Source organism: Maylandia zebra, linkage group LG7 (genome assembly GCF_041146795.1).
Source record: "Maylandia zebra isolate NMK-2024a linkage group LG7, Mzebra_GT3a, whole genome shotgun sequence".
NCBI classification, from domain to species: Eukaryota; Metazoa; Chordata; class Actinopteri; order Cichliformes; family Cichlidae; genus Maylandia; species Maylandia zebra.
In genome coordinates, this window is record NC_135173.1 from 23,405,887 (window position 1) to 23,548,549 (window position 142,663).

The window sequence follows — 142,663 nt, forward strand, 5'->3', positions numbered from 1 at the left end:
ACCAAGATGTGTGGAGAGGAAATGAGGATGTACAAACTCTTTCCCTTTGTGAGAATCTGCTTTGTCATCTCCTTTTTTTCTCACGATTCTTGGGCTACACTTGTGGATTCATTGAGTCGGCCAAAAAAGGCTCACTATTATCTATTATCAGTTTATGTTCAACCTGCTTCTGTGTCCTGTGTTTGGGCCTTCTCATTCAACAACAGGACAACAATCCTTCCATAAAAAGTTACTAGTAAAATGTTAATACACAGAATGTATCCCTAATTTATTATTATAGTAGTTTTATGTCCAAACAAAAAAAATCAGGAAGATAGCTTAAGTATACAGAAAGCTCAGTAAGAGCTGTAACCACACAGGGTCAAACTTTTAGCTTTAGGACTTTGCCAACAATTCCAAAAAGTGACATGGATGGCAGCATACCATTTCCCTGTGTGCTGCTTGGTGCATCCTTGGCTATGTGAATCTGCCTTGTGTAATGCATTTGAGATACCTGTATCATTTGCATGACCATGTTTTTAATGCCTCTTCTCATTTTGGATGCTTTCATCGAATACAAAGACACAAAAGCAATTCCTCATCAAGGTAGCATTCATGTATCTGAAAAAATGAACAGAAATGTTACAGATGCTGTGTCTAAAATTTTTTTTTATGTAGAATAGACATGCTCCATCAGTGGTTTTATGACTGTGAAAAGTAGATGCATTCTTGGCCTTTGACAAGTGCAACGGATGGTGGATGGTACAAGGGTAGAAGTGAACCTAATCCGAACCAGGTTTCCAGAGACGTGAATATTGAGAGACCGTAAAATTAACCAGGACAGAACCTGACAGACAGAAAACACAACAAACAACAAAAAAGGGCCTGTAAGTTTTTTTTATTTACCAAAGAAGAAGTGTAGTTTGCAGGTTTTAGAACTTATGTTCATTCAAAAGCAGGAGCAGGTGCTGATATGAGAACCATCAACGAATAGCACACATGCATAAACATTTTAACAAACTTTGGGTCCACCTGTAAACTCCTGACCTGATTAACTCTGAGATGGGAAACACAAGTTTTGGTTCCCAAACTTTAACCGATCAGTTATTTCAATAAACTCCAAGAATTCATAAAATTAAAAAAAAAAGACTGATCACTGCTCAGTGTCTTATATGTCTAAAGTTTCCTACAGATATATGACTGCTACACTAATGCAGGGTAAATGATTCATTGTGGAGGAACTGCTGACAACCTGACAGCTGCCTTAATGTCAGTGCAGTCAGTCCTATAAAGAAGGAGAATGTACAGATTTTATTTTGACCTGATCTGTCTTTTTTCTGAAATGGAAAACCCAGTTTCCGTCATCTCTATGTGAACAAACTCAGAGTTTTTAACCAAACAAGCTGAACCACAACATACAACAGAGAAAGGAACAGTTGAGGTTTCCAGCAATCCCCAGTGATTTATTACCAAATATACATTCATTTGAATAAATAAATTCCAGAATCTAACATTGTAGTGTTCCCTTGACTTTGAACATGTTTCAGCAACAATGCAAAATGAACTCGCTCTTTAAGAGACTCATTAACTTTTATTCAAAAGAAAAATAAAATGCATTTCAGTGGTTGTGGCCACTTTACTTCATTCTTCTCTTTTTGTGGTAGCTCTTTATAAAAAGCTCCAAAGATAGAAAGCTTTAGGTAAATTTACTTAAAGGACATTTCCTTACAGTGAGTACTCAGATCTTGCTTTAGGACAAACTTTTCAATAACATGGTACTATTGACATCACACATTTTGGCTTCAAACTAAAACTCAGCCTAAAAAATGTGGCTCAAATGAAAATTGAACAAAAGGTCAAGTTAAATCAAATAAACGTACGTAACTCACCAAAGCAATATTCAGACCAAAGAGATGGATGTTGTTGGAACTTGTTCTCATTCACAGGGCTGGTGTGGCTGTTATTGTTGTAAAAGGGGCCATTTGGCTCTTCTGATATAATACTAATATCAGATAATCTTGACTGCTCTGATATTAACACTGATATTAATAATCACTTACACAGTCTGGAAATCCAAGCAGAGCCGTTCACACCTCAGATCTAGCACTCTGTTTGAAATGTAGAATCAGAGTTTCTTCAGCTTCAAGTACCCGACTCTGAGGAAGATTTACAGTCACTTGGCTGTGAATCGCATTTTGGTACCCGGCCTCTGGCCCTCTGGCTCCGGGTAGATAGTTCTGAAGGTCAAGTTGATGCGTGGGCCCCTGTCATGGTACTCTTTAGCCACTTGATGCTGGTGGGAACAGAGAGACTCATAAGCAACATATTTAAAAGTTACACTACATTTTTATGAAAGAATAAATGAGCAATTAACAATCTTGGGCAAGTATTGCTCTATTAAGTTTCTATTAATGGGCAACATCTACAAATTTTCCACTAGAATCAAAAGAAAGAAATGCATGAATAGCCATGAGCTAGGCCAGCTATATTTTGTTCTATGTAGAAAAAAAGAGTGTAAAGTGATAATAGACAAATCTGAGAAAACAAACGAACAACAACACAAGTATACAGTCCGGAGAAACACCATCAGACATGGAAAAGTCCGATTTATTCACCTGTGCAAAGCCAGCACTACTACCTTTTGCACAAGAAAATAATGGCCTTCATACATTTTGTGCAGCTTGTGGACTCAACGACACACACAAGTGGCAGAAACACCACTACACCTCCATCAAAATCTGAGAAGGAGGTGCAAGGTTTGCTTATACACAACAGTGTGAAAAGAAAAAAAGAGCTACGTAAACACAGAATGATTCCTGTATCCATTTTCAAACACGTGAAGTACTTTAGCAGGACTGATGGGTTTAGTTAAATATTTAGCCACCACTTCTAAACCTTGCTCCGTGAACCAGATGGTTTTGTTAGGCCAACCATGACTGCAATAATGGAGATAGAATTAATGTCTGAAGTGATCTTTTTCTTGAAAGAGAGTAATGAAGCCCCTGTTAAGTTACTCAGGAGGGTGTCGTCATAAAACACCTGTGACCTTATCCTCTCCTTCTTTCAGCTCAAACCTTTTTCATCTCCTTGCCCCAACTTGTATCTCTCACTCTCTCACCTCACTTAGTTTTTAGTAAGTGAACATTGTGTAGTGGAAAGTTGAGGATAGCTCCATTTGGAGCCCGTCCTGATTTATATCAGTGGTATTGTTTTGATCATTGAATTCCTCTAGCGGTGGACAAAACTTGTTTAAATTTGCTTATGTAATAAACCGTTTTATATATGTACAGTCAGGTGGAATTTTTTTTCTCCACACAACTCTGTATAGTCCAGTGAAAATATGAAAGTGTCCTTATTGCTTTCATAGGAATTAAGAGCCAAGTGTGAGCGTCTCTCCAAGCGTCTATGTTTTGCTATGCATCCTTGAACAAAGTTTAAAAAGATACCTAAACAGCATGGCCCATTTTACCTGCTCTGCAAACAGATTTGGCCATAATGAAATTCAAGCAGCTGTAATATGCTGTAATAACTCATTCTCATACCTGAGTGTGATCCAGTTATTTTCAACAGAACCCAGCTACTCTCTCTGTTACATACACAAGAGCCTTGCACTCATATAAATCTGGCTGCTCTGACTTTGATCGTAAAAAAAAAGAAAAGAAAAGAAAGAAGACTCTCATTAGGTTGAAGCCTTACTCTTCTCTCCAGGCCTCTCCATTCATCCTTGTTACTGGTTGTCCAGGCAAGAGGAACCTGACTGCCTTCACCACACATCTATATGCTCACATGGTGAGTCAGAAGCACTAACACTCCTCTATCGCACAACAGCGAGGAGACTATTCAGTGTGAATGTCCAGTGTTTCATTAGAAGTGTTTTTTTCAAGGTTGCTGTTTTAATAATAACTTAGTTTGTGCAAGAAAGATAATTTACAAAAGCATCACAGTACAAAACTATATGTAAAACAGGCTGAAAAGAACCTTAAAAACAAACTATCAGTGTTCTTCTGTTATCTGAAGATGTATGTTGTTCATTTTGACAGTAAATATAGTATAATGGATAAAATCATTGTTACCAAGCAGGTTAATTAGGTCCAACAGCTAAGCCAAACATTGAAGTAATAATATGTGAGTTTTATATTTTCATTTTTCTGCACTTTATCCTTACAAATGGAACACAGGAACCAACTCATAATATGTGTATAGTTGATTTCTAATATGTAATGTGAGTTAGCTAACAAATAAATCTGGCAACGTGTAGTGCAGGGGTATCGAACTCCAGGCCTCAGGGGCCTGTGTCCTGCAGGTTTTAGATCTCACCCTGGGTCAACACACCTGAATCAAATGATGAGTTCATTAGCAGCTTCTGGAGAACTTCAAGACATGCTTAACCATTTAAATCAGCTGTTTTGGATCAAGGACAAATCTAAAACCTGCAGGAAACTGGCCCTTGAGACACCCCTGGTGTAGTGCGAATGACCCGGCACCTGAAAGGGAGACATTTTTGAATAAAAAGTATTTTTAATTTCTGCCTGAATCTATCCTGTAGCTGGACTCTCTTTGAATAAAGCTTTGGTCATACTCACTGAAGACCCAGCAGCTTAGTAGCGATTACTATTACACTCACACTCACTTTTTGATGACAAAGTTTACATCACTCAGCCCTAAGCAAACCTTAGCGGGCTTGGAGAGCGTAATCAAGGCTTAACTTTATTGCCTGCCTGGTGGAGCCTACCTGCCAGTCGTCCTGTGTGGCTCCTTCCATCAGCAGAAGTGTGCCATGACTCAGAGGAATCCGAATCCGCTCCACGTAAGTGTAGTCACCCTTCTCCTCCTAAAGGACAAAAACACACAGTGCAGTCCAAAGGTTAATCTTCAGTCTATATGCAAACACCTAATGCTGATGCTTTGCTTCACACAGTTTGCAAAGCATCTCATTTTTTTGGGCATCGAATGTGAAATGTGTCCATTAATCTGCTTCACTCTTCCTCCCAAGTTGTACTGTTTCCTGAGGCAGATCAAATGTGTCCATCTAACTTTAATGCACAAGGAGATTACTTCTGATTGGATCACTTCCCAACTCGTCTTGCCTTTCTTCACAAGTTAAGTTAGTTGTGAGACGATCTCATCTTACCAGAATACTTTCATCTTGTTTTTATTATAGTTAAGAATGAAACCCAGTGAGCTAACTCACCGGTGGAGGCTGCTTGCGGAGACTGAAGACTCTGGTGTCGCCCAGACTAAGAGAAGCAATAGTTGGCTTGGGACCCAATGAGGCTTCGTCGTCACTGTGCCAGCCAATGCTGTCATGGCCATCCCGATACAAGTTACACAACAGGGAGTTGAAGCTACATCCAGTCGCATGCTCCACTGCCTTGCAAAGGTTTACCAGCAATGGATGCCACTTGGAGGAAAAAGCAAGAACAATACGCAGAGTTCAGCAAATGAATGTATGACAAAAGGATAGAAAAACAGAATGATGAATGAGGAAAATGAAAGACTCAATGTTAAAATAATATAACAAAAGCAAATATTTCACTCTGTTTAGATCAATTTTTATTCTCCCTACAATTAGACTACAAACCAAAGACTTTGCCAGAGATTGTGTGAAAAAAAAAAATTCTGTCACATTTTTGTTACAGTTGTCAAACCTGCATGTTTGCAGCCATTGTGGAGCGAGCATAGGTATATGGGAGCTCTCCATACCAGCAGGTCAGCCTGGGTTCCTCGTATGCTTCACCTGGACCAGAATACACGCACACATCCAAACAGATCAGGAAATTGCCCAGATTAAACAAGAGACAAAAGTTTTTTTTGGTATTGCACAGTGGGGGACACATTTCTGTGAATATTTAAAATCTGCTGATATTTGATACCCAGTCTTAGTGCACACACACACAAAAAAATAACGTGGTTATTTGAAAGCTTAAATAAAAGAGCTGTGCTAGTATTTCCGGGTTAATAACAGAAATTTTATCTGATGCACACTGTACCGGGCCCCTACGGTCCCTCCTGCATGTGGTTGGTCCACAGGAAATGTGTCCATGTGGCTCTTTTGAGCTGAGCCTGACCAGCACTGCAGGCTAATTCCCAACCATCAGATGCTCATTGACAAGGCCCACCCTCGGGTCTGGCTCCGTTAACCCTAATCTGAGTGTGGTACACTGGCCCACTGGTTTTTCCTACATAAAGGTCTTGTGAATCGCACTTCGTCTGTCCCTTCATCTAGAACCAATTTGCCTTGGGAGACCCTACCAGGGACAAAATGCCCTAACAATATGGGACCTAGGATCACCAGAGTACACAAACCCCTCCACCACAATGATGTGGTGATTTGTGGAGGCAATCAGGTGGCAGTCAAAAGCGGGGGACTTGGCGGTCTGATTCAAACTTGCTGAAACGGGCTTTGGGTATATGGAACACCACCTCCCATGAACACGAAGAAGTCTAAGCTACCGCTTCAGGTGGAGAGATACTGGCTAGATATGGTAAGGCTTGCCTGAACACACAATTACAACCAGTCTCCTGGAGAGGGGATGGATTCTGTTTCACTCTGGAGTTGCACCTTAGTGAGAGGCAGGGGTGGGTACACTTGTAGAAACAAGCTTCCATAGCGTGGCTTTGCTCAGCTCTAGGGATAGAATGGGGGGCTCGGCCCTTCAAGAGTGTCTTGGAGTAGAGCTGCTGATCCTCCACATCTAAAGGAGCCATTTGAGATGGGCATCTGACCAGGATGCCTTATGGGTACCTTATAGGTGAGGGAGAAGGCAGACCCAGGAGACACTGGAGAGATTACACCTCTTGGCTGGCTTGGGAACATCTTGGTATTCTCCCTAAAGAGCTGTAGGATGTGGCCAGAAAGAGGGAGGTCTGGGTGTTTCTGTTTAGACTGATGTCCACAACAACCCAGACCCAGATAAACTGCAGAAATGGATGGATTGGTCTTTTGAGTATAAAACACTCAACCACTCAAACCCCAATCCAGACCTCTGCCTGTGGACAGTTTCATAGAGTAAACCATCAAATCAATCTCTATATTGCGTCAGTAATTTGATGAAGGCAATTCAGTCAGGGCAGAAAACTGACAAATTTGTTCTTACTGGATTTTCTTTCAGTGTCTAACAAACATGTACAATAATCGCCTGTTTTGTCACTGGTTTTCTAACAGGGGTCACGTAAACATCTAAATCCAATTTCTCTGTCTTCCTCTGTGGGTCTGAGTGTACCTCCCTTTCTTGGGAAACCAATAGTTCTCTTCCAAGAAACAATTTTTTGCCTTCGGTGTATTTTGGCCAGCCGTCTGGTATCAGAATACGGTGAAACCAAAACAAACTTCTTGAGCAGCCATTGCTTTTTATGGTGCTGAATTATTACATTATTACATTATTATTTATCAACTCTCAAATGCCAGAAAGATAAGCAAAAGCCAAACCCATTCAAAGTATCCATTTCAAAGTTGTGAGACCAAATGATCGGAAAAACTGAGTCAGTGCATTTAAAGGTTGTTTTAAAGCAGGGCAGGATAAATGAAGGAGTGGTGATACATTAAAGAGCCAGCCACCACTTCTTTTTCCACTCTTCCTTAACCCAAACATTGATGATTTCACACCCTGTGTCTGTGGTGAGTGTTTGGAAATCATGACCACTTGTCTTCATCATTCTGTTTGTTTGCTGTGTAGCTACTGCAGAATTGCACAAAAGATGGACAAGAGCCAGCTGAGAGAAAAGGACGATTGTGAGGCAAAGTCTGGCTTCATCTCAGCACATTCCCCTGTATATCGTCTGTCACCGTATATGGAATACAATGTGAGTGTTCTCAGTGTCAGCTTTTTTTTCAAAATAAAGTTCATACACAAATTACCACATGAGCAAGGCACCTAGTTGGATTTGGAAAACTTTGCATTAAAAAGCTATAATTTAAAAAAAAAAAGAGTATATTAAACAATCACCCAAATCTATTGCCAACAAAAAGTATTCTGTTATTATTTAGAGATCTTTAAGTACTTTTAAAATACATGTACCGAAAACTGTTTTAAAAGGTCACCACTGCACATACATGAAACAGGAACAAACCTGAATCCAACAGCAAACTTCCTGCAGTGGGGAATCCTTCTTCACGCTCCTCTCTACAAACCACAAACTCACATTTCACCTAGTTTACACTGTTAAGAAACCAGTGCTCACCTTGTCTGTAGTTGGTCTTTTGGGACCATGGAAGCTCTGCAAGCAGCTTACTGAACATCCAGTCGGCCTCTTCTGGGGAGAGAAATCCAGGCAGCAGCCGCAGCCTCGACAGATGAAAGATAAATAGACACAGACTAAATCCCCATAAACATAAAGTAAGAGTATACAGTATGTACTTTACCCTGGTTTTCTAAGAGTTTAAAGTCTGGGCATTCCAATTATTTCTGTAAGGCATAAAATTCCTCCTTAACAATATGAACGTGTAACCTTAAATACACAGGGAAAAGGCTCTTGTGTAAAATAGTAAAATTTTTCAACATCCAGATCAAATAGCAAAATCAAATGACTGACAGTTACTTTTGGTTTATTATCCACTACAACCATTCTGTTAAGCTCACAAAATGACCTGCTAAAATTCAAACTGAACCTTGGTAACAAAATACAGACTACAATAACATTGTCTCTCTGTAAATCAGATTTTTCTAATAACAATAAAATCAAAATTGACATGCTAAAAATCTATGTGAAAATAGCCTAATTGTACCTTCCACTATATAATAAAGCACAAGTTATGAAATATACTTAATTATTAAAAACAAAGCTCATTTTATGTGTTTTACTGGGGACCATAAAGTAAAAAGCATGACTTTTATTAAGAAAAAGCATATTTATTATGCGACCACTGCCACCTAGTGGATTTAAAACTCAGGCACTGATTTGTGCAATGTTCAATAAACACACATTCAGCTATTTTCCATTTAATTGTTTTTTACACACCTGGACACCCCTGATGGTCCATGGCTGATCTCAAAATCACCTGCCTGTCTGACCAGAACAAAATGAATCACGTTAAAAGTATGTAGTAGAGGACTCACTAAGCCACCTTAAAAATTGTGTGATTAAAAACGTTATCTGTCATAAAAACAAATCTGTGGAAGTAAAGATTGAAATTAGTAACTTACTCTATCATCTTCTCTGGTGGCACATCTCTAATTGGCTGCAATAAAGGAAAAAAAAATAAAAAGTAGTATCCTCACATTCATTTTTATTGGCAGCAAAGACTCATTTTGACTTCTTCACGTGGACAGTCTACCTGGGAGGGCTGGAGAAACTCAAAGGTTTTAGTTGTTTTCTGAGGCCCAAAACCCCAAGAACCAGAGGCCACGTTGGCATTTTTGGATTCATTGCAATTTGGGCCTGCACCTGTTTAAAAAAACAGAATAAAAATCTTGTTTCCTACGTAAATGTCAGCCCAATTTATCACACTTATTTAAACACATAACTGTATTTCATAAGAGAGGAAGAAAATTCCTTATATATATATATTTTTTTATCTACCTCTATGAATGACCTGAGCTGGCAAAAGCATGCAAATCCTGCATTTCACAGTACACACTACACTTTGATTTACCTGTTGGACTTGAGTGTTTTGGCAGTTGTTTCGCCCAGCAGCCCTGAACTCTGGCACGCTGACGCTTATCTGACATCACATCAAGTCTATGATGTGAGAAAGAAGAGAAACAGATTCATTCACAACTATAGGATTTCTTTATTTGAACACAGAAACTGGCTCTGTACACGCCATATCATAAAAAGGAATTCACACAAAGTGACATTAGGGAAGAATCGAGAACAGTTCCTAACTAAGAACCAGTTCTAGATTATCTTAGCTACCTGACTCTAATCTCAAGCTTATCAAGCTTTTTAGTCAATGCTGGCATGTTTTTTTTGACAGCTGTACATTGCAAAACGGGAATGTCAAACATTTGACAGTGGAACGTTTTCACGCATGTGAGCCTTTATTCTATTCAGCAGTTTCAACACTGTGAGATAATGAGACAAAAACAAATCATGAAGAGTCAATATCAGAACTGATAAAGATCTTTTACAACCAGAAGTATTTGGACAATATTCTCCCACCTGTACAACACCACACTGGAGTTCAGTTCATCTATCAAGATTTCCTTCTTTAATTCAAGGGGCTTAACAAAAATACAGCATTAAAAATTTAGGAGTTATAGCTTTTTAAATGTTTTTCGTATATATAGCCCCCCAAAATTAATTGGATAAATTAATACAATTGTAAACATAAGGACTGTTTTTAATACTGCTTTATAGTTAATGACTGTCTTAAGTCTAGAACCCACAGCCTTTGAGAGCCACCTTCAATTGCTGCTTGGTTGTGGGTCTCCCAGTCTTCACCTTTGTCATCAGTAATTTAAAGTTTCCTCCAAGTGTCAGGTGACTGACTAACTCAGCTTTTGAAGAATATTTAATTTCTTTTCCTTGAAAAACTCTTGGGTTGCTTTTGCGGGTTATTTTGGCTCATCATACATTTGCAAGTCCTGACCAGTTTTGCCGCATTTGGCTGAACATGAGCAGAGAGTATAGTCCTGTACACTTCACAATTCATCTTGCTATATGTACCAGCAGTCACATTAACAATAAACACTAGTGACCCGGTTACAGTGGCAACCATACGTGCCCACACAATAACATTATCTCCACAATGTTTTACAGATAATGTGTTATGCTTATAATCGTGAGTTATTTCTCTTCTTCTGTTCCCGTCATTCTGGTTAAGATTGCTTTTATGTGTTCGCAGAATTCTTTTTAGCTTAAGTGTGAAAGCTGTTTTAGATGTTTTCGGACAAAGCCTGATCTTGTTTTTACGTGTAACCAGTGATTTACACCTTGTTGTAAATTTACATTCATGAAGGTGACTCTGGACTGTAGACTCTAAGTACACCATTGACTGAGATCCATAGACCTACCTCTGTGAGAATTTTCTACACTTGCATCACTCTTTCACACCACATATTGAGAGTTCCAGAATAAAGACATCATATGCAAGCAAGGAAACAACTCCAGAAATGTTATCTTCTTAGTCCATCATGAGATGAGAGAACAGACTTCACCTGGCCCTGAAACTGCTTATCATCCATTTGTCCAATTACCTTTTAACCTCTGAGCAACTTTGTATAAAAAATGGCTGTAATTTCTGTATAGTTACCACAATCCAAAAAATCTATATTTCAATCACGTCTTCATAATTTTATTTAAAATCCACTCTGCCACTATCCAAATACTACTCTATAAGTCGAACGGAGAATGGCACTCCTACTAATGTCTTATCAATGTCTACCCCTGCATGCAGTTTTTTTTCCCTTTATGTGAGTGCGTGGAGTGCTGCTCAGAGCTGCAGTCCTTTGTGATGCGTAATCAGATGTTGTGAGTTATATATTTTGTTCGAGTGGTAGTTGTACTACGTTCTTTTCCCTCTGTGCCTAATGAAAAGCACAATTTGTTGGATTTGTCGTAGAATCTTAAGGTTTCTGAGAATAAAATATGCAGCCATCAAATTGAACAAAGCAGCTTTTAATAAATTGTTCGATAATTAAACGAAATAATTTCTGTCCCTTTTAGTTAAAGGATAATTTCGATAGTAAACTGGCTATTCTTAACTGAAATACTTGATTAGCTTGGTGCTCAGTATACGTAACAAAAAGTTACTTTAAATAACACTTTTTAAATGTCATACTTCGTAAGAAAATACCAGGACTAACTAATGTTGGGGAAAAAAAACTTGAATGACTTACCCAAGTGGTCGCTAAAGCATATCTACAGAACTAAGAGAAGATGGGTTTTTTTTTTTTATTTAAGCTGTAGCGCTGTCAGCCATGGCAAGAGTGTAACAGGGAAAATAAATCCTACCTGGAACCGAGATGTGAAACTATAGTTCCGTCTCTAGCTCTCCTCTCTCCCGCTCTTTTTTTAAAATATATTTTTAGCACAATTTAATGTGAACTATGTCACGAATAAAACTAATAATACATTTTTGTAGAACACATAAAAAGTGAACGTATATTAACACATGGACACAATGAACGTTTCTAGACAGTGAGAATTAACAATTTAAATAAATCATTTTAATTAGTGACCATCATTCATTAGAATATCCAAATGGTGCAGGTGAAGGCAAGACAGCTGTCAATTAATAAGCTTCCCTTTTCAAGCTTAATAAGATTGGGCTTCAAAATGTTTTTAGGATAAGGCTTGATTAGGGGACTATGCTTTAGGTATTAGACTTTCCAGGATATTCTGAGCCTGTCCACTTTTCATTCTCCTTACAGGGATTCCCGTTGCATGCCTCCAACAGATCCGTGTTCCTGAACTTAAGTTACTGGCACATGATTTTTCCAGGGTCCATTCTTTCCTCTAATCATATTAAGAATTTGCTCATAGGGAGCACATATTTGGTAATATGATTGTAGGGTTTCTCTTTGTAATATTATTTAACAATTGCTAATAACTTGTTATTTGGTGCTATATAATTAAACTGAATTTCCCCAAGTCTGGAAATTAAATTTGCTACATCAAGAAATAAAGACTTTTATATTGTGATTTCTTATCACAGATTTTTAAAGTCGTTAAAAATCTGCAAGACCAAACACCAGGCAAGACACTGTGCTATCTGCTAAAGCTTTTATTAACAAACAGTAGAAAAGACAAGTTGCAATCGGCAAGATAAATGTAAATAGTGCATTTTGATGTAAATATTCCAGTTTGGATCTCTACGAAATGAATGGCGCTAGAAAAGCCACTTAGTTGAGGTACAGCTCAATATGGGGGACTGATTTGGGAAATAAAGAGAAACAGTTCCCCCATTTTCACAGCCAACATTTGGTGTCATGTGAACCAGTCTTCATGTAAAAAAAATGTTCCACTTTGTCATTTCAACTCTAACTGGATGTAAATTTGCCACACAATTAATGATCTATCCAACATAATCAGATTTAAAAAAAAAAAAAAAAAAAAAAAAAAAAAAAAAAGGAAAAAAAAAAAAACCAGTGGAAAAAACAGACAAACAAAAAAACAAAATAACAACAAAAAACTGATTAGAGTAGTAAGAAAAAGAACAATTCAGTAGTTCCTTTGGACGTAGCACCAGTTAACATCCTTTCATAATAAATGGAACCATTAAGCACCCGTTCACAAAATCAGACCATTTCCATCATTAATGCCAGAAGAAAGGCAGTTAACCATCAGATGCTTTGGCTTACAACAAATATTACACTGATGCAATTAAAAACCCACCACAAAGTGTCATTTTAAACATTCAATCAGAAAAAAAAAAAAAAAAAAGAAAGAAAGAAAAGGAGGCAACATAAGATGAGCTCAGTGGAGCAAATAAACTGGCACAACAGAAAGCAGGCACTGCCATCATTTAACAGCTCAATTTGTAAATAGAACTAAGTTAAAAATTTGTTGTTGTTTTTTTTTTTAAAGTCAGAGTTTGGCTTCTGTGTTCATACAAATATAAAATAAATAGATCATAAATACCGTTCAGCCACAACATTTAAACCACCAAGTAAGGTGAATAAATTTGATTATTTTTCCACAATATAAATTTTAAACATTTATGCAGACCGAACATACCCCTAAGGCCCCTAAAGCAAGACTGTGCGTCCTGCCATAATACATAAACCTGCTCAGGAAAAGTTCAAGGAATACAGCAGAATCCAGGATATAGACTCAGCCTTCAAATTCCCCAGATCCTTATCTGAATGAGCATTCGTGGTTTATGCCAGAAAGACTGACACAGACGCACCAGTCCTCAACCCACAGCACCAAATAATCTGCTGCAAACAATTCAGTGGTCCCATGTCCATGCAGACAGTCTGGAGCAGTTTTAACAGCACAAGATATACCTAATCAATTTTCAGCAAGTCGTTTTAATGTTGTGGCTGATTGGTGTAGCCTATAAATGTATATAAAAAGATGCCCACCACCATTTTCCACTGCTTACAACAGCAGGGTTAACAAATCCCTCTGTTTTTGGCTGTATCATTTCCACCATCAGTGTCAGTGACTAATATCAATGTCCTTTTCCAAAAGCAGCATTTTATCCTCATTTCACTTCCAAGCTTCTTTGGTCATGTCTGCCCAGATAAATATAAGGATAGAAGGTTGCAGTTTTAGTCAGAGCCACACGTGCCCTGATGTGCAAATTTACTGTAGGCACAAAAGGTGAAATCTCAGGCAACCCTGGCGGATAAATCATACACATTCCCCTCTTCCTTAAATGCTGCAGTGGGTCACAACAATGTGGCTGCTGGCAGCGTCATCAGCCACAGTCCTATTCAGTTTTCAAACTCTGTCCGTTCTTCTGCTCTCGCAGTTTCCTCCTCTGCAGGTATCCCGTACGCTGCAGGCGGTTCATTGTGGCTCCCAGGAAGATAACAATGCTGGTTGGAACCAGCTTGGTGGTCACCCAGCCCTGGATTCACAATTAAAATGAATTTAAACTGCAACTTTAAAATGTGTTCAGCATTCAAGCTTTTCAATAAGAATTATTCATTTGGGCCCCAACATTTTGCACATCTATCAACATTACTAATTTTGTTGAGGTTGCCATCTCTTACCATGACAGCATGAGGGAAGTAGCCATTGGTCTGGCTTTGCAGACCCACAGTGGTGAGCTCAGCTGCTACATAGCGCTCTGGGGTGGGCTTGTCCAAGGTGGGTTTCTTGATACGAGTCATTTTAGTGACCACAAAGAAGGGGAGCACGCTCTGCAGGAGCAAGAAAAAAAAAAAGATGCAGCAAGCTTAGAAAATATGCAAAGCACTCCCAGCAGACTGTTTAAATCACGAAAGCTAAACTAACTTCGGGTAAGCCATATTTAATATGTAACATGCTCTTTAACCCAAAAGACAAAATATTTGCTGTAAAGTGATGATTTGGAATGCAAGGAAAAAACAAAAGGCAGACCCTGAACTTTGTGTTATACTTAAACTCCTATACCTGGTCCAACCACAAGGTGGCACATGAGTGAAGACTACAGAGTTCTAAAAACAGAACAAACCAGCTTTATGTGGAACATCAGGTTTAAAAAAAAATGCTTCTCATTAAAAGCAGAACACTTCTGTGTGTTCATTTCATTACTCCTTCAATGAAGACTCTTTGAAAAAAGATGTTTAACTTTGTTATTAAAAACCTAAGTGCATTAAGATTTCCAAAACTTGCAAGATTCTGTTTCAAGAATAGGGCTGACTGACTTTGGTCTAACAGCCACTCCAGTCTTTACTTTGTGTCCAAAAGAGTGAAGTTCAGAAAAGCTTTTAATGACCTTTACATGATTTTGTACAACATTTTTAAAAGTTAATGTGCACACACGCTGACAAATAATGAAAGCTCCTAGTTAGTCTCTCATAGATCATAGACTCATATCCAGGCTTCAATGATTGTCATGTTTCTCAGACTCTACTTACCTGGATGAGGATCCCCTGACGTCTGTACTCCTCCTGAAGGCCACGAGAGAAGAAATCCACAAACGCCTGCACGAATGAAAGATCGCCAAAATTACTAAGACAGTCCAAAATATACAAACAAACAAAAAAAAAAGAAAAAAGAAAAAAAAAAAAAAAGGTTGTGTTCATCTTCTCATTTCCTAGAAAAGAAGTCTTGCCTCTTTAGAAGTGCCAAACACACTGTACATACCTTAGTTGCAGAGTAGACAGTGAGCAGAGGCAATGGGTACATGCCACTGGCAGAGGAGATGTTTAGGATAACACCTTTGGACCTGGGGAAAGCACAGGAAGGTAAATGTTGAACTTATTTTGTATGTGAAATGAAGATGGCTCTTTTTGGGCTACAGCACACAGAGATCATCAAGTTCCAGGAACAATCATCACTTAAAATTACACATTACAGGGTTGATTTTTACTTGCATATTTGCCACATCAAAACAAACAAGCAAACAAAGCCTAAGTCAAACCTGGAATTTCAGTATCATGACAATCCTACATTAAAAAGCTTTCCTGAAACATTGATCACAGATCAATGGCTACACTTTAAGACCTTATTTTTAATCATCAAATCCACAGAATAAGATTTTTACCCGTGGAAGCCCTGTGTCTATGCATGCTTATTGCACCGACAATTACAAAGTGATACTGCACACACACACACACACACACACACACACACACACACACACTAAAACAGTGTGGTAGTGGCTGTTTGCGTTGCCATGGCAGCCGGTTGCTGCAGTGATGTAGTGGAGACGCTCCAGCCTCACACGGCACCAAATGTGCCTGCACTACCATTGGCTGGCAGGAATCACATGGGAACGCAGCAGCCAATCGGGTGGGAAGAGCACTTTGTGTGAATTGAAAGCTTGTCAGCATTGCGAACAAAGGAGAGGGAAAGAGATGCAGTCATGGAAAATGCTAGGTGAAGATTTCTTGTCCCCCCCCCCCTAAAAAAAGCCATCTTTTGTTACAGTCATCTCCTAAATACTGCTCTAAAAGAAAAGGGTGGAGGGGTGTTGTTAAATATAAAGATTCCCTGAGTAGCTCTGTGCCACCATCCATCATTTACTACAGGAATATTTTGACTGCAGTAATGTCGCAAAACATGGAAGCCCCATCATATAACTCACCTCTCACACATTCTTGGTAGCACAAGACGGGTCATCTAAAAATAATAACACAAGTTCAGTGAAAAATCAGAGACAATGACAACTTAGAAGGGGGGGGGGGGGGGGGGGGGGGGCAAAACAGAGGATAGACTTTTATTTAAAAAGAAATACTAAAAGTAGGGAGAGAGAAATAGAGAGAGAGAGAGAGATGCGTGGGTGGTGAGCACAGACAGCGTTGGTGTAGTTCACCGTTGCTTTGGGAACAACTGAGACACTGCAGGTACCATGGTAGGAACAGCAGAAGAGGAAAATGAAAATGGAGAACAATGACAACAGGGGGAAATAAAGCCTGAGCCATACAAAAACTAATCCAAGCCAAAACAAACAAACCCCAAAACACCAAGTACATGCATAAGTGTATGTAGTTTGCAATCACTGGGCTCAATCCATTCGGAAATTTTTTTCAGACAGAAACACACTTACCTGGCATACTGAGGTCATGTTGACGTTGATCATATTTGTGATGAACTAAAAAAAAAAAGAAAAAAAAGAAAAAAAAAAGCACCATTTGTGTTGATTGCCTGCTCTTAGTTGTAGAAACAAATACTTAGTATGTCTTAAACGAGCAGGAAAGACTAAAAATATCGGGACTTTACACTTGCAATCACAGAAAACATGCAATAACTGAAAGTTCCCATCTTTAAGTAAAGATTACTCACATTATCCAGATCAGGAATGTGGAGGTAGTACTCCGGGTAGGGGTAAGACACACCAACATTGTTAACTGTTAATGACAAAAGGGGAGCAATCATCAATTATTCTGCTATTTTAATTCAATTACATATAGCTGGAGAACTGGAACCACCTCAATTATTCACCACTAGGTGGCAGCAAAAGCAAAAAAGGTAGAAACGGGCATTCAACTCCACAGTAGACACAGCCACACCTTGTAACCAGTAGAGCACAACTGGTATCATAAAAAGAACAAAGGGTTCCTTAAATGTAAAGCTGAAAATGACAGTGTAAATTCTGGAGCCTAAGCAATAAAGAAAAAAAAAAAAAAAAGCAACAGCTGAACCAAGAGTGCATCTATAAATATGTAACATGCCTTGAGAAATTCAGTTTGAAAACACTTGTTTTATGAAACACATGAAGATTAATCTCAGGACAAACAAAAGAAAGGTGGAATATATGAAACGAGTCCTTGACTAAATTATTATGAAACTATGCTGAAGATGACCCAACACCGCTAAACATGACTGAAAAGCAAGTACAAGTCGCCAGCTTTGCCCTTAATGTTAAACTAAAAAAAAAAGTGCCTAAACCTGCTCTTCAGAAGAAGTTCAGACCAACTTCATTTTTATTTGATTCGCACATGCAGAACGTAAGTATGAAACATCTGCCTTCACCAAAATCTTCAATATCAAGTTCAAATTCTATAATAAGCACGGCTTGATAAACATCGCACCCACATGCTAAGGAAGCAATTTATGATGACTGAATGTATATGATAGGGGAATGTCCATTTTTTTTGTTAACATCTAAAGAGAAGCCGTGTGAAGTTGTCTACAGTAAAGTGAAGATCAAGGAAGCCTCTTAATGCTGTCCTCATCAAAAGGTAAAGAAGAAGAAAAGCTGCAGTCAGCCCTTACCAAGAACTCCAATCTCCAGACCAACCAGACCTTCCTCAATCTTCGAGTAGATGTCAGTCTTGCCAAAGTCAACAGCAATAGTCCTGGTCTCCACTTTAAACTGCTCCTCTGTGAAGCAGACACACGTTTCAGTTATTCATAGTTAGTGATATTTAGGAATGGAAGCATAACCCCCCAGAACCCAAAACCATTTAAAAAAAAAAAAAAAATCCAAGTTGTATTGAACAAATTGTGTGACAACAAGTTTTAAAAAAAGGCAAGGAGGATGCATGACTTAGGTTTTGTTTAAAAGCATTCTTGCAAGTGGGTGATGCCTTCACGTCAAATATTCATATTATGTCTCACAAATGATCCAGGACTTTGTTTAAAAGCTCATTACACGGCTCAACAACAGTGCAGCTCTGTGTCTCAAAACCTTCAAATGAACGTAGATAGCAGCATGAAACCACTCTGTGACAGATCAACTGCAGAGGGCACTGTGCACCAACAAACCAGCCTGCTGGTCTCCCCCTCCGTCATGCACCCTCCCCCCCCATTCCTTCGTCATGTTTGACGTGCCTGCTGCAATTAGAATTTTGTCCAAAGACTCGTTTAGCTGATAGGCGGCCAAGGGAGTTACAAGAGGAAAATTCCTCTGATGTGCCTTGGCCAAAACCAGTAGTGTGTCAGTGTGTGTGCAGTCAGACTTGAGACGAGATTTACAGGGGGAAGAGAAAAAAAAAAAAAAAAAAGAAGCAGAGGGCCTCTCTGAAAAATGTTTATCGACTTCAGATCATCATTAGCCATCATAGCTACTGTCAGTGAGATTGCTAAATGCGGCTGGTGATGTGGTGATGAAGCACAAATATTAATTCACTGATTGCTGAACGGGATAAGTAATTTGACATGGTTGATGAGTGCCATCGAGAGTCAAATGAAATGACTGCAGTGAGGAGAGGAAGAAGAAAAAAAAAAACCCATGACGATAGGTGGGACAGGGTGGGTTGTCTTGGTTACATGTTAAGGAGGGACATTTTTGTCAGATTAATCGTGAGGGAGGAGTGCCAGAGTTTGGCACGCTGCACCCTGCTCGTGACTACCCATCAGCCCCCTCTGTGGACTTTAAGCACGACAGGGGAAATTGCGCTGTGGGAGACGTCAGAGACATGGAAAGAGAGAGTTGCAGAGAGGACACCATTAAACAGCAAAGGGGGTGGGGGTCTCTGTTTAGATCTGGCAACTGGACAAAATAGGAGAGGACAAAAGTTTTTATCCACCCACACCCAAAATCATACGGACACTCATTTACCATTCATCATGTACTCAAATATGGGGAAACCTCATCCGTGTGAAACATATTGCAACAGGAATACGTTTGAGAGTTTCCTCAATCAGGCCAGATATTTAACCCGTCAGCCTTAATCCACAAAGGAAATAAAACACACCCTGCTCTGTTCGCTTACAAGTTGGTCAGTGTTGTAGCAGAGTAAACCTTGAGTTGGCAGGGTGCACAAAGCGTGAAATAGCGGTATTTGGAGAACAAATCTAAATAGTGAAACTGCTCTCAACAATGCTACAGTCTGTAAAACAAATTCTTTTGAATATGCACACTAGTACCTTCCCCAACAAAGTGAAACATTTCAGATCTTTTTGTTTTAAAATAAGTAAACTTTCTGGCTAAAGTCCAACTCCTCATTTTCAATATCTAAACACTTGAGGAACGGAAATCCTGTAGCTGACGGCCCGTTAGGCAGCACTGCGCTGTCATACACGCATCCTCATCATCCCACTCGCTGTGCTCTCAACCCTGAACAGGTTGAAGAGACAAATACACACACGCACGCTTTTATGCACGCTTACCAATTGACCTGGCCACATCATCCAGCTTCTCCTGAGAACGACTGATCAACATCATGGCAAATCCTCGACGAGCCAACTAGAGCACAAAAAACAGTTAGTGACACAAGTTCAACCATACTTTCAACACACAGAGGACAATGTCACAGTAGGTAACAAGCCATTAGCTGTAAATGTTTGTTCTGTAGCATTGCAGATGAATGCAACAGATTTTGTTAGTCTATTATATTCTTCCATTCAAGATCATCTTCTCAAACCTGTCATCATTGCTTCCACAGCAGCTTTTTAATGTCACTCTCCGGAAATTCTGTTTGTAAAACCACTTTCACTGCGCACAGTGATTTCTTGGCACACAAACATGTGCAGAGTACACAACCTTGCTTTAAATAAATTTAAGGTGGAGGATTGTTGCTGGTGATCAGAACTTCAACCATGAGCAAAAGGTTTTCAGCTGAAGAACCCACAGAGTTTCCAAAAGTTCAGATAACAAATCAGGTCGGAACAGCCTTTAAACAGCAGTAATTTGGACTGCTGTGACTACAACTGTGTACCACACAAAGCTTAGAAGGCAAATTTGTGTTTTACAATACAATAATTTTTCAAAGAAGGAAACCCAGCATACAAAAATAATGCAAAAAGTATCCAGTACAAAGACTCAAACTTTCATATATGAACACATTTGTTCTGTCAACTGTGTTGTGGAAATCCTTCCAACTAAAAAGGCTTTAGACTAGCGATTGTGACAATTCAGATCTTTGTCCTGTTGACCACTTATGTTGTTTGTTGCTTCTATAGCACAGGTCGAGCCCTTTGACTGAATCTGGTGTGAATCTCATTATTTTGAACCGATACACAAATAAAGTAGCATTTCTATCAAGTGCTTGTGCACAATTACCAATATACCTAAACATTTAAGGAACAAAATGCTGCCCATCACTGCATGACAAACAAGACACATTGTAGCCCTAACAGTATGAGTCAAAGGCTCTACATGACCATGATACAGCCGGATCTCCCACTCTGTTATGTGCGAAGACACGTGGCAGGGTAGCCCCTATTCAACGTGTGGCTGTTACCTTGTACAAGCACCAATAAGAGAGGGGTGTGTGTGTGTGTGTGTGTGTGTGTGTGTGTGTGAGTGAGAGAGAGGGAGGACTTTTACATGTTAATAGGCCTTTAAGAGCTCTCCCCTACGAGTGTACATGGTGTATATCTATATACACACACATGTGCATGAGTCATAGATTTTCAGTGAAAGAAATGAAATAAATAAGGGTTCGGGAGCCTCACCTCCTCCGCATAGGATTTCCCGATTCCATCTGTGGCTCCTGTCACAACTGTAGAGAAACAGAGAAGCCAGGATTCAGTACAGATTCTCTTGAGACAGTGACACAGCAAGGCCGGGGTCAAGTTGAATTGTATTCAAATAATGAGGAAGACTTCAGGACTGAAATAACTAGTTCCCCAATCTAGGTAAACTAAATTGAATGAGCCACAATTCATCATCAGAAGCAGCAGGTGACTGCAAAACGGAGTCAGTCTGTCACCATCTTATCGGACGTCATCTCTGCATGTCAATCTCTGAACGACATGTACATAAGTCTGATTTATGTGGCAGACACGCCCTACAATACTATTCACCTGCCGTTTAGGGAGGCCTTGCTTTAAGTTCTATGACGACAGCTTTTCCGATAAGTCAAGTCCATTTTGACTTAAATACTCACCGATTTTCAAATTAAGAGTATATGCACAAGGGGTGCATATATTGCAAATTGTAGGTGAAAGCAGCAAAAATGAAATTGTTTGGTAACAGCAGAGAGGATTAACAAAAAAAAAAAATACAAGACAAAAAAAAAAAAAAAAATTAATGAAGAAATGCCAAAAACACAAGGAGACCACAATGCAGAGATTGAGGCTGATGTTCAGAGTGAGTTTTCCCTCACCTTGCAAAGCAAACGGTTATTTTTAAACCTTCACTGCCCATCAACCCCAGCCTCTGCTTGACTGATAGAGGATTGTGGGGAGAAGGGAGAAAGGAAAAAAAAAAAAAAAAAAAAAAAAAAAAAAAAAGGCTGTGAGAGTGTGAGGGGTACTTACAAATATACAAGCACATAGTTGTAAATCATTAATATAATAGGAAGGCATGATGAAAGATTAATGGAGGCATAGGACATTCTCTGGCAAAGAGCTGGAAAAAAAAGACAAGATGAGAGAGGGGATGCAGAGAGGAGGGAGCGATGACGAACATAGAGCAGGAGAAAGAGGAGGGGGAAGTGGGGTAGGGAGAGTGGCAGTGGTGGGGAGGGAGAGGAGGGATCCTAGGGGTGGCTAAAAATAGAACAGGAGCGAAGCAAGAGAGCGACTGAGTGAAGGAGAAAGACACGGAATAGGGATTGCGGTGGAGGAGAGGGAGATGGGGAGGGTAGAGGGGATAAAGGGGAGTGAAAGGAGTGAGAGAGAGTAGCACAAAGTCGGAAGTGAAAAAGAGAGCAGGATCCCTGGTTATTTTTAAACGTCCCCCCTATGTTACGAATGAAATGCTCCTAGCAGAAAAGCTTCAATGGGCATGGGATGTACCAAATCAGGCTCTTGATGCAGATGCAGGTGGCAGCTTAAAAAGGCAACAAGACAGCCGCTGCAAGGTAAAAATGTCTATAAAAATATATTTTGTGGTACATTCTGAAACAGATGGGGTTTATTTCCTGTGAGCTACAGGCCTTATTCTTTTAAATAAAGCCATAAACGCACAATATAACAGTAAGTGAAAACATCATCCTTCCATGAGACGTGCTTAGCGAGAACTGGATCAGCAGCCTCTTTCCTGATGACCTTCATGCGAGTTTTGATCTTAGCTCTCATCTGTTCAAGTATAATGAACTCAAACAAAGATGAGTGTGAAACTATTTTAGATGACAGAAATGAGCACAGCTGGAGTCACAAGGTTGCTGGAGGTAACGGAGAGAGAAAGCTTTTTCTGAAACAACTTGCATCAACATTTGAGGAAAAGCCCTGACTAAAAAGGGGAAAGAAAAAAAAAAAAAAAAAAAGGACGACAAACTGATATGCATGAAACCAAGAATGACAAGAATGACAGCTGAAACCAAAGTACTAGATGAAACAGTTGAGTTTCAGTACACTGGGGAAAATTCACCCCACAGATGGGCAGCTGGGACACGAATATCATTTTCTTGCATGACTAACCTGCGGATTACACTTGTATGCAGGAATGCATCAAAAAATGCAGCAGAAATGCGTACGCATCAACGCTGCTTGAACTTTAACCTGAAAGAAGATCCTGTGCAAGAATACATTTGCATGCCTTACAAATGCATCATCTTTTGCAACATGGCATTACTCATCTGATCTATCACTTAGATACATGCGCTCAGGTTATGAATATCAAGCATTTCAAGAATACAAAAACCTTTAACATTTTTTTTTCCTGCCCTTAAAACCCATTTGGCCTATCTTCCATTTGATGAGCAATGATTCTGGAGTGACAATTAGAGAGTGGAAACCTAAAGTTTATAATGGTGATGTGATTTGTTTGCTGTACAGGAAAGTGGGAACAAAAAAAAACAAAAAAACAAACAAAACTGTTTTATACTAAAGTCAACAATGAAAGAGAAAAATACTCAGAACTCATCAGAACTCTTTAAGGTCACCATACTGTGAATTGTGATTTTCCACAGTGCATCAGACAACCAAGTCCACCCTGCACACTTTCCCCGGGCCTTATGCCCCCTCGCCGCACTCTCCAAGTCCTCGTGCTGCACTTATGAATGACTATACTCCTCCCACCCATTATATAATAGGACCATTTTCTCAATAATCATTTCCTAGGACTGAGTGACAGTCAAATGTGTGTACGTGTGCGTCTTCACCCGTGTGAAGAATGGGGAAGCTAGTACAGTGGGATGACGACACGGTTCTTCTGGTTTTAAGAGATTTTGTGTTTGAGCCATCATAAGTGGAGCTAAGCTGCATAACCTGAAACTTACAAGTATGGAATTATGTACGGAGAACACAATGTTCAAAAGACACAGTTCAGTCAGTGACACCCATGTGCCAGTGGCCTCCCAGCAGGAGAGAATCGCTCTTACGTGAACAAAAGTGACACACAGATGCAATTTCGCAAGGAAGGATCTACGCAAGCAAGCACGTGAGTGACCGTAACACTGACGCCACACGCTGGCACCATTGTGTGTGCACCACTGCTTCTCATTCAGCTCTGAACCCAGTCCCCCCCAGTGTGTCTTCCCCCACCCCACCCCATTTCAACACCTCAGAGAAAACTGGTCCATCATGTAGGCTTTGATGCGCCCTGACGGGGGCGCGCTTGCACTGCAGCTCTGCTGTGCTTAGTGCTGCACAACATGTCCTGAGGTATTGACATCCCCCCAGCCTTTTCCGTCTCCCTCCCTCCCTCTTCAGCAGTGGAGCAGCCCTGCCACTGCCTGCTCACTATTTCGAGGGTCTAAAAAAAGCAGCAGGAGGAGTAAAAATAGCAGCGCCTGCACTGCCTTGTCTGGGAGCTGCCTGCTTGCCTGCCGCAACACCTGAATACCAACAAGATCCCCCACAACCATTGTCACAACAGCCAGGCTGCTGCTGCATCCCGATCTCTCCAACTGAAGCCCCAACACCAACTAAAGCACTGCAGGCTAGGGGGAAAATAAATAAAACAAAAAGGATATGGTGAGCGGCAGACAAAGAGCACAATGTCTTCATCTCATGATATTTAAAGGATCTTCGGTTTAGACTAACCTGCATTGCATGAGCTGTTATATGAGAGGGTAAGCAGCTGTTAAAGGACAAAGACACAACATCCAATCTTTATTAATATACCGATCATTCACTGGCACAATGAGAGTAAAATAATTAGTTTTTAGGGGTGTTTACCCGCATGGTGTAGTCTTATTTCATCTCAGAAAAATGAACTTACAGACAGGAGGGCAAAACTAAAATAATTCTATAAACTCCCCAGAACCCTCCCCGCCACCAACACCAAACCCCCAATTAAGATTCTCAGTGAGGAGAGACTGCGGTCCTTGTATGCCCCACTCCTGTTACGTACTGTTATGTAATCTGTCGCACCCTAAACTTGCCTATCAACGAGCAGCCCCTCCTATGTCTCCCAAAAAAAAAGAAAAAAAAAAAAAAAAAAGGGGGGGGACGGAGGGAGGGATGCAGCAGAAGAGCCAAAGACAAACCCGCCCCTTCCTCCAAAGTCTACATCCCTTAACCAAAATACCCCTCCCCCCCTATTCTCCAGCCCCCCACCCACACAGCTTTAAATAGCAGGGGAGGCAAGTCACATGGTTGATATAAAATAAGCTTGAACAGGGAGAAGAGATGAGGGGAGGGTGGGTGTGAGACAGAGAAGAGAATGTGTATTTCAGAGCTGCCAAAGATAGAAGCAGCATCTATATTTGGGTACAGAGCAAAAAAAATAGTCCTGTCCCCTTCTCCCACCTTCAGTCACATGCCTTGTTTAAAAATCTATTTCTTTTCACACAAGTACTTGGTTTGAGACTAGATGATTTCTGAGCTGGAAAAACTTTGCTCTTTGACCGTGTGCTGCTAAGGCAAGGATGGAATGTGCAGTGTGTTCAGTAAGGAGATTTGTTTTCACCTTTCAGACAAAGCATAAAGCATGTGTTTAATGGTATTAGTCCATTGGTACAAGGACAATGAAATAGCATGCTGTACAGAACTAAAGTGAATTACACCCATGCTTCTATTACTTACTAAAAAAAGAAAAATGATAGCTTTCAACCACTTGTATGCTTGATTACATCTTTAAAACAAGTGTAAATGTAGCAGTTAGTTATGTACCCATCTTCAGAATCAGAATCTTTATTGTCATGAGAACAACGAAATTAAGAATGGTCCCCAATCATTGCATCATCCCTAGCAATATCAAAATATAAATAAAACAATAAAATTCAATAAATAAAATAGATCGAATACTTAAAATACTAATAAGATTTAACAGTAAAACATTCACATACATTCCCACACACATGCTTCAGACCGTGCATAGATTAACACAAGAGTGGCGTGATGGACATTTTTTTGTAGTATTCAGATGTGTTATTGCAGTTGGATAACAACTGTGTTTGAGTCTGTTAGTCCTTGCTCTGATTGCCCTGTACCGTCTGCCTGAGGGCAACAGTTCGAACAGGGAGTGGCCAGGATGTGAGGTGTCTTTTATGATGTTTTGGGCCTTTTTAAAACTTGATACAGTACATTATTGTGCATAGGTACAACCCAGAAAGAATGACACCCAAAATGTTAGCAGTTCATTTCAACAGATACTTAAAACTGAACAAACTGCCTCGCTGGCATGTTGGCTCGCAACCAAATTACTGATGTAACCTGACACGAGGCAGTAAAACCAGCAACAAGAAATATGTTGCTGGTCCAGTACGGCGCTTTCAGATGACAGTTGCTGAACTGTTCTACATCTTGGTTATGTGTGCATGTCTTAAAATGTCAGTAATCTGGAAGGTGCTGGAGCTTCAGCTAGAAACACTGCAGCCAAATAAATGTAATTCATTCATATTTTAACATTTGGAGGGATTTCTGCTAGTTTTTTAAAGCTTAAGGGCTTTAAGTGGCAGTTTGAAAGCAGAAATGTTTAGTGGAGCAACAGACAAATTTGTAGTAAAGTTGTCTAAGTTCTAGAGACGCCAAACAATCATGCAAGAATACAACTGTCAGAATTTAGTCGCAAATGGATCCAAAATACAGATAATATACAAAGAAAGGATCTGATGTTTAGCTGCTCTTCTATGAGCCTCAGTTATTGAAACCCCAATACATTAATTTTCAAGTGATGCAGAATTGTGAAACAAAAATAAAACTGAAGCCAACATACTCAGAGGAATATACTGTAGCTATAAACAGACCCACTTGCTGTATGGGGAGATGGGTGAAATGAAGTGAGGTGGGGGGTTGAGATGAGGAAGATTTTTCTCTGCCCCCCCCCTTTTTTTTTTTTTTTTTTTTTTTTTTTTAAACCCAACATCCCTGGCTCAGGCACGTGTCACAGAGCGTGTTCATCACATGAACAGCAGTGTTCTCCTCTCCGCCCACACTCACACAAAGCAGTAAGGGAAGGCACATTCACAAGGATAAAGTGGAGACCCTGCCTCAGTTGAAACGCGCACACACACAAAGCTGGCTTTCATTCACACATGTGGATGTTTTTTTTTTTTTAACATGAATGAAGCCTTATGTCTATTCACAAAAAATGCACTGAAGATTACTCTCCCATAATAATCAGCACTGAAACTCTGGTTTGCCTGCTGGGTCTGTTGATAAACTCGCAATCCCTGGTTTATTCTCTGAGCCGAACTGAGCAAAATTCTTGCATAAGTGCTGACCCAAGCCTTTGTCACTCATGTGCTGAGCTGATGAATGGCTGCATCCTTCTTATATAATGGGACCATTTTCCTCAATAAACTCTGCTGTCAAGGGAATTGGGGGAACAGGGCCGGAGGGGTGGATTCCAGGGCACATGTAACATCACTATGCCCCCCACCTTTGCTTTAACAAAAAAGGAAAGGGGGGGGGGGGGGGGGGGGGGCATGTCTTTGGTTCAGTTTATTTCCCTGTATCTACACACATGCAACAGGACCGACACCGGCTCCCTTACATAATACAGGATGCTGGGGGCTAAGACTGGAGGAGGGAGCACGGAGCAGAAAAACCAGAAAACCGAGGGCTGCTGCATGTTAGACTGGAAAGCTTCCCTACTGGAACTGAAAGCAATGCTAAATGCTAAACAATTTGATAACATTATACCACCAAATGTTAAATCCTTTAAACTGTTATCAAATGCCTGAAAGGCAGATTTGTGCAATATACCCCCCCATGAATCCACAAATAATCTTAAAAAGCTGCTAAATAAAAATAAATAAAAGGGCAATTAAATGTAAATTTCAAATGTCTTTTAGAGAGCTGCCATTCTTTTGCTGAATATCTTTAACAGAACTGAGCTGTAGAGATGGTTCAGACTGGCAGGGGATAGGGAGGGTGAGTATGTGAAAACAGTGCAATAGAGAGGCTGGGGAAGCCGCCTTGACTCATACTGCAGCGCTGCTGTTCAGCCACTAGGAGTCCCATCCACTAAGGGGAAAACCACTGGCAGAGGAACTCCTGAGAAATCCCTGCTCTGCTCTGCATATGAGAGCAGCAGAGTTTTAGCCCAACACAGACAGCGTGTACAGTGATTACGAGGAAACAAAACCTTACAAACTAATATCTGAATAGAAAGCGAAGCAAGTTCTTCACCTAAACCTACCTTCAAACGTTGAAACTCGTTTCAGCAGGAAATACTAGTCGCCTCCTCTGAGATTTTTATAGAAAGCAAGCCCGTTCTAGAAATATGCATCTAAAATAAAGTACAATGACCCCCTCCCCCACCAAATACAACTTCACATACGTTTAAGAAGCTATACGTTTAAATTGCATTTCTGATCAAATACATCAGTTCAGTTTCAAATGTGTTCTTAGACAAAGAAACTGTATATGACAGACGGAATATTCACTGTCATTAGTAAATAGAAACTCTAAATTCTCTAAAATGATAAAAGTTATAAATTCAGAGGACATATTGTTCTTGTAGGAAACTAAAACTGAACAGCACTACAGATTAAATTCATGCTGCCCAACTGCAAAGGGTATAAATAAATAGCGATTTCCCACACTATCCAATAGCTGGAAGAAGGAGGACTTGTTGCAACAAGGATCTCTGAAAGGTGGGGACCGGTAGTAAAACGATGTATCGTGCATGCGTTAAAGAAACCAGACCACTGCCTAAACTGGCCAAACCCGCACATCTGGTGTAACCGGCGGAGGCGCACGCCTCATCCCGATCACACATGCCCCCACCTCTCCTAACGCGCACACCTGTTTTCGTCCTGCCATCTCCGACCGTTGTGATTGGAAACGTACGCCAGACTTGTCAGACTGGTGGCACCAATTGGTTTCAGGGAGTGGCATGTTCACATCTTACGTAAAGCGTAAGAGAAGAACAAATGTGACGGAGTGGGAAAGTTCCGTAAGAATCCTTTCCAAAAAAAAAAAAAAAAAAAAAAAAAAAAAAAAAAAAAAAGATCCATGTAATCTTCTAGTTTAGAGCATCCTTTACGCCCCTAACTCAGGAGCTTTACAAATAACGAAGATCATATTTATTTGAAACGCACACAAAATGGGCTGTGCTAGAATAAAACTGTATAATGAAACATTCGAGGTAAATAAAAATGCAGGAAAAAGATTAATGCGAAGTTTAGTGCTGCACTTGATAACATACTGTGGGTGGGTGGGATGACGTGAAGGTGGCATTCCTATATGGCCAAAGGATGACGAAGCGATGAACAAGCGCATGACTCATCGGTGTGCACCGACATTCCTCCGCATATTCCATCAGAATCACTTAAAAACGTGCATTAGTCGTTCTTAAAGGCATCCTACCGCCCTACCTTTGCGTCATACATTTCAGCCCCTCTAATGGCGCAAAGGGCCTCAATTAAACATACATTTTACAAAACTGACGGTTTCGTCAAGAAGTGCGCCACAATGTACAGATAAACATCTGTGTGACTGAAAGAAAAAGGAAAAGCATTTATATTATCCGCCTGGCTTTTGGAGAGGAAGGGGGTAGAATATCCACCTATCCCGACGCGAAAGAGAGCGCCTGCCAAACTGCGCAGCAAGACGCTCCAGACGCAGCAGTCTTCTCCAAACAGGGACTAGAGAAGTGGGTCAAGCCATGGCAGGGCGATTCCTATGAGACAAGTCTCTATCAAACCATAACGCACTTAGGTATGACTCCGAAGTCACTTCCGTTTTGACAAAAACGTTTTTTTAGTGTAAATTATACAGTCAAATCCAATAATGACACATTAATCTTATGAGAAAGGTTTGCAAGGCAAACCGAAGGACAGGACAAGAAGACCTGATTAGTGAGAAACCGGCGACATGAGAAATACAAAAATTGCCGCCAGTATAAATATGCTGTGGAAGGGGAACACATTTTTCAGGCACGTTTCAAGAATTACGGGTAAACCACTGAAAATGACATGCAAGATGATCTAGATGTAGGTCACGTTTTAATTAAGCATATGGGTTTGTCCTACATCATGCGGATGGGTTAATGTGGTTCAGTAGTGCTCCGGCTAAGAGCTCACCCACATAAAACAGCTCTGTGAAAAGTGCGCATAGCCTGCGCAATTTGGCTCCTGGCTCACCAATGTGGGGCATCCCCGCACCGTTCCAAATGTGCTTTGAAAACGCTGACTGGAGCCCTTGGCAGGAGACTGTGTGCTGTGTTTGACGTGAGAAGAAATGAAAACAGTTGGAGGTAATAAGGACAATTATCTTCTCAGTCAATCAGCTGCTTACCTGCGCCTGTTACGCAACACCAACTTCCCCTTGAATGAATCCACAAAAAAAGAAAAAACGCAGAACGCAGTTTTTTGTGTGCCAAAGTCAAGTTTGCGCTCAATAACCTCATTCTGGTGCTCGAGCAGAGTCCACCTGCCTACTTCTGAGCTGCCCTCTTCGTGACCGTGAATGTGCTGTAGGTGGCTTGGAAATTGATGTGACCCTACTCACCTGCCCATTTGCCTAGCTTCGGAGACAGCAGCTGTCCATTTCCCAAAACCCAGATCCTAAAGCCTGTGAGCAGCCTGTAGAGCAACCACAGCGTCAGGGAGGCCACAGTGAATGCACCGACCCAGAAGAGAGGCGTTTCGGCCCAGCTGATCATTTCCTCAACGTTCATCCAGTTCACGGCAGCGGCTCTCGGTGACTCTGCGTGTGTGTGAGTGTGTATGTGGAGACCTCAATTTTAGGCAATGTGCTCTAATTTCCAAGCCACAACGTGAGAGAGTCCCTTTATAAGGAGGTTGTAGCATCACACACACTCCCCCAACACTTGTCTAGCCTGATTTAAAGTGCACCGCCCACCTCCTACTCTGCACCGCCCTTCCCTGTTCCTCACTGCCTGCAGTAGGTGCCCGTCGACTGATCCAGCCCCTCTATAGGCTGCTTTGCGCGTCAGTCAAAAGCAGAGCTTCCCCCATTCATTCGATTTTCTGTATGAAATGGGGTGGGTCAAAGGGAGACCGGGATGAGGAGTGATTGGACAAACATTACGGCAGCTCCCATCCTGAGTCAGGTATTGGCTCTCACCAGAACAGGTTTGACGGTTTCAGTCAGGATTATGAAACCCTCCAAACCCACGCCTGCGAAAAAAAACTGCCCACACCACTTTATGAATGAAAGGATGCTCTCATTGGTGAAAAATGTGCGCGTCCTCCCGCCCAATGGAGAGCATTTGGACATGCTTTATTGGCTGACGTGATTGCCAATCAGTGAGGTCAGCCTGTTCCTAGCTAGATCCGAGTTAGTCATCTATTTTAGGTATTCTGTTTGCATCACACTGCTGATAACTACTAAATATGCAGAGATAAGTGCGGCGAAGGGTTTTTTGGTGCCCCGATTAAATTCTTTGTTCCAGATAACTCCGTCACAGACATTTCTGTCGTAACATGCAAAAATGTGCTCCCCAAAAGGGAAGACTACAATGCCCAACCACACTCTTGTTAGCCACACTCTCGCGAGATTGCCCGATCGTAGTAAGTTCCCCATCATCCAAAACATTGAGCAAGGATGAGATGTGTGTGCGCGCGTTACATAAACATTGAGACAGTCGTGTGAATGTTCCGTCGCTTTATTTTATTGTTTTGTCTACATTTTCATACACACAAATGAGCCAGTCATGCTTACAGAGTCCAGATGTTTCACAAGAACAGACTGCCATGATTTTAAGCTCGGCAGTATGTGCTCTGTTTCCCCAACTCCGACCCCGAAAGGCTATTTGCAGCAGCTTTTGGAGTCTCCAGCACACCCATCTGCCGCCATGCTTCCTCTCTCTCTCACACACACGCAAATTAAACGTAAAATTGTGACAAATAAAAGGTCTGCGAGACAAAACGAGGGCTGTCATGTACTCAGCAGAGGGACAAAAGTATACGAATAAGATTGTTTGCTTGTAGACATAATGCAGCTGCTCGTATTCTTTGACAGAAGAGAAGAGATCGAAGTCAACGTGACACTGACGAGAAGGAGCAGCAAGTTGTGTAACAGCTTCAAACAGGGTAAAATTAAGAGTATAGTGACTAGCTGTCTCTCAATCACCCTTACATACAGCAGACATAAAATACATTTACAAATGTCGTGTTAAATTCTCATCTTTTACAAAGTAATCTTTAAAAAACACATGTTTAAAATATTTTTTAATACCGATTTACATCCTGCAACCTCAACACAGCCAATATCACATAGCTGAATTAAATAATAATACATAATAATCAACACACAGGCTCTGACATAAGGCTGTTTATTCAACAAATATATGCAGGCAATTTCTTAACATTAAAACAATAGACTTAATGTTTAATTGTGCCAGGGAAATTACATTTCCCTGGCACAATTTATGTAAGAAAGATAGTAGCATCACATTGTCTTTAAATGGATTTCAAAAATATATATAATTTTATTTATTTTTACTAATGACACACACACACACACACACATACACAGGCACACGGTCTATCAGATGTTTTGAAAGTCCACAGTCACGTCACGGCCACGTCCTCGCAGTCCAATAGCTAAAAAGAGGGAAAAAGTTAGGATTTAGACGTGCACAATTTCCCCGTGAAAATGTTCACACTTGTCTGTATCTGTAAGACTTTAAGCACGCAGAGAAAGTGAACCACACACATTTGCATATCAGTTTCCCCACCGACTCTTCACGTGCACGATGTTGGATTATTTTGGCACATTTAATATTAAATATACCAAAAGGTACAAGCATGTTTTTATTTGTATGTTTCTACCAGCTTGTCACGTAATCACAAATATAACCACAGCTTCGGCTTGTTCCTATTTCAAGGGTTTTATTTTGTGTACATGAAAATTGTACCCACCCCACCCAGTATCGATAACCCTTAGCACCTCTCATCTAAGTCGCACAACACAAAGCACTGCCCATGTTTAAGTTTCTGCCCCGCTCCTCTCACCACACTGGCACACAGTCTTTCGCACACATGATCAGAGCCTATGCTAACCACATTTTACCCCCACACACCCTAAAGCCACTGTGCACTTTGGCTTCACAGCACCACAAATCCGTTTTTACTCTCACAATATTTTCTTCCCTTCCCTTCAGCATTAGTTTGTCCAGATGTAATCTGCAATATTCCTAAATTGATTATGAAACATGAATTATAAGGGTAGTAACAATTGCTAGAAATTAAGAGGTATATGGTAAATGGTAAATGGCCTGCATTTGTATAGCGCTTTTCTAGTCCCTAAGGACCCCAAAGCGCTTCACACTATATATATGTATATATATATATGTGTATATATATATATATATATATATTTAAAAAAACCATAACGACACAAAGTTCAGAGTAACGAGTGACGTTGACAAAGTATTAAAAGAGACATCGACGGTCGCTGCTGAAGCTAGGAGCCTTTCATTTCATATTTTAACATGAATATAAGTAGCATTTAAAATATGAAATATTTCTTCTAGCAGTATTTCACTTTATATTTAAATAGCACTGACCAGAATTTAGAAGAGACTCAAACAATGTGTCGAGGTTTCCTTTAATTCTGAGCCCTTTGTGCGTTGCTGTCCACCTCCGTGGTGCTGAAATGCGCACGGCCTAAGACGCACAGAGAGCGTCCTTCAACGGGAACAAAGCTTCATAAAAGTAAACAACTGACCTCTGCTCTACACAGGTCGATCCACGTCTGTCATCAGACATACATTTACCAGACATGACCAGACTAGTCCTGGGATGCCATTTACGCACAGCTGTCCACCCCACAGCGACTACTCCCTGTCCCATTTGTGCCTCTTTACCTGACAATATAACGTCTGTAAAGCAGCACGTTTATTTCAGCCCGAAACACAACTTTTATCACAAGCCTTCCAGCAACACAGCACAGCAAAATGGGGCGTAATTCTCCTTTTACATGCCCCCAATGTTTTCCGTGAAAGTGGCAACACTCAGGACTTATAGAAGACGCAAACGGTCTCTAAAATCTGATCACTCCATTCACAAATATCTGCCCCGAGAGTCATATTCAAAGCCTTAAAAATATATGACAAGAGACACAAATTCAGTGCAACTTCTCTACAATATCATTACCAACTATTATAATTAAGTTTTACATGTTTTGATTTCTTACATACCTGCGGTCCGACGGCGGTAACAAGGTCACAGGATCTTTGAGAATGACCGATAGCATAGTGGCAAATACATATGTACACACACACACACACACACACACACACACACACACACACACACACACACACACACACACACACACACACACACACACACACAGAGAGAGAGAGAGAGAGAGAGAGAGAGTCAAATTTTATTTTCATCAAACATAACAAAGCAGTCTAACAATCTTAAGCAACTCGTATTTTCATATATTTTATAAATGACTGACGACTGAAACATCACAGCAAATATGACTCATCTGGGTCGTTTCTTTGCATTTACAATTTAAGCAATTTTAGCATAATATACACACTAAAATATAAAACCATACTTCACAGTATATTTTAACAGTCTTGAGAGTAGAGACGTTTGCTTTTGCTTGTGCCCCAACGTTTTAAAAAAGGTAAAATCAGCTGTTTCTAATGAAATTATAGTATTTACAGTTTCCCTCTGTTAGCTAATAAACAGTTTCTAAGGACAGGCTTATGGATAGATTATTTTAAAATGCATGCAGTTTGACAGGACATACATTTACTCCTGTTTTTATAAGATAACATATACAACACATAATCACCTGCCATGTGTGTGTCCAGCTGAAGAGCCACCCATGAGCATGTTCAGCCTCCTGTCCATGTGTGTATCTCATTGTTCTGCAAGAAAAGACATCATATTACAAACTATTACATTTACTGTCACTGTACATACAGTGGAGTCTTTTTTTTCCAAGTGAAACATGCTCAAGCACACACATTAAACAATGGCACACACGCACGCACGCACACACACACACACACACACACACACACACACACACACACACAATCGCATGGGCAAGCAAACATATTTATAAGAAGGAATCCAAACATTCCACATTTAATATTTATTCCTGTCTATACCATCGAATCAAAGTCTTACTATTACAGACAAATGAAAAGAAAAGAAAAAAATGTCCATTTTGAAACTGAGCACAGAAACACACACAACTCTGAATCCTGCATGTCCACAACATGGAGACACACAGACGTACAGTGTCTGCACTCCCACTCTCACATATGCACACACACACACTCACAGCATCACACCCTGCACCTCCTGAAACATATAGCTTTTAAACTACAAAAAGCATCCCTGAACATATAAACTGCTAATTTACCACACACCCCCCCCCACACACACACACACACACACACACCCACCCACACACACACACGCACACACACACGCACGCACGCAAAAATCACCCTGGATAATAATAACTCTCCTTCATTACAAACACATTAAAATGAACAGAACAGCAGCTAATTTCTACCCAAAGCTCTGTAAAAAGTGTTTGTCATAAAATAGTTTTCTCTCAGATATCAAAAAAGAGAAAAAAATAAGCTACACATTTATGCGTCACGCATGTCACACACTCTTTCTCACACATTTTCAGAGCCTACACTGACCACATTTTACTTATGCACACCCCAAAACTACAGTCCACTTTGACACTACAGCACCACAAACCACCTTAAAATAAGCTTCACATTTATGCATCACACGTCTCAGTTTTGTTCAGCAATGTTCAGAAATGCCTCGTAGTGCAACACACAACTAAAATTAGTGTTTCCTAAATTGTAAAGTTGTACCCAAGGATTATTAAATATAAGGTTATAAGTTTGAATATTTGTCTATCTAAGCTTTTTCTGCTGTGGTTACATACACACACACACACAGAGATTGGAGCCGTTAGGCGTGCGTGTGTCTATGTCTGGGGATCCTTCTGCATGTTTACAGTTTCAATTTTGCCTTTAAAAAAATCCAAACCACAAAGCATTGCTCATGTTTAACTTTCAGCCAGTCTCTCCTCACCACACAGCTACACGCTCATTCTGACATATTTTCAGAGGCTAAGCTGATCACATTTTACCCACTTACACTCTAAAACCACCGTCCACCTTGACGGCACCACAAACTAGTTTTTACCATAACCTTAAAATAAGGTTACCTTAAAATAAGCTTCACGTTTATGTGTCATACGTGTCACAGTTTTGTTCATAGATGAACGCCTCATAGTCCCACACACAGGTAAAGTTAGTGTTTAATTAATATAATATTATATATTTATTACTGTTATATGTTTAAATATTTGTCTCTCTCAGCTTTGTCTATTTCACACACACACACACACACACACACACACACACACACACACACACACACACACACACACACACACACACACACACACACACACCACTTCATTTCCACACACACCATTTCCAGCTGTTAGAAGTGTGTGTGCATGTGTGTGTATGTCTAGGTATCTTCCTGCAATTCTACATTAACAATTTTATTAGAAGTGTTACTTTTTCATGTCCAGCTCTGTGGGAATGAGTGGGTTAATGTGTATTATGTTGCACACACTTGGAATATATCTACGTAGGTGCTCAGAAAGACATTTAGACAAACGCAATTTCCTACACACACACGGACAACTATTGACGCTCACGTTTTTGAAGGCATTGACATTCATGTGCATGAAGTCATTCTTACACACACTGTGCACAATTTTACATTTAGTAGCTATATACGAAAGTGATCAGAAACAGAATTTCTGTACACACACACACACACACACACACATAAACATGCACACACATACACATACACGCACACGCACACAGAATCTAGTAAATTAGAAAGCAATACTACCATGTGAGCAAAATTTAAAGGAGTTAAAATAAAATGTATTTTTTTTAAGTTTGGCATTAGCAGTTTTACATCTGCATTAAAAGCAGTTTCAAATTTACATTCAAATTACACAACTTTTTACATTTAATCTGCTGCTTGACATTTCAGACGTTTACAACATCAGTACGATATCTCAAAATGCCATTTTGCCACTTCACCAGCTCTTACTGTATCTGCTGTGAGGAATTTTCAAAATGACGCACAGGACAGCAAGCCACCTGGCACCAAGTGTGCGCCAAGGCACAATAACCTCTGAGTTAGGTGCTGACCCTGCAGTAGAATTTCTAAATACTTCATATGTGAGGTATTTAGGTCTCCAGTAAGTACATATATATGTTAATTTAGGCTCTCAGATTGTCTCATATTTGCCTTTAGAAGAATACTTCAATATGATGAAGATTTAGACATATTTTTTTTTATTCAGCCAGTTTCTAAAGGTGTCTCTCTGCAAACCTTGCCACTAACCTTCAAAATTAAAATAAATTAATAATCCTTGGTATTATGATACAACAGTCCTACAATAAATCAGTAAATAAAATCAGTACAACAAAAAGTGATTGAAGGTTTAAAATGGTTTAAAATGAAAGATTGGTTTTAGAGAGGTTTAGATTCAGCTTTATCCTGTATTGTATTGCATTATACTGAAAGATGTTTCCATTATTTTGTCCACCCTATTGACATCAATAAACAGAACCGTCCATCAGTATAACACAATATCGCTTTTTTCCATTTAACAATTTTTATTACAAATATCAAAGTTTTTACAGTCCTCATAAGATATTTTTGGGAAATGAATTCAAACTGTATCAGAGTGTGTTAGTCTTTCCTTGCCGTACCTTATAAACTGGTGGTTGACTGTGTAAGCAATCATTAAGCTTAAATCCAGACACAGAAGCATCGGTACAGACTCAAAAAAACCCTTCGGATCATTTCTTGTCAAGACATTTTTACAAATTTTGTAGAAAATACTTAATCCTGTAGGGCAGAGATTTACCCAGCGCATGTTTTCAATGTTAAAGGGACTTTAGTGCCGTTTTTCCTAGAAAGCTGAACTTCTCTGTTTTTTTTAAGTGGTCTTCCCATTGTTTTCATGTCCTAAGTCTTCAATATAGAGTTTAAAATTCTGGCGACATACAAATTTTTATATTTTCTTGTGGTTGAAAGATAAAGAACTCCGATTTGGTATTCTGGAATTCAAAACTCTTCCCTAATTCAGGATCCAAAGTTCCTTTATGGGGTCCCTAAAGAATTGGTTGTCAGGGTTTCTGGGTCGTTGACCCAGTATTTTCAGTTCATGTTCACTGTTTATCCTCTGTACGTTCCACTTCCTGTTTTGTGTTACGTTACTCTGTGTGCATTATGTTCTAGTTCTTATTCCATGCATCATTAGTTCAATTGTGTTCAGCTGCTCACTCACCTGTCACCTATCAGTCATTGTTCAGCCAGTGTATTTAAGTCCTCAGTTGTCTCCTGGTCGGCGTCGCGTCATTGATGTTGTCACTGCTGTCTATGACCCATGTTTGCCTTCCAAGTTCAGATCAGTCAGCCGTTCATTCAGTTATTCAGTCAGTCAGCCATCTCCTGTTTTCGTCATTCGTCCCTCACAATAAACACCCTGAATCTTCACCGTGAGTCCTGCGTTTGAGTCCTTTTCTCCACATCCACTCAGCAACCCCTGACATTGGTTTGATAATCAGAGAATTAGTATGAGATTTAATTTATCAATAGCTGATAGAATGTCTTAAAATAACAAAGTTTTACTAACAAGAAATAAAACAAACAAACAAACAAACAAACTCCATAATCAGCGATGTCACCTTAGGTCACATTAGGCCGGGGTAGTGTTTTCGCCTTATGTTCCAGAAGCTACTTAAGAGCTGGAATACAATTTATCTACCTGCATTGTTTAATCATGACTAAGTCTCTCTCTTTCTGCAGCTTTAAAGAGTCTCAAATATGCTGACGTAGTCTAAAAGGTGGTTTAAAACTGGTTCTTGGAGGTGTACTTAAGCGGAAGCATAATTTCCCTGCATTTACTGACATAAACTGGTTGGTTCATTGCTATAGATGTTTTTTTTTTAACTGAGATTATTCCTGCTGTGCTTGTTGGAACTTGACTGGGCTCTTTTCCTTTCCTTGCTCCACCTTTTTTGCTTGTTTTTGCAATTTGTTTTCCACCTGTACCTGTGCAAACTTGCCAAATGTATTTAGGGTTTGCCTTGATTTTCTAATTTTTGAAACTGAGATAATTGTTTTCTGAGTTTGTGGTGGAAAGAAATGACTTTAGATTTTGAGAAATGTAGTTTCTTCAAAAATTATAACTTCACATTCAATAAGAAAAGATTTCATTCATACTAGAGCAATCACAGGTCACACCCTGTTTACTTTGCCCCAGGATTAGGCCACTCTGACTGGTTCTGAGTGCAGGGGGTGTGGATGTGTCTTACTTAAACCTGTTTGACTTTCTGGAATTTCAGGCGGTGCTGATGGAAACAAAAGTGTTGCTTGATCTGAGTGTTGCCCGTCCAGCTGCTGCTCCCACCCTGCTGGATCCAAGAGCTTTTGTTTTCTAACCTTTTCTTCTTTTCTGTCATTGGTCGTGTTAGTTTCCATTTTCTTTCTTTTTGACCTAATAATACACACAAAGATTAAAGATAAATCTCGTGCACACACTGTTGGGAACATCCACACATACTGACCCCAAATTATGTGCAGCAAATGACCAGGCTACAGCTAAGATGCCATAAACATATATCAAGCAGTGGAAAATAAACATGCAAAAAAAAAAAAGTATAGCTTTCATATTTAATCAGTGCTCGGTGTTGGGACTGTAATTAATGGTAAAACAGTCAGCCAGGATAACAGGGCTGGGACTCTTTGTTGGTGTGGGACACAAATAGTGGGTGTCCTGCTTTTTTCAAGCCCTCCAGCCTACAGGACAGGCCGCTCACAGTTCACCTTCTAAGCAGGACTGATTTTGCATCTGCTGCTATGTTATAGTGACACACACACACACACACGCACACGCACACACACACACACACACACACACACACACACAAACATTAAGTATTGAGTAAATGTGACAGTAACTTTATATAGTATGTGAGTTACACAAAATAGTCATGTAGTAGCAGATGAATACAATTGCAGACACACACCAACTGACATGCACAGTCAGTCTATGTGATGATTTTTATTAGTTTCAGCAAGGAAATACAGATGCACACACACAACAATGATGAATTATAATAAGCGCTGTGTAATTCACAAACCATAGCCAGTGATCACTACAAATATTTAAAGCACATCATGTAGATATCGTTTTTGTTTTTTACTCCAAACTGACGATTGTACACCTCTCACCTGCTGACATTGCTTCTGTTTGCATGTGTACACGTTGTAGTTGAACCCCATCACACAAAACTCAGTATGGTTTTGTGTGTTGAAGATTTTATAGTATCATATATCAACTATATACAGATCTTTTATGTTTTTTTTCTTGTTTTTGATATATGTATACATATATATACATTTTATTCATGTTTTTTCTTAAACCTAGAACAGCAAAATAATAATAATAAAATATAATCCTAGCTTGTATCTGTGGATTAAGACTGATAATGGGGTTTTTTTGTTTTGTTTTTTTACGTTTACTACAATTAATATTTTCTTTAAAATGAGCGTCTCCATTTAATTTTTAAGGTCTCAGTGTGAACCTTCAAGGATGTGTGTGAGTGTGTGCGCGTCTGTGCGTATAGATCCTCATAGTTTTATTGTCTCTTTTATGACAGACACACACTCACTGCATGTGCATGTTGCTTGATGTTCTGTGTATTGTAATGTAAAACCAATATTAATATAACTGTAGTACTTTTCAAAAAGATGACCACAAATTTTCCTCTTTCATAACATCTGTTATCTAAAATGCCATCATTTCTAATTTCTGAGTGTTTGATGTCAACCTTTTTTGGAACATCCTTGCCATAAAAGCAGAGATGCAGGAGTACTGCTCTGCTTCTCAGAAGCTCTGTGCTTTCAGCTGTACAGTCAGCCATTTTCTGTCAGACTAGAGGAGGCTACACTGCTTATGACAGGCTTTTATAGCCAATTTTGCTAGGGAAACCCCCCCCCCCCTCTTACATCTAGATATGGAAACAAGATACATGGAGATATGGAAAACAACCACAATAATGACACAAGAGGAGGTTTTTATCCTCCAACCTCTCATATGCCTGACTACCAAGCCATAGAGTGTTTGCAGCAAAATGGCTGCCGAGCATCGGGTCTCAATAGAGGTCAAATAAAAAAGCAAGGACTCTAATTTTGTCTCTATGACATTAGAGTTTCTGCTCTGTTTCTGTTTTTAATTTAATAGTCGTTGTTAATCTTACAGTATCACATGTGATGTGACTGAATTCAGAAAACAAGAAATTGTTTTCAGTAGGCAGATTAAAAAGGATAAAATCAAACAAGGGACTCACAGAACATTTAAAACAACCTTTTAGCTGAATGAGGTGTGAAATTATGGTGTTTCTTTCTCCATCCACACTGAGACAAGCTTCCTGTAGAAAATCAGGTATTACAATTTGACTTGAAGTTTGAAGCCGCAACACTGACGTACATCTGTTCCTTTGTTTCTAATCCTTTAAATCATAAAAATCTCCACAAACAAGTAAGAGCATATAAGATCTTAAAGGAAATAACACTCCTCCCTGTTTGATCTCAGCACATTAAGCACTGAATCTTTGTATTCATGACAGAAAAGTTTCTGCACTCCTGGTGATTGTTAACAGTCCCACAGTCAGGCACCAGTATTAAATTAACTTGCTTGAAAGAGCCAACACAGGGTACAGCTGAAGTAACTCTTACCTCTTTTGTAAAACCAAATAAATATTGTGTGGTTCTTAATCCCATGGTAGTGTGGAAATGGAAAGTTGATTACAATTTCTTGCAATGTCCTTTCTAGACCTTTAATCTACCCCCCAAAAAACTTTATAAACTACAAACAGTACTCCCATAGAACTTATTTCATATTTTTCTGTCATACACACTGAAGATATATCAATGTGCAGTTTTCTGGGGACCAGCATCTTGTAGACTGAGCAGGGGATTGAACCATCAACCTTCCAGATAGTGGATGAATAAGTCTGCATGCTAAGTTATAGCCAACCAATGACTAGCTGCATGAAATTACTTTAAAGTTGATATCTACGTTCTTTTTTTGTGTGTATGTGTGTGTGTGTGTGTGTGTGTGTGTGTGTGTGTGTGTGAGTGTGTGTGAGAGAGAGAGAGAGAAAAACCCCCCAAAATAAAATAATAAAATATCAACATACTCATCCATTAAAACAGTTATGGATTTAGCTACATGTGTAGAATGCATAAGCCTCGACAGAGAATCACAGTTAGGAAAATATACACAACGAAGAAAAAGTATTAAGCTGTGTTGCATATGGTTTCATAGTTAAGTAAGAAACTGAAAACATTTTTAAAAATTGACAAAGAAAAATACTGAAGTATGTACCATAGCAGGTAAAAAAAGATGCTATTGTATAAAAAAAGATTTACAAATTTTCCTCAACATGGCTTTGAATGGTGTAACTCAAATCATCATGTCAGCCTTCAGTTAATCCATAAAGGAGACATGATGAAACTCGGTATTCCGAAGTAGGTAAGTAAGCATAGGACTGAAGTTTTAGATTAAAACAGCATGAAATTTGCACAGTGAAGTGTAAAAATCCTAAATCACAGCAGTATAAAATGATCTAAACAGGTTATTCATGAACGCAAATGACTAATGATGCTGAAACAGTACAGGAGGCCCTACAGTGACCATGTCCTATCAAGATGATTAGGACACAAGAGGGTTTGCTTTTCCTAAGTTTGGATAGCTGCTGTTGTTTTGTTTATTTTTTTCTGACTTATACCCAAGCCAGCAATTAATGAGAGTTAGAGACACTTAACTACATTAGAGACAAAATATAAAGTTGTTTAAAAATCCTGTATTCGTTATTACGTTCAACAGTTTTCCTACAATCAGATGAGCTTAAAGTTATGTCAAACAGTCAGTATGTTGTGAATTCACATATAAAATAGCAAAATGCCCCTTTTAGTAAAGGTAGTGTGAGTATTTGTGACTTTTCATAGCATCTAAAATATATATTAAAAAGAGGAAATTATGAAAATTATGAAAATATTATTGCCTAAAAATGGGATTCATCAGCTCTATGGAGCTGTGAGACAGATGAAAAACCTTTTGACTCAACAAACTAAAGTATGTCATGACAATGTGATGTACGTGCAGTAGCAAAACATTTGATCAGCACTGAATGTTGAGAAAAGGTTGATCTGTCATTAACAGCACAGAACACATCTGTCCATATCTGCACAATAACAGGTCCAACATTCAAAAACTTTGCTGTTCAAAACCAAAAACATTTGCTCAAAGTTTTGGTGCCACCTCTAAAAACAAGAACCAGGATAAAGAGAGAGCAAAGAGCAGCTGCAGACCAAGGACATTCATTTTTATTCAATCTGAAATCATGTGATAGTGATAGATGGAAAGCTGAGGCCCTCCCTGTAAGCAGAATACATGTAAAAATGCATGTTGTCTTTGTCTGCTTACATTTTACTCCAGCTACAGCTAAACATAATCGCATTTGTTTTATTTTATGTATAAATTAGATCTTAAACTACTGGAGGTCGCACACGTGATGATGCGTGCATTGTTTTAATTGTACTCGTGTGTGATGAGTGTCCAAAAAGAGAAGAGCTCTGTTTACAAGTTTGCTAAGTGACTTAATGTTACCTATAGATAAAAGCAAAGAAAACAATTTCCAAGAAAGCAAACAAAACCATTGAGACGCATTCAGGTACAGAAGGATCCATTAAAACTCTTTAGCTTACAAATTTAGCTCCAGCCTTATTAGAAAAGAAAATAACAGGACTGCTGAAGCAGCTGAAGAGTTCCCCACAATTACACTTTTCACATAAGGGAAAAGGATGTGGAAGTGAAGGAAAATTGGAGCTTCTGAGAACAGAATTATCTCTAAGGTTCTTTGTATTCATTTCTATTTAATAAATTAACTGAATTTTTTCTCCGTTTTTATCTAAACATTATCATATGTGAGATGAACCTTTAAGCAGGTTTGCTTTCAAAGTTTGTTTAAACTTTTGTTTTCTTCTTTACCTGCTTGCATCATACTCTTTTCCAAACTGTAACTTTAAAGTTAAAAAGATACCATAAACAATCAACAGTAAACAAGCTGTAAGTCTGGACTGCTGGATTAAATGCAATACTGTTTAGTGCTGTGGAAAAACTAGTGTAGTGAATATGCTGGGAAAAGACAGTGGATTTAATCTGTTCATTTTCCACATTCCAGTTTTGCCTAAATGTAATTAGATTTCTTTTATTTATACATTTGAGTGCCCAACAGCTGAGGAGCTTTGTTTACAAGTTCATTGAATGTCATCTGTTGGGAAAAGCAAAGACAAAAATCTGCACATAACCATTCAGAAGTCTCTAAGTACACAAGACTCCATTAAAACTCTTTAGTTTGCAAATTTAGCTTCAGTCTCTTGAAAAATGAAAATAATAAGACAAGATGAGCACTTGAAGACAGTCACACAATTAGAATTTATGCAAAGGTGAAGTACACATGCAAGTGAAGAAAAATTACTTTGAAGATTGTTTGTATTTATGTTTACTCCTTTGTTTTAATAAGTTATGTTAAAATCTAAAATAATAAAGCACAGGCTTTGCAATTTGTCAGTTTGGTTACACGCTGCAAATTTAAATTATAATGTTGAATTACTGATGCACACCACTAAGTAAGACACATATGAGTTTAGCACTGCTCTGATCCTGTGGAAAGACTGTAGTGGAGTGGCATACTGGGAAAAGACAGTGGATTTGATGTGATGGTTTTCCAAAAGTGATCTCTAAATAATTTGAATCTAATTTGTTTTGTTTTATTGCATTTTTTTAAAATCTAGAATTAATGAAAGTAGTAAACGAGAGGACTATTTCAATTCTATGCTTTTTTCTTAAATAAGTATCCTGACAATGTCATGTACACTATATGGTCAAAGTATTTAGCCGCATGTCTTAATCTTTTAATTCAGTTGTTTCCAGTATAATTTATCACATTCTTTGTGACTAGATTTGTTGAAACACAGTCAAAGCTTAGTTTCTGTTTTTTTTTTTACTCTTTTTTTCATGTGTGTCATAAATTGAGCTGACAGTTGTATTATACTGCTTTTAACATGCTTTTTTAGTGGTTTTCTTTAATTGTAATCAGTGTATCTGTGTAACACAGCTTTTAGTCAAGGAAACACAAACCCTGAATCCTTCTTATTTTAGTCTCCTGTCCAGTTTTCCCCCCTGTTTATGCACTGTTTAGTATCACAACTTAGAGCACATCTTTCTGGATCATTTAGTTCAAAGTATGGAGGGGGTATGGCTGGAAGAATCTAACCAGGTTAGTCATAAAATTAAACCTGCACATTAGTATCCTAAAACCTTGTGGGGAGGCTCTTGGGTGATCTGTGATGATCAGCTGATCCTGTTTATTTTTCTAGAGCTACACTGTACTTGAATTTTCATGTCAGGGAGACAGTACAAAAAAGACTAAATGCATCAAAACATCATCATCAAAACAGGAAAAACTGCATTTACACAAGAAAAATAAATGAGCTAAAAGAATGTATATACGTCATCATTCATGCACCCTGTTTATCACTGCTGCTGTGTTCAGACTACAACCAATAACTACACTGAATGACTACATGAAACTAAAACCAATGGTTCTAAACACAAAAAAGCTTGGTTACTCAGTTTTATTTTTTTGGTTTTCTCTCTCCTGTCCAAGTTCTACATTAAACTGAATTAAGGAAAAGTAGAAGCTAAATTAGACAGAAAAATAAATATATGTCTTAGTTTGACAGACAGAATATTTAAGTTATTTGAAAAATCTTTTTTCTTTTTGACACTCAAAAAAGTTCATAACTCACCATAATCAGGTGGGCTTGAGGCAACCAGTGTCAAACCCTCAGTACATAAGAACTCACATTTATGCCCTGAGTAAATTACCTTGTTTACGAAGTAAAGTAGTGCTAAAAACATCCAAAGGAAGGAAACGTATGAAAAACAAGAAAAGAAAAGAAAAACAACAAGAACAAGAACAAACAGAGAGCAGCTGCAGGGCAGGGACATTTCCACATATGACGTTTGAGATTTTATGAGTGATAAATGGAAAATGGAAAGGCAGCATTTCGTGTGTGTGCGTTTGTGCGTGTGTGTGTGTGGCTGGAGGATCATTTTAAACCACACGTAGCCAAAGTAAATACACTTTTTAAAACGTACCCTTGTATTCTTTGAATCAGGTCAGCCTGAGAAGATTCTTTTTAAGAATCAGTTTTTGTATTTTACATTTTTTGTACTCTTTTGTTTAAATAAATTCATTGTGCAAGTATCTTCAAATTCTCTTGTTCCTGTATCATCATTATAATGTGTAAATTAGCTTTTGTGTCCCAGCAACTCAGTGTTCATACCTGTGAGAAGGTCTACAGGTATAAAGCTTTGGTAACTACACATCTGGTGACCCTAAAATTACTCTTTCTATATTATTTACATTACGACAAGCCACATGAGTGGACGTTTAGTGTAAATGGACATCTGCTCTGTCCTGTGGAGAGAGCATAGTGGAGCAAACGTGCTTGGGAAGACTGGGAATTTGATCAATTAAGTTTCTAAAATTTACTTCCAATTAAAGGCAATCATAGTTGTTCCAGTTTATCTATAAATGTTATATTTTATTTTATATTTTATTTTTTGACTTTCGACAAATTAAAGAGTTTCCTGATAGTGTGATGAGAAGAAGTTTGTTTACAAGTTCACTGAACAATTGAATGTTACCTGTCAATAAAAGCAAAGAAATCTTTTTCCAAGTAAGCAGACAAAACCACTCAGAAGTCTCTAAGCACACAAGAGTCCATTAAAACTCGTTAGTTTACAAGCTTAGCTCTGACCTCTTGAAATGAAAATAACAGGAAAAGCGGAGCAGGTGAACATAATTGTACTTTCCACCAAAGTGACGAAGATATAGAAGTGAAGGAAAATTGCCTTTTCTAAGTAAAATTATTTGTAAGATTATTTGTACTCAACTGTATGCATTTGTACTCGTTTATTTAAAAAAATACATTGTCCAGCATATACATTTTCTCTTGTTTTGATCTGTGACATGAACTTTTTATTAGAATCTCAAAACATTTTTAGGCTTTGCAAGTATAACTTTGTCCCATTGTCGTTTTCCTTCTTGTCTGCTTTCATCTTAATCCTGTCCAAGCTTCAAATTTAAAGTATAAAGTTACATTTCTAACACATCCCATAAACAATATAGCAGCCAGTGTGGACTGTTGGATTAGGGTCAGCACTGTTGTTAACCAACTAAAAGAAATTATATGTTTTACTAATAGATTTTTATCTTAAACTAGAGGAAATAGTAAACATGGCCACCAAGATGTTTGCGCTATTTTAAATGCACCATTTTGACTTTTTATCAATTAAAGTGTCCTGACAATGTGACGAATACCCAAGAAGCACATTTTGGACACTTTGTACAGTTTAACACAATATACACTCGTGAGTAAAATCAAAGGAAATATGTGCCCACAACATCCACAAGTAGCTTCCTCTTAAAAGAACAATAAGAAAAACAAACAAAAAACAGGCAGCTCCAGATCAGAGGCATCCGCACATAGTATGTGGACACCGTTTAAGATTGTACAGGCTTGTGACAGAGAGAAAGAAAAAAGTTATTTAGTTTTGTCTGAGTCATCTCAGGCTGAGAAAAGATCATCTGTATACTTACAGAATCATTTCTGCATTTTCTTTCATAGTGTAGAAGTACGTGCAGTGCTTTTTATGTTCTTGTCTCATTGCTATGATCTGTAAGCTGAACTTTTGTAGGAACCTGTAAAGATTTTAATGAGGTTTTTGGTGACACTGTTGATTTCTTCTTTGCTTGTGTGCACCTTAGACCCATCCAAGAATCAAATTCCAAATATATGTTAAAATGCTATTGCAGACCATCAACAGTATAGGTATGAGAGCAAACTGTGAAAAAAAAATAGATTTGATCCATTAACTTCCTTACAACTTAGACTAAATAAAATTATACTGATTTTAGTTATGCATTTTAGCTAAAATGACTAAAAGGAGTAATGATGATCTTGGAGATCAAATTCCCAGCCCTTTTTCCTGAAGTAAGACCTTAAATCTTCCTGATATTGTCTGACTCACATCCTAATGGCAAATTAAGACAGCAGATTAAGAATACTGTACATGTCTGGACAATTCAAGTCACACTGCTCGTACTATGATCCTCATATGTTATAAAGATCCGATAAGTTGAAAAGAGTTGGGGTTTTTTAAAATATATTTTAATTTATATTACTTACACCATTATTTCCTATGCTGACTCACTGCTTGTTTGCTCTAGGCTTAGTGAAACTGTGATGCAGTTTGTCAGCTCAAGCTTTTTTTTAATGATTTTCAATCAAAATTATGTTGTTTTTATACACAAATAAATGTCTATTAGTGAGGTAATTGTAACATTCTGTGCAAAAAATCATTTAATCAAAAAAGCTTGGTGTAAAATGTGACAATATTTTTGTATTTCTTTCTCTTTCAAGCTGTAATGAGTGTATGCATACCTGGCTTTGAGAAGAACTACATCGTGTAGATTTAAGTTTTACTCTTCCCTGTGGACAACACAACCATGTTTTAATGTTTACTGCTGGTTTTGAACCGAGAATCCTTGTTGACCTCTGTGGTTATAAAACTCTTTCAAAGGTGACTGCATAAACTTCAAATAGCATGCTGTTTCAGAGCAAAAAAGGAAAAAAAAACAGTTTGTTTTTCAGATTTTCCTGTAAAAACGGCTGTCTTTAATGGGCAAATCTGTAAAGTGTACGCAGGAAGCTGGAGTTAGGTTCACATATAATTTGCTGCTATAACTACTCTTATTTGGTCTCCTGTTGACCACTTTTCTGTCTACCGTTTAGATACACGCAGTAATTGAATAATACAATTTTCCCCTCAGTGGGTGAGTCTAAATTTAGTGAGAACCTTCATGAACTGCTTATCTAAACCTTCATTTCTGTTACTAGTTACTACTTGTGTTTACTAAATAAATTTATTAACAAAATTTATAAACTGATTTATGTGTGTGTTTTTGTGTGTGTGTGTGCCTGTATATGTATTTGCCACTATGCAATCGGTCATTCTCAAAGTTTATTAAAAATGTAAGTAATTTCAATAAAACTATTGTAAAACTGATTTAGGAAGATTAAGACTCCTAGATATAATTGAGAAAAATATATTTTTGGTTTTAACTGCGACTTTACACAAGTGACCTTGAAGATGTTAAATTTCATAGTCAGTCTAGGTGTATGTCTCGATATTCACCCCACAGTATGTGCACAGTTACCCTTTTCTCTAAATCCTCTAAATTCCTTCAGTCTAACGGTGAGTCTTCTTCTAGATTGCAATTACAGTCTTCTACATAAAACACAAACCAATCTGTATTAACTCTAAATGTTTAGAATAAAGAAAACATTTAAATATACTGAAATCATCGTATTGCAGTAAGGTCTTGTGTTATTATCTGAGTGAAAAGTGATCAAGGTAGGTCAAGTCCTCCTTAAAACAATACTTTTCTCAAAATTATTTTTCCCATATATTTACTTTGTTGCTTCTAGTAACATTAACCTGTACCTCTCATATGTTAACACGTTCCTCAAGAGGCTCAAGACAGGAACATTTTGAGAGTTAGCGATCAGTGAGCCTCGTGGTGCCTCATTCTTTAGCTCCATAGGATTTCAATGCACATAATTCTTAGGCTTTGATTGAACTTTAGTCGAGGCCTCATTTAAAGTTAGACTGTGAATTATTTCAAATTGAATGTTTCAGAGAATAATATTTTTATGTCGTTCAGACATATTATTTATAAAAATTTTACAAGAATTGATCCTAAATTTGTTTGGCTAAGGCCTGTGGCCTTTGTTTCCTGATATGACACTAATGGCTTTTAAAATCTTTCACATTGTTCCAGCTGAACTTATACCTCCAGAACAAATAATGCTGGTTACATCTGTGCGGTGGCAGGTAAGTGAATTTCCAATAAATCTTGAATGTATATTAACTGTCTCTGTTGCCTGCTCTTGGGCCTACTACTGAAAAAATTATGTGTCCCACAAAGCAACATTTACAGTAATGGAGGACATAACCTGCTACAAGAGCAGAAATTATCCTGCCCAAACAAAACTTAAAATCAAAGATTAAGATTTGCTGCTAATAAATTCACCTTAAAGTTCTATATTTTCTTCTAGGTTTACCTTGACTAATTATACATTTTGATACGTGGTGCACACGTGGTAAAACCCATGAAAAGGCAAAGTTCAAAATGTCTTAAATGTTAAAAAATTGCAGCAATTTCTAGTTCTGTTTTTTTTTTCTCTTCCCAAATATTTTTTAGAACCATTATAACTATAAGAAAAAGTCATATGTTGTTTTTATGCATTAGTCCTTTAAGTTTTGAGATAAAATGTACCCAGAAGAAAACTCAGTCAGGAGCCTCTAATTTTTGTTGCAAGTGTCAGTGAGGGAGTTTTAATGAAATATTCTGTGTGTTGCTGTAGCTACTGATAGTGTTTTTTGAGGCAAATATAATTTTGTAGTCTCTGAAGGAAAAGGCCTCATGTGGACTCAGTATATAAGTAAACTCACATTCAAAATGTTAAATACATCAGACAACACATGAATTACAATACAATGGATCTGAAACAGTTGATGAAAGGACTGTAGTTTCTGGATGAGTTGTTATTAATAGAAAGATTAAACAATAAAACAGCAGCTACATATTTTGTCATGTTTGTCTGCATCTGTGCTTTCTTGTTTGTAAGAAGAGAAGTTATAGTTATGAGAAAATACAAGCATACATTTTAAAAAGCGTATTTATTTGGCTACATGTGGTTTAAAATGATCCACCCCCACCTTCAGCCACATACACACACACACATACACACACACACACACACACACTGCTTAATCTTTTTTCTTATCCTTACCTCAAACACTTTTATTTAACTTTTAATTTCATAAAAATTAAATCTTTGAATTTTTCAAAGCTGTAAGCTATAAGGGATCACTACTTTCACAAAATGGTTTACCATCTGCATTATTGTAAAACTCTCTGATTAGTGTTTCTCTTCACACTCACATGCTGCTTCTTTAAGTTGCATCAGACCTAAATTGCTTTTTCCACAAATTCCAAAATAATGTTATTTGGTAGTTAGAACACGGTTAAATTTTTATTTATTTATTTTTTATATGATAATCACTAAAAAAAATAATTTAAATAATAATTTCATCGCCCCATGTTACAAAACCAAATAAATACTGACTGAAATAATATGACAGTGTGATTTAATTAAAATAAGATATTCAATTATTTATGATTAAAAGCAAATGATAATATTTAGTTTTTTTTAAACATGGTTATTTGTGCATACCTGTGTTCATGAATGAATGATAATGTTAAAAGTCCGCTTGTTCACTGTTACTGTTTTAGACTACGTTACATGTTGGGAAAAAATAAACAAGATAGTACTTCAGCAGATTTATTAATAAGTGTGTGTGTGTGTGTGTGTGTGTGTGTGTGTGTGTGTGTGTGTGTGTGTGTGTGTGTGTGTGCGTGCGTGCGTGCAGTGAGAGGGATGATGACGAGAGATCAAGTAGAAGAGAGAGTGTGAGAGTGAGTCAGTAACTGTACAAAAGCATCAGTATACGAGTGAGAATTTACTTGTGAAATTGTGTATTCCTGACATATGCAAACACTTGCGAGAGAGTAGTGTGTGTGTGTGTGTGTGTGTGTGTGTGTGTGTGTGTGTGTGTGTGTGTGTGTGTGTGTGTGTGTGTGTTTACCGTCATCCATTAACTGTGAAGACAAAGTGAGGAACAGTTTGTTATCACGTCTGATTCAACTTGTTCGTGAACATCTCCTGTTTTGGAAAAAAGAAAAAAGAGAAAAGAAATATTTATTTAAATAAAGTTGAGGTATGAGACTAAGCTATAGTTTGACTTTATAGTTTGAACTGACTAAATTAAAAAGTAAAGTGAAGTTACTCTATTAAAAGTTGTTTTGTATCATCGACAGTTCAGTCCTCAAAGTAACAGCTGCAAAACAGGAAAACCATTAATAGCTCCTGTCTGTACATATGCATGTGTGCATGTGCATGTGCATGTATGCCCATTGATGGGACAGCATCAGTGAAATATTTCAAGGAATAATTTAACCCGCTGACGTAAGTGTTTGCATGGGTTAGAGGAAGAAAGGCTCGGATGTGAAATTTTGTCTATTTATATTTGTGCATTTGCGTGCGTCTGTGTGAGAATTAAATGGATTGTATGCTGTGATGCTTTATTCATCTCTGTCTATGAAGCCACAGAGACACCCTCAGAGTGCTGTTGACGTCCGGACATGCACTGGTGTGTGTGTGTGTGTGTGTGTGTGTGTGTGTGTGTGTGTGTGTGTGTGTGTGTGTGTGTGTGTGTGTGTGTGTGTGTGTGTGTGTGTGTTTTTGTCTGAGTGCATGTGTTCCTCCCTCCTTCCTACTTTGCTGAATCACTTTTCATGACCACCTATTTGGACAAGCAATTTTTTTGACTCACTTGACAAAAAAAGCAGATCTGTGTTGGTTAGGTGAGGCTAGACAACAGATAAAAGCCTCAGATTCAAAGTCAAATACATTGTCAATAAAAGTGTCGCTCAGTGCTCCCCTAACCAGACAGAAGGGTGGAACAAGGTGGTGGAAAGGCGGCTACAGGACATGCAGACGAGGTGATCTAAACTGTGCCTTTTTTTCCTTTACTATTACATGGATAAATGTCTACACAGAGCCACACATCTTTTTAAAAATATGCCAACTTTATACCAAACAACCTTAAATTTAATAGACATTACTGTCAAATTAATAGTTTTATCATGGTTCTCAAAGGTAACAAAGGCTCAAATTGCCCTTCTTTTATCAAAATAATCAGCTGTAAAAAAACAACAAGAGTATTTTCCACATTTTTTAGATGAGCCTAATCCAAAAAAGGAGTTGTTTTTATTTTCCAGAAAAGGGTGTTTTTCTTTTGCTTGTTAGCTGTAAGAAAGCAAATGCTGACCAAGAGTCTGTGCCATGATGATCAAGGATTTGAGCAAGAGAGCTGCTTCATATGAGGAGCATGTTATTTATGTACTCTAACTGGGACATACATTAACATAGACTAATCAAACACATATCTTGGGTACCCCTTATGCTTACTGAAACAAGTACCTGGCATAACTTTACATGATCATGTGAGGTGTTTGCATACGCAGGTATCGTACATGTGTGAGAAGGGGCTTGAAGGTTATAGCCTAAACTAAAGACACAATATTACAGCCAAGGTCTTGATTCACACTCAATCATCCAGGTAAGGAAATCACAGAAAATTGATTCTGCTCATCTGGACGCCGCAGTTTCAGTGGCGAAACCATTTCGTCACTCATCCAAGAGGCTTCTTCAGTCGCAGCTGACTGCAGCTTTCTCCAGCCTTATAAAAAGTATATTGGCATAATGACCAAAACTAACACCATTGCCTACTAATAGCTGTGAGTTCTGTTTCATGATCGTTAATATACAAAATGTCATGAAGGGGGGTAATTAGGGAATGGGTGTGCAGCATTGTAAGATGCTAAAACGGGAAAAGAGAACAACCATTCCTGAAAGAGTTCAGTTGAGTTCACCATCTCACAATGCTGGAACTACAGCCATTCCCCAACTCTGCGAATGGCACTCATGGCCATTGATCAGTGGTCATGATGTTTTGGACATCATGACAGTTTCAGTTTCACTGAGCTCACGGCCCATTGTTAGTCAGTCTGCTAGTTTCAGTCATTTTGCAAATATACTGTTGGTCAGGTTGGGAAAACCTGCAGTCAGCTGAGACTGAAGAGGTCACTTGGCAAAACGTTTCTGCAACTGAAAATGCTGCGTCCGCGTGAAGAGAATCAACTTCCTGGGATTACATTTAATCCTTAAACTATCCTGATCAGGGAATACTTTGGATTTAAAATTTGTGCAACACTCTAAACAGGAAATCAAAACACAGGAAATAGTCCCACTATTAGTCCCTTAATAGTTCCACCTGTGAGTCAGATGACAGGAGATTTACACACCTCAGCTGAAGAAGATAGTATCGATACCCACACATAGCCCGGGAAAATAACCTGAGAACTCTCACAATGTCATATAACTCTATGAAACAATACTTGAAAAGTGAATCAGCATGAAGCGCATTTACAGTAATTAGAAATTGTGTTAAAGAGATAAAAACATGACAGCGTGTTTGGACTTCTCATTTCAACTCATATTAAACCATATAACAAATGAAATCTTACTACTCCAGACTCAATACATAATGAAAAAGCTTGTGACAAGGGGAGGAAAAGTCTCAGTAGAGTTGCAAAATAATGATAATGTAATATTTGTAAGTGTAAAAGCTTGTCTTGTCTTTCAAGGCTCAAGTGGCATAACCATGTAAAAGTGTGGATGACATCAGTAGGGAAGCTGAAACAGCTGGATGGTTGCCATAGCATCCAAAGTACTGCATACGATTGACAAATTTAGAAAACCAAACACTTTGTGGATTTACTCATAATGCTTTGATGGAACAGTAAATTTTAGACAGCTCAAACCAAAAGTTCAACCACAGAACTCAAAACAATAGCACACCTGATTACCTCTATTTTTGTAAGTCAACAAAGGTAAAAGAAGGCAAATATTTTTATTAAATGTTATATTTTAGATCCATGAGTAATTTAAAAACTATTTTAGCATTCTAACATGAAGAGAATAAAAATGTTTAAAAAAAACAAAACAATTTCAGCACCAAAGCCACAAACATATCAGAGCAAAGAGAACACCTCTAATACTGGAGCATGTGTAACTTTTGACATTTACAGATTACAGTCCCAGAATTTCATCCTCATCCTCACTTAAGACAAAATAGCAACCTGTGGCACAAAAAGATGAGGCCAACAGAAAAGCGCCAAAATCTGCAGTTGTTTGAGTCTTCACTTGAAGCTGCCTTCCAATTCAAGTCAGCCCTCACAGACTCCCATGGGAAAAAAAAGTCTGTTTATAGCATAGTAGCACAGACACAATTAGGACTCAAATTTATGGGTGTACCTCCTTTAATTGATAAGTTGCTAACACACAGCTGTAGGTCCATGGGTCATTGAACTGGACCTCTGTGATGATTGTGATGGGACCCTTTAGAGGATTTTTAATGGAAACTTTCTTAAAAAAAAATAAAATGGCTTGCTGAGTAGTAAAGCCTGTACAAGAAGTTTATGCTTCACTTTTATTGAATGAAACACTTGCATTTTGCTACATTGTTACTTCGCACTAATTGGCAGACTTGTGTGCCTCTGCATTAAACTCATATTTTCAATGAATGTATTGCTATTGAACCTTGCTGATCTCACTCCAACCAGTGTTTCAGAAGGGTAAGTTCTGGCTACAATAAAACAAAGTCTTAAAACTGTAGGGTCCAAAAACCAATGGGTGATGGCACAGTACTATCTCCATCTTTTACAGTGGGGCAAAAAAGTATTTAGTCAGCCACCAATTGTGCAAGTTCCCCCACTTAAAATGATGACAGAGGTCAGTAATTTGCACCAGAGGTACACTTCAACTGTGAGAGACAGAATGTGAAAAAAAATCCATGAATTCACATGGTAGGATTTGTAAAGAATTTATTCGTAAATCAGGGTGGAAAATAAGTATTTGGTCACCTCAAACAAGGAAAATCTCTGGCTCTCACAGACCTGTAACGTCTTCTGTAAGAAGCTTTTCTGTCCCCCACTCGTTACCTGTATGAATGGCACCTGTTTGAACTCATCATCTGTATAAAAGACACCTGTCCACAGCCTCAAACAGTCAGACTCCAAACGCCGCCATGGCCAAGACCAAAGAGCTTTCGAAGGACACCAGGAAAAGTATTGTAGACCTGCACCAGACTGGGAAGAGTGAATCTACAATAGGCAAGCAGCTTGGTGTGAAAAAATCAACTGTGGGAGCAATCATCAGAAAATGGAAGACATACAAGACCACTGATAATCTCCCTCGATCTGGGGCTCCACGCAAGATCTCATCCCGTGGGGTCAAAATGATCATGAGAACGGTGAGCAAAGATCCCAGAACCACACGGGGGGACCTGGTGAATGACCTGCAGAGAGCTGGGACCAAAGTAACAAAGGTCACCATCAGTAACACACTACAACGGCAGGGAATCAAATCCCGCAGTGCCAGACGTGTTCCGCTGCTGAAGCCAGTGCATGTCCAGGCCCGTCTGAAGTTTGCCAGAGAGCACATGGATGATACAGCAGAGGATTGGGAGAATGTCATGTGGTCAGATGAAACCAAAGTAGAACTTTTTGGTATAAACTCAACTCGTCGTGTTTGGAGGAAGAAGAATACTGAGTTGCATCCCAAGAACACCATACCTACTGTGAAGCATGGGGGTGGAAACATCATGCTATGGGGCTGTTTTTCTGCCAAGGGGACAGGACGACTGATCCGTGTTAAGGACAGAATGAATGGGGCCATGTATCGTGAGATTTTGAGCCAAAACCTCCTTCCATCAGTGAGAACTTTGAAGATGAAATGAGGCTGGGTCTTCCAACATGACAATGATCCAAAACACACCGCCCGGGCAACAAAGGAGTGGCTCCGTAAGAAGCATTTGAAAGTCCTGGAGTGGCCTAGCCAGTCTCCAGACCTCAACCCCATAGAAAATCTGTGGCGGGAGTTGAAAGTCCGTGTTGCTCGGCGACAGCCCCAAAACATCACTGCTCTCGAGAAGATCTGCATGGAGGAATGGGCCAAAATACCAGCTACTGTGTGTGCAAACCTGGTAAAGACCTATAGTAAACGTTTGACCTCTGTTATTGCCAACAAAGGTTATGTTACAAAGTATTGAGTTGTATTTTTGTTATTGACCAAATACTTATTTTTCACCCTGATTTACGAATAAATTCTTTACAAATCCTACCATGTGGATTCATGGATTTTTTTTTCACATTCTGTCTCTCACAGTTGAAGTGTACCTCTGGTGCAAATTACTGACCTCTGTCATCATTTTAGGTGGGGGAACTTGCACAATCGGTGGCTGACTAAATACTTTTTTGCCCCACTGTATATACAGTTTCTAAAAGTCACAACAATATTAATAGGCAAGTGCAGACTTCGGGAGATGCACACAGTGGAACGATATCCTTAAGGGATGTTACTTAATCTGTAAAATAGCTAATAATAATAATTAATAACAAAACAGAATCAGTGTCATCAGCTCACAAAGAGATAAAATATCACAGAATAACTGAATATTTATAGAGATATAAAAATGTATTATATTTATTATGAATAGCTCTTGGGGTTTTTGTACATTTTGAACATATTCTAACAAATCTACCAATAACTCAAAATCAGAGTATCGTCAGCCATACAAATAAAGAACAGTCATGGTTAAAAAAAAAAAAACTGCTGGCAGGGTGTGAGAAATGAACAGTCGTCTCTTGCAACACACTTTGAAGCCCATTATCTTTTTTATGATATGTAAGAAGAAAGAGAAAATATTTTAACAACAAGATATTAATTGCCTGACAGACAGAAGTGATCACAAGGCCAGTTAAGTGACACATCAGTTAAATATGAATGTTTTTTATTGTGATTTTTTTGTTGTTGAGGAGACTCGATATAAAAAACAGTTAACTTATAGCTAATATCTGATAGTTGTAACTATTTATATTCTAGAAATGGTTCAGCTTTGTATATGGTAATGGTAGTTCACATTGATCATTGAGGTGTCTTAGAAACCAATCTGCACAGTTTAGATGGAAGTTATAACATGACACGTTCACATTAAAGGTGATAATTAAAGATATGAATTATAGGTATTTTGGTCTCCCTAATAAGGATGGTTTACCTGAAAACAGCTAAGTAGAAATGTTAGGGCAAGTCTCCAAACTTGTTTGCAAGACACTGCATATAATTTCATGTAGCTTTCATTCATGCAACTGTTCTTAATAGTTCATGCTGTATACCCTCTTGGTCCCAAGCATGACCATATGTAATTAAAACAGTCACAGCGATCAATAATCAGGCTATCAAAGGCCTGGCCAAGGTAGAATTTAGATTTCATCACTGCACATACACTCACTAGCCACTTTGTTAGGTAAGTATGTTCACCTGTACATTAAGTCGATTATCTAATCAGCCAAATAAATGGCATCAAAATGGGGAACAAAGGTAATTTAAGTGACTTTAAAAATGAAATGGCATGGTTGCTGGTGCCAGATGGACTCTCAATCTCAATATTTCAGACTGACAAACAGAAAATGCCTTGTTGATGTCAGAGATTGGAGGAGAGTGGCCAGAGTGTTTCAAACTGACAGTAACTAAATTGATCACTCGTGATGATCAACGTATGCAGAGGAGGATCTCTGAGCATGCAATATTTCAAACCGCAAAGCAGCTTGACTACAGTAGCAGAAGCAGAAAACCCCAACAAGTGCCTTTCCCGACCATGATGGTGAGTTCACTGTACTCAAATGACCTCTACAGTCATCAGATCTCAGTCTAATTGAGCACCTCTGTGATGTCGAGGAACAGGAGGGTCACATCATCTATGTGTAGCTGAAAAATCTGCAGCAGCTGTGCGATGCCACCGTGTCAATATGTAACTAAATTTCTGAGAAATGTTTCCAGCACTTTGTTGAGTCTATGTCATGAAGGATTAAGGATTTTTGAAGGTAAAAAGGGTCCAACCCAGTACTAGAAAGGTGTATCTAATAACATGTTCTATGACTTAAGATTTTCAATTTTGAATTTTTTTTTAATTACTCCAAGTTGAATCTTACTTATTACTTACTTAACTTATTTAAGACTGTACATAAAATACATAGTGCTGACAATTTAATGCTTTTATGACTTATGTAAACTGTCATTAACACCTAAAATATACATGATGGAGAAAGTGTAGCGTTAGACACTTCATTTATACAAAGTGCATTTCCTACTGGCTACCTGCCAGTTCAAAGCAGCTTCTTAAAACTTTCTGTATAACAGTGAAGTCCCAGCTAAAAGCTAGCTATACCTACCCGGGGTAGCGGTCATGGCCAATTAGGGGCTCTGTTGGCTCTCAGGTGACTGTTTCCTCGTGGCTGCGTGCAGCGGGGTTAGGGGAGGGTCTGTGCTGACGGACGTGGGTTACTGACCTGGTAGCCTGGCTGCCCCTGGGTGGGTCCGGGATGGGCGTGAGGTTCTGGGGGCGCTCCGTCTCTGGGCTGGGGCCCTGGCTGGGCCTCGGGGGCTTGGGTCCTGGTTGGTGTGTTGCCGGGGTTGTGGGCGGGTGGGTGCATGGGGGCCCAGCCCTGGCGCAGGGTGCCGCCGGTGCGTCGAGCCACCTGGGGGGCTCTTCAACTGGTGGGGGAGGTTGTCACATCTTGGGGGAGGTTGTCACATCTTGCAGGAGCTTTCCTCTCTTCAGGAACTCTCTCTGCAGGAGGGGGAGATACAGGAGAGGTGGAGGAAGATCTCAGCCTGGGTGTTTTTTGTCTTATGTAGTCTGGAAGATGAGTGGATGGTGGGGTGGGTGCAGTTTTCTCTGTGGTGGGGTTGGGTGGACTGTCCCGGGCTCTGTGGGGCCGGGAGGCGCTCCTGCACTGGGCCCCGGTCTGGATGGGCCTGGGCCCCCTTTCCCTGGCGGGTCGTGGAGTATGGGGGTGCCTACTGGGGTCAGCGGGGGAGCTGGCCCCAGGGAGGGGTCACCTGCCCCTCCCTTCCTTCCCTCCCCATCTCCAGCTGCCTCCCTCTTCCCGCTCCACCACAACCACCCACACATGCAGGGCCTTGGAGTAGGGGTATGTCACCAGGGTGCAGAGGAGGCTACCCCCCCCCCCCCTTCCGGCTGCCTCTGGCTCAATTTTATCCCACAACTTAGACATTCACATTACTCACACTCTCATTACACATACATATAGGATCTTGGGGGTGGGCACGATACACGGAATCCAAATTACCATCAGGGTGTACACCTCACCCCTGGCGTCGTTGCCCACCTCTCAATGTTAAATACACGTAGACATTGAGGGCTAGCAGGAGGGACCATGCGCTTACCTGCTGCTCTCTGGCAGGTAGCTCCAAGCCCTCCTGGGTTTTAAATGCACTTCAGAACACACATGCATCAACACTACAATGAGCGGGTGGAGGGAGGTTTGGAGTCTTCTCTCACCCCCATTCTCTGCAGCCTGCTGGAGCGGGGGGGCTAGGAGGAGGAGTTGGCCGTCCGACTGCAGTCTGGAGTGTGGGGCCTCCCTGCTGCTGTGGAGTCGGGGCGGTCTGCCTCCCCCCACCGCAGGGAAAAGGGTAACACCACCTGGGTCTGGGTGCAGTTCCCCCCTCCAGGGGCAAGGGTACCTAGACCCGGTTCGTAGAGTACGCTTGGGGAGTGTGATCGTGTGTACAGCGTCTCTTTATGTCTGTCTCCACGTTGGTTGAGTGTGGAGTAAGTGCATATGAGAGCATGAGGGTGGGAATGGATGTTTGTATCTGTGTGTGCCTGTATGTCTGTGTCTATATGTCAGGTTGGGTGTCAGACGCCACCTCTCTGGGGACATCTCAGGCCCTCCAAGGTTTGGAGGCCTATCTCCCCCCACCACCACTTCCCCTGCCAGTGGCGGACTCCCTCAGACATCGGTGCGTTGGTGGTTCTTTGTGTCTGGGGATGTGCGTCCAGGTACACACCGGCTCACTCCATGGTGGCCGCTTATCGGGGCCTGGAGCCTGGGGCTCACTCGGGCCACTTCGGAGGTAGGGTGCCCCCGGCCTCTCGGCCTGGGGCTCGGTCACTCAGGCACAGCTGGCTCCCAGCGGAGCTCACGGGCGCGTCACTGCAACTCCCCCTGGCTTCTGCTCCGCGGCTGCTCAGTGAGCCCTCATCTGGGACTCTCCTCAGCTCTTTCTGGGACAGTGGCGTGGCTGCCCCTCTGTTGGTCTTCCTTGGTCTCTTGTGTTCTGGGGGCCTCTGGATGTCTGGAGTTTTGATCTCCTCCATAATGTTTCATGCCCTGGAGGACGGGGCTGTGGCCCCCCCACAACCTCTAGCAGATCATTACATGAAGGAACCTTTAAAAAAACAATGCTCACAGGTGTACACACGGGTGATCACACCCACAAACTACACCCTTTTTGGCTCCTACCTCAAAGCACACTGTGTTCTGTTGATCTTATGTGCTGCACAATAATGTTTAATATTTAGTATTTACTGTCATATTCCCATATATCATTGTGATGTTGTTTATTCTATTACTCTTGTTCTCTTCTGCTTGTTTTCTTTTTTCTTTCTCAACAGGTGATCCAGGTGATTGATATACGCATTTTTTTTCTCTGCCCATTCTGTTGGTTTGTGTCTTTTGCCCTTCTCCCCCGTCCCTCTTCTCAGCTGTTTCTCTTTCCCTCTTTCTTTCTCCCCTTCTTTCCCTCAGTCAAGTCTGTCCCATATTCAGCAAGTGAAAATAAAATAAACAATAAAAGGTGAATCAAATGGACCATTACGGCAAGGCTGGGATGGTCAATTTGGTAAAGTAAATCCGTTGGGCATCTTTCTTTGCCTTTAGACAATAATTCTGATGGCAAAAGAGCCAAACGGGACAGGCAAAAATAAAAAAATAAAAAAATAAATAAATTTATAAAAATAAATAAATAAAAGCTAGCTATACGAACTCTTTCATATAGAAAACTCTTTCTGTTTGTGTGCTGTGTTTTATTTTTTCTTTTGTAGGTACTTGCTTTAATCTAGTATTATAGAAAATACATTTCAGACTGTTACATGAGTTAATGCCTATCAAGGGACGGGTGTTGGAAATTAACATCATCCATACACATGGTCAGTACACTGGCCATAACCTCTGCAACCGCCAGTGTTAATCTGTATTTAAAGCTTGCAAATTGTATGATGATTTGAGCTTTCTGACTCACCATGTCACATAATTGAAATAATAATTAGTATTTTATAAAAAATAAAATAAATAAATAAATTGTAAAAGATGATTGTTGCGATTAACATTATGGTATTTATTAAAACTGAGAAAAAAAAGAAGATTGCAGAATAGTCACAGAACCAAATTCAAATTCAAATTTTATTTGTCACGTACACAGTCATACACAGTACGATATGTAGTGAAATGCTTGGACAACTGCTCGTGACCTAAAGAAAACAAAAAAGGAAAAGGCTATGAATAAGATAGGAAATAAATATGAAAAATTAAAAAGGGTAAATTTAACTAGGAAGGAATAAAATATAAATTAAGGTTAAAAATGAAATAACTGTACAACACAAATTAGAATGAAGGGTAAATTTAACTGGGAAGAATAAGATAAAGATAAATATATAAATTAAAGTTGAAAATAAAATAACTGTACAACAAAATACACAATACACAATATAGAACTATATAAGAATGTATGAAGAAATCTAAATATAAATAAATATATACACAATAACAGCAGCTGTACAACCAGCACCTCATCTCACATTTTTAATAGATTAATGTCTGTTTTTGAATAGTTGGATACAACCAGAAAGAATTGAATATTTTCATTTGTTTGGCAAAATTATTATTTTTAGATTAAAAAAGGCAAGACCAAGAACATTTTTATTCAGATTTTTTCTAGTTCTGTACTGTTGGTTTCATACTATATATACATTCCATCCTTCTCAGAACACAATCTGGTCCACAGACCCAGAGTTCTAAGGCTTGTTGTTGCCCCATGTCTATGGGGAAACATAAGTTGGATAAAAATCAAAGATGCATTGGTACAAGCTGATACTGTAGGAGCTCCAAAAATATGGTGGAGTTATATTGGAAGATTTCCTTGGTGTCCCTTGGTGGGAGGATAGTTTGAGTTTCCTCTATGTTGAGAACCTTTCTGCATCATCAGCAGGTATCTCAGGTTCACTAGCTTTTCCCCCCTCTTCGTGGCTGTTGTATTTGTCCTGGGAGCCTGGTTGCCTTGAAGGTGAAAATGGATGGCTACACAAGGAGGTACCCGGTTCTTGTGGGCTATAGCTTTCTGGAAGCCCACCTATTTGGTGATTTCTGTTGGAACCTTGTCATGTCCTCTCTCCCGGTGCTTTTGGACATCCTCCCAAGATGTGGCTCAGTGTGCACAGTACTGCGCCACATTGCAGGCATGATGAGCTTTCCTCCTTCCCCCAGATCTTTAAATTGCTTGGAGTTGGTAGATCAGCCATGGTGCATGGTAAGAAGTTCTTTCTAGGACATTAGTCCAGCAAGTGCTTGGTCCCACTGCATCCAAAAGCCTGGAGATGCAAGCCCCATCGCCTTCACCCGGCAGTCATCTTCTGCTGCCTCTGCACCCAAGCAACCTTCACAGACCACACTGATGATTTCTTGGGGCTTCCAGTATGCTTCTGGCTCCAATACTGCTTCTTGTGACTTCCACTTCCTGCTGCATCCAATAGATTTGTTGGCCTGTTGGACATTCTCGTCTTTTGATGGGAGGAGTGTACCCACTGCTCTTGCCTTGGTGGCTTTGAATTCTTCCACCAGTGATGAAACTGGTAATGGCTTTTAAGTGCTTTACAGGTTTACCAAGCTAAAGGGAATTAGAATGCCCAACCATTTTCTCAGAAATTTGCTGCACAGCCTTTCCTTTGCTTCCAATTGTGGCATGGGGAAGGCATACAGTAGGAATAGCCATTGTAGTCTGGGTATGATGTCATACTGAAAGCACCAAACCTTGAACTGTCAAGCAGCAGGCTGTTGTTAATTGATTTGAGCGAAGTACTTAACTGAGATTTGGCATCCCTGGGATTGCCGGTGTCCTTCAGGGAGCTATCATAATTCTTCCCAAGACATTGGATCCCTTGCTCTTGAGTTGTTAGAATCTCTGAAGGTTACTGAAAGTGTTTCTTGCCCATTTTCCATTAAGGATGCTTCTGGATTTCTCCTGTTTAAATTCCACCCATGTCCATGTTGCCATCTTCTCCAGTGCACTCAGGATCCACTGTGTTGCCCTGGAATGATGAAGTCATCACAGTTAGATTGTCTAAGAACACTTGACAGGCAGGATGTCTTGTGCTGTCCTCTGATTTAGGAACTCTTTACCTTATCGTGGCTCAAGGGCGATCGTGGCTCAAGAGTTGGGAGTTCGCCTTGTAATCGGAAGGTTGCCGGTTCGAGCCCCGGCTTGGACAGTCTCGGTCGTTGTGTCCTTGGGCAAGACACTTCACCCGTTGCCTACTGGTGGTGGTCAGAGGGCCCGGTGGCGCCAGTGTCCGGCAGCCTCGCCTCTGTCAGTGCGCCCCAGGGTGGCTGTGGCTACAATGTAGCTTGCCATCACCAGTGTGTGAGTGTGAATGGGTGGATGACTGGATGTGTAAAGCGCTTTGGGGTCCTTAGGGACTAGTAAAGCGCTATATAAATACAGGCCATTTATCCACCTGCCACTAGCAGTAGAGTCATTGCAAACAGGACAACAGAAATTGTACATCCTGCTATGATGCCCTTCTCCAGCCTATGTCACTTAAAGGTAAAGTTTTCCACAGCGAACCTCATCTTCAATCTATTCATGTATAACATTACAAGCTGCACTATCTCTGGTGGTATTAGATAGTTCTCTAATGCAGGTTGAACGAGCTGTTGGATTACATTCAGGTAATGCTTTCACTGGATCCAGCCATACATTAGAGAGTTTAGTGTTGTTACTCTTTGCTTTCTTATTAATCTAGCCAATCACTGATGCATGCTCCATACAACTAGAATACCCTAACTCCTGCTTTCTGGGCACTAAGATCAATGTATTCATTATTGAACAAATAAGATGTCAGTCTTTTAGCAACAGTGGACCAGAATATTTCCCCCTCACCATCCAGTAGTGAATTCTCTTGAAACGCTTCAATCCCAACTGACATCTTCCCTTTAGGTACAAAGCAGCCCTCAGCAAGTGTCCAGAGGTTGAGCTCTTTCCTCTTTTTCCAGAGTGTGTGTAAGGGTTTGTATAAACTTTTCAGCTGAGGATAGTTCTTGTAGATCTTATATGAGGTCCCTGATGGTCCAGGGGTGAACCCTGCTTGGGCTTTTTTCACAACTGGTCTCACTTTGTCCATAGTAAATCCTGCTATGTTAAACTGGATGTGTGGCTTTAGCCTTGGTAACTGGTAAGGATATTCCACCAGTGGAATGTTTCTGAAGAGATCATCATGTGCTACCACTACACTCTCTCCATTCACATTCCTTGTTTGAGCAACATGAGTTGCCAGAGGGCCAGAGCACTGTGGTGTGCCTCCTGGCTCAGGTCCTCCACTGACTGACAAGCATAACTCATATACTCAGAGATTGCCCTCTGGGTCCTTTGCATTGCTGCAGTTGGTGAAGTCTGATGCTTAAATATTCTGCCATAGCTGGAGCAACTTCGTTTTACCTCACGTACCTCTTTTGCCCAGTTTAGTTTTGTAGTTCTTACGCTGCTTTCCGGGTTTTTGGCTACATGGTCTGTCCATTCTGGCAGAGTAATACCCCCAATCTGCCTAGCCTTATTCTCTTTCTTTAGTACTTGTAGTTTACTCATGCAGAGTGCTAACTCTAACACTATTGCCTGCTGCCTTTCTGAGCTGTTTTCTGTTTTTTCACAGATGTCTGTGGGTCTTCCCCCACTGCCAGTGGGCCTTTCCCCGTGGTCACAAGAATGCAAGTGAGATAAACATTGACAATGCATTGCTACAAGCTGACGTCTTTGTAGCTACAAAATATGGTGGAGCTAGACCATAGCAAGATTTCCTTGATGTCACTTGGTGGGAGGATTGTTGGAGCTTCCTGTATACTGAGGACCCTTCTGCATCATCAGCAGGTACCTCAGGTTCATAGCATTTCGCTCCTTAACCTGTACTCTTCAAAAGGCGGTTAGGCTATTTCCCTAAATGACTTTCTTTAAGTGCTTCAGTTGCAAGGAGAGCTTTTGCAGAAAGTATGGATGTTGCATAGGACCTCAGCAGCCCATTTCAATGGGAAAAATGTTTGCATGGCACCCTTTGATGACAGCTTCACCTATCAAGTCCAGGTACTTTGCTTTGTTTTGCTGGTTTAAAATTGCTAGCCTATCCTCCCATGGTATTGTAAGTTGAGCTAATAAGATACACCTACGAAAAAAAGAAAAAAAAATTAAATAGAAATATACATATGCAAGAAATTTGTGAGATTCAAATACAATCTCTCTCATAGTACAAACTTGCTAAACAAAGGCTACGTTCACACTGCAGGTCTTAATGCTCAATTCCGATTTTTTGATCAACTCCGATTTTTTTTGTCTGGTTGTTCACGCTACAAATAAAATGTGACAGCAAACGCGCTCTAGTGTGAACGGTTCATGGCCCTTAAAGCGGGCCGCATGCGCAAAAGAAGACGTCACACACAACACACTCTGTTTACGGAAGTAAAAATGGCAGCTACAGAGCTTGTAGGTGTTGTTGCAGCAGTCTATCAGTGTCTGCACAGTCGTAACCGACAGAATTTTGACAAATTAATTAGAGAAAGAAGGACACAGAGAAAAAAGAGAGCCTGTGCTTTAACAATTGCCGCCATGCTTTCTCGTTTGTCTTCTCTGGCGCTGATAATTGGCAGCTATCTTGTGTCAGTGACGTAAAAGATGGATTTAATGCGACATGACCATTCAAACAGTTGCTTTCTAAAACATCAGATATCTATCGGATTTGGTACGATATACGAAAGTGACCTAGGTCGGATTTGAAAATATCGGATTTGTGTTGTTCAAACTGTCATACCATGATCGGATATGGGTCACATAGGGTCAAAAAAGTCAGATTTGATGCGCTTTCGCCGTGCAGTCTGAACGTAGCCTAATACTCATTTAAAATATTTAGACTTTAATCACCTCTTGTGTCACCTTTTTGGGGTTTTTATTTTTATTTGAAATTTAGCAAGAGCGATGAAAACAAAATGCAGATTTCTGATTGTGTATATACATAGGATGAGATCATATTACAATCCAGTCTTGTTCAAATACGAATCCTTTGTAGTGAATACACACAGAGCAAACTGGAGTAACCAGCCCTTCAAGCCAATGTTTTGGTCAGTTAAATGTTTTGCTGTTTTTCTATGATGTCATCAAACCATGATGCTAAGGCAATTTCAACTTTCCATGGATTTAGTAGCAAAAAGAGAGAGAGAGAGAGAGAGAGAGAGAGAGAGGGTCTTACTTTTCTTAAAGCTCTTTAAGAAAATATAGCATCATCAATGCACATATAAACTGACATATAACTGACATAGAAAATTAGTTTATATGTCAGACAGTGCAAAACTAAAATGCATTCAGTTTACAGTTATGCATGCTAGATAGTGTAGTGGTAAGACTACACATCTTTGGAGCAGGAGTCGCCAGAAAGCCCTGGAATGGCACAGCTACATCTGTAGCCTGTCTGCAAGAGCATTTCACTACACATTGTACTCTGCATGATACTTTACGTGACAAATAATAAAGCTTGTTTGTTTTGCTAAAAAAAATATCAAAAGTGTGCTAAAAGCGTTCATTCAGTGTCTAGTTAAATGACACATTTCAGTCTGCTATTTGAAGACCATGGTTTATTTCTAGTCTCTGAATTGTAGAGTACAAAACCAAAGACCTTTGGCATAGACACTTCAATACAGAAAACAAGTTAACTTCCAACTGGAAGTCAACCTCAAAAAGTTATCCAACCAGAAAACAGGAGATAGATATTTTTCACCTTATTTTGTTTCAGTTTAGGAACAAAAGCAACTTAACAAATTGTTTAGCTTCAAAACAGGATTAAAAGGATTAAAATAATGGATCTTTCTTATGAAAGTATTGTCAAGGTATAAAAGTTACTGAACAAAGGAAGGCCAGAGCAAGTGTAAAAGTCCAATGAGATGGACATCTGAGGTTTTTTCATAATGATGATCGCTAAGCATATCATTTTAAAAACAGTAACACATCTTTAAACACTGGCCTGATTTCATGATAACATATTCACAAACAGGACTGACGTGCTCACAGTGTGTAATATCTCCATCATTGAGGTAAACCTGTGTAATTCAAATATTGAGAATTTTCCTAACGCTATTCCATCTGTCACCACAGTTCAGTTATGCACTGTCTTAAATATTGTAACATACAGCTTGTGGCCAGTTTTTTAAACATGCCTCGATGTTCAGATGCCTGTAATTTGTTTTTACTGATACAGAAGTCTTTCAGGACAAAGGTCATGTACATCAAACACACATACAACAAGTTTCTAATCACATATAAATGGAAAGGCAAAATGATCGTGTTTCACTAGATTACCACGTTTAAACTTGGCAGTCAACAATGCCCCACTGCTAACTGAACAATGAGCTCTGTAAAACAGGTTATGGCATTGGATTGCTTTAGGTTGTACAGTTGTACCTGGTAAAAATTAGCCCTGAGTATAATTTTAATGTTTTCAAAAAAAGAGGGTGTGATTTGTCAATGTAGTCCATTCCCTAATATCTCTCCTTTTTCTAGTGTCTGTTTGTTACTTTGTTTGAGACACGTATCTGGTGATGATACAAAAATGTTTGATTTTGATTAACAGGATGACAGCGTTGACCTTACAACTAAAAACATGTTCTTTTTTTGTTGTTTGTTTTTTGTTTTTGTTTTTAGGGGGAGTATGTATGTACCTTAATCCAAGAAGCCAAGGCTGGATCAGGAACAATTAGCTGCACGGGGTGAGGAGATGAAGGACACGGGTGTGAAGGAGACGAGAGAGACAAAGTAGCAGGCATTCAGGGTGGAGAAATGGAAGAGCAGAAAGCGAAGGGGTGGGAGGTAAAAAAAAAAAAAAAAGAAAGAAGAGAAGAGAAGAGAAGAACTCATCTGCTGGGTTTCAGTCAGTCAGGATTTCCCCTCTGTCAATCCTCACTTCAGGCCCCTGAGAGAGATGGAGTGAATGAGAGAGAAGGATAAAGAGAGGGAGAGACAGAGACAGATGAGAGGGAAGGGGGAGAGAGGGGAATCACAAGTGAGATGGAAACTTGGAAACAGGAGCAGAAGAGATGAGGGATACAGGCAAAAACTTGAAAACATGGAGAAAAAAAGGAAAAGAAAGGAAAGCAGTATGAAACTGTAAATCAGATCAAAGTAGAAAGGATGGTGATAAGGGACGGGATGGACTAGATGACAGTTACAGGTAGCATCGGTGTAGCTACCAGATGAGATGATATGTCTTTTTCTAATGTCCCTAAACCCTCAAACCTTTTATATGTCATTCATGGTCAGCAGTGTAATCACATGCAATCACCGGCACTGGTCTTCCACACCTGTCCTGTATTCTGATTACCTGCACATATGGGAATTGACCGATAAAGATGAGATATAGGTTATCCAGAGCAACTTATCTAATCCAAAACTGACACTTCTTACACCACATAAAAGCTGCCATTTTTATTTTGAATCATTTTGTAATTTACTTTGCTTTTAATTTGACATAATCTAATTAATTCCTACCTCTGCAACTTCGCATAATACGGAATAAGGAACTAAAGCAATATGAAGGTTTGTAGAGCCAAATAGGACTGTAACATATTTTTTGTTTTGCCTACCAAAATATGGTATTTTTCATAAGCATATGCACTTTTTTAAGGCACTACTATAACTAGAAGGAGTAGCTATAGTGAGCTCTTAAATAATGCACTGCAGGAGGCAAGCTGGATACCTCTACCTCCTCAGAAAAGTGACCAGCTTTACTGTGCTCTGCTGTGCTGTGATAATGTACTGCTGTAAGATACATGGAATCATAAAATATGTGAATTTATATATAGTGGTGAAAATGAACACATACATGATTGTGATTAAGAGGTTCCTCTACTGCCCATCTTTAGCAATATTTACTTGTTCTAAATTTGGCTAAAGTCCACTTCAAGGTTGCCTCCTTACGCATCTCTGAAATTCCTCAGTAGAGCCAGAGGCTGAAGGTATTGTTTCCTATGCCTTTAGAATATTATCCTGAACTCTCTTTCTGACCACTTTCATGAGGGCATTTGCAGTTTCGTTGTGGACTTCAAAAATACACAGAGAGGAACTGTCAACTTCTGTGTCCGACAACTAGCTCTGAGGTTAAGGTCTGTCCTTTGACTGGGCCATTGCAGCATTTTATACTCTTTTTCTCAGCTATTCTGTTGTACCTGATGTTCTTGGAATCATTGTCCTGTTGCATGGCCCAGTTTTGGTTAAACTTTAGCTATCGGACAGATGGCCTCACTACAAGCCCAAACCATTCATCCTGCGTGACAGTTGATCTGAGGTGTTTGTGTTGATTTGGTTTTAATTGGGTACTATGGCCAAACAGCTCCACTTAGTCTCTTCTGTCTTAGGGACATTGTTCTAGTCTTGTGGTTTATTTAGATTCTGCTTTGCAAACCTAAGCCACTTTTTTTAGAGAGAAAAGATTCAAACAAGGCATACTTGTTCATTTTTTTTTTAGTATACCATCATGACTTTATCATTTAAAATGCTAACTGAGATGTTGCTCTTGCTTTTTTGTAGTCTCTCTGAGCATTTCACAGTCTGACCTTGGGACCTTGAATTTGTTGGGATGTACACTCTTGGCAAGATTGGCAACTGTCTGAATGTTTCCTACTTCTGAATAATCTTTTTCACTGCAGAATGATGGACATCAGATCATTTGAAAATGACCAGATAAATCCTCCCAGATTGAGAGAAAGCAACAATTGCTCCTCTAATATCCTTCATTGCTGATGTATTTCCAGTCTTTCTAAGATCACTACAAGCTTCTCCTTACTGTCTTAATTCCGATGGTAGTGGTAAGGATGCACCTTTTCTCTTAATTTTTTTTGCCAATTACATGAAATAATGTGGTATGTCATGTGTTGGTCAACTCAGATGAGACAGTTTGTCGATGCAGTGGCTGCCGCTCAGCAGATCATCTACAAATCAGAAGGCTGGTTGTTGGTGGCTGCACCACTCTGTATGCCAAAGCATCCTTGGGCAAGATACTAAACCCTGAGTTGCTCCCTAATGCGTTCATCGGAGTGTGAATGTGTGTTAAGGTTAGAAAGCTCTTGTAGAAAAACAGTGTTTTTATGAATGCGTGTGTGAACGGGTGAATGAGACATGTTGTATAAAGTACTTTGAGTGCTCAAGTGGAGTAGAAGAGCGCTATTTAAGAACCAGTTTAATTGCCTAAATTTAAGGACCAGAAGTTTTTTTTTTATTGTTATTATGTCCAGATATGTGAGTACGTACTTGACTGTATTTACTTAAAGAGCACGGAGGTACAAATTTGAGGTTTGTGTATGATCTTTCCATGCTGACACACATTTATACATTACTACAGATAGATACTTAATCTGTACATAATGGTAACATTTTAATTGAGACACGCACATTAACCCAGTGTGCAGCCACATACAACTAATGTAGTAATGTGCAGGTTGAACACTTCCACATATTTAGGGTTCTGCTACAACAGCCATTTAATGTCTATAATTTAATGAGAACCAGAATACAACTACTTAAACTTTTTAACTAAATATAGGCTGGTGTTTGTAAGAAATTGAGAAGACTTTTAACCTGAAGATTTCCAAATCAATGCATACACTCAATCTGCAATTATAATCTGAAGAATTCATTTCATATTCAAGATAATCCATTGTAGCCATACTCCAGTGTCTGTTCACAGGCTGAAATAATTATCATACAAGTAATGTGATTAACAGCAAAGCTCATCAGGCTCAGATATCAATGCAAAAAAAAAAAAGAAGTACAAAATGCACACACACTGTGGTATCTTGGTGTGGATAAATTAATGTATGTTCTGCATCACATGTGTGTTTCATCTTGTGTGCAGGCCTACAGCTCGGGCGTATAAAACGTTGCTCAGCTAAAAATAAATAAAGGGCTCGAGAGAGAAGCGAAAAGCATTGTGCGCTGTGAGTCACGGCCAGCAGTGGTGGTGACGATACACTCCCCCCATTACACACACACACAGAGCCAAAATCACACTTTCTCCTCCCCATTCAAATGCTGAACCATCCGGTTCTCAGCATCATCACACCAAGATCTCCAGAAGCACCAAAAGACTTTGCTCTACACAGTGAGACACACACTGCAGCGAGCCAGACAAAAATATTCAGCCATTATTAGAAGACAAACAAAATACACAAAAGCATCAATTATGCAGAAAGGGCTCATTTCTGTGTTGTCTCTTGAAGGTCCCCGTTAAACTCACGCTACTTCTATTTAAGGTTTATAATATTGAAGTTTAGATTTATTTTTACATTTTATTCATATGAATAGTTACCTAAAAAATGGATAACGCATCGCAAAAATTAATGAAATGGGACAAACAATCAAACACACTATAATTGTGAACCCATGAAAAAAAAGTTAAGCCCTGTAGCGAAATTTCACTTGAAGGGAGGATTATTATCACTTTGTTATGCATGTTTTCTTAGATAGATACTTGTCAGTATGCCAAGGTTCATCACCATCACCATGGGTGGACTCGTTGTTTGTTTGTTTGTTTGTTTGTTTTTTAGTTTTGCATGACAAGCAGGGATTTTTTTCTTTTTTCTCAACAAAAAAGAGAGAAAAAGTCACCAGTTGGATATATGGGAAAAATGGATTTTGTAGAGAATTTTAGCCAACATATTGATATAAGATTGATCTACAAAAAAAATGTTTTCTTCTTCTGGCAGCTATAAACTGTTCAGTTACAACCTGAATTTAATTAGTAAAACTGAATGAATTTCAACACTCAACACTGACTGGCCAACACCAGCACAGTATTTAATTCTGTGCTAATGCTGCAGTGACTGTCACTTTGTTCATGACCGGCCACTCCTGCACATGCAGCTCAAGAGCAGACTTTCTTAGAGCCCCATAGTTTCCATCACAGGATCTGCACTTAAATCTTTGGCAACTATTTGTGTCAAAGTGTATCAGATAAAACTAGTTTTCTCACGAACATCTAGACAAAGACCGTTACTTTTGGATTATGGTAAATGGCCTGTATTTATATAGATGCTTTATATCCTTACTAGTCCCTAAGGACCCCAAAGCGCTTTACACTATACACAATCATCCACCCATTCACACACTGGTGATGGCAAGCTACATTGTAGCCACAGCCACCCTGGGGCGCACTGACAGAGGCGAGGCTGCCGGACACTGGCGCCACCGGGCCCTCTGACCACCACCAGTAGGCAACGGGTGAAGTGTCTTGCCCAAGGACACAACGACCGAGACTGTCCAAGCCAGGGCTCGAACCGGCAACCTTCCGATTACAAGACGAACTCCCAACTCTTGAGCCACGATCGCCCCGGATTAATCGGATTAATGTGCTCTAGCTAAACAAAGGAAGTCAATATGGGTTTTTACACAACAGAGTCATGCCTTTGCATTTGTTTCATTGTCCCTGAGCAGCTTGCAGTCACTGACTCATCTATGAATTCTGTATCATACAAAATACACAGAGCACTTGATGTCTGAAAGTTGAAGTTGAAGCAAAGTCGAAGCAAAAGTGAGGCTTTTACTGAGATAATGATCCTAAACACACAAAAGCATCCATCAAAGGAAAAATAGAAAAGGTTAAAAAAAACAACAACAATTATGTTCTTTGTTCAATCTTGCTGAAATGAGCAATACTTTCAAAGAAACATCTTGCAACTGAAGGGATTTTGGAAGAGTGGTCAAAAATTTTAGAAAGCTGAATTAAGAGAATGGTAACCATATAAGAAGTTATTTGCACCAAAGGGGCCAATACGAGCTTCTGATGAGTTGTGCTTTTATGATTTTCTTGTGGAGTTAATTATTACAACAGCTAATTCCCCCTTTTGGATTTGCTGAAATACACCGATTTTATCTGTAAGTAATAGTTCAAAGAAAAACAAAAAAGATACCAGCAGCAGATTTGACAGCACAACTGGTTGGGACTCAGTGGCGCAGTGGTTTAGACTGTCGCCTCGGTCACTTGGATCTGCACAAATACATCTGCCAAGTACAACTTTTGAATTACATTAATGTTAGTAGACTGACAAAGAACAGAAGGAGATACCTTGATTAATTTGTGATTAATTTATGAGAAAAACTGACTGGGCACAGCAACAACAACAGTAATTGTAACTGACATATGTTAACATACTCTACATATGGGATGACTCAAAATAGACTTATCAGGGCAGAAACACAAGAGTTCTTAGGGTGTCCTGTGGTCATTTTGGGTCGATCATTTGTTCAACTGGACTGGGACTAGGGAGTTTGAAGGTCAAGTAATCCCCTGAGCTTTTCTCAGCCATTCCTGAGTTGTGTGGCTGGTAGAACAGCCCTGCTGGGGGAGGAAGCTCTCCCGTGTGGTGTGTGCTTGGTCACTGTTTATGAATATGGCACTTAATGCATGTCAAAGTAATATGCACATATATGCCAAGGCCCCAGCTGCACACTGTATTTTAAAGACATGATCAGTGTTCATCACGTCAGCTCTCAGTGTTTTAAAGCTGTGGAAGACTTGCGTCTAATACCACTACAACACAACACAATCATACGTGTGACACACACAAAAAAAGACTCCATATGCCTCGTACAAAAATATATGAATAAGCATTAGAATGAATGAAGTTTAATTTGATTTTGAAGGTATTAACTAAGGAGCTCTGTTTTTAATTCAAATTCCAAATTCCATTAGAATAGTATCTAAAGGAGGATCTGGGGTTTTTCCACTAATGTAGCATAATGGTGATAGTTCAGTGATGTCCGTGGCAGTCTCTTGCACTATTACACCTCCTGAGTGGGGAACGTAACTGTAGGATGTTACATGGTAAAAACATATGCGCATGTTTTAAGACTACATACACCTGTCATTTTTAAGAAAGCATAAAAAATTCCTATGAAACCTTTTTTCTCTCTAATGGATGCAAATTTAACCATTAGCTGGGGATAGTAGGTTAGGTTAGTGACTTATATCAGTGCTACATTTGACTGAGTTCTAAAATAAAGCGTTATAAACTATGCACTGAAGTTGTCACTGCTCACATAGTGATCTTAAAAAACTTAGCAGCCCAACAGATGGATGGACAGGTCAATAAATCGCACAGCTTGCGCAGACTGAGAATCATTTTCTGTTTCATATTAAAAGTTCCTTTTTGTGTTGCCGCAATTGCCCTCGAACTTTATCCATGCTTATTATTATAACCATAATAAACATCAACAATAGCATCAACAAAATCAAAGGTATCAGAAGCACTAAGCTTCTGTAGCCTAGACAAAAGCACTCAATGTAAACCATCTATTCTCATTCTCCAAAACAAATATTAATTGGCATAGAATAGCAAAAAAATTTATTTGGTGACTATTTCCATTTCAAGACTGAAACACAAACCATTTTGCTAAATGCAATATTCCTCGCATAGGTGATGCCTTTGCAGGACTGACTCAAACTTTACTACAGTAGCCACTTTCCTCATCCTGAAGGAGTGTGTCGCTTAGTGCAAACATGTCACTCATTGGGTTTTTACCATTTTCTAAGAAACTATGAGACAGTGATAGAAAATATACAGTGGAAGGCTTTGGCATACACTCTTTATTAGCATCAATTAATGTCATTCGGGGATTTTGGTCTTTCCACTATGAACATTCCCATCAAGGAAAATGTGGAGCTGCACAAGCCTTGTTCAGAGAAGCTACAATCTTTAACCACAGAAACACAAATAAACAGAGACAACTCATCCATGTTCAAAGGTGAGATTGATATGGCTTCAGTCCAGCATAAGGTAGACAGAACAAACGTGCTGCCATTTACAGCGCTTGTGAATAAAACAGATTTGATAGATATATGAAACGGACGTGGTTATTTTTCCTGCTTGCGAAACGAATGATGAAAATTATGAATGAATCCCCCTGCAAAAAAAGATAGAAGGATAAAAACAAAAGTCATGAAAAAAAACCCCATTTGTTGTTGTTTAGTTCTGTTACATGACTACCTTTAGTGTTTGTATTTCAAATAGTTGATTGACGGCAAATATTGAGGTTACACTAAAAATAAAATGCAGTCTGTGATAAAGCCCTGAACGATAGCTTAGCCTATTGAGTCAATCCACATAAATTTTGAGTGCATCCACATGTGGTTTTCAAGACTGCTGAAACCAAATGGATGCTGCTGTCCATGGGATAATCCTCAAGGATAAATGCTTATTATCTGTTTTTGATGAGAAGCTATAATGAAGCACACACCCGATGTGTTATTAGCATCCGGAGTTTAACATAACTCCCTCTTTTTTGTAGCACATGTCTTCAAAGCCCTTTGGTCTCACTTTTAACCATGACGTCATCCCCCTAAATATAGCTCCGCACTGGTAGCTAACAACAGAAAAGATTACAAGAGGAAATTTAGGAACATGCTGTGATTTGTCATACACAGGTGGGATGATGTCAGGAAAAAATGCTCACCACTCATTTCAGGTAAAATATATCACGTGACTCTTATGAAGGTGAGTAGACTATTAAATTATGAGTATATGATCACAGCAGAGTGTGTATTTTGACCTGTAGTTGATATGTATACAGTTTTTAAAATGCGATGAGATTTTTGGCTTGTGTTTTTTTAAAACAATGGACACATTCAGTGACAATCACATGACAAATTATGTTACACTCCACAGCATGAACACAATCACATTTTTTCATTGCCAGTTGTTACCCCTACCAATTTACTTTTCCATCGTGGTGATTTACTGTTTGAAACATTATTCTGATTCTCTGTGCACAAGAGGGGGGAAGCAATGTCAGCATACAGTTTGATACGGCTACAGTCCCAACAGCATCATACGACACTGAGCTAAGACATCAAATGGTTTTGTGGTGTGATTAAAAATAAGAAAAAGAACATGCCAATTTTCAGAGAAAATGATGCTTATATTTTTCAGACGTTCCCTTATTCTAATTTGGTGTGACGAGAACTCTGAGGCCATAAGTTATCAGTTAACTGGTTTGTTTGCCTAGATTTCAAATAGAGATATTTTCCCACAAATCTGTCTGATCATCACCACAGGTGTATTTGCTTTTGAGATTTTTCTGTGAGATTTCTGACACCGCCCAAATGGAAACTACTGGTAAGTGGAGTTCTGCTGTGGTCACAGCATTAGAAAATTGCAACAGCAACTTACTAGACTTGGTGTTATGTGTCAACATTTTTCCACCAAAGAAATAGTGTATTTTGCAGATTATTATGATAAATTATTTCATACAGGTTTGCTGTATGGAGGCAAAAGTACTGGAGATGGAAATTTCAAAATATGTTCAAATAAAAACCAAGATGTCTTTCTGACTAAACAGACACACACACACGTATCCCACATGAAATTCCCTAACTTTCAGAGCCATCATTTACTGAACACGAAGAAATTATGACAATTTTGTACTAATATCAGGCTAAAGAAACAGCTGTAAGAAATTCAAATTTGCAATGCGCTGTGAAACTAATTGTTGTGCTACTTTAAGCTGTGTGAAAATCATATTTTCAGGTTTTTATCCTCACACACACACACTTACACCTGCTAAACAGCCATATTATTATTTTGACAGTTACAGCATATTTCTCAATCTTGAACTACCACTTCCTGTCTAAAAAGTTGTGGAACACCTGAATACACCATCTGTTATATAACAGAGATGAAAAAATAAAGCTTTCCATAGGTTCCCCATGGGGAAGAACTAATTTACCCAGAGGGCAAACACCAGTCATTACACATGATCAGACATGATTGTATTCTCCATAACATTTAACTTGATCTCATTTTTCAGTTTACAGTGGGAACATATAATAACTTATAATAACTTCAACAATAACAATGGATTTTCAGAAGCTGGATGACACTTTTTTGCCCCCCTCTTTACAGAGTTATCACAAAGGCAAGTAAATCTAACATGACGCCAAGGTGTTGCCTGAACTGTGTACGATATGATGACTCACAATGAGAGGTGACATAGCAGGTAAGAATTTACATCTTCTGGTGCCAAAAACATACAGTATGAGCCAGATACAGTGCAAGTTATAGACAGGATTAAAGCACACCCACTCACACCAACTCCAATATAGATTATGATAGAAAAAAAAATAAAAGAAATTACAAACAAGCAAATGCTCATCATATACTTTGACATCCAACTGTGAAACCCATACCACAAATACCACTGAGTATCTAATCGGTTCTCTTGAAACCACGTGAACTCGACAATTACAACATCAGACTGACAGCTAAAACTTGCGCATGGGCTTCTTTCATACTATTGCACATATAGAGGTGATATAGCTAAAAAGCACGACGGACCCGTGTGACAGATTAAACAGAAAAAAAGCAAAAACTAAAACACGAAAAACCACTAACTCACTAATACACAAAGTACAATGCAGATGTATAGTGCAAATTTACATTGTGCTACTTCCAGCTTCTCAATAAATCACAAGATCACGGCAATTATTTTCCATTTGACTTAAAGCTCCATGATAACTTTAACATATAAATGATAGAAATCTAGAAGCACGAGACCCTACACAAACACAACTCTTGCTCACATGCACCGAGCTGTCATTACGAGCCTTACGCAAAACACAATTTGAAGGGTGATTTGTGTTTGACGTCATCCTCAAACACATTTCAGCCCGTGCAATTACCTGTCTCAAGATGGAGAAGAGAGAGAGAGAAGGTGAGGGAGGACAGAGGAAAGGGGGAGGAAGGAAGGTCGATCGGTCGGTCCCTCTTTCAGTCGATCCTCGGTGCATACATCCAAATCGTAGGTCACCTTTTCTCACCGGCGCCCAGCTGAAGGCTCCAGCAGCAGCAGTCAAGTCCACCTGAGCTCCTAAGTCACCCCGTTTCCATCTTCACTCATGTTGTCATTGTTCTCTCCTGCAAGACAAATGGACAAAGCGCACATGGTGAGACTTAATCGTCTAAAAGTTCGCAGGCCTAAAGGGACAGACGGAAGACATAATGTGAACGGGGGATTTGGGGACGGGGGGAGGGGGGGGGCAACTTATCATCAGACGCACCACCACAAACCATTGAGAAAACCGCTTTTACGCGCTGAAATGACGCGAATCCTCGCAGTAAATATTCAGTAATTAAGCCACCTTTGAAAGGTGCCAAGATAAGTTTTCATTCACATCCCCACCCAGAAAGCAGGAGACAAGCCAGTGCCCCGTATTCTTGTACACAGGTGTGGCTTTTTATCATTATGGCTATTAAGGCAGAAAAACGGAAGGCGAGTCCGAGGGTCAGAGGTCACGCTTTTTTGTTTTACGTAATCTCTGTGGTCGTTTCAATACGTGTTTATGCTTTCTTACACTTTATTGCCAGTTCATTGATCCCTGCTCTATGTTTTACACTCTTTAGATAATTTGGATTATCTAAAGAGTGCCTCGTTGAGATCTATGCGTTGCTCAAGAGTTGGGTCAAACGTCACTCTCGAAATTAGAAACATGTTCTGGGAAATGTATTTTTACACGGTGGGTTATCTAGTACGTCACGAACTTTTTTTCCTCCCCCCCACCCCCATCTCAGTTCATTTTTCTGGGAACTCTGCGTTTTTAGCCAAAAGACACGGGGCCGCAACTGAGCGCTTTGTGATTAAGTTGTTTTTGTTCCCTGAACTACACTTTTTTCCTCGTTTTTTGAAACTATATTTTCCTGTCAGCGTGAGTGGGACTCAGCACATTTAGCCAACCGTTTTTTCCATCCTAGGGTTACACTTGCTGCTCTGTGGATCTGTACTGCAAATACGCGGAAATGTTTATTTATTAGGATCATTAGTACACTTGATTTTGATCATTCACACTTTTCATTCCCTTTACCTGTGATGGGACAGCAGAGAGGAAACAGGGCACAAAGTCGCGTGTGTTTTTTCTTCTCCGCCCTAAAATGAATTGAATCTCCTTTCGTTCTTTTTACTGTGTCTTCTGAAAGAGCTGGTGCTCATGTCTTGCTTTTATTTTCATCGGCATGACTACTTTTGCTGCAGAAACCACTTACTGCATTCACACGAAGCTTCATGAGCCATAGTTTCGTGCTACTGAAGTTGGTAGTATAATGACCCAATCGCTAAGCTGACGAGACTAAAGTTGATCTTTTTCATCTTTTTTATTTTTTATTTTGTAATCTGTTGGTTCGTACTGGAAGGACGTGTTCGTGGCCGGCTCTCTGTGTGCTCTTTGTGGGGAACGTTGACAGGGGAACAGTGGTGGGCGATGCTTGAGGTGGATTAACTACTATTCACAAAACTGTGAGGGAGACACGTGCATTTTCAGTGTGTGTGTGTGTGTGTGTGTGTGTGTGTGTGTGTGTGTGTGTGTGTGTGTGTGTGTGTGTTAAAGAGGAGGCTGTTTGAATGTTCACGGACGCTACACACACACAGAGTAACTACGTGTATGAGACAGGGATGCAGCTGTTCCTTATTCCTCTCCATCTGCCAGTTTGGATGGTCTTGTTGGGGAATCCCTTGCATATGCACTTTGCTTACAGGTGTGTGTGTGTGTGTGTGTGTGTGTGTGTGTGTGTGTGTGTGTGTGTGTGTGTGTGTGTGTGTGTGTGTGTGTGTGTGTGTTTGAATGTTTCCCACAGTTTCTTTTTTGAAGGGAGTTAGGGGTTCAGTGACGTCCAAGCACCACACCCTCCAAAACACACACACACACACACACACACACGTGCAACTTGCAAGGGTCTCCCCATGTTTACACTCTGCACTGCTGGGCCTGCTGTCACTTGTTCAGCGTGGTCGACGGGGTTGGGTTTGGGTGTGTTTGGCTGAAATAATGACTTGATGTTACACTGCTCGAAGTTTGGGGTCCGCCGAAATGTTTGTTACCAAAACTGTATTATTTATTTTGTTTTATGAGCACAAAGGCACGCAAGAGTTTGAAGAAAACTTGGGTGCGACGTGGCTGCAGAGCTTCGACACAATTTCTAACAAAGAAGAAAACTGTTGACTACGAAAAAAGGACACACTTAGGGCTGAAAAAACAAACATAACAAAAACCCCACAGCCGTGGCAATGATAAAAACGATAAGAGTAAATAAAGACAAATATGAACCAAAAGGAAAATCTGAGTAGAAAAAATAAAAGAAGTCCCTTAAAAGGAAAGATTGTAAAATTCCAGAGTGCTGTCTTCTGATGTCGGTGTCTCGGCGCGGCGATTGCGCCCTCCGCAAATGCTTTTTGGGGTAAGGGCTTCCCAGATTAATAGTTATGAACAGCAAGCCCAGACCGCAAAAAGATTCGTGAAGGACATTATCTGCTGCTGCTACTGCTGCTGCCGTCCTACGGAGACTCCGTGACACCTCTGCTCTCTGCTTCCGTGAATTTATCTCCCATCCCGACTCGGTTGATTATATCTCCAGCCTTCGGAAACCCGAGGCGAGTGTATCCTTCCAACATGCACGCACACACACACACACACACACACACACACACACACAGAGAGAGAGAGACACACGCACACACACACATTAGGAAGAGAAAGGATGGAAGAAAGAAAGACAGTGGAAAGAGGGGGGTCTCCGGATGCCAAGGCGGTTGCTGCAACTGAGAGCTGTCCAAGGTCCTTTCGCTCTGATTCCCCACTCCTCCAGTTTAAATCCTCCTCTATCTCCCTTCTCGTCTCTCAACCAATCCTTTCTCCTCTCCCCTTCCCCTCTTACTCTGTTTCTTTCATATTTTCTCCTATTTGCTATAATTATTTTTTATCCAAACGCTCGGATGTGCAAAGCCCGTGTGATCCACGGGAGCTGTGCATCGATGCGTTTTGTTGTCAGTGTGCTCTGTATTATATTCCCTGGTCCGTGGTGTGTCTCCCTATAGTGAAGCGCTGGCGCTCTGCAGCCGCTCCAGAGCGCTTGGTGAGGAGGGAGCAAGGCTGTAAACTGCTGGCAATAAATAGAGAGCAGGGAGGGATCTTATTGGAGCAAACTAAACCTCGTCATCAGCCAATCGGCTTCTCGCTCATATAGGGACCCCCCTTTTTGAAAAAAAAAAAAAAAAAAAAAAGAAAGGAAAAAAAAGATGGCTAACCAAATTGTGGTCTATGGCAGAGTTTATACTTTGGATATATGCATTTATATTAGGATCTACGACTCTGATGCGACTATGTCAGTGTTAGCAGTTTCTATTTTTCAGCCTTTTTGCGTTTGCAGAGCCTCTAACGAGACTGCGAAAACAACCGTCGCTCCACGCGTTTTATAGTGTGATAAATAACAAACGTATCAAACGCTGACGATAATAATAAACATGACACGTGACAACAGAAATTAGCTATTTTCACCTCATCAGAAGTAAAGGCATCCTGGACTTTCCTTACGCGCCAGCTACAAGCTGTATACAAAATAATGAGGGAATGCACACAAACGAAAATATGGTACAAAAACAAAGCTAACAATAATAGCAACCGGACTTTGGACAAGTGCGAACAAGCTTTGTACAGCCCTCTACATCGCGTCACATCTTAGCAAGTAGCATCTGAGGCGACTCATGGTCACCTACAGAGTTCACCGGAGGGTACCACTGCAAAAACCGACACGGGGGTCTCCGTGTAACAAATTCAGTCCCTACGATCCTTCAGTCATTTACAGGTGGGAAGCGAACATGACATTAACCATATGGCATGCGATTCACTGCAGTAGTTCACAGCTCACACAGCAACAAATGTTTAACTTAACAAAAACAACAGCACGTTGCTGAGCATGGCGTCAGGAGTCAAAGAGTTAATCACGACCGTAAACCACTCGTCCTCACACATACAAAAAGTTGAAAGAATCTTTAATGATCTTCGTTTTAGAGGAAGGACAAATAAAATGAAAAGAACAACTTACCTCTTTTCTCTGGAAAAGTTCCATGTTTAATTTGTTTTTTCTAAGTTGCAGCTTTCAGTGCACCCCCTTCCCACCCCCCTTTCTACATAACCCCCTCAACTCCATGCACCTGGAAGTTACTGTATACCCCCCTCATATTTTCACCGCCCCACTATCACTGATGACACTGGTCTGCATTCAACTTGGCTCCCAGCATCCCAGCAAGCACACACTAATCACACGCTTATGGAGAAAGGAGGTATTTGGAATGTCGGGGGGGCAATGGTTAGTGCAAATCCAACCCCAGACTCCTATCCTCTTCCCTCTCGCCATGCGCCCTCTACCCCACCCCTACCCCCACCCTCCCCTCCTCCCGGTGTAGATATTTTTTTATTGGGTGGTCTTTTCATTTGCAACCCAGTCAGTCACGATTCTCCCCCACCGTCTGCACTGCACAGTGACTGCCTCTCTTGACGCAGCCAACGCGCACATTACTCACTTTAGCAGTCACGACTCGGGAATCCGTGTTTTTTTCACCGAAATTACACTCTTGGCGTTGAATTATTGAGCAAAATATGGTCCCTCGAGTGCGTATTTGCGGGTTTTGCCCGAAGAAGAACGACAGAATTGATGAGAATTTCTTTTTGGGGGGTTTGGAGAGGTGGAGCAGTGTATCGCAGGTGAACGGGATTTTTGTATGACAAATACCGGTGGCTGGTTGATTTTTATCTGTTTTGTTATTTTTTTGTTTGTTTGCTCGTTTTAATCCACTGTAGCTCTTTAGCCAGAATGCAAATGTACTGAGGAAATTGGCCAAAGTCGTGCACAGACTCGGGGTGAGCGCGCTCGTCGAGTCCCCAGTCGGGCTGCAGAGCTGTGCAGACGCCTGTAGCCTTGTTGTGATCTTTCCGTTCGCTAATTTAACACAGCTACCTTAAACAAAACGGGCTGATTCCTTCACAATTTGTCGTGGAGTAGATGGCTCTGATAGAAGCCCTCGCCGGGATGAAAAGTTATCGTGGGAAGAGCTCTCAAAAAGAAAGAAAGAAAAAAAAAACCCACAGAAAACCCTCAGCTATTTCGCAACTGCTCTTAAGAGCACTGCAAACTCTTTCAGTTCAAACCGCTGGATTGGTAGGGATGCGAGATGCGAGAATATATCCTTTATGATTTTGACTGGCACGCCAGGAAATCACGAGGCTGACGCCAGCAGGAGAAGAGCTGATCCAAGTCAGTCCGGCTGTACCTCTTTCTCTCCTTCTCTCTGCCCATGGCATCCGTCGAGCCAGTTCAAACTATACAGGCGGGAGGAACTGTATTAGAAACATCTTTCTTTTGGGGGGGGTGGCGGCGAGTGTCCCTCATTAGTAGATTTGGGCAACTTAGATAAGGTGGGGTGCTTCAATACTCTTTCCAGGACAGATGATTCGCTCAGTATACGAGCTCCTGGTTTCCAAACAGGAGTAAACAAAGCTTCTGGCTGCCGGGATCAACACCAACAAGCCCCCTTAACACACACACGCATCCATACAAACGCACATACAGTGAAGCACACCAGCAACAGCCCACTACTGCCACTTGGTGTGGTTTCAGCACCATTGCTGCTGGACAGCTCCCGGGTTTCCCCATGCGGTGTGCCTGGTCTCTGCTGCAGCAACAGCTCCTTCACATCACTCCCTCCTCTTCCTCTTCCAGCGTCGCTTTTCTGTCAGTAAGATTCCTCTTTTAAAAAAAGGGGGGGGGGGGAGAAGACGGGGGGAAAGGCGTCCTTAAGCGCTCATCAGAGAAGGGTTCCCCTCGCTTTCGCGGTTAAGCATAGAGATGGGAGGGAATAAAATAAATATGTGATAGAGACTCAACAGCGCCAATAGACAAAGGGAGTTTTTGCACTAGCTTATTTACTAAAAGGGGTGATTCCTACTCTGCAGGAAGGGTTGCTTCGGCTCTACAATCAAACATGGCTAGTAAAGCATGCCAGCAAAATCCATGCGTAGGACCGTAAGTTAAGGGGTTGTTTTTTTGTAAGTTTTATTTTTTATTTTTTGTGCATGAGCCAAAGTGTAAGGCAAAATTGGAGGAATAGAAACCGCACAGACACTCGGCAGCATGCACAAGCAATTACCACACAACAAAAAGTACACGGAATTAAATAAGTGTGTGTGCAAACGTCTCACTCACCAGTTTGCAGTCACGTCCTTGTTCGACACTGCAGAAAGAGAAAGACAAGAATTGAGATTTTAGTAAAGGGAGGGGAAAAAAGAAGAAGCCGCAACAAAAGTCTGGTAGAAATGCAACAGATTAAGTCCTCCATTTGTTGTTATGTAGGCTTACAGTGGCACGTCCAAGTTTGCTCAGGATCGCCTCCTTTTTATACAAGTGATACCCGTCTGTCTATTTCTGGCGCACGATCAAAACTATGATGCTATTTTTAGGTCACAGTACAAGGAAGGAGAAGAAAAAAAAACACCCACAAAAAAGGCACTGCTTGGGATCTTTACGTGAAGAGCATGTAATGGAAATTAATTTTGCTTCTCCAACTCTGCAAAGATCCCCGAGTCCCCTCCGTTGCATCATTGCAGTGATTTTTTTTTCCTTTCCCCCCCCCCCTCTCAACCCAGCGTGCCTTCAACAGCACCACCACGTCCGTCTCTTCCTTAAAACACGCCACTTTCAGCACCTAACAACTGAAATCTGGAACTCGTCGACGCTGCCATTACCATCGACAATATTTGATGTCTTGTCGCCCTCTTCAGAATCTTCTCGTCCCAGTGTCACTTCAGCAGCTGAAACTCATGAACGCTAAATAGGTCCAAATGCTGATCAGCACGGACTGCCCGGCGGTCCCTGAAGGATTTTATTTTTTCTTTTAGTCGACATACGACATAGCACTCTTATATTTAATAATTAAGCTTTGCTGACGAGAAGACGAAAAATAATAAATAAAAAGCCTTTTTTTCTTTTCTTTTTTCTAAGGGCTGCGTCAGTTACTAGGCATTGACGTCACGTTCAGATTCTCTCACTTTACAGCCCGGAGAGTCTGATTAAAGGCTGCCTTTCTGTCATCAGCTCTCTTCGAAAATTTGCCATGTGGAAGGAAAAAATATGAGTGATAAAACACGAGGATATACTGGTGGGTAATATGGTATGGACTCGTGGAAACTGCAGCTTTAGAGTAGGTTATCTCTTGGTGAAAACCCTCCTCTAAGCATCTGGCTTTCCAGCCACCCTCCTCCCACCCATGTCTCCCCCCCCCCTCCCCACACACCAAGTGTCGGTGCTGTTTTGGTCTTGGAGAATTTATATCCCAGCATCCAGTGCATTTGGCGGGCAAAACACCCGTATCTCTACAGCAAAGGAGCGGAAAACACAACCTTAATCTCCTGTTTTCCACCGGTCGTGCCCACGCACCAGACCCCGCTCGCCCACGGAACAAACCCCCGGGAGCGCACACTTGTCGGTGCAAAGGTGTACAAACAAACCTCCCTCCACAGTATGCTCAATCTCTCTCCCAGCCCTCTTCTGTATCTATAACATCTTTACTGTAAGACCCTCTTTACGCGCACCAGGCCGTCCATCTGCACTCATGCCGCGTGGACATTCACGAGACTTTATCCGATGGGGCGGGCTGGCCTATGGTGGATGGTGCTAGGGTTTTAGAAATGAAGGCAGTGAGTACCAACTGAGTGGCAGCTACCTAGAAAAGTCGGCTCTGAAAGAGAAAAGGGCTGCGCCCGTCGCATCGGTTTGTGCTATTTTTATCCCTGCCTGTAGGCCAACTGTATGTCCGTGACTGCTGGCGAATGCATGTATAGGGACACGCTCAGAGAAGGGATTTAGGATATCCTGAATACCGAGATGACAAAAATGCACCCCGAGTAATCAAAAAATGAAAAAAGGAGTTTTATTCTTTGCGTATTTTGTAGTCTCTTTGGCTCTTATCACAAATGTATGAGTATAAAACATGACACAGCAAGTAAATATCTGATTTAGCTCACACAAAACAAACATTGGCTACACTACATGCAAGCACGTATGAGCACATACAGTGGTCTACAATCATTCAATCAAGGAATAAGCAGTGTCAGTGGGAGATGAAGCCAAGGTTTGCCAGCGCAGTGCACGGTGATCACCGCGTGGTGTCGACAAACCCAACCAGAGAACCTCCTTTAATTTTAACCCAAACTTTGTCTACCCCCACCACCTCCACCCTTCCAAAAATAATAATAATAAAAAAAAAAAACATTAAAAAAAACCCCGGCACTCCTGACTCCAGCGAAAACCAAGACACAACACACTTTTTGTCCGAGTTCACATCACAACGAGAAGGTACTGCTCATCCTTCTGTTCCTTTCACTATCACAACTACTCAGACACAGGCAGGAGGCGTGCCTTCTGCAAAAACCACACAAAGATCTTTGTACACCAAGTCTGTCAAATGGATTTCTCAATTTTACCGGCCACACCTGCACAAAGTACAAAAGATTCACTTTTAAACGACCTTTAAGGCAAAAGAACAGCAGCGGCTTTAGCCACTCGAGGCGATTAGCTGCTTCTAAGCAGTTTTCGTTGAGTCATTTCCTCCCCCCCGCATGCCAACGAGTTCAACCATAAAGTCAAGGATATAAAGAACTATCTACGGCAACCAGAAGAAAAAAAAGTCCTGGCACCGATGGTGTGGCATCCAGAGAACTGTGATCTATGACAGTCTGAAACCACAGAGTAACTGTGGCAAGTTTTTGTCAAGGATATTCAAAATGTGTACACAAATGAACGTAGGTGAAGTGGTGCTGACTTGAAGCCAAATGTTACACAAAATACTTACTGATTCAGTTTCCGATTACCGCTTTTTGTACGAGGTAAACTTATCATCAACCTGTAACAACCTCTCCGCATTGGCACAACTTTAAAATATTCGTTTTCACAGCATCAAAGAAGTAATAACAAACTATAGAAAATAAAACAGCCTTATGCGTTTATTTTCACGTCATTAAACATTTTGGACCACAGTTTCTAATTTACCTTAGGATGTGAGTGCGTAAACGAACAGGGAGCTCTCCGTGGTGCTGAACAGCTCAGTCGCTGTTTGAGCCATGTGAGGGCAGCTCAACCTGCCTGTTCTGCTGAATCTTCTAACTTCCCTCCCAGACTTGAGTTTTATAACGACGCCACCTTATGTTGCTCCGGCGAATGCAAGTAGCATTTTGAGACTCACGGGACTAACAAATGCGGTTATATCGCGGCCATGAAAGAAAACAAGACAGCATGTACCTCCGAGGCAGCTGGCGACACGTGTGGGCTGACGCAAGTCCGCTGCAGAAAGTTGTTTACAAGTGGAGGACTAAGGACGCATAACCTATAAGTTTATAACTAATACTCACGAATGAGCATCTACCATGCAGTTCTACTTCTTTGTCACGACGGGGGAGAACGCCGTTGTTGAGGCCGTAAAAGAAAAATCCATAAATATATACAGATTATGTAAACACAGCCTTGGGGGAAAAAGTGTTTTTTCCCAAAGTTTCCCTCTCTGTCTATCTCTTAGTAGTTACTAGGCATCTCAGTAGATCAGGCAGCCTGAAGCAGAGGATCCCCAACACGTGAATACTCCTACGCATTACCGCAGCCCGCTCTCTTTGAGTGTTTGCAAAATCCCATCTGCTGCCAGTATGCACACACAGACACAACCAAAAAAAAAAACAAAAAAAAAAAACGTCTCACTGCTATTTTTAATACCCTATTCTGAACGTTCCCAAAGTTATCAGTGCGCAGACACCAAACGGCATCCCCTGCAATGACCCTTAAAAAAAGTCGCGCTGAGTATCCCCTTTGCAGGGAATAAAGACAAGTGGTGAGGTTAAGCTTTAGCAGGCAAACATTCACGACTACAAGCAGCATGTAAACGGATAGGCAACAATGAATACGTCCTCTTAAATGATCTGCATAACATTGCGGTCTTTTTTTTTGAGTCCCAGTGAAGGCGAACCTCACTTTGGATGGCGTTCCCTGCCACTACAGAACGTCTCGTGAGAATGCTGTTACCTTTGTCTTCAGATCAACCGGTTATGATGGGGGTGACTAAGTCCCAAAATATCCAAGCACGGTCAGGCTGCAAACTTCCCTAACTAGCTGCCCACGAATTGGGTTTCGCGCAACAAATAACAGAAAAAACTTACCTGCAATATTTCTTGCTTTCTGTGTCTTTATAAACTCTGTTTGAATACATGATTTGAGCAGAAAGGGGGACAGGGCAGCCTACAGTCTCTCCTCCTTCGCCAGGATGGAGAAAGTCAGTCCGTTGCGCGTCCTCTCCCTGTTGTTGTCGGAGGGTAAAATATTTGGTGTTTGCATTCAAGATTCAAGGACCCTGCTCAAAAGAACGGTGGGTTTGGATGGATGGTCTCGGGGAGGGGTGAGGGGTTTGGAAATGTAAAGGTGGCGGTAGTAGCCGGACAGGAGGGGAAGAGCACAGAGTTACAAATGTGCGCCTGATTATAGAAATAGCCCGCCAAATCAGGGGGACTTCACGCATTCGGGGAGGCGCGCCACACGATTCACCTCACGCCAAATACTCTTTTTTTTTTCTTACTGTCTATGCGTAGGCGTGCGTTGGTCTGCGTGTGTGAATTACTTCCAGACAGGGACGGAAAGCATGAATGGTGCAGGGTAAGCCCGACTGAAAGCTCGTGCAGTTATTGGAATTTCAAAAAAAAATAATTACATAAAAATGAATAAATGATTCAGGAGGAGAAAAACAGTCAGTGTAAAAACACTGGGAACTGTCTTGGGTGTTTCGACAACGAGATCTGAAAGCACCTCTCTTCCACTCCTTTCTTTCTCCCCCTCTCCATTTCTCTGTGCCTCTCTCTCTCTCTCTCTCTCCTCCTCCCTGGTCCTCTTCTCCAGCAGTGTGCTATTGACCTGCATTGACGTCATTGCGTCATTAGGTATCCCTTAGAAACACTGTCTTTCAAAAATAGTATCAGATTAATTCAGCTGGCAAGAAGAGAGGGGTGGGGCTTATGAGTGTTTGGGGTTGGGGCGTTTGGGGTGGGGGGTTGGTGGGTAGGTGTGGATGAGATGTGCCAGCATGTTTTATTCGAAGATTTTTACCCCCATTCACCACCATGACTGGGGCTGAGCGCTAGACCCGGCACCTCATGTCTGAGTGCTAAACAGTGGGGAGGGAGAGACACAAAAAACGAACTCTAATTCAAACTGAATTTCATATACCCTTATTAGCCACTGTTGCCGCAAATACACAAATAGGCATGGATAAATTACAGCACAAATAAGCAGAACACTGATTCAAATACAAATGATTCAGAAGATATACAGGTAGTAACAGCTTCAGAAAGTGGGTCAAAAATGAATTTCTCCCTCCTTGTTGCCTGTCTGTCTCTCCCTGCCTTCCTCTGGTCTTTCCAGTCTAAATATATCCTCCAGCCTCAAGCTGACTATGTTGACAACCTTTTCCCCATTTAACCTGCAGCTCTCGAGGTCCAAGGACGGAACACCATGCAGAAAGACAGATAGAGAGAGAGACAAACAGGTCTCACTAACAATAATTTTACAGCCTGTTGGGACACTTAGCAATGTAATTAGGCAACTCCTTTTAAAATAGGACTGATTGTTTTCACTGTTTTAACTTTGGCTTAAATTCTTAATGTATGCCTGCAACCACAGGACAGTTGTTACTGTCAGCACTTAACAGGTCCTTTAAGATGCTGGATCTCTAAAGGGTACTGTCCTGTTTTCAGTGGGACATTTTAACCAGCACAGAGGGCAAAAACAACATTTCCATTAAGCATCAGTAGAAATTCCAGTAAGTTTTGACAACAAGCTGCTATCTTTGTTGTCATTATACAACATTAAGGATATCAAAAGTAATTGCCAACTTTTGCGTCAATGACACATGCGTGGCTATAAAGCACACAAATGCAAACAGATGATGTTTAAGAATTTTTAGACTCATGTCTCCTCTGAAAGGTTGTTCTGCCATTCACGCAGCCTTCAGTAAGTCAGCATGAAAGAGAAGGAAAAAACGAACGAGAGAGAATGTGATGACAAGAGGTAGAAAAAGAGGCAAACCAAGAGACCATGGCTAAAATACTTCACTATCACAACTGAATTAGACCTTATGATTCATCATCTTGAACTGAGAAGCACATAATTCAAACACTGTAACAATTTAACACTACAATTCTTAGGTTTATCCTGTGAGAAATCGTGTGCCAAATATTCTAAAAAAAAAAAAAAAAAAAAAAGGGTGTAAGTGCTATTTGGGAGGAGGAAGGTGAGGTATGTAATCTTCAACAGGGAAGAAAGATTTTATATCTTCACCTAAATTTGTGAGTGTGTCATTAAGCAGCTTAAGTTACTACCAAAAAGAAATGGCAGATTAATGGTTTATCAAGAAAACATAGGTCATCTTAAGTGTCCTTAACCTCCTAGGACCTGGCGTCCATATATGTGGACATGACATTTTGGGTTGTCTAGACCAAAATACAAGATTTTGGAAGGGCCTGATATCCACTTACGAGGACATTATACTTCCACTGTTCTATCAAAATTTTAAACGAATATCCTCATATGTGGCTCTCATTTTTCTTAAAAACAAAAATCTAGTAATTCTTTGTTTTTACATTCATTGGGTCCCAATATGCCCAAATATCAAAGATAAATTACAAATGTATGCAATGGAAGAGCTCGGGTCTTATAGGAGGTTAAGAATCTTTGCTCTGGAGGTTCTGTAGCTGCACCTAACCTTCAACCTCTGTGCGCATGAAATGTTTCCTTTCATTATCCAATAAGAAATCCAAAATGAAACAACATGGAAAGAAGTATTGTCACAGGTACAGGATGTGGGGCTCAGATATGTGTAATCACAGGACATGTTGAGGAACCCACATGGGGAGAAATGTATCACAGAAGACGTCATCAGCACCAGTGGAAGTCACGCAGCACTCAGGGGTCAGTGCCAAGGCTGACGACAGTGATAGAAAGACAGAGAGTGATCCTGGGTGTGACTAAGACACTCCAATCATGGAAAAAACGGTGTGCTGTCCTTTCCTCCTCCATAATAACATAAACACACGACTCAGGCTGTTTGAGAGGAAATGTTAGTCTTGAGCAAAATGAAAAGACCACTCTCTCACTGTAGCCTATAAAGCTTCAACCCTCCGCCTTGTCCCCTTTTAGGGCATGTCAACAATAATACCTTCCAAAAACATCAGCTTTGGGTGTGTGATGGCCCCTCATCTTTTCCACTTGGATCTTATGTGTGTATATGGCTGTGTATCCATTGTATACACACAGGTCCTTTTAATTTGTTTGATGTCTCATGGCTTTCCATTTCAACTTGGGGGCTGCAGTCTCTCTAGGAAACAGTCGGTGTTTTGATCTGATGTTTACTATTGGGCCCTGGAGATGAAAGCAAGCATGCACATGGAAAAAAAGAGGGCTGCAAAAGATTCTTAGCAAGATGGTTGCAATGCTTTAGGCACTGCAACCATCACAAATATAGAAAGACGGCTTGATATAAGTCTGTCTAAAAAAAATGCCCTAAACATAAATAAAAAATGAAGATAATGTATAAAGGAGTATGAATTTGAAGTGAAATTAAGAGAAAAATAAGGATCTAAAAATATATATATATATATATATATATATATATATATATATATATATATATATATATATATATATATATATATATATATCGCAATTTATTTATTTATTTTGCCAGGTCCAAGCAGATGGTTGGTAGCATACAATCCATGTAACATTTGGGTGACGGCAGTTCAAGTTTCTGGTTCTAATGATTCGTTCAAAAACTTAATGAAGCCCAAAATCAAAGGAGAGTCTAGACCAGAAGATGCATTTCCATGTTTACTGTGTAGAACCATTTTTTGTTGAGAGTGTGTACACAGGGATGGCTGGCCAGGTTTTGTTTGAATTTCAAGCCCAGATTAAGCACCCTCTGCTCCCCTCCCTTCCCTGCCACCTATTTATTTTTCCATCTCTCCTGCCTAAATGATGTCAATGGAAGCAGAGTTATAGTGCTATTTATAGAACACCCCCCTCCCACACTCTCACTCTCTCTGTCACACACACACCACCACCACCACAAACACACACACATAACGCTAGGCATCCTTAGCATCAGTCGTGTGTGTACTGTATGTGTTTGTTTTCCATGCTTGGTTATGGTCCGTGCAGGCGCACTTCCCTCTGCAGGAGGAAAAGGAGAGGGGGGCGAGAGAGAGAGAGAGAGAGAGAGAGAGAGAGAGAGAGAGAGAGAGAGAGAGAGAGAGAGAGAAGCCATTAAAAGGGACAGAAGCTAAGCGCGCCCTCTAGTTCTTATTCTTCTTCTTTGTCGCTGCTCTTCATTCACTCATTTCATTCATTCATCCCATTCCCGCTCACTCATTCACAGAATTCTTTTCTTCCCGCGGAGTCTGTGAATGGACAGACAAATGAGTTTAACGCTGAAGAAACCTGTTCAGCTGCTGTCATTTCTGGTTGGTATACTTTCCGTGCCGTTGGAATCTCCAGGTCGTGTCCATGTGCACACGCATGACCGTGCGGGTGTGAGGGGATGGGGTCAGGGGTCGAGGGGTGTCTTACATATTAAGTCTCACGGGACTACAGAGCACATAGTGTTCCCTGGGTATGGGTTGGAAGCTGTACGCATAGACCAATACTCTCTCTCTCTTCCTTTTTCTCTGTCTCTGTCTCTACTCGAGCCGCTCTGTCTCTTGACATTCACATGCTAGATTACGTAACGTAGTTGGGTGGTGGTGGGTTTGGGGGGGGGGGGGGGGGGGGGGGGGGGGTTTAAATCTCCTTCCATCACAAATAAATACACGGTTTGCTGCACAAGTCTCTTCGATTGAGAAGAACTCATAAGTTTTTTTTGTTTTTGTTTTTTTTGTTTTTTTTGGGGGGGGGGGGGGGTCTTTTTTTTTACTACCTTTTTTTTCTGAAAGGAGCTCGTGATAAACCCCTCATGCCCCCACCACCCCTACACACACAGATTCAGAAAGCATATTTTCAAACACATCTTTCATTAACAGGATAGTGTAAGCAAATTCCTACCTGCAGATGATGCACGTCATCTTGTCGCTTTACGGCCTGATATTTTTTTTCTTTTTTTTTGGGGGGGGGTCCAAGGGCCCAAAAGCGAGAAACATAGAAATCGATATATGCCCCTCTTTTACATCCTAAAGCACGACTTTGGCTCTGTTGTGAGGCGTATAAGCCATTCCCTTGTCTACAAATGTTTCATGCGTGCTTCTTGGTTGTAGTGCTTATAGGGTCTAAAGGTTCTCTTGATTGCCCAAAAAAGCCAAGCCATCCTTGCCTGTTTGGCCATTTGCGTTTGTCTTTTGCGACCTACTGGATTAAAGCGTGCCTTCGCGTACACACACATGTAAACCCTCCCCGGGCTTGGCGTGCGTCTAAAACACGGCAGCGGAGAGAACGGCGAGTTAGTATTTATAGCGAAACTGTGTACATCCACAGCGGTCACACGTGCAGCAGCCGCTTCTCTGCACTCCTGCTGAAGTTGACATGTTAACACTCACTGGCTGCTATATTTAGCCCAGCCTCACAGTGCTGTTACTATTCCCAGCATTGTACATGAGGGGGCGGACGGTGCGGGCTTTTTTTCTAAAGGGAAGAAAAAGTTCCCTTCTCACAAGTGATTTATTTTTGCACGCACATTCCGGCGTGCTTTCTGCCACTGACACCTTATTAATTCAGGGACGCTGCAGTTAGGGCTGTCACGATTCCAATAATAAAGGGCGATGAGATAAAAGATTTAAGATTTAAGAAGAAAAATATGTGTGATTGAAAAAAAGGCAACAGCAATGAAAGTGTAGTCTGCAGGTGACAGCTGAAAGAATCAAACTACACTTTTATTCTGGATGAGCACACTGTTGTTAAACTCACACCTTCTACACTTTGAAAAGACACATAATTTTGTCCTCTAAATTCGAGCCGTTCCACGACAATTTAGTCAAAATCTGCTGTCACAGAGCAAAAATAATTGAATAAATAAAAAAAGTTGCTGCAAGCAAAGCTTCTTTTAGGTGCAGTTTGAGGTAAATCTTACACATTGTGTTTTCAGCATCGAAGACAACTTCTTCAGGCTCCATCTACGCCCAGAGAGCTTCAGCACCTTGGACAGCTCTCGTTAGGCACACAGACATTCATGAGGGCAGGGAAGGGTGAAAATCCAGGAACGGTCATCTGTGGTGGATATTTCTTTACATTAAAGAGTTAACCTAATGATGCTTGATGCCAAAAGTGGGGAGCACTTAAGTTTATTACTTCAGGGGATTTCTCATAGATACCTTTGGTTGGTCATTCTTAATGTCTTAATGTTCTTACCCCCGCAAAAATCCCCTTCACTCTTATTCCCATTCTAACTTCTGTATTTAAACAGCACCCCTATAAATTAAATTTAGAGTTCATGTGAGGCTTTTCATGCTGTTGGGTATAGAGAGGACACTTGAATATTAGAATAGATAGAGGAAAAAACCTGATAAACTGCTTTACTTCCAAGAAGCAGTCTTCCTGTCTACTGCTCTCCCTCATGTCTGTTCCTTAACTTCAGAGGCAGCTGCTGCAGTTTATACTCAAACTTTAAATTCTCTTTTTTCATGCATGCATTCCTGAAAAAATAATCACAAACAAAATTCCACTGCAGTCAATCACAATTCTGCATCGTATAGTGTACATGAGTGGAGCTTGGAGGACAAACAAGGAGCTTGTTAAAAGTCATGATACAAGGTGCCACGACACAACCTAGTACATTTGTCAGAACTGCAACAATTAAATGTACACAATACACAAAGTCATATATGCTCATAGCAGTAAACAATAAAATACACGGAATAAGCTTAACTGCAGTATGTTTACCAACACACACCCATTTATGACAGGTGTAGATTTGGTCTCAGCTCCGTTGAGGTATGAAGGCCTTACTTGATCACCCCACCAACAACACCCCCTCTCAAAGGTTGTTAATGAAGTGAGGAAACCCATCGAGTTCCACCGAGAGCTTCAAGACTGTTGATTTACCTTTACTTCTACTCTCACATGGGTTCGTACAGTCGCTCCTTCCCTCTCTCTTTCTCTCTGAGGGTCGTCTTCGCTTCTTCTCCCGCTGCTGCCGCCCACTCCTCCTCCACCATTTGATTATTTTCAGCTCCGTCATTGGTGTCTGTGTGCGTGCGTGTGTATGCGTGCGTGCCACACAAAACGCATGTGCCAGGCATTTGCTGGCTGGCGGCTGGCAGGCTGGTTTGGGAAATACCTGGTCACGATCAATGAAGGGAGGGTTTTTCTTGGTCTCATAGCGCCCCCTACTGTCCCCAACCAAACTCTGCCCCAACGGCTTACCATAAACATAAACTTAGACCATAAACGCTACATAAAGACAAAAACGGTACAGTAAGAGCAAACAGAAACGATCAGACTATATTTAGTGTAAATATATTTTTTCAAGAAATGAAAAATAATGAAATAAAGAAAGGGAGAAAACGTACATTACCACGAAATTGTGCTAGCCATTATATCACAGACATTTATGTCGGTTATTCGTGGACCATTAGCAGTTTTCTAGAGTACACCAGCACTCTACATGGCAAGCAGTGACCGACACAAACAGACCGGGTGGTAAATAATTCACCTTCAGTCATGACAAAGGGGGCGAAGCTTATGGGGGTAGCAGGGTGGTGGTGAGTGATTTAGGAATATTATTACTTTCTTTGCCCGGATCTCAGTGTTCCTCCATGCGCCTGAACACGAGCAGCAATACAAAGAGAGACAAAAAAGACACCGTGGAAGGTTTAAGTGACTCGTTCGGTGGAATAAAAATAGATCTGGCAACGTTTGGGAGGAAAACCCTGGCCTGGGTCGCCCTCTAGGGGGGAAACTCTGCAAAGACAAGAGACAACCTGTGGACAGGTCTGGTTTGTATTTAAAATAAGATAAGATGACCTTTATTAGTCCCACAGGTGGGAAATTTGTTTCGTTACAGCAAAAGTGCAAAGTTATGTAGCAGAAATTAGAAAACACTGGAATGCAATAAAATAAAATACTATATACAATAGAATAAAATAGAATAATATATACAATAGAATACAAATGCTATATACAACTCAGTAAGAAAATACAACGCTTATTTGTTCCTGCAGCAGCTGTGCTGCAGTAAAGCAACCAGAAAGAACATATTAAAAGATGCCACATTTATATAATGATCACTTTTGAATGCCGGATCATTCTTTCAGTGTAATTTAAATGTTCCTCCACCTTATACTTGGATCGCATTTCAAGCAGTGAGACAAGCTGAATGTTGTGTTGCGCTCCTCTCTTAACCTGTAGGCTTATATTTTCTTGTTTTTAACCGTTCGGACGATTTGATTTTCTCATTGTAAAAAGCTGCCACAGACGATTCAGAAAAATGGAGAGTTTGAGCGCCCCCACTGCTTCAAAACATCCACCTACACACACAGCACACGTGTTTTCACATGAGGACCTGTAGCGCCCACTGAGAGCTTACTCCGTGTGCATGTGTTTGTGTCTTGAATCTTTATTAGAACAAGTTTTGAACGGTTTTTTTCCCGAACACATTTTAGGACTTGCTTTAAAGTTACTATTCAACTTCAAGAAGCAAGATTAAACACATAAATACATGGTAAAATCTATTTAAGATTAGAAATCACGACAGCCATGCACCAAGTTAGGTTTGCTTTAGAGATGGACTGAGGTAATCCAGTACAGCTTGCCTCGTGTGTTGCTTCAATTACAAGTAAAACAACGTACAAAACCCTTTATCCTCAAAAATTCAGTCACTAAACTGTGAATCCAAACAACTGACTAGAGGGAGACGGTTAAATGTGTGTTAAAAAATAACATGTACTAAAACACCAGTTTCAATTATATTCAAGGAATAATATTCCTTAATCTTATCACAAGCACGGGTTGTGCAGGAAAGGCAGTCATATCAATGGTGACCACAGTTCCACATTATAAGGTGAAGTATTTAGGCAAAAGCCAAATCACAACTCTGGGCTTCAAGGACAAACACGCAGATGAACTGGGGCTATATCAAGCACCAGTAAAGGCTTATAAGTTATTATGTTGAACTGTAAACCAAAGTTTGTAGTTGATCCTGAGACTAAAAATATAAAGCTAAAAATGCACAAGTTGCCCCTTCTTATTACGATGCCTGTATGCATGTCTCAATGTGCCTAAAAGAAGCACATCCTCCACCACCTGGGTGTTTAAATAAAGTCTGTATTTAAACAAGGCAGCAACTATTTATATTCCTTTCTATTACTGAGAGCCAAATTCTACCCTTTTCTTCTTCAAAGCTCTGAGACACACACACACACTTACCCGATTGGGGAGGGGAAGACTGATGCAGTCATATAGACAGGGGAGAAGGCACTCATGTGTATTCTATTTGTAGATGCCAGAAATCGTGGGCTAAATTTATCCCGTCTTCACTCTGGTTTGGTACAGATTTACGAGAGCAAACAGAAAAAGGGAAAAGGAAAGGCAGGAGGGTAGAAATGCCAAATGAGATGAACAGGTTTGTGAGTGAAAAGGTGGTGGGGCAGAAAGAATGGAAGGAGGAGAATTCAACAAGCTTGGAAAAGGTTTCAAAGTTTGATTCAAGTAGTGCTCTGATAAAAATCTGAAGATTTAGGGTGGAGGTGTTTTGTGTTATCCTGATGTGATACCAAATTTGCAATCTGACAACAAATACAACAAAACCTTATAGTTCATACTTCCATACAAGTTTATCATAAAAATCCAATGAAACTACTTCATTGATTCATACAAAGTAGCACAATCAGCCAATTGAAATTAAACTCAAATAAAAAAAAGAAAACCAAGATTAAATAAAACAGAAACAAAAAGCATTCATTAACATGTTGCAAAACAAGAGGATCATCATCTTTTTCTACTACAATCTGACAAAAATATTTATCGGTTACAACTTGGCAGTCTTTTGTTCCACAAAAATACACAGAATAATGTTTAAAACTCGAGGGGCAAAAACACATTTACATTTTTTTTATGACCACACATGAGAAGAATACAGGAAGTAAATGCTGAAGTGGCAAGTAGAAAAGTCTGTTTTCTGATGTTCTGAAGGCAGAATTCCCCTCCCCTCCCAAAACATAGCAAATAAAAATCCTCCGTACAAGTTAAAAAAATAAAAATAAAAAAAAAAGTTAAGTAGATGAAAAATAGTCCGTGGTGGTGTGGGAAAAAAATCCTGATGTGATGCAGTTCTATGAGCAATATGTACTCTGCGTTTGTGTGTCCGCCTCAGTAGATCCGGCCTCGGCTCCTGTTGCCTCTGCCTCCGAAACCTCTTCCGCGGCCTCCTCTGAAGCCACCACGCTGCTCTAGAGTGAAAAATGTCAAAAACAAGCAGGTTAGTGTCATATTGGACTTCAATCACGTTGTAAAAATGTCTTAACATGAGTGTGGCAATGATCTGATGGGGAGTTGTGTGTCACAAACACATTTAAAATGTGCAGTTTTTCTCCAGTAAGCCATCCTTTTACCTAAATGAGATCCTGTTGCCCAACATTGATACGTAAACTGATATTTATTGTCAATGTACTATGAACTTATTTGTACAGTAGTGTAGGTATTTGTAGACAAAGGGCAGGATATTTGGTGGTGGAAATGTTCTGACTTACATTAGACTGTAGTCAGAGCAGTACTAAGCACTGTCATTGAGCAGTCTTTGGCTACATGAACTTCAAATGCAGTATATCTTTTAACTGTATACTTTCTCCAAGTGGTAGTGTACAATCAATATCATGGGGCTACACACAGTTTTGTTTTGGAGGAGTGTCTGGGTAAGTTGCATACTAGTAATTCTTCACTAGCCAAAGATGTCCACAAAATGACCCACATGTGAATTCCACTCAAGTTAAGGGTTCCAAGATTAACCCAAAGTCTGGGCAGTTATCCAAAGTTATACTGCAGATTCCAGATACAGAAAGGAAATTCTATTTGTTTCCTCTACTATACCTGTCTTGACATAAAATAAATAATGTCAACATGTGACACAACAGTGTAAAAACCCCAAAGTGCCACCAAACACTCACCATAGTTAAAGTTTCCAATGGAGGCGCTGTACTTGCCACTGGGAGGATTGTAGATCTGTCGTGCGTCCCTCCGGGACTGAGGAGAGATCTGTTTTTTTGTGCTGCCTCCTGATCCCATCTCCTCAGTTGATGGACGCTTAAGCCTAAAAACAAGAAGAAAGGTATATGAAGCTCCAATTCAGATTCCACACATCAAGCCTCACTGCTACATTACAAGTATTTCTAACATCTCTGACTAGAAGTAACATTAACAAGAAGGAGGAGCTGACTTACGCTACAGCCTCTGCCTTCTGTACAGGTTTCCAGGACAGAGTGACTGTGCTCTTGTATGATGGAGGGTTGTGGAAGAGATCCTGCAATGGAGAAACGAAAAAAAAAGAAGAAAGAAAACAAACCCAACCAATTAGAAGACAGAACACAGCAATCAGCAAATTACATTTTATTCATCTGGTTTATTAACTGACCACAAAATATAAGCAACCTAGTGTGGTTTATTAAATTAGACAGGCTCACGCCTTACCTTGATGAGGACGTTGATGTTGTTTGTGATCTTGAGGGCCACCACTTTGATCTTGTTCTGATTACATAAACACAACTTAGTCAATGATACTTTACAGCAGGGCTGTTGAAAGAACAAAATTACCCTTTTCTGATCTGTCATTGATTGCTTAGTTAACTAGTTCCTAGTATATTAAACAATTACATGTCAGCTGACAGATGTTACCTCTTCAGTCTTTAGAGCATCTCCCGTCTTTCCTTGCAGTGCTACTCGCAGCTGTCTGATGTAAACTTGCAGGCCTCTGGCAAAATACTGTAACCTGTAAAACAGAAAGTACATTTAAATTTATAGTGACTCTATTAATTTAGTCAAAAGTGTGCTGATGATCTACGTCAAACACAACAGACTTGCTAAAATTCACACTTCGTGTAAACCATTTGATTTTATCAACAAACTGAGTTGATTCCTCACCTGATCTTGAAGTCTTTAAGGCGCTCAGCGTCCACTTTGTCAAGAAGGAAGTCTGGCAGCTTCTTGCCCAGCTGGTGGAAGCTGTACAGGAGACACTCTACATAGCTGAACTGTAGTTTGGGTTCCTCGCTTGCCGAATTCTCACCATTCTCCACTTCTTCTGGAGGCAGCGGCATAAACTCCTAAATAAACAAAAAAAAAAAAAAGTATGAAAAATAATGAAAATATTATTTGGATTAACGCAGCATTTGTCTGAGGAAGCTCAAACTTTCATGGTGATTTGAAATAAATGAATACAATATTAGACTGTTCCCCATTCAGACACTGGAAACATCTGTTAAAACAACATTTCAAACAAATGATGTGCCAGCATGTCAGTGTTTTCAGACAACTTTTTAATAAAAGGAGTTTATTTTATTGTTATTTAAGTACATGGGAAGAGCATTCCTTTTTTTTTTATATTAAACTAGGTATTGAGAATGGTTTAATTCTATTTATATTGGTACTGACGACTACATTTTGGGGATCGTATTGTCACTAAAACAGACCATATCCTTCTGAGAACCAAGGGGGAAAAAAAAGAAAAAAAGAAAAAAAGAAAATAATTTTCCCACTTTTTGGTGATTTCCTTCCTCTTTGGAGCTTAAAGAGGCCACCCAAACACATGCGATATCAATGGAAAGCCCAAGATGTCCTCTATTTAGTACATCAGGACTAAGCAGGGTAGCTCAAATGAGTCAAAAGATACAGACCAAAAGCAAATGTCCAGAGGACATAACTGAATAGGCTGATTATCAGGAGGATATGGAACAATGTAATCATGGAAAAGGAAAGAGCAAAAACTGACTGACCAGCCTGCATAAATGTTAACATAAAACAAAAATTTAAAAAAAAAAATAAGAACGTTTCAGAATCTGAGAGAAACTACTGGTGGACTTGGATGATTCTGATGCATTTCCATGTATTCCTTATTCAGTCCAAGTAAAACAGGACAAGTCTTTCTTACCAGCAGCTTGGTAAACAGCATGTTGAGGTTGGCCTCCAGCTTTTCCATATCTCCACAGAACGGACTCATCTCAGCCAACAGCTTTAGCACCTACACAGAGACAGAGATAGAGAGAGCTTAGCAGATCTCAGTGTAATATGCATCGCTAATGAGAAGCATTGTTACATGGTGCAGACTAATGACCCATTAGCAACATGCATTTGGCTAACACCCCTAACAGGTGGCTGTCATGCTGCCTTTGTTTACTACTACAACTACTCACCAAATGTCAAAAGTTATGAATCTTGACCTCACACCAGTCACCATATTTGTCATGCCAGTCATTGCTGGGCTGAGCTGAATAAATACAACCTAGAAAACTATACTTTGTGTGCACCGCTACTGACCAGCAGAAATTTGGGGGTAGAATTACAGGTTTTCCACCAGAAAAGTCTGAGAGGGTGTGATCTGAATGTGGTTGAGGAAGTTTGTTGTACTCAACATAGTGATATCAATTTGCGCTTGATAGGTGCTCTGTCATCTTTAGAGATCACTGAGAGAGGGACACCCAGCAGGTTGATTTCCTCTTACAAGATATAAATACTGATAATACACAACTGTATTAATATTAAACTAATTTCACAACATCCACATACAACTACATAAGAGTGAGCGTGATACACTAACCAGTATTACATTTTAAACTCACTTCAGGATCACTCATTTACAGTTAAAGGTACTCACTTCCAACTGAATGTCCAACTCAGCCACAGGACTTGTCAGGGCGCTGAGGTTTGGCAGGACGTGTTCACAGAAGTAGGTTACAAAACGTGTGGAATGGACATTTTTCTACAAAAGACAAAAAAAACCCAAAAAAAACATGACTAATTATATAAAGTAACATAACTCAAAGTAAAAGTACATTTTAACTGAATAGACCATTGATTTTAACACCTCTGCTTTAAAGTGCATAAGTTGTACTTACAGAGAACAGTGGTAGGGCCTGGCGTGTGCACTGCAGCAGGCGGTCCACAGTGTCAGGGTCAGCTGGGTTGAGGGCCTGCTCCAGGAAAGCTTGCTCCACCACCAGCTCCACCAGCTGCTGCCTCCCATTTACAGTCTGCAGTACCCGTAGACCCGACACTACACGCATCAACAGCACAAACTCCTCTCCTGTCACATCCTCCATCACCTGCAGAGAAGAGAAACAACTGCTCAGAATGTGTTCTTGTCTTGTTATGCAAAAATGTTCATTTGTGACTTGTTGCAACTTGTCAATTTTTTTTTTCCTACAGCCAACCTAAATTTGGTCAACAAAGATTTTTTTGCAATGCTAAATGCATGGTCCAATACCTACTGGACAGCTATACATGCCAATGAAGGACTGGGCCATATCATACCGTTCACGTTAATACCGGTATAATGTTGGGCAACGATAAGAAAATTAAATATTGCGATAGAATATGGGTAAACCGCGCATGCGCAGTGCCTTTGTTTTCATACGCACATGGCGGCGATGGAGAATGAGAAGGGCGAAAGCGGATTGTTGAATGAAACGGATGAACCAGAATTGGTTTGTAAAAATGCTGCAACTTCAGTGGTGTGGAACTGGTTTAGCTTTCGTCCATCAGATACACGACAAAGCACTATTTTTGGTAGAGCATGTTAGCGGGCCGTCGTTATTAAAGTGTTTTTTGGAAGATACGGCACACTCAAAATTGGTCCTTTGATTTACATTTTTAAAAAAAAAAAACAAAAAAACAAAAAAAACACAGCTGCTTGTTTACGTGTTTACTCGCCCTTCTCTACGAAGGACCACTAAGGGTAGCTCAGTTTCGATGAAAGTAGCCAATAGGCAAGTGAGAGAAACTCACCTCTGCTTTTTAAGGTCATACCCAAAACAACTGCACTTAAATGGATTAAGCAAGGGTTGAGGGATTCACATCGTCACAGGTTAGTCGATGTCAGTAATTAACAAAACAAAGACAAGATCATCAGGCACACCCAAAACAATCAGCACTCTATACACACCCCTAGTCTAGACAGCCACGTGTCTTCTCATGTAAATTACCCTTGTTACATTCAGACACAGAGCAACGATCACTCGTTAATCAGTTCTACACTATCTACAAACCTTCTTTGTTTCTGCAAAGACGTACTCCTCCACCTCCTTTGTCATGACATCCTCTGGCAGGGTCTTCAGTTTAGTTGACAGAAACTTGATGGCCCTTTCTCGCACTATATCCTCTCCCTGCAGGATCTGAGAGAAGAGTCCCCCAAGGGTTCCTGAATGACAAAAAAAAAATAAAAAAAAAAAATGTTGTGATATATATGGAGTGTCCTTTCTGAATAAACATTTAATACATGTGTTACAGCATGATATTACGCACAAGTAAATAAGTAAATATATTCTCAGGTAAATGTTTGCACTCCAATATCCCAGGGTTATAAGCAGAAAAAAAGCTGGCAAGGTGAACAACGTCCATTTTAATAATTAAAACAGGCCTAGCTGCATTTCAGTTTTCCCCCAGGGGAAAGAGAAACTCACCCCTGGCATCCATTTTGAAGATAGAAATAAGTGCTGCATTCACTTGGTTAAACTCAGCCGTATCATCTGAAAGCACAAAAACGTCAATAAACATTAGCAGAGATAAACAATACTGGTGGGGTCTGAGTAGCTTTGTGAAATCTGAAAAATTGTTACCTGTCTGAAGAAGCTGAGTGAGAATATCTGCAACTCTGGGGATGTTGTCACCAGTTGCAAAGCGCGGGAGCTCTTTGATGGCCTGACGTCGGATCTGGTCAATGAAAAGTACACAGAAAAATAAATAAATAAAATAAAAATGAATATCGGGAACACATTCAGTCCCTGAAAGATCCCCAATATCAATCTGGAAACAGGCAAATCAAAATTTGTAGCTACTGTTGGAGGTATTTAGATTCATGGCTACATATGTTAGTTAATACTCACCGAAACATCCTCATCTTCACAGAGATCTAGTTGGGCATTAATAGCTGCATCTGCAAGTTCAGGAAAGCTGCTGAAGAACTTGGGAATAAACTGTGCTGCCAGACGCTTCTCCTTGGGGCCACCCTTCACACCATCCACTATTACCTGGTAGGCATCTTTGTGCTGCAGAATGATGGGACATGGCAGTCGTTACTTGGGACAATAAATATACCCCAAGGTTAAGTATAGATCGAGTTAAACTCTGGGGACATGGGGATTCGAGAAAAACTAAAAGGTAAGAAATAAAGAAATAAAAATGGCATACATGTTGAAGGAGCACAGCATACTAGTCACTTTCTTTGTTGTTCTACCAACAAAAATCGGTTAACTGATTTTCAAAAGTCAATCTAATGATGGGTCTGGGAAGAAAAAAAAAAAAAAAAAAATCACAAAAAGTGATTACAGTTCTGTAGTTTTCAGTTTATTTGCAAAATGGGTTTGCTTATTTTTTTAAGTTTACCTCACTTAATCTTTTCAGCTTATTATATGAATAGTTATTAAAATGAAATCACTTTGTAAAAAAATCTAGCTCAGTCACAATAAACATATGCACCCCAGATATATCCAACATATTTTTTAAGATGTCAAAATGTTTAATAACGCTTTCATTTAGCTTTTTAATTTCTAAAACCTGAGCTTTATCATGGTTTCTGTATATGACCAAAATGTCCACGTATAGGATAACATCCTAAATGAGATAGATCGCGGTGAAATTTGAATAAAACTATCGCCGCTTCCTATTTGTGGCCTAAGTGAAAAAGTGTTTTGCGAGTGGAAAAGTTTAAAACTTCATCTTGAAAATAATGAATGTAGTAGTAAACTTGGTTTGGCTTATGGATCGCCACGGCGAAGCTATTAACATTAGCCCGGTCATTACTATAACTAGCTGCAGTTAGCTTAGCACACACAAACAAATGTTATGTAAACCAGAAAAGTTATCAACGTTGAAAGTAAAAGAATACACTGCTGCAAGGCAACATGAAAATGTTCAGTTTAAAACGTACAAGGTGATGTTTATTTACCTGACTGAGGTTGTCCTTGGCATCAGCAAGGATCCCGTAGCTACGATAGAGATCCTCAATTGTGACCGCCATCAGCGTGATTTCAAGCGACTGCTACTCACAGATAAGACCTCTGAAAAATCCACAAAGTAAAACCCGTCGCAGGTTGCTTTTGCTCCGCGCCGGACGACTGCGAAACAAACAACGCCGTAATGTGGAGAGCTACCTTGTCAGGAAACGGGACGGAAAGATGAAATTTCAAGAAGCCCCTGAATGAATACCCCTACTGCCTGTCTTCTTCGCGCTACTCTCTGGCGTGCTGGCTAAAAAAAGCTACGGAATACCGAGTGCAGCGCATGCGCGGGTTTGGCCAATCGCATAGCGTCAGCAGGCACGTGACACGAGTGTGCGCCAAATCGATGCGCAGTTAAACTACTCATGTCAAGAAGTTGTGTGGTCTGTGGCCCTAAACTAAGCGTAAACAGATAATACATTAACTAATAAGTACGGGTAAAGTAATACTATTTTTATTGGTATAATGCCCCTTATATATACATATTTTTTTTGTTTTACACTGCTTGTATAGGCAGTGTAAACACGTTTATGTTTCTTTTAAAAAAATATATTTCTAATCAGTCACACAAAAATTCTAGTTGCACAAAAGGAAGGAGGCAGTGGTTTAAGGCTGAATGCCCATCGGTTTGTAGCATGTATTTGTATATGCCCACAAGGCAAAGTTACAGGTCTTAATTTAGTCTTTGGAAATAAAGACCTAGATTCATAGAGCTTTCTTTGTCCATCCGTAGCTAGTTTTGTGGCATACTCAAGGTCAGGTCTGTTGACCAGTTGTTTCATTTCTCACTAATGTAATGATAAGAAAACACAGATCACAACAGAAAGTCAGTGCAAATAGTTTTATTGAACTAAACTGGTTGCAACAATTATGTACAAGCAATTATCTGGCAGGAAAGAAATGCAGTTTTATAAGAATCTGATTCCCGCTCCAAACTGGACCCCGTCACATATCCTGCAAAGACAATAAAGAATCATTGAAATGTAATTGAAAGACAATTATTAGCTTATTTCTGTTGCACATCATTACAACTGCAATGTAATACAGATTTTTTTTAAGTAATCCATTTCTTAATTTTTCCATAGCAATGTTCAGACACAGTTTCACACTTGTCAAACTTAGAGTAATAAGTTCTTTAGTGTCACATTTAAACAGATCTGTAATGTACAGTAAATTAATTAGTGACGTTAAAGAAACCACCACTATACTTAATTTGATTGCGGTCAGTTAGAATGTGTTGTTCTTTTCAGACTAAAATTCATCATTCATCATCTATTTACAGTGATTCTATTGGCCTAATATTTCTTTAAAGAAACCGTAAATAAGTCCCAATCAGCTTAGCTTAGACTAGCTGATAAAATTAGCATTACCTGTCTCCACTTTGGACTCCCATGGGAATGCAGTAATTCAGCTCAAGCCTGGCAATGTTCCCCAAGCGCAGCACAATGCCCAGTCCATATGACCAACGTATACATTCAGCCAGTTTCTTCAAATGCGCTTGTGGCCCCTCACCTGAACAAAAATGTACATATGAACCCAACCATATAGGCAAATGCATGTATTCATAATCTGAGCAATACTTGTCCTAACAACATAAAATCCTAATCCGGTCTTGGTAAAAAATAAGCATAAGAGAGAGATAAGATAAGATAAACCTTTATTAGTCCCACACGTGGGAAATTTGTTGCAGAAAGTGGACAGTGCAAAGTTACAGTAGCAAAAATTAAGAAAAACAATGGAATAGGATAATAAGAATAAGATATTATATACAATAGAATAAAACACTACGTTGTCAGAAGAATTACACATAGTGCTCATCTGTTTTAAAAGCTCACCATAGTTGAGGTTACAAAGGTTCCCGGCATTGAGGAAGAAGTGGGTTCGGAAGAGGTCACCAAAGCCTCCCATGCCTGGTCTGAAGGGTAGAGGGGTGTAGAGGTGGAGGCCTCCAGCCCAGTAGGCTTCTCCCCCCAGGTAGTCACCTGCCATACCAGTAAAGCCAGCACATAACCTTTCAATTAATCATCAAACTTCATTCTGGTTACCAAGCAGCTTATCTGAGATAATGCCTCACCTTCACTCTGTGGGCCCATACTGTACATACTGAAACCCCTGATACTGGTGGGGCCACCAAGATAGAACCTAGAATATCAACAAAGTACAAAACACACAACAAATTTAAATTAAACTGAACTTTATATGTCTTTTGCTAAAGCAATTGGAACAGACTCCAGCCCACCCACAACCCTGAACTGGATAAGTGGAAGAAAACGATTGATGGATGGTTTTAGGGATAAGACTAGACAGTTTAAATTTTTGAGCCACACCAGAGTCAGACAGTCATTAAGGGAGGCAGATAAATCTGCTTTGAATTAGTAGAAAAAGATCCTATTTGTAACTACAGACACCACCCAAGTTTCCCATTATAAAAAGTGGTCTTTTAAAGATTTAAATGCTAACCATTATAGATGTTGGACAGCAACATCACTTTCAACAGCCTAATTTACAAAGCTCTAGGACCATCAAACCTCTGGTTAGTAATGCCAGTGTGCTGTGAGTTTTTACCTGTCTGCTATACTTGTCGGCTTATCACCAATGGGTAGAAGCAAACCACCCCACAATGAGGCAGAAAGGACCTGAGGGAAAAATTCAGTGTTTAGTCAAGCTGAATCAGCAAAAAGAGGCCAGCCGTTAACAGGCCATTTTTTCCATTACTTTATTATTGGACATCAATAATCATTAATCATATATAGTCAATGAATTGGCTAGTAAAGCTATCTAATCAGCACAACAGCCTTTTTAACAGGCTAATTTTAGGGAAGATTTTGTGGCAACTGACTGAAATGTAAAATGAAAAATCTCACTGAGTCCCAGAAGAGTGTTTTGTTGAGCTGGATCTCAAAGTCTTCCTTTAAGAAACTGGCATCTCCCCCAGTGTAACCAGCAAGTTCCTACACAACCACCAAACAAAATGTCAAGCTTGTGTATGATAATAGTCACTAACTTTCTACATAGCATTTAAAATAGATCTAATTTAGTGGTGAACAACAAACCTGATGGATCTTCAACAGACCACCCTTCCTGGGAAGGATGGAGGAGTTTCTGGTGTCAATCACCATACCATGCTGCAATTCAAAACATCATATTTGCAGGTTTATTTCCATGGAGCCTTTGAGAAAATTCAGGCTTTTTCCACTTTTCAAAATAAGCATTTAACTTCACTGTAACCTCACTGTAAAACAAATAAATTTTAATTTAAAAACAAAAAACAAACAGAGAAATACCGAGAGTGAGGACTTCAGAGAATGGCCGCTCTCCTCCCGTATAGGAAAAGAGGCAGTGCGGGCCAGACAGCCAAGCTCTCTCCATACTCCTTCCCACTTCAGAGTTTGGCTGGTCTTCCACACAGGAAACTATGGGTATTGATAATCAGATGTCATTTAATAACTGTTGTTTGTATAGAATTCAATTCTGTATAACCACAGTCTATACATAAAAGATGGACAATTTGATATCAGCGATTGATTAATGAAAACCCATTGTGAAAGCATTTTTAGTGTTGATTCCTGATTGTTTAGAAACTGGATGAAATGAACGATGGGTGGATCTGATTGAGAAACAAAAGAACAATGACGTCTGAAACGGTAACGACTGTCAATCACGCGATGACTGAGACACACCCTAAAGCAGTAAGTAGGGGCTGTAATTTACAAAATGAAAGTCTTGTTGTTTAAAATAAAGACTTCAAACATGTGACTGAGCCTTTGAATTTATCAGGAAATTGTTTACCGAGTGAGCTAAATGGCCCTTTTTCCACTTCTACACAATCTAATCAAACTTCTTTTGGCAAGCAGAGGAGACGCCTGCTACTGGTGATCAGGTTTATGGCTCTTCAGATTTAGCTTGACTTTCCAGAGTTTCCAGAAGCTACATTCATTTTTTTATTAGTGCTGTCAATAGATTAAAAAAATTAACTAATTAATCTCACAATTTTCTGTAATTAATCGTGATTAATCGCAATTACTTGATTGATAGCTGTAATGACACTTTTTCAACTTTATATTTAAGCTTGTAACAGACATTTATGCAATATAATGAAGTCAATGGGGAATAAACACAAAGAATGTATGCTTACACTCAAAGAGAATTTTAATAGTTTTCTTTTAGCACAGGTTCAGTCCTGTGAAATACAATTTAAAAAAAAAAACAACTATATATGTATATACACACACACACACACACACACACACACACACACACACACACACACACACACACACACACACACACACACACACACACACACACAGGGAGTGCAGAATTATTGTTGTATTTTTGAGGAATAATTTTATTATTGAACAACAACCATGTTCTCAATGAACCCAAAAAACTCATTAATATCAAAGCTGAATGTTTTTGGAAGTAGTTTTTAGTTTGTTTTTAGTTTTAGCTATTTTAGGGGGATATCTGTGTGTGCAGGTGACTATTACTGTGCATAATTATTAGGCAACTTAACAAAAAACAAATATATACCCATTTCAATTATTTATTTTTACCAGTGAAACCAATATAACATCTCCACATTCACAAATATACATCTCTGACATTCAAAAACAAAACAAAAACAAACCAGCGACCAATATAGCCACCTTTCTTTGCAAGGACACTCAAAAGCCTGCCATCCATGGATCCTGTCAGTGTTTTGATCTGTTCACCATCAACATTGCGTGCAACAGCAACCACAGCCTCCCAGACACTGTTCAGAGAGGTGTACTGTTTTCCCTCCTTGTAAATCTCACATTTGATGATGGACCACAGGTTCTCAATGGGGTTCAGATCAGGGCCCTATTTCAGGAAGCCGGTTTAGTGCAAACTCTGAGTAAGTATACCCTGAGTTAACGAAAACTCTGGGTTTTCGGTTTCACAAAGCGAGTTTAGATTAATTCTGAGTGAGTTACTATGACGACACACTCCGTGAAGCTAACCTGCCCCCCAGCAGGTTTACTTCAACTAACCCTGACGTTCTCCGCCTCTTTGTCAGAAACCTGACTGTAGGAAGTGTCAGACATGGCGTGCTCCTTCCTTGAAGAGCCAGTAGATGTTGAAGCCCAAATTCTCCGCAGAGCTCTCCGCCGGGAGAGAGTGATTAGAGCGCGTTTGGACATTTTATCATTTCCTGATGATTTCCTGTGTGAACGTTACCGTTTTTCAGCACAATCTACAATTTATTTGAATAACATCCTCAGGCCTAATATTGCTCATGTGACACATCGTGGACATCCTCTCAGTTCTGTACATATTATTTGTATCGCACTTCGGTTTTTTGCAAACGGGAGCTTTCTGTATAATATTGGTGACGCTGAGCACGTTTCCAAGGCTACCGTCTGTCGGGCAGTCAGGAATGTTACAGTTGCACTGAAACGTCTCCTGTACTCGTCTGTGGTGTTCCCCGGTCATAGACCCACAAGATTTATCAAAGAGGGATGCCACAAAATTGCAGGTATCAGGATGAACAAAACTTAATACATGATGTGGTGATACTTGAACTACTACTTAAATTTTACATTTATTCTCACGGTTCCCAGGCGTGATTGGCTGTATAGATGGCACTCACATTCCAATCATTGCTCCTTCAGTAAATGAAGGAGACTATGTGAACAGGAAGTCTTTCCACAGCATTAATGTACAGGTACATAGTTCCCTGTAGCATTTCAAACTAACAAATTATTTCATTATTAGTAATGGATGCTAATTTGTGTTCTCTGCACTGTGAAGATCATATGTGATGCTGCCAACATTATCACAAATGTGGAAGCCAAGTGGCCAGGCTCTGTGAGTGGTGGTGATGGAGGAGGACCCCCACCTGTTTTTCGGGCCTCCGCTTTTTTTCTAGTGGCCATAACGGGTCACATTTGAGCATACAGAGTAAGCAAATATGTACTTGTAATGTGCTCAGATAATTTCAATAAGTGCTTACAGAGGGGAAATTAATGTAGCCTCTAACTGCAATTGATTTACATCGGACAAACAGACCAAGCACTATGGCTCATAATACAATTACACCTTACCTGTTTGGACTATATTTTTATATTTACTTGCTGCCAGGAACGTTTGGGGCCTGTTGGGTTGCACCTGCGCTCACATCACGTCACAAAATAAAATGTATGAAATAAAAAATGAAATAAAATATAATAAAATAACGTGTTAAATGGGTGGAAATCCCTAGATCAATGTTTAAATTAACACTCACGCATTGACTCTGTCGGCTATGTTTTGCCATGTATGCTCCCTTTCTTTTGCAGCTGTGGCTGTGTTACTTTTTTTCTGCAAAATTTGCATGTTATCGGCATATACTGCCATCAGAATTTCGGCCTCAAGCGCTGTAAAATACATTGACCGCGCCTTCTTTCCCTCCGTCTCCATGGTGACTCGCTTAATCTGTGCTCCACTAATCAGGGCTTTATGTATCCTCGTGCGCGCGCTTAATTTGGGGTTAAAGCAACTCCGCGTTGACTGAACTACTTGTTATCAGCCTTTCTGAAACCGAATATTCCGAGTTGGACAGTTCGGGGTTACTCAACCCTGAGTATCGTTTTTCACTCTGAGTTTTCTAAACCGGCTTCCTGAAATAGGGCCCAGGTGAACAAGGTGGCCATGTCATTAGTTTTTCTTCTTTTATACCCTTTCTTGCCAGCCACGCTGTGGAGTACTTGGACGCGTGTGATGGAGCATTGTCCTGCATGAAAATCATGTTTTTCTTGAAGGATGCAGACTTCTTCCTGTACCACTGCTTGAAGAAGGTGTCTTCCAGAAACTGGCAGTAGGACTGGGAGTTGAGCTTGACTCCATCCTCAACCCGAAAAGGCCCCACAAGCTCATCTTTGATGATACCAGCCCAAACCAGTACTCCACCTCCACCTTGCTGGCGTCTGAGTCGGACTGGAGCTCTCTGCCCTTTACCAATCCAGCCACGGGCCCATCCATCTGGCCCATCAAGACTCACTCTCATTTCATCAGTCCATAAAACCTTAGAAAAACCAGTCTTGAGATATTTCTTGGCCCAGTCTTGACGTTTCAGCTTGTGTGTCTTGTTCAGTGGTGGTCGTCTTTCAGCCTTTCTTACCTTGGCCATGTCTCTGAGTATTGCACACCTTGTGCTTTTGGGCACTCCAGTGATGTTGCAGCTCTGAAATATGTCCAAACTGGTGGCAAGTGGCATCTTGGCAGCTGCACGCTTGACTTTTCTCAGTTCATGGGCAGTTATTTTGCGCCTTGGTTTTTCCACACGCTTCTTGCGACCCTGTTGACTATTTTGAATGAAACGCTTGATTGTTCGATGATCACGCTTCAGAAGCTTTGCAATTTTGAGACTGCTGCATCCCTCTGCAAGATATCTCACTATTTTTGACTTTTCTGAGCCTGTCAAGTCCTTCTTTTGACCCATTTTGCCAAAGGAAAGGACGTTGCCTAATAATTATGCACACCTGATATAGGGTGTTGATGTCATTAGACCACACCCCTTCTCATTACAGAGATGCACATCATCTAATATGCTTAATTGGTAGTAGGCTTTCGAGCCTATACAGCTTGGAGTAAGACAACATGCATGAAGAGGATGATGTGGACAAAATACTCATTTGCCTAATAATTCTGCACTCCCTGTATTTAATATATATATCATTCATTTCTAATCTATATTAATTGCAATTCATTTTGCATGAGCAAACAGACTCGGAAAAAAAGGTAAAATATATGCACTTAACATGTTTACTGAACATCTTGAACATTCATGTTAAAAAAAACATTTATCCACTCTCTCTCTGTGTAACGCTTGGGGAGGCACTTCAAGTCCTTGAAATGAGGAACCAAAGCGCGTGTTCTCAACGACATTAAAAGGTCTGCAGTTTGTTGTAATTCACTTGGCAATTGTTTTAGTCAATATGTCCGAGGTAGACTTTCTGAGCCCCCGATGCTCCGTGAGTGGTTTGTCGCAAGCTGGATGACGTGTTAGCCAAAGTCCTAGCAGCATCCCTGACTAGAGTATGCTTCGTGTCAATGTGATATTTTAAGCTGCAAGTGCTTCAGTAAAAAGAAAATTCCTTCTTGCACAATGTGATTGGTTCAGCTGCCCGTCACTACCAGATTTACTGCCCATTTGCGCGTGTGCGAATGTAACTACTTGGACAAACTGCTATAAATGTGTGGACAGAAACATTTCAGGAATTTTGAGTCATTCTGCCCTCCATACTCCAGATGCGTTAATAGCATTAAAAAATGTTTATCGTGTTAATCGTGATGGCGGCTTAATCTACGTTAACGCGTTAATTTTGACAGCACCAGTTTTTATATATGTCTATATTTATAATATAGCAGTTTCCTTACAAGTAAAAAAGAATAATGATTAAATAAAGGCCTATGAAATGCTAGAGACAACATATTATCCAAGATATATATATATATATATTTATTTTAGATTATGCAAGAAAAGTCCAAACTATGTCTTTGGAGCAATACTGCAACTCAGAAATGAACTTTATGGCTCTTAAAACATTCTTATACTTTCTGGTAGTTTTTCTTAAACTCATCTAATTTGAAATATTACTCAAATGTGTTAATTCATCAAAACCATGTTCAAGAATGTTCCAGTTTAAATAGGTTTAGTTGTACAAAACAGAAATAGGCAGGTATTTACGCTCAGTTCTGCAGATATGCCTCGATCCGTCTCCCGCAGTGAACTCCATGGAAACTGACCTGTGACTTTGTAGACATTCAAAGTGATACTGAAAATGATATGAAAAGTGGAAAACATCAGTACAATAATGCTTTGCAATTACAAAATGCACCCACTGAAAGTTACGGCAAAGAGTGCTCAAACATTTACCTACTTAATCCACAATGTCAACAACAGCATAGTGAGGGTACTTACAGCAAGTAGAGAAACACGTATAACATTATGATTTAATACATTTTAAAATATTTAATTTTCTAGACTGAAAAAAATGTAAATTCTACTGTTTAACTTGTTTCTACATTGATATTGGGTGACTCAATACAGGTAATGCCTATGTGCACATCATTTTCATGTCTTACTTGCGTTCAAAGTTTCCTGGTTGGGGTTTGAAGAAAGACAGACCGTATGATGTCTCTTTGGTACCATAGGAGAACTGGAATGTCAGTTTTTCTGCCCGACCCAATACATTGGGTAATTTTAGGCCTAGTACCTGAAATGAAGGAGAATCAACAAACTGATCAGCATTTTCCTAATATTTATAATATTCAAAATACACTGAACTAAACAGCTGCATTAACACACACAGAGAAAAATATACAACACTGCATTACTTTCAGAGAGTGGAAGATGACATAAGCTCTTTTTGGCACTAACCATACTGCCTTCATTGTTTCCAACCATTGTGTTGTAGCTGCCTGTCATACGTCTCAGCTCTGTGACCTCAAAGGTCACATCAAGGCCATTAGGAAGAGCATCCTCCCCTGAAGAGAAAACAAATCAAAATATCTAACTGCTATACATTTACTCAGAAGCAATTACATCAATGCAGTACCAGTAAGGAAGTAGTAGAGTTCTTTCCAGTTACCCGGGTTTGTTTATAAACTTGTATAAACTGATGTGGAGTGTGTGTGTGAGCAAACTGTAGAAGTGCAACAATTTTTTTAAACAGCTTTTTCTGTTGTGTGTCAACATGGTAACCTGCATATTGTAGAGACATGTATTGGCACATTAACCAGCTCCTATAACTCATTTAAACCTTAAGCTGAATCTAGAGACCTGAACCTGAGATCAATGTTGTTTCACTTCATGGACTAAAGGTTTGCCAACTCTAGTTTCCACTTTAAATGTCAGTAGTCTTGGTATTCATATTCTGAATCCAGACAAGTGACAAGGTCAACTTTGGGCCACTGGATGTAAACTGTGAAAGTTGCAGGGTGGTAAAACACTGTTTTCATGTTTGTTACTACACAAGCATGAAAATGTATGTAGAATTAAAAGTATTTCTAGTTCTATACAAGTTAGTTGTGCCTTTTCCAATATGATCTGTAAATTTATGTGTATATCTAGTAACAGCAGAAAATGAACATACAAAAACAGAGCTCTATTGCACAGATTTTGGGGACTAAGCTGTCTTTAACTTTGCTTTAAATATGATGAGATTATCTGTCCTAAGAATAAACTTGTTTTGCATTTACAGAAAGGTGAAAACTGAAGGAAAAACATTGTAATTATGTAGTTATTATGCATTGGTTTTATTTCTCCAGCCCACTTGAGAGCAAATTGGCATGTATATGGCCCATGACCTAAAAGTGAGTTTGAATAATGTATTCAGCATGAACAATAAGATCAATTGTCTGCTATTAGTCAAAACTAACTTGTGTTTATACATTACTGTGACCCAGAAAATTGGCTGGCCATATTTTAAGACAACTGTATTCATAAATACAACATTTCAAAAAGGTTCAGTTACTTTTTCTTGCCACTATATCTCACATGAATAAGCCTGCAATTGGACAGTCATAACTTTTAGATTTATGTGTGGACAACAAGGAAGAGCATGTGAATAGCTGTCTATGGAGTAAATCTGGAATAGTATGGAGAAGAATTTGAACAGATGCACAAAATCTGTGTGTTAATCAGTTAAAAGAATATATTAAAAACACTTACAAAGAAGTATTTAGATGAGACAGGGTGTTAAATACTTAAACTCTAAATTTTGATTGCAATGGTCAAAGTTTAGTGTCATAACTATTAACATTTAAAGCTTGTGTGCATGTATATATTACACTCTATAACAAAAAGAAATATGATGAGTTAAATAGAGATATGAATGAACAAGCATTTGCTTCCTCCTATGTCTTTTTGAGCAGGACATGGTCAACATTTTTCATCACGAGAATAGGTTGGCTTTCTTCCATTTCTTCTTATACGTTTGAGATAAAGACTTCATTGTAATATGTCTGATATGTAATCATAACAAAGTCATTTTTGAAGACCACACAGTGACTGCCAGTACCTCGTGAGGTGTCGATAACAACTTCAACTTTTCTGAAGATCCCGAGACGCAGAAGCTTCTGTCGCGCTTCATGGGACTTTCGCATAACCTGCACAACAGTTTGAACCATGTGTTACAACTACTCACAACCATAAGCTGAACAGGAAACAATCATTTCACACATATTAATATGTACCTACATCAATCAAGTTCTTTGCCTGGAAAACATCTGAGATTTCATAAGTCAGCAGGTCCTCTTTGGTTCTTCCAAGCCCGTCTATATGCACTTGTTGAACCACAACCTGAAAAACAGAGAAGACAGACGCACAAAAAAATGGTAAAGATCCCAAAGAGAAAAAAATATACATTTATTTATATATTTGTATTTACATAAATGTTATTATTTAGATAAATTGGCTAATTGTAATATATATATATAAATAATACTAAATAATATTAAAACAATGATATTGTCAAGAAAACCACCTTTTTTAAGAGTTATCAAGCAGAGTGTAATTATAGTGTAAAGATGGGTATTGCAATGTGACAGTGGTAATCCGAGTACGTCCCATTTACAATCTGGCACAGAATAAACCTTACATCTTTATTTTCAAGAACTTCTTGTTTCGGCTCTTGGTCCATCTCCGGAGCATCAATGTCGTCAGCTTGAACTCCTAACTCTGGCCCATGCATGGGCAGAGGGTCTAGGCTCTGCAGGACATAGTAAAATGGATATATTGGATAATTGGATATATAATTACTTCACAGAGTGTTTTACTGAACAAACAAAAATGACTGTGAAATTAATTGTGCATATATGTGAATATGTGCATAGAATCTATTTTATTTTTACAGGGTGATTCAGGCTTGGGGCTCTATATACTGTTGGGGACATTGAGGTCAGGTCTGTGGAAATACTTCTAAAAGGTTAAGGTTTCATAACGGGAATTACAATAATTTACTTTTCTTTTTTTTTAATTTTACAACCAAAACTGCAAAAAAATTTTTTACAGTTTTGTTGTTGTTATTACTTATTAAAGCAAGTCAGTAAACTGCATCTATCTGGCTCAGTTTTAAAGATATGGTATCATCGATAAAACATGTGAGACACTCGTTATCCTATTCACATATGACCCATTTATTAATAAACCCATACCCGCAGCCCTGTACTAGATAAATACATAAACATAATAAGTACAGCAGTGGGGGGGAAAAAACAACCCTCACTTAAGTTCATTAAGCACACCAAAGCCTTTCAAACTGCAGCAAAAGGAAAGACACCACTAGCATGCTATGAGTCTAAAACACACAGTTGGAATAGCTTCTTAGCATTTTACCGTGGTTAATAAAAAACTACAACTTGTGGCCTGAATGAATCCAGTCTCTGTACAGTGAGCTGAATGCCTGAGCCTTGTTTGTATCTTGTTGAATTACAGTGCAGAGGGCCTCTCACTCCAGCAGCCGCTCTGTCAGATAACTCACTTAAACACAGACACGGAGGTCAAAGTCCCAGCTCGCACGTTTAGCGGAGTTTTGCTTACCCTGGCATGGACGGTACCCATGCTGAGCTCCGCAGGGCGCTGTCCCAGCAAAAACTGACGAAACTTTGAGACGAAAAAGATAAACTAATTTAACCTACAAGTCACCGGAGAAAGGCGAGGGTCCTCCGTATAAGGACGCGGACATGTCACTTCCTGACCACGCCTTCTACCAGTGCGCGTTCAAGACAACCACGACGGATAAAGGGAACGCAGTCAAACTGCAATAAATACAGTCGTTATTCCACAAAAACTGTTTTACTGCGGTTCTAGTGCTAGCAGAAGTACTAACAATCGTGAATATAATGTTAAACATGAACATAGATGTGGATAATGACAGACAGAGGTCATTTCAACAGGCTGTATTGACTACAAACAAAGGCAAAAACAAACCATTAATGCTGTGCCTTTTTTGGTTTGAATTTATTGGTAGATAAAGATACACATTTTAACATTTCAAACTAAACAGTTCAAAGCTGGGCTGGGCAGTAGCCTCAACACTTCACAGCTGTACATAAGTTGCTGAGCACCTCTCCAGACCTTGTGTCCTGTAACAGAAAAATAAGTTAACAATCGCCCTCGCAAAACGCTGCGTATTAAAATTCTGGTAAACACTGTGTTTGTACCACTGCTAAGCTCTACTTACGCTTCTGTTTTGAACGTCTCATGGGATATCCGATCTTCATTTACACCATCGGGACATTCATTGATGTCTTTTATGCCCATCATTGTCAAAGCTGTGGGGATGAATGGTTATTATTATTACAATAACATTTTGCTATATAAAGAATGAATACATTTGCTACATAATTTTGAGGTCTGTGAAGAGAAACAATAAGGGGAGGACGTTCAAACTCGTCACAGAAAGGCCCCAGACTAGATTTGAACCCAGTATCTTTGGGTTGTAAAGCAACAGTGCTTCATTGTTGATTCCTTCATTTTACGTCTCATTCAGCTCCATCCCAAGTATTTAAGGTGTCGCTTCCTGTCCCTGTAGTTCAGCACTCACCTTGTTTGTACTGGACAAAAGAGATGTATTGTTTATTATCAGGGTCCATAATCCTAAAGACTACATCCAGGTTAGAGTCATCGAACAGATTTGGCCCAATCACACCACTCTGTTGAGACAGCTTTAGCTGCTCCAGTTTTTCAATAAGAAACTCCCTGGGTTTCTCTGAAAAAATACACAAGAAACAATGTAAAACAAAACAATCATGGTGGACATATGGTGATGAAAATTAAAAGCAAAATGTTAGTACCATGTTAGAGTAACACAAAACAGACATTTCTCTCAAGAGAAAGAGCAGTTAACCAATGAATATTTTATCTAGCACAAAATAAGTATGTAGAGCAACAAAGGCTATGTCTGCAATATTTTACAGCTGGATTTCAGTTCATTATAATCCCCTGCTCAAAAACTGTTCTGGGTAAACAAACAGGTGTTTTAGTCCTTTAGTTTCCCAGTAAGTACATATGAGCTAACTTTCCAGATTTTGCAGTAGCTTTTTGTTTTTAGCACAACCGGATGCAGTGCCTGTATAAGAAAAGACCAAATAAGCTCTAACCGGGTCTGTAAAAGAAGAGCATGCTAGTCAGGTTGTCCATAAGCTCGATGAGTTTGTGTTTCTCCAGATAAACAGCTGCGTCTTCCTCCCTCCGCGCCGCCATCTTTTCCCCTTTTGTTTGAACCTGTTGCTATGATACGCAGGTCGGGGTCAGCCTGTGTCCAGGATGTTTTCACTGGGTTGGCACACCGAAACCATGAACAGGGAAGAAAAGATCTGTCTATAAACTATCGAACCTACAATTTAAAAATGTACGGCATGGAGTACAAAGCACGACATCTGCATCCATATAGCGGAGCAGAAGCAGAAAGTAGCACAACACAGAAATACGTAAATAAAGTATGAAGTACTGTTTTTCAGTAAAGTACTTGAGTAAACGTACTAAGTTACATTCCTTCTGTCTTAGCCATATTCTTATCCAACAGTGCTGAGCAATACAAGTACTGGTGACTGTGCTTTTGTTGTGACCACCAGGTTTTTACCACTTTGTAAAGTACTTTATTGTGAAGTTTGTTCTTGGAAAGTGCTACATAAATAAACCTTACTTGCTTATGAACTGGTCAGAAGAGAAGCAGGGCAATAATATTTGATCGGAAGCCAGTCTTCCCATCAAATATGCTGCCTGAAGCATTATCTACAATACTTGCATGGTAAAGCCATTTAAACAGCATTTATATAACTATCAACTGAACACGATTAATAAATGTGTAAAAGCTAGGCCCAAATTAAAGTTTTTAAAAAAACCTTTCTCCTCTGGAAATTATAACACCATCTTGGCTTATGTGTAACCCTCTCAGTTATAATGTCAGTTTGTATTGATAGATAGGAGCTCCCTCAAACAATCAGTGTTGGGGTCTTATTACTTTACTTATGTACTCCTTCGTAAAAAATAATTTGACACTCTACTTCTCTGTAGCACTTATCAATTGAAAGGCATTATTTCCATTGTTATTTAACCTTAACTCAAACTTTACGCCTGCCAACATGTAGGAGTTTAGACTTGTGATCTTAAAAAAAAAAAGGACTGTCAAAAGCTATTTTGATGAAAAGCACTTCAAGCTTGAATACAACAAAAAATGTGATCAAATGAATGCATTGCATGCCACACTATACTAAGAACACTTCATATCCCCCTCCCTAACCAATTACAGTCAACATTAAAAATCATGTCTCATGCTGTCATCCAATGAGTGGAACAACTCCCCCGCCCAAAAAAATATCTATTAAATTTTTTTGTTCCAAAAAAGGAAATCGTATGCATTTCAGTTTAAATCACTCTCATGTACCACAAAGTGCTGCCAAAATTCTTGTTTGATGTCTTTTTTTAATTGAAAACATTTTTATCTCCATGGTGGAGGCCATAAACTCTTTCATGACTCCAACTCCCGCTATATGTTTTCATGATTAAAACCTCAGAGTATTTTGCACTTCAACAATGCAAACACATTCAAGAAGGAAGAAGAAATGCAATAACAGCGGGGGGGGGGGGGGGGGGGGGGGGGGGGGGGGGGGGGGAGAGAGAGACAATCCGGATAAGATCCTTAAGATCCCTGATAGCCAATGGTATGGTACTTTATTCTTCTCCTGTTTGTCCCATTAGAAGAAACCACAGAAGATATTTATGTGCAGACATCCCACACATGACATAGTGGGGCTAGTGCTATCCGCTTCTTTCAGTGTCTGTCACACAGAGGATGTAGATCCACATCAGCCGGTATCTCGTTCAGATTTAACCTTCTTTAAGGCTTCTTCTCTGACTTTGTAGCCCTGCAGCTCCGTTCGAAGCTCACCAGGCTTTGGTGGGACGTCTGGTATACTCTGAAAGAGAACAGCAAGCACGTTTAACTCAGCCTGACAGGTGAAAGCTCATTGGTTGGATGCATCTGTGAATACAAACTGCTCACAAATTCCAACCACAATTTCCCTGCATAATATGTCAACTCTAACCAAAGAATCGGACATCAACATACTTCCAGCTGAGAAACAGTGACAGCAGCTTGAGGTGTCTGGGTTGGCAGTGATGCCATTTTTGATGTGATGCTCAGCAGAATGGCTGAGTTGATGGATTTTGAGTGACCACCACAACAGGTAGTAAACACAAACTTCTCTCACCCCAACCGGTCACAGCAGATGGCCCCGCCCCTCCCTGAGCCTGGTTCAACCGGAGGTTTCTTCCTGTTAAAAGGGAGTTTTTCCTTCCCACTGTCGCCAAAGTGCTTGCTCATAGGGGGTCATATGATTGTTGGGTTTTTCTCTGTATCTATTATTGTACGATCTACTGTACAATATAAAGCGCCTTGAGAAGACTGTTGTTGTGATTTCAACATTATCTTTTTTTCCCACATTAAGGCAACATCAATACAAAGAAAGACTGCAGTCTTCCTTTGAAATCAAAGGAAACAATAAAGATGTACTTTCATATAGTATGGTGGGCCAATGGTAATGTCTTTGTCAGTAAGGAGGCTGTAAAACTGGTCATAACACTGCTCTACAAAAAATATTTTTTGTTTGCTACTTATAACTTCACAACGTCAGCTCTTTATCGATCCGATATAAGCTTACTGATCAGATTTCTGAGATACACGTCACTGACATTCTGAAACTTTTCAATATCAGTGTAATATAATAATAAAACATCTGGAATTTAAAGAATGTACCACCAAAATTGTTTTAAAGATTATTTCTGTTTAATTAAATTCCAAATAAAAAGAAGTCGGTGTGCTCCAAAAAGGTTTAAGGCACTTGCTTATACGCTTGGACCGCACACCCGTCTCTCTCTGCAAGAACAAGCAGTTTATGCTCAGATTAAATTTTCGCTGCTATTGGTTTTCTTTTACTTTGATATTTCTACAAAATCATTTCCCGTGTTCATTGCTGACATCATCAAGATTTCCAGATAAAAAGGAGAGATGAGAATGTAAAAAACTCTGTTAGCCTGCACAAATGCTTCCCATGCTGCTTACTCACTTTCTTTTTGAACTCATCGTCATGCACCAGTTCAGGGATTTCAGGACCAAAGAAAACAACTCCCTGAATTTTGGCTTCACTTTTCTGGTGACCAGAAAACCTAAATCTTGGCATCCTTGATGAAGGTCTCTGCATGGGATAGACTGAAGTGTTTGTTCGACCAGGCCAATGTTTGACAATGTTTTCCCATACTAGACAGTATAGTACAATCCTGGGTCGATTTGGTAAATAGAAGCTTTCAGTTTTGGCCTTTGTTTACTTCTGTTGATACCTAAGGCTTAATTTTGTCCCTCACCAGATCAGGCAGGTAGTATTGATGGACAGCCTGTGCTCCTGCAAACATGGCCAAAACACTGGCTCCTAACATCCGGACGTACCGAGCCCAAGACACCCCAGCTGGCATCTTCACAGACTGATCTGACTCAACCTGGAGGAAAAGATAAGTGACCAGGTTCAAAACACTGGTCAAAAACAGCACACAATATATGAAGAGATAGAAATTAGTATAGATAAACAATACATTTTCAGCTCTCCTTTTCAATCTGGTGCTAAAAATATAAGCATCCCCTTTTCTTCTTAAATAAAACTATAGCTGTCTACTAAAATTAGCACCACTGCCATTTAGTTGAAGATGTTTAAAAACTCAATACAACGCCGGGACGCTGTGCATGCAGCACTGTCAAAGTACTACCATGTAGCTAAAGTATCCCTTTTCATATTACAAATGTATGGCAGACTGCACATATTGTACAGATGCACTGTATATGAATAATTCACACATCCACAGCCGCTATCCATTCACATGATGCTACTGATTAGCCATAAAACACGCTGTTTAAAAACATCCAAACACGGAGACTGTTAACACAGAACTACACTTTAAAACCTTAACTTAATTGTTCCCGTCACAAATAAGTAAATGTCCACAGTCTAAAGCTCATTCTTACTAGCTTAAAGTCAAGTGTCTGTCATTGAGGACCAGAAGCAGATCGTGACGTTTATCTAACTACTGGCAATTCTTTGATAGAGAGTCCTCACTCTGTCTTTTTTTCCATGGACTCTTATTTCCTCTCAATTGTACGATAAATCCGCCTCTGATTTTATGGAGAAGTAATGAGCTTTCCGTAAATAAACCATCTTCGGTTGCAGTACTCTTCTACAGCATAAACTCGTATTGATACACGGCGATAAGTGCCGTCTGTCGCCGCTTAGCGGTAGCTTGCGTTATCTCGCAAAGTTTTAGTACAAGGCTCTATAATAAGTGTTATGTGTCAGATTTCACGAATACAGTTCTAAATGATCTGCAATGTTCTTCTTAGTTTTCTATCGATTATATGACGTCACCGATGCATTTAAAATACTCGTCGAAATCCGATCCCTGCAGTACGCACAGTGACCACAAGGCGGCGGTAAGCATTTCAGCCAACCGGATCAAATCGAAATGTTGAGCGTTTAAATGGTCTTTGTTTTGGGAAGACTCCCAGTCCCTATTTCCTTATTTGAAAGCTAAAGAAATGTATGACAGGTATGTTACTTTACCCATTTACATTTATGTTTGTTAATATTAAATTGCGTTTTTAAAACAACTGTAGAACTTCGAAATCTCGTCAGTTTGCTGTTAGCTAAACCTTCCTGTAGCATCTGCCTTTGTGCCAACAAGCTACTGTGTGCGCTTTACCGCTTACATTTCTCATGTTTATCCATGAGTTTGGCAGCAGAATAAATGTTAATGTATTCAAATAAGTCAACAGTTAAGATGGAAGAAAACCAGTTTACTTCACTGACGGTTCCCTCGGATTATTTTCAGCAGTGGTGAGTTGGTGTTGGAGGTGGCAGGAGGTCTGGGGAAACTTGTCATGTTATCTCCTCGACTCGTTTTCATTTTCATGCATGATGGAGGAAAATAAATGTCATTTGACACTCGACATCATAGCCTACACATTTGTATACTTTATATTTAGGATTGTAGCAACTGATAAGTGTAATTGTGAAGGATAATTGACTACCGTAATCCATGATTCCTGATTAAAGGGAAGTAGGGGTAATTATGTAGGAATAATATGAAACAGAAATACTCTGGATTTAAATTTAGGCATGCAAAAGAAAAACAATACTTGTACAATCTGAATATCTTGATATATTCTGTTATGTTTGTCTGACTAATTTAAAATATTTTTTCTTACATTTTTAACATACCAGCGCATTATCCAGCATTTATTACACCTTTGTTTGCTACAGGCCTTTTTTTAACTGCACTTGTAAACTTTGTCACCTGTAGAGAGTCACGTCAGTTCACGCAAGGTTAAAATGAATAGTTTACACATTTGGCCTCTGTTTGTCTTTGTATCGTCATATTCTGCAAAAGTATCTTCATTCCATTCTAGTCAACCTTGTGATTATTGTAAAAATACACAATTAGAGGTGCAAAAAGGTTAGTTTTTGTAGGTTGCATCATCAGAAATGATCAGTAAACTAGATAAAAGCAATGAACAATAATTGAGGTGCCTGTTTTACATAAAAAACAGTAAATGAAATGCAGAAAATATGAACTAGTGGATGTCAGCGCATGTGTTTTTGCAAGTATTGTGTCCTGTGTTTAAGTTTTATTCACCCACTTCTCCACACACCACATTTTCCTGATGTACCTGGATCCTGTTTCATGTCCCTTTTTTTTCTTTTCTTTTTTTGCTTAACTTCTTCACGCCCTCATCTCTACTAGGTACCAGTCCAGCCAGCAGTACCCTGAGGTACAGCATGTGGCACCCTATCCCAGCATGGACCATTACACTGAAGGTCCCGTGGATGAGCCTGTCATGGCCGAGCTATCTGTTCACCGGGATCCAAATTTTTATCAGGAACCTTTTTACACGAACTACCTTCCAGCCCCAAATCATTACCCGGAGCAGGTGTCTCAGCAGAACATCAGAGAGCACCAGCAGCACCCAGATCTTGCACTCCTGCACCACCCACGGCATCAACATACACAACACATACAGCATGCTCAACACACACAGCATACACAGCAGCACGGGCCAAGTATTCAGCACCAGCCTTCAGGTCCACCTAAAGGTAATGGAAGATGCTACAATCACAGTAGTTCTTCCCAAGAAGTTTCAGATCTGATGTATTTTAAATATGTGTGCTGCCATTTGTACAAAAAACTACTTTTGCCTTCTGTTTCCCATAGAATAATTTGGAGACATTTAACTACAGTTTAAAGGAATGAGCTGCATATGAACCAGACAAAAGACATCATAAAATACAAATCAAAATTCCTCAATAGGTTGTTCAATATACGTTCTCTGAGATCCTGTCGCCTGTATTTTAATTGTCTTTTTTTTATTTGTTTGTTTTTGATTCAGTACTCAATAAATTCCTCTTCTTTCTTAGACGTGACACCAGTGAAGAAGAAGAGAGGTCGACCTCCGAAACAGCAAGCGGAGGATGGTGAGACACGTGAGGAGGACGACGAGGTTGAGGCTGCCAAAAAAGCCAAGAGAGCTCTCAACCGCTTCAACGGCATGTCAGTGGCTGAAGTTATGGCTAAAACACTGCCAGATGTGATTACCTACAATCTCGACATTTTGATAGTGAGTTATTTTGTATTTCCAGTTTTGTTCTGTGTTTTTGTTTTTTGTTCTAATTGTGATTTAGGTTTGTGACATGGCCAACTTGCAGTCTTTAGGTCTTTAATTATTTTGTGTCTCTCCTCAGATTGGAATTAATCCAGGCCTATTGTCAGCTTACAAAGGACATCATTACCCAAACCCAGGGAACCATTTCTGTACGTTTAAATTCAGTTTCATTACCGACTATAATAAATATGAGCCAGTGTTCATTTTCAGTTCTACCCTGTTTGACCCACTCTGGGTGCATTGTCACTATTGTTTTATAGCTAAGGCTTGTTCTAAGAGACCTTAAAGGTGGCCAAGATGCCAATATGATGATGAAATGCAGCTGAATGTTGTAACTTGTCAGGTTTGAATGCAGGCAACAGAATACATCAAATTTTAAAGAGCTTTTCAAAGGTGAATATTGATGTTTAAAGAGTCAGCAAAACATTTATGCAACACTATTTCTGATGTATCCCCCATAGAGTATTAGGATTTGCTAGGTAGGTTTTTCAGAATAAGGGAGTGTCCTTGAAGTTTTTAGATGTATCCCCAAAAGTTGATTCTGGACGTTCATCTGGATGTTGCGTTTTCAGTGAAAGAGACGTTTTACCACTCATCTAGGTGACTTCTTCAGTCTCAGCTGACTGCAGGTTTCAACAATCTTATAAAAAGTACATTTGTATAATGACTGAAACTAGCACCACTGAATGAACAATGGGCTGGGAGGTTGGTTCCTTGATCATTAATATGCAAATTCTCATGACCACTGATCAACAACCACTGATCAAAAACCATTGATCAAAGCTCAGTGATCAAAGACCAGTGATCAATGGTCATGAGTACCATTCACAGAGAGTTGGGGAATGTCTGCAATCACAGCATTGTAAATTGGCGAAAGATGTACCCTTAGGCCCCCTCCTCGATTCAGAGATGGTCTTTCCCTTTTCACGTAAATGGCCTCCTTGCCTCCACGCTCAAACCAGCGTTCCTCCCTGTTCAGGATGTGTGCATCCTCATCATTGAAAGAGTGTCCACTGGCCTGTAGGTGTAAATAGACTACAGAGGCCTGGCCTGACGAGTTAGCTCTTCTGTGTTGTGCCATCCACTTCACCAGAGGTTGTTTGTTTTCCCTGATGTATAAATCCTGGCAATCCTCCTGCCACTTAACAGCATACGCTATGTTACTCTGTTTGTGTCGGGGGACCCGATCCTTGGGGGGGGACCAATTTTTGGCACAGCATGTTTTGGGGTTAAAAGCCACAGAGACATGGTGTTTAGAAAAAATGCGTCTCAGTTGTTCCGATACTCCTGACACGTACGAGATCACTACAGGTTTTTGCTTAGGCTGCAGTTGTCCTTCTCTCCTAGATCGGCTGGAGCTTTTTTTTAGGCGCCTTCTCAGCTTTGACAAATGTCCAGCTGGGATAACCACATTTACTCAGGGCCTTCTTGATGTGATGTTCTTCTGCTTCCCTGGCCGCTGTGTCAGTGGAGATGGTGTTTGCTCTGTGTTGCAGTGTCCTGATGACACCCAGTTTATGCTCCAGTGGATGATGAGAGTCAAACCTTAAATACTGATCCATGTGCGTAGGTTTACAGTACACATCAGCTTTTAGATGTCCCCCATTACTGATGGAAATAGAATAGAATAGAATAGAATAGAATTCAACTTTATTCTCATTGCACACGTCACAAGTACAAGGCAACGAAATGCAGTCTCACAGTCTAAGAAGAAAATTGCCACTTTTCATATCCTCCCTGGTGAATTTGATGTGTTGGTCCACTGAATTAATGTGATCCATGAATTGTGGTACATCCTGAGATTTGATTTTCACCCAGGTGTCATCCACATATCTGAACCAATGACATGGTGGTGTTCCAGGGTAGGATAGCATGTACAAATTGGCCACGATGGGTGAAACTGGGGAGCCCATGGCACACCCATGTTTCTGCCAGTAGAACTGACCCTTGTATGTAAAATAGGTGGAATTAAGACAAAGTTCCAAAAGCAAACACACTTGGTCGATGCCGAGAGTGGTTTTGTTGCTGAGGTTGGGGGCATCCTGTAATCTCTTACAGACTACATCCAACGCTTCCGTGACTGGGATGCACTTTCTCCGACTGAAAACGCTACGTCCAGATGAACAGAATCAACTTTTGTCGATTTACTTACCTGGATGATTGAGCATGCATCAAGACATTTTTAGATGTAGCTACTTAGAAATATTAGCTATAAAATTTTCTGTTGCTTATTTCAACTTCAGGATGTAAAATATCAACATGGATCATTGCTTTAAAATAAATATATTTATATATCTCACCTGAAGTAGCTCCATGCTTGTTCTGCAGGCTTATTGCCTTACAAAGTAGTGTTGATCAGCTATGATCATATGGTATAAAAAACAAACAAACAAACAAACAAAAACAAAAAAAGTAGCAATGTCTGCTGATAACAGTTCTGTAAATTTAGAGCTTCTACAACTGGAAAACATGATTAATCAGGAGGAAAAAAGCTGGTTTGAGTCCAGTGTTGTGCTAGACGGCCACTTGGTTGTTTTTATACTCAGCTCCTCTTTTCTGTCCAGGGAAATGTCTGTTTCTGTCAGGTCTAACTGACCAGCAACTTAACTACATGCATGACCAGAGCCTGCCAGAGAAATACAGCATCGGCTTTACCAATATGGTAGAAAGGACCACACCTGGCAGCAAGGATCTCTCCAGGTAAAGTTAACTAAAGCGACTACAACTAAATGCAAAACAGACAGTTTGTAACTTAAAATAAAATTTGTCCTCTTTTTTTTTTTTTTTTTTTGGTCCTAGTAAGGAGATCCGTGAAGGAGGCCGACAGTTACTTGAGAAGCTACAAAAATACAAGCCATTAATAGCAGCGTTTAATGGAAAAGGTAAAATGATGCAAACAATTTTCTTTTTTCCATTTTTGTTGAAGTGTTTTGATACTAGCACTAGCTGATTGATTTTATTTTTTGAAGGTATTTTTGTGTAAATTTCACAGGTATTTATGAAATCTTCTGCAAAGAAACCTTTGGTGTGAAGGCCAAGAACCTTGAGTTTGGACTACAGCCGTACAAAATTCCCGAAACTGAAACGGTAGGTGGAAACAGGAAATGATTTCAACATAAATCTGCTCAGCTATAGAACAGACTTCATAGCATTTGATGTTCTTTTCAGGTGTGCTACTTGATGCCGTCATCGAGCCCCCGCTGTGCTCAGTTTCCTCGTGCACAAGATAAGGTGCATTTTTACATCAAGCTGAAGGAACTAAGAGACCAGATGAAAGGCCTGGCACCGAGCCGTGAGGTGGAAGAGACAGAGTACTCTTTTGACCTGCAGCTAGCTAAAGGTAAATATCACAGCTGCACAGTACAGCTGAAACATGAGGCATTCGATTGCTATTCCGTCTTTATCTCAGTTAAATTCAGAAAGGGACCTGCTTAAAAAGATGTGCGTCTTTTCAATTTTCACAGATTTATTTGTCTTAAATAAATCATTGACTCCCTGCTGATGTTTTTGTTCTGCAGAGGATGCTAAAAGGATTGCAATCAAAGAGGAGCAGCTAGATCCAGAGTATGAAAGCTGTAGTGCACTGCATGAAGAAACCAGGCACAGCAACAACTCCTCGAAATAAAAGAGATTCAGGGGAGGAGAAAAAACAAGCCTGCCTACTGGAGCACTCAGGTAGTGTAGTTATCATGTAGTCGGAAGTTGATGAAATGGGACAACTAAACAACTTTTATATAAAAATCTAAGGAGATTTTTATGTACTTCTTCTGGCACTTCCTTTCAGAAAAAGAAAAAAAAATCCAAGTGTGAATTTTAGTAAAATAAAGGTTGGCACATTAGCATTAGTGAACTTTTGTTTGTTTCTTTTACCTAAAGAGAATAATACTCATACAGTGTAGTTTCCCTTCACGGTTTTACTCTGGAACCACATCCTACCTGCAGTAGCTCTGTGCTCCATCAGTGGGGTCTGCCCCACAGCTTGAGAACCACTGGATTAAACAGTTTGGAGCAAATGACATAAAACACATGAAACTTGACAACTTGAGATTGTTTAATCTGTGTGTTTATTCTATCAAAAGTAGCTTACGTGTCCATCCATCCATTGGTTGTTGTTTTTTTTTTTTTTCTGCTTATCCAATTTAGGGTTGGAAGGGGGCTGGAGTCTATCCCAGTCACAGCGAAAAAGGCGGGGTACACCTCGGACAGGTCGCCAGTAAATCACAGGTCTAGAGACAGACAAACTTTCATGCTCAAATTCCCACCTAGGGCCAAATAAGAGTTTTCTTTCAACCTAACCCTTGTCTGTGTTTGGACTGTGAAAGGAAGCTGGAGTACCATAAGAGAACCCAATGCGAGCATGGCGAAAACATGTAAACCCCACACATAAAGGCCCATCCACATTATATGCTCATCAGCTTATAATGATGTGTAACACCTCGGGACATTTGCTCAACAGATACCAAATACCAGCTGACCTAGTAGCCTCACCAAGGATGAGAAGTAACACTGTGAGAGAAGAAGACCTCTGTTCCCCAGACAGTGTCACGCACAAAACAGAAAAGCCCCCACAGCACTCACACATGTGCATGTTTTTGGTGTTATTGTTTTTTAAATACTATTTATTGAATTTTTATTAAACATGTTTCCAGTGACTTATTTTGTATTTTCATAGACTTGTATTTTTTTGATTTATTGACTGTATACTCTGGAATTTCTAATGTGTAAGTGCAGAGTTATTAAATCTGTAAATTAACGCTGGCGTGTTTCTATTCTCTGATTGTTTGAGTTATCATGAGAAGCTATAAATGTGTTATAACCTATAGGAAAAGAAACACAGTCAAGCATTCATAAAGACTGAATAATGCTTATTTTTGAGTTAAAAAAACATTTTCAAAGCTTGATGAGAACAGGAGCATTTCATTATTTAGAGTTTCTCTCATGCTTCTTGAAAGCCTTGAATGAAATACTTACTCAAAATACCTGATTCATGATTTTGTGAGAATTTTGCATTTTTATTTTGCACTGGTCTTTAAAAACACTTGAGTGTGAAAATGTTTAGGCTTCTAAAGGGAATAATGAATCTCATTTTGAAAAGCGGGATAGTCGCTGTTAATTTGCATACAAGTCTCCTAAAAACAAGGTCTTAGCAGGCTAAATTTACTGATTTTTGCATAACTCTTGCATCCAGCATGAATTTAATAATGGAGATAATTAATAACTAATAATAAACAAGAAATGTATGTCAATGTAGTCTTTAAACCTGTAAGATGTAATAAGATGCTGCAATAGTGGTAGCTGAGCTGTTACTACTTTATTGTTATGAATCATCTTATCATTTCTAATTAATTCTGTAAAAACAATGAAACTGTCCTCTTATTTTTCCTTGTTTTGTCATAGCTGTGGGACTGTTAGTTGTAAATAAAATATTTTAATACAGAAATGCTGCACCTAATTGCAAAATTAGGGACTGATGTCAACCAATAGACAGCAACCTCACGGAGTTTAAACCGAGCAGCTCATACCAATCCGAAAATAGGGGCGTGTCGTTTTCATTTCTAACGATTTATACCGTCAAATTTGCATTAAAAACACTATTCTCCGATATGCTTATAAAAATAACATATCAAAAAATATTTTATAATGCAAAAATATTCAATAGGGCTATTTTTCCCTATTACAATAACGAACAGTTTTCATATTCATCCCTACATCTTACCCTTAAGATGTTCCGGTGTCAAAGTTGAGTAGCAGGATTGTCATGTCTTTGTTGCATCTGTTCCACCTCAAATGTTATGAATAGAAGTGTGTGAATATATGGAAAAATAATAACCATCTTACCTTAAAAGAAGTGTTTCATCAGTGCCCTCAACAGGTATGTTTTACGTGTAATAATATTAAGAAATTGTTTACAATTTCATGGGGAGAAGTCTTAGTGGAAGCGAAGCCATTCATCCATGCTAAGTTAACTGCCCGGCTAGCCGTTGGCTAACATTAGCTGTACTTGTGGCACAGCTACTGAATAGCATTAAATCTTAGCATTTATATTACCACAAATAGTCATCATTATCTGAATTGATAGCCACAAACGCGAACTTTTACCTCATTGCACCGTATTCTAAACCTGTTTTAAAACAGGAAATGTATAACCGTTTTAATTCATGTTAGCTTGTTAGTTAGCATAGCCATGGAAGAAAAGGGTAAACATTTTAGCAGGTGTATACTGTATGCTCTATTTAAAATATCCACTGTTATAAATACTAAATCTATTCGGCTATTAGTAATTTGACTTTACTTTAATGTATCACGGCCATTTAAGTTATCTTTTGTTGGTGTTTGTGTTTTGGTTTATGTCTTGTACAACTCCACAGCCTGACTAAAGTATGCTGTCACATGCGTTCAATTTCATGTACTGCCAAACTCTTATATGTTAAACCACATGTACATCACCTAGCTGTGTTTCTTCAACATCCGTATTGATTTATTTAATAAAGTCAAACCACCCAAAAGATGGAAGAAAAGCTGAATGGATCACTGCCTGTTGTATCTCCGGAGTACCTTCAACAGTGGTGAGTCTTCCTCCTCACCACAGTGTGGCCAGACTGGACCCAGATTATGTCAGCAGCCCTCTAACTGGCAAAGTGTGATACTATGAAATGAAAGCATGTGCACATAGTTGCCCGTTTGACATTTTGTATTGTTTTTTACATCATTATTTTTAATAATATGCCATTTGGGATCATGAACAATTGTTATAAAGGTGTATATTTTCTTTAATCAGAGCTCAGTGTTCTTATGATGTGATCTGATACGTGGAACACAATTGGGGGGAAAATGTGGTTGTGTTTGATTTGCTAACACAGAGATGTCAAAATCATTTCAGTTCATTTACAGGATTTTTTAATATTCAAGCTGTTGCTTTTCTTCAGGCACAAGAATCAAGAGGGGTTTTTTTGGGGGGGGGGGGGGGGGGGAGTTTAAGCAAAAACCATAAGTTCAGTTGAATCGGACATATATTAAATGTTTTGAAAAGAGTATAGAGTCAGGTGCCAGTTTTTCTGCTCTACCTACTATATTTAGAAGTGATTTAATTCACAGTAAACCTGCTTTATAGCAGAACCACTAAGGCTGTTGATGTTTTTGTTTAGTTTTAATTAGATTTAATCTGTTTGTGCTATACTAAATAGTTTATGAAGTTGCACTACTGTCAGAAATGCTTGAAATTAAACATGTGGGATCTTGTAATTAGTAGAAGTGAACCAATCCGATATTACGTATTGGTATCGGTCAGATACGGACGTAAATTACTGGATCGGAGAGAAATAAAAAATGTAATCCGATCCATTAAATATCAAAAAAAGCTCCTCACAAAACTTGCGACACGGTGTAACTCGGCTCATAGGCACGTCGGAGCAGTGTGCTCACGTGATAGAGCGGCTGTGTGTATTTGTAGCCTCACTACCAAACCGGCATTTCATCTCCGATGAAGTTATCCCAGAGAGAAGTAAAGCAAGTGTGTAAGTTCATCTCTGAATGTTTGTAAAGCATTCCCACGTTAAGCTTAACAACCGATATATGGAGCGACTGCCTCTTCTCTCTCACTCTCCTGATGCTACTTCAATCGTGAAACTGATTAATGATCAGCTGATTGGCTTTTCTGTCGCGAGTCCGTCTCTCTTGTTTGTTTTTGGCCCACTAGGTGTTGAATCTATTTAATTATTCTTGAAAAATAATTTATTTCTGTGCATTTTTTTTCACACTGCATCAAATTATAGTTGATTACGTCGATTAAGCATCATGAGTTGGAGGGTGGGGGGTGGTTCCCTTTTTTTTTTTTTGCTGGGAGTTTGCAACCCTATTAGTTAGGTTGCTTAATATTTCTGCTAAGTACTCTTTAAAATACCAGAATAGGAAGGATGGAGTAGGTTTAAGTTTATTTGATTGATCAGTATTGCTGAACTATGAAATATTTTGTGGGCAGTGTATTTTTTACATACAGGTATAACAGAATAGCTTTAGTGTTGTTGTTTATTTTAACTTGAGTATGAACTTATACAAAATGCAGCAAGATATTTAAAAAAACGTTTTATTGATTAAAAAACACTATATCGGACTCATATCGGTATCGGCAGATATCCAAATTTATGATATCGGTATCGGACATAAAAAAGTGGTATTTTGCCATCTCTAGTAATTAGATGATTAAAATCAATGTGTTTGCTCTTTTATCACCACTCAGCTAAATACAAAAAGACCTAAACAAAAAGCACATAGTTTATGTAATCCAGCTAACATCTGTTTTAACTCCACAGTGCATCTCACACAGCCAACTTGATTGTTGTAAAAATACTTAACCATTTTGTGCTTTTGTTTTGTTTTTCTAAATTTCCTCCACCTCAGGGTTCGGTCTGCCCAGCAGTTTCAAGCTCTCCAGGCTCAATATTCAGACGTCATTCCTGAACATCAGTTTCACTATACAGAGCATCAAGCTGGAGAGCCAGCTATGGCAAACATGGTTAATCCGGAACCTGTGATGGATCAGCTGGAACCTACCAACTTGACAAAACGTACTTTGATATATTTATTGTGTTAACACCTAGTTATAAGTTAGGATCAGGGTTTAAAATGGGCTGGAATGATATTCCTTCAGTTAATCTGTAATTTAGTCTGATAGGGGTCATAAAAACATTATGAGTTAAATTGCCTATCTGGGCACTAGGCCTTTATGTTTTGTTTTCTGCTGCATGATGTTCAGCAGGAGCAGGTAAATTGGCTGGAGCTACACCTAAGCATGATGTGCTCAGCTTTAAAGGCTTCCTCCTTCCTACAGTCGCTCAGAGTTCCTTTTGCTCATAGACAGTGACAAGGGAAGTAAGTTTATTAACCAAAGCATGAATATTGTGTAGTCAGTAACTCAGTTGTGTAAAGTATGTATTGATAAGTTGGAGGAAGGAGGAAGCTTTGCTAGGGCAGCTGACCGCAGCCTGTTCACAAAGAAAAATCTACTGCGGGTTATAAACTTTTTCCCCTTGTTGCACTTTATCCTCAGTTTAGGATCTAATGTTAGTTTAGTGTGACAGTCTTACCATTATATATGGTGTTTTTTTTAATAGAATTTATTTGCTGTATATTAGGGCATGATGATATATAGAAATAGTCTGCCAAAACTGCAGTTTAACACCACACAAGAGCAAATGACTTCCAACAGTACTTACATCATGGTCTCTTATCTTTTTTTATTTTTGTTTTCTCAATTCTTGTAGCTCCAGCTAAAAAGAGAGGCAGACCAGCTCAACCCAAGGAACCAGGGGCACCCACACCACCAAAAGTCCCAAAGGCACGAAAGCCACCAAAAGACCCAAATGCACCTAAAGCAAAACCAGGTCCAAAGCCCAAAAAGGCAGCTCAGGCTGATGGGAAACAGGAAAAGATTGATGAAACTTTCAAGAAGGTAAAGAGGAAAGTAGACCGCTTCAAGGGCATGTCAGAGGAGGAGGTCATGAAAAAGACTCTACCAGACCTGCTGGACTACAACCTAGACTATGTCATTGTAAGATTCACTTTTTAGTTGGATAATTATATATTATGTCTAGTTCACTGCTAGACCATAATGTGAACATAAGCGTGGCTAACCTCACCGGTTTGCTTTCAGATTGGTATCAATCCAGGTCTGATGGCAGCTTTCATTGGAAGATGGTTTCCAGGTCCTGGAAATCATTTCTGTAAGTTATGATACTGTAATTATTTTGAGTTGTCTTGTGGTAACATAAAAATGGATCTTAGGCTTCAGAAAGGTTATTGATTTGCTGACACAGTGGTGCAGATTTTTACCTTACAGAATAAAACATGTCCTGGTCCTTTCTCTGTGAAGTTTGTAAATTCTCTTCCTGTATGGAATTCTTCTGGGTACACAGGTTCAATAAAATGTCCGTATTTATTAGCCTTTGGTGCTGAATCACCTGGTCACTTTTTGATTTCAGGGAAGTGTTTGTTTCTGTCTGGATTTACTGATGAGCAGCTCAACCACATGCATGACACCGTCCTACCTGTTAAGTATAAAATGGGCTTCACCAACATGGTGGCCAGGGCAACACCAGGGAGCAAAGATCTTACAAGGTATATGACTGTAAAAGATTTCAGTCATCATATTAGAAAATAAATATTTTATAGGTTTCATAAACCTTTTTCTTTCATTTCATCTCACCAGTAAAGAGTTGCGTGAAGGAGGCAAAATTCTTGTGGAGAAGCTGAAAAAATACAAGCCACTTATTGCTGTGTTCAATGGAAAATGTAAGCCCACCTACTAACAAAGAGCAATAGTTGCCATAAAACAGTTTGCTTAAGTCAGTTAAGCTAATAGTTATCTTCTTTTGTCCACAGGCATCTATGAAATGTTCTGCAGAGAACTGTTTGGTAAAAAACCACAAAAACTCGAATTTGGTTTGCAGCCACACAAGATCCCCGACTGTGACGTGGTGAGAACTCAGTTTTCAGTCAGGTTTTTAAAGGTTTCTTCAGATATTGGTGGAAATGATACAGATACATGCTGTTCTTCAAGAATATTTAAGAAATATTTTCATCTGTTATTTGTATTTATTCAATAAATTTAATAGACAATGTTCAAAGTGTGAAAATAATATTAAGAATAAAATGTCAAAAATGTAGGATTTTTCTAGTATGTTGTTCATAAAGGCTTAAATTTGTAATTATAGGAACTGACCCGAAATTGAATGTGCAAGCCTTTATATTTTGTGTTAGAAGTGATATGATCAACATATTGATATCAAAGGAAATCAATATAGACAACTAGAAAATTAAGAACTGCAAGTGTGATACTTAAAAGTAACTGATACTTCATTCTGAAGACTTTACTTAAGAGTTTATTTCTTCTTTGCAGGCTTTGTTTCTGATGCCTTCATCCAGTGCTCGTTGCGCCCAATTCCCTCGTGCTCAGGACAAAGTCCACTTCTACATCAAACTGAGAGAACTCAGAGACCAACTGAAGGGTGTCCAAAGAAGCACAGAGATCCAAGAGGTCAACTACATGTTTGACCTTCAGCTGGCCAAGGGTAAGCATGACCAGGGCTGGGTGGGTGGGTGGGTGTGTGTGTGCATGCGTATGCGTGTTTGGGTTTTGTTTTGTTTTTTTCTTTTAAAAAAATGTGTAACTTGGCTGTCTAACCTGAATTTCACCACTAAGTACCTTTACAGCGGCTTTAATTAGAAATTTTAATTAAAATTCAATTTTTAAAAAGTAAAACTACTACGCTGTTATTTACCATAGATACTTTCCCTACTTTTAATATTGTAGAAATGCCTCAAAGCCACTAAAATTAGTGAAGTCATTAATTTAATATCCTGTCCATTTTATTAATTTTTTAAAGCATTTTGTTAATTCTTCCCCTTTTATATCAACAGAGGATGCCAAGAGGCTGGCAATAAAGGAAGAACAATACGACCCTGGTTATGAAGATGCCTATGGCGGAGCATATGTCGAGAGAGGACCTGAAGGAAGCCAAGCTGAAAGCCAGAGCAACGGTCACTGCACGTTTTCATCTGCTGAAAATACAGGTAAGTCATTCAGATAGGGTGAGCCTGAGGGCGAGCTCGGATGCACCCAACATTCATCTACAGTCCTCAGCGCTTATGGTTCCTAGTTTCAGGTAGTTGTATTCTCCACCTGTTGAGACACTTGAGTTTGTATGATTTGCATAAATCTGTGTAGTTTGTATAAATTTCAGTTTTTATAAGTCCGTCTGTTACTCAGATGTGAATGTAGCGTTATGTAATTGCACGGACATATGTAATTTGTCTTAAAGTGATGGCACAATCCTGGCCAGGAGCTGGAGTAACCATGAGCATGAACTTTGCTACAGACATCATTCGTTCACATCTTACATGCATAGAAAAATGCTTCTGTTTCTGTGTTCTCCACCCCCAGAAGGAGCGCAGGAGGTGACTGTATCACAAACAGCTGATGGCCAGCTCCCAGACGGACAGTGGATGACCCAGTCCTTTGCAGATCAGATTCCAGACATAGGCAGCGGACCAAAAGATGGTAGCATATGAGGAAAAGGGCTTGCCTGTGCTACACACAGAGACTTGAGCAAACTTAGCTCTTACCTCTTTTTTTGTCAGGTTTTAAAATTCCTTTTTAATTAGTGTCTGAGTGGAATATTAAAAAAAAACATATAGTGGACTTTTTAGAAAATTTGCAGAATATATTTTCTGCACCTTTTTAATTCTTTGTGATCTTGTAAACATATACAGCATGATCGTCTTCACTGCAGTCTTTTTAAATATGTGAAATCAGGGACTTGACAGTAGCCTCTTTCAGACACAGTGCGTTCAACATCGATGGTGCTCTGTCCTGACATAAGTGATGGTAATGTTCCTCAGAGCTTTTTTCACACATACCATTATTCCAGAGAATTTTTTTTGACAACCACATGAATCATTATGCCGACCTTTGGTTTAAGGTGCTTCAGCACCAGTTTTTATACTGTCTGTTTCTTAAAGTGATTCGTAAATATTACTAGGTTTGGCCCAATAAGATTGCCCTTCTGACTTTTAGAACAGAGTGACCAGGGGTGCCCATTGATAAGATGCTGTAAGATGAATACAAATTAATACTTGTCTGAAAGTGGCTAATGATGTGTGACTGTCTTTTCAAAGACAGTCACACATCATTTAAACCTTTGTTTTGCCTTTTTACTGTACTGTACTGTACTGCACTGCACTGCAATGCAGTAAATGAGAACTTTCACATCTGCTGTTTAAACAGCAGGTAAGTTCCAGAAATTTTATTTTATAAACTTGACTGATCAGTGTGAGCTTGTGTGATCCTCTGTTTGCAGGGAGGACTTGGTTAGCATTAAAATGTTACATTCATGGTGCTATGAACTGATGAGATGCAAAGTGATGACTCGATGTCAGAGGTCCTGCAGAGGCATCATCTCACCAGCCTTTAAATGTGTTACGAAACATATAATGGGTTTTATTTTATTTTTATTTTGCTTTAGGAATTGTAGAATTATGTTATGTTTATGATTATATCGGTCACACGGAATGACTCATTTGTCCATTAAAATTTACTGATGATGCTTTTTCTATACTTTTGTTTTACCTTTGTTTCAATATCACATGGTAGCTATTGTTCAATCTTTGCGAAGAAAAAGGCTTCCTTTTATTTTCCTGTTGTACATTACAATTAGACTCATGGTGTTGATAAGATGTCAACAAGTTCAGCAAATGCTGAAGTTTTTTTGTTTGTTTGTTTTCCTTTGTTGGTTTCCTTTAATCAATCTTTTTTCCACTTTCTTTATGGTTGATTACACGTCCCTTCCCTGGTGTGTTTAACATCACCTGGCCAGATGCAGTTCTAGTTGAGACTGGGGGCATAAGGTCCATGTTGCCATTGGTGTCCCAGCAGAGATTCATTTTAGAATTTGAGGTCATCTTTGATTTCAGAGTTTGTGTATTTATGTCTCGTCCTCTCTGATTCCTGCTGTCTGAACCAGATGACCTGCAGATGCAGTTATTCTCTTGAGATGCGCTGAAGAATATGAAGAGGAAAAAAACTAAAAATCACACAAAGGATGAGCTTTTCATTAATGTTACCTCCTTATAATATTAGCAACAGATACAGTTTGTTGGAGTGACAAAGACACGGCATATGTAAAGAAAGCCAAAAATGAGATTTAATAATCCTAAGATTAAATCAGTTTTTTTTTTAAAGAGGTAAAATTGTGAATTTTTATGTACACATACCTGTTGATGCTATCATTGCTAATACTCCATTTCTGCTTGTAGAAATCTGCAGACCACAGTAACAATCTGCAAAGTGCTGTACAGCTGAATGACACCATGCTTTCACAGTAAAACACAGAAAAAAGAAAGAAATTGAAGTACTAATTGCTGTTGTTAACCCAAGTTCATTCCAAAGCCCAGTAGAGAATAGGATATTAGGGAACTCTCAGATCAAACAGTTCACACTTTACCTTTTGGTAAAAAAGATGGTCAGCTCAACAGGTAAGATGAGGAAGGTAAGTAGATGGGTAAACAAATTCATTGTGAGGAAGTCCCTGTAATGCGGCCTCCAGCTGCTACTGTCATGACTATCCCTGCATGCCTCACATAGCACTAACACAGACACACAAAGGGTGGAAATTACATAAAATTATGTGTCATGCTACCTGTGAGAGACCTAGTGTGTGGTATAAATGACACTGTTCATTCATTTAAACCTCAATTTAATACATTTTACATAAAATGGGAAATTTAAATCATTAGTTTAAAATCTTAAGATTACATCATATTCTGCTGCTCAGTGGACCTGGCAGTCTATATAAATCCACCGAATAGATCAGAAAGACTGTTACAGCCTACCATTTTACTGAAAGCAGAGAGGATATTGTAAAGAAATATTTTATGATTATTTAAATATGAGCTACATTAGATTCCTCTATCATCTTACCTTGAAGAATACAGCAGTATCAAGATGGTGGATGCAAGTAATGCCCTCCTAATGTAATACTTTTTCAATTTGTTAGCATTAACATATAATCGATTTAACTAAATGTCATTAACTGTCAGAAGTTAATCTTTGAAAAGGCTTTCAGGACCCCTTGTTTAGGTTTGTACACCACAACTGATGTTTTGTGAGTCAATGCAACCACCTCCACTGGGGTTTATCCAGGACCAATGGCCATGAAAGGCGAACATAAAGATGATTGTTTTATGTTCATACCAAATCATTACACTCTTCCTGTTCCATTTCTGTGTCCTCTTTACCATTTGAACCAGCGCTCTTACAAGGACATTTTTTTTCAATTAAAATAAAGTCTTACAAAAACTTCTGTATATCTGATGATCACCTCGTCTCATTTGACCTCCTTACCTTTCTTGATAGCCACTGGGAGGTTCTCAATGACTCTGTGGTCCAGATGGTTTTCCTTGTGACACTTCATCATCCTCTCTTCTGCACGACCCACTTCCTTCGTCTGCTCACAGCAAGGAGATTTGGCTCCTACCACTGCACTGCTGTGAATATTTTGTGCTGTAAGCAGATCTGAGACAGTTGGTTGATAACATGTTTTAATATAACTTTATGGTGTAAACCAGAAATGCTAAAGAAAATGAAGGTGGAAAAATCTCACCTTTCTCTCTCAGGAAACAAAGAGCATCCATGTAGCCGTTGTGGCATATCTCAGCCAGCTTCTGCCTCACAAAAAACAAACAGTTAAACATTACTGTACACTCTACTGCTTTAAAGTCGTGAGCTCTGAACATGAACCCACCTCAAGTCTGGGGGGGAGGAAGGATGTACAGACTCGATATACATTCCCTGTGTTGGCCTGAATGCTGACGTTTCCGTAGTGGACTTCAAAGAAATTGTATGACCCTTCTCTGGGGCAAATGTCACTCTCTCCTGAGAATGGCGCCATGGTGATGGTGTTTCTCTGCTCGGACAACGGCATCATGTTGCTCAGTGCTCCATCCACGTAGCGCTTAGAAGAAAGAAAAATGATCAAAATTGATGGCAAGCTGAGATGACGAAGTAGATCTAGTGTGACAAAAACATGTCACGAACTGTCCTCATATACCAAGCAGCC

At 39.7% G+C, this 142,663-nt stretch overlaps 9 protein-coding genes and 1 long non-coding RNA gene across 33 annotated transcripts in view; 2 read left to right on the forward strand and 8 right to left on the reverse strand.

The window, feature by feature from the left end:
- Window positions 1-861: 861 nt before the first annotated feature.
- Window positions 862-11,873, reverse strand: alkbh3 (alkB homolog 3, alpha-ketoglutarate dependent dioxygenase). The gene is made up of 10 exons (XM_004564520.6): window positions 11,760-11,873; window positions 9,572-9,657; window positions 9,254-9,363; window positions 9,123-9,157; window positions 8,938-8,985; window positions 8,161-8,264; window positions 5,628-5,716; window positions 5,171-5,380; window positions 4,712-4,810; window positions 862-2,272 (listed from the first exon to the last, which is right to left on the reverse strand). Exons 2-10 carry the CDS (start codon window positions 9,645-9,647, stop codon window positions 2,153-2,155), a joined length of 891 nt encoding a protein of 296 aa, XP_004564577.1. The 5' UTR covers window positions 9,648-9,657; window positions 11,760-11,873; the 3' UTR covers window positions 862-2,152.
- A 758-nt stretch (window positions 11,874-12,631) lies between these two features.
- hsd17b12a (hydroxysteroid (17-beta) dehydrogenase 12a) lies at window positions 12,632-30,998 on the reverse strand. The gene is made up of 11 exons (XM_014409087.3): window positions 30,700-30,998; window positions 21,364-21,410; window positions 20,077-20,152; window positions 18,238-18,345; window positions 17,305-17,369; window positions 17,069-17,113; window positions 16,607-16,641; window positions 15,664-15,745; window positions 15,435-15,500; window positions 14,586-14,735; window positions 12,632-14,440 (listed from the first exon to the last, which is right to left on the reverse strand). Exons 1-11 carry the CDS (start codon window positions 30,866-30,868, stop codon window positions 14,300-14,302), a joined length of 984 nt encoding a protein of 327 aa, XP_014264573.2. The 5' UTR covers window positions 30,869-30,998; the 3' UTR covers window positions 12,632-14,299.
- Window positions 30,999-31,803: 805 nt separating this feature from the next.
- LOC101486067 (uncharacterized) lies at window positions 31,804-94,317 on the reverse strand. Of its 16 annotated transcripts, XR_013099388.1 has the most exons (11): window positions 88,178-88,774; window positions 85,337-85,364; window positions 84,755-84,880; window positions 78,991-79,225; window positions 59,501-59,781; window positions 52,318-52,368; window positions 52,117-52,193; window positions 38,548-39,759; window positions 34,972-35,047; window positions 34,358-34,391; window positions 31,804-32,759 (listed from the first exon to the last, which is right to left on the reverse strand). It is a non-coding gene; the product is annotated as an uncharacterized LOC101486067 (long non-coding RNA). The 16 variants fall into 16 exon arrangements; XR_013099390.1 differs by lacking the exon at window positions 52,318-52,368 and having other exon boundaries at window positions 88,178-88,773; XR_013099387.1 differs by lacking the exons at window positions 52,318-52,368; window positions 59,501-59,781 and adding an exon at window positions 68,984-69,234 and having other exon boundaries at window positions 88,178-88,772.
- Window positions 94,318-98,954: 4,637 nt separating this feature from the next.
- On the reverse strand, window positions 98,955-106,611 carry api5 (apoptosis inhibitor 5). The gene is made up of 15 exons (XM_076886093.1): window positions 106,495-106,611; window positions 106,290-106,401; window positions 105,229-105,390; window positions 104,962-105,055; window positions 104,806-104,871; window positions 104,392-104,543; window positions 103,243-103,449; window positions 103,002-103,106; window positions 102,279-102,368; window positions 101,273-101,454; window positions 101,027-101,120; window positions 100,823-100,879; window positions 100,576-100,655; window positions 100,303-100,445; window positions 98,955-99,588 (listed from the first exon to the last, which is right to left on the reverse strand). Exons 2-15 carry the CDS (start codon window positions 106,359-106,361, stop codon window positions 99,509-99,511), a joined length of 1,584 nt encoding a protein of 527 aa, XP_076742208.1. The 5' UTR covers window positions 106,362-106,401; window positions 106,495-106,611; the 3' UTR covers window positions 98,955-99,508.
- A 556-nt stretch (window positions 106,612-107,167) lies between these two features.
- On the reverse strand, window positions 107,168-119,157 carry samm50 (SAMM50 sorting and assembly machinery component). 2 transcript variants are annotated; one of them, XM_004564518.5, is made up of 15 exons: window positions 118,889-119,157; window positions 117,948-118,058; window positions 117,548-117,649; window positions 117,369-117,456; window positions 115,727-115,833; window positions 115,432-115,562; window positions 115,034-115,121; window positions 109,626-109,754; window positions 109,395-109,466; window positions 109,206-109,292; window positions 108,907-108,977; window positions 108,416-108,483; window positions 108,177-108,323; window positions 107,712-107,853; window positions 107,168-107,295 (listed from the first exon to the last, which is right to left on the reverse strand). In XM_004564518.5, exons 1-15 carry the CDS (start codon window positions 118,907-118,909, stop codon window positions 107,250-107,252), a joined length of 1,410 nt encoding a protein of 469 aa, XP_004564575.1. In that variant the 5' UTR covers window positions 118,910-119,157; the 3' UTR covers window positions 107,168-107,249. The 2 variants fall into 2 exon arrangements, with proteins under 2 accessions (XP_004564575.1, XP_076742209.1); XM_076886094.1 differs by having other exon boundaries at window positions 108,177-108,330; window positions 108,414-108,483.
- A 132-nt stretch (window positions 119,158-119,289) lies between these two features.
- efcab10 (EF-hand calcium binding domain 10) lies at window positions 119,290-121,950 on the reverse strand. Its single transcript, XM_004564513.6, has 4 exons — window positions 120,451-121,950; window positions 119,895-120,059; window positions 119,532-119,622; window positions 119,290-119,433 (listed from the first exon to the last, which is right to left on the reverse strand). Exons 1-4 carry the CDS (start codon window positions 120,551-120,553, stop codon window positions 119,388-119,390), a joined length of 405 nt encoding a protein of 134 aa, XP_004564570.1. The 5' UTR covers window positions 120,554-121,950; the 3' UTR covers window positions 119,290-119,387.
- Window positions 121,950-125,270, reverse strand: uqcc6 (ubiquinol-cytochrome c reductase complex assembly factor 6). 5 transcript variants are annotated; one of them, XM_023153047.3, is made up of 3 exons: window positions 125,194-125,270; window positions 123,713-123,844; window positions 121,950-122,268 (listed from the first exon to the last, which is right to left on the reverse strand). In XM_023153047.3, the coding sequence occupies exons 2-3, from the start codon at window positions 123,818-123,820 to the stop codon at window positions 122,158-122,160; spliced, it is 219 nt and encodes a 72-aa protein (XP_023008815.1). In that variant the 5' UTR covers window positions 123,821-123,844; window positions 125,194-125,270; the 3' UTR covers window positions 121,950-122,157. The 5 variants fall into 5 exon arrangements, with proteins under 5 accessions (XP_023008815.1, XP_076742210.1, XP_023008812.1 ...); XM_076886095.1 differs by lacking the exon at window positions 125,194-125,270 and adding an exon at window positions 124,456-124,567; XM_023153044.3 differs by lacking the exon at window positions 125,194-125,270 and adding an exon at window positions 124,365-124,484.
- Window positions 124,790-131,806, forward strand: tdg.2 (thymine DNA glycosylase, tandem duplicate 2). Of its 3 annotated transcripts, XR_001167845.3 has the most exons (11): window positions 124,828-124,942; window positions 125,162-125,229; window positions 126,137-126,486; window positions 126,808-127,007; window positions 127,132-127,201; window positions 129,617-129,752; window positions 129,852-129,934; window positions 130,045-130,139; window positions 130,221-130,392; window positions 130,571-130,727; window positions 131,196-131,806. XR_001167845.3 is itself a non-coding variant. In XM_012922837.4 (10 exons), exons 2-10 carry the CDS (start codon window positions 125,174-125,176, stop codon window positions 130,675-130,677), a joined length of 1,269 nt encoding a protein of 422 aa, XP_012778291.1. In that variant the 5' UTR covers window positions 124,828-124,942; window positions 125,162-125,173; the 3' UTR covers window positions 130,678-131,806. The 3 variants fall into 3 exon arrangements, 1 of the variants encoding a protein (XP_012778291.1); XR_001167846.3 differs by lacking the exon at window positions 125,162-125,229 and having other exon boundaries at window positions 124,790-124,942; XM_012922837.4 differs by having other exon boundaries at window positions 130,571-131,806.
- Window positions 131,807-132,765: 959 nt separating this feature from the next.
- tdg.1 (thymine DNA glycosylase, tandem duplicate 1) lies at window positions 132,766-140,163 on the forward strand. Of its 2 annotated transcripts, XM_004564511.2 has the most exons (11): window positions 132,766-132,924; window positions 133,544-133,618; window positions 135,450-135,616; window positions 136,313-136,599; window positions 136,702-136,771; window positions 137,030-137,165; window positions 137,257-137,339; window positions 137,430-137,524; window positions 137,947-138,118; window positions 138,468-138,620; window positions 138,991-140,163. In XM_004564511.2, exons 2-11 carry the CDS (start codon window positions 133,560-133,562, stop codon window positions 139,116-139,118), a joined length of 1,350 nt encoding a protein of 449 aa, XP_004564568.2. In that variant the 5' UTR covers window positions 132,766-132,924; window positions 133,544-133,559; the 3' UTR covers window positions 139,119-140,163. The 2 variants fall into 2 exon arrangements, with proteins under 2 accessions (XP_004564568.2, XP_004564569.2); XM_004564512.2 differs by lacking the exon at window positions 133,544-133,618 and having other exon boundaries at window positions 132,771-132,924.
- Window positions 140,164-140,294: 131 nt separating this feature from the next.
- The window catches only part of LOC101483520 (patatin-like phospholipase domain-containing protein 2), a 4,177-nt gene continuing 1,808 nt past the window's right edge, over window positions 140,295-142,663 (reverse strand). Inside the window, exons 4-9 of the mRNA XM_004564510.5 lie at window positions 142,349-142,558; window positions 142,208-142,268; window positions 141,949-142,119; window positions 141,050-141,191; window positions 140,820-140,918; window positions 140,295-140,604 (exon numbers count right to left, since the gene is read on the reverse strand). Coding sequence (XP_004564567.2) covers window positions 140,346-140,604; window positions 140,820-140,918; window positions 141,050-141,191; window positions 141,949-142,119; window positions 142,208-142,268; window positions 142,349-142,558 — 942 coding nt within the window. The 3' untranslated portion in view covers window positions 140,295-140,345. The remainder of the gene's footprint in view (window positions 140,605-140,819; window positions 140,919-141,049; window positions 141,192-141,948; window positions 142,120-142,207; window positions 142,269-142,348; window positions 142,559-142,663) is intronic.

Bases quoted from the DNA above. Each gene is read 5' to 3' on its own strand.
- alkbh3 (XM_004564520.6), bottom strand. From the start codon at position 9,647: ATGTCAGATAAGCGTCAGCGTGCCAGAGTTCAGGGCTGCTGGGCGAAA. The intron at 8,986-9,122 runs GTAAGTTACTAA...TGTTCTGGTCAG, and splicing joins CCACCAGAGAAGATGATAGA to ACAGGCAGGTGATTTTGAGA. The intron at 8,265-8,937 runs GTGTGTAAAAAA...TCATCTGTCGAG, and splicing joins GGACCATCAGGGGTGTCCAG to GCTGCGGCTGCTGCCTGGAT.
- hsd17b12a (XM_014409087.3), bottom strand. From the start codon at position 30,868: ATGAACGTTGAGGAAATGATCAGCTGGGCCGAAACGCCTCTCTTCTGG. The intron at 20,153-21,363 runs GTGAGGCTCCCG...TTTGTGCTCTAG, and splicing joins GGAAATCCTATGCGGAGGAG to TTGGCTCGTCGAGGATTTGC. The intron at 14,736-15,434 runs GTAAGTAGAGTC...TTGCTCCTGCAG, and splicing joins GTCAGGGGATCCTCATCCAG to AGCGTGCTCCCCTTCTTTGT.
- api5 (XM_076886093.1), bottom strand. From the start codon at position 106,361: ATGGCGGTCACAATTGAGGATCTCTATCGTAGCTACGGGATCCTTGCT. The intron at 105,391-106,289 runs GTAAATAAACAT...ATCATTCTGCAG, and splicing joins CCAAGGACAACCTCAGTCAG to CACAAAGATGCCTACCAGGT. The intron at 100,446-100,575 runs GTAAGTCAGCTC...TCTTGTTTTTAG, and splicing joins CAGAAGGCAGAGGCTGTAGC to GCTTAAGCGTCCATCAACTG.
- samm50 (XM_076886094.1), bottom strand. From the start codon at position 118,909: ATGGGTACCGTCCATGCCAGG. The intron at 108,484-108,906 runs GTAAAAACTCAC...TTGATATTCTAG, and splicing joins CCGACAAGTATAGCAGACAG to GTTCTATCTTGGTGGCCCCA. The intron at 107,296-107,711 runs GTAATGCTAATT...TTGTCTTTGCAG, and splicing joins GGAGTCCAAAGTGGAGACAG to GATATGTGACGGGGTCCAGT.
- efcab10 (XM_004564513.6), bottom strand. From the start codon at position 120,553: ATGGCGGCGCGGAGGGAGGAAGACGCAGCTGTTTATCTGGAGAAACAC. The intron at 119,623-119,894 runs GTGAGTGCTGAA...TCATCCCCACAG, and splicing joins TTTTGTCCAGTACAAACAAG to CTTTGACAATGATGGGCATA. The intron at 119,434-119,531 runs GTAAGTAGAGCT...TTTCTGTTACAG, and splicing joins GAGACGTTCAAAACAGAAGC to GACACAAGGTCTGGAGAGGT.
- uqcc6 (XM_023153047.3), bottom strand. From the start codon at position 123,820: ATGCCAGCTGGGGTGTCTTGGGCTCGGTACGTCCGGATGTTAGGAGCC. The intron at 122,269-123,712 runs GTGAGGGACAAA...GTTCTCTTTCAG, and splicing joins AATACTACCTGCCTGATCTG to AGTATACCAGACGTCCCACC.
- tdg.2 (XM_012922837.4), top strand. From the start codon at position 125,174: ATGGAAGAAAACCAGTTTACTTCACTGACGGTTCCCTCGGATTATTTT. The intron at 126,487-126,807 runs GTAATGGAAGAT...CTTCTTTCTTAG, and splicing joins GCCTTCAGGTCCACCTAAAG to ACGTGACACCAGTGAAGAAG. The intron at 129,753-129,851 runs GTAAAGTTAACT...TTTTGGTCCTAG, and splicing joins GGCAGCAAGGATCTCTCCAG to TAAGGAGATCCGTGAAGGAG.
- tdg.1 (XM_004564511.2), top strand. From the start codon at position 133,560: ATGGAAGAAAAGCTGAATGGATCACTGCCTGTTGTATCTCCGGAGTAC. The intron at 137,166-137,256 runs GTATATGACTGT...TCATCTCACCAG, and splicing joins GGGAGCAAAGATCTTACAAG to TAAAGAGTTGCGTGAAGGAG. The intron at 137,340-137,429 runs GTAAGCCCACCT...TTTTGTCCACAG, and splicing joins TGCTGTGTTCAATGGAAAAT to GCATCTATGAAATGTTCTGC.